The sequence below is a fragment of the Bos grunniens genome, chromosome 18 (assembly GCF_055505025.1).
Source record: "Bos grunniens cultivar Pamir isolate PY7600 chromosome 18, Bosgru_T2T1.0, whole genome shotgun sequence".
Classification (NCBI taxonomy): Eukaryota; Metazoa; Chordata; class Mammalia; order Artiodactyla; family Bovidae; genus Bos; species Bos grunniens.
Window position 1 is genome coordinate 51,410,241 of NC_141182.1, and position 136,446 is coordinate 51,546,686.

Consider the following 136,446-nt stretch of genomic DNA (forward strand, 5'->3'; position numbering starts at 1 on the left):
GGTTTCTAATGCTCATTTTGCTTTGCAGGTACTGAGACTAAGGGCCCAGTGGTCTGTTTTTGAGGTGTCTCAGCGTCAGGTGTTGTTTAGACTGTGGTGATGAAGAGGTTGGAGATTACTGCCTGTGGGGGTCCCACTGCTTCTTTTATTTTTAAAATTATTTTTAAATTATTTTATTTTTTGGCCATGACACTTGGCATGTGGGATCCCAGTTCCCTGACCAGGGAGGGATTGAACCCACAACCCCCGCAATGGAAACATGGAGCCCCAACCAATGGACCACCGGGGAAGTCCCCACCGTTTATTTCAATGGTGACAGTGGCTCTGAATCCATGTACACACTTGGGGGCTGGGTGAGCCTCGGGACTTAGTTAACAAATTTGGGGGTGACTGTGGATCCCCAATGTCATGATGGTGGGTAATTGGGCTGAGATCCAGAAGTTTGAGCTGGGGAATTGAGGCTAGTTAGAGGCATCTGACTGTGGAGGTTCACATTTCTAGTCTGGGGGAATCACTGAGCTTAGGGATACAGAGGCTTGACTTTGGGGAGGGCTTGAATTAGCCTCCTGTGGCCAGTAACAAACCAAGTGGCTTAAAACAGGAGAAATTTATTCTCTCCCAGTTCTGGAGGCCAGAAGCCCCAAATGAAGATGTCAGCAGGGCTGTGATCCCTGCAAAGTCTCCAGGGGAGGATACTTCCTGGTCTCTTCCTACCTCGGTCCTCACATGGCCTTCTCTGCATCTGCGGCTTGCTTCTCTTCCGTCTCTTATAAGGATATCATCATCGTCATTGGATTTAGGACCTTTCCCTAGCTAATGCAGGATGGTCTCATCTGGAGATCCATCACTTAATGATATCCTTTTTTTTTTAACTTAAATATTTTTAAAAATTTATTTATTACTTATTTAATTTTTTTCGCTGTGCTGGGTCTTCGTCGCTCCATGGGCTTTTCTCTAGTTTGCAGCGAGCAGGCGCTACTCTCTAATTGCAGCATGCAGGCTTCTCATTGCAGTGGCTTCTCTTGTTGCGGATCATGGGTTCTGGGGCATAGGGGTTTCAGTAGCTGCTGATCCCCAACTCTGGAGTGCAGGCTCAACAGTTGTGGTGCATGGCCTTAGTTGCCCCAAGCATATGGAATCTTCCTGGACCAGGGATCAAACCCATGTCTCCTGCATTGGTAGGTGGATTCTTTACCGTGGAGCCACCAGGAAAGCCCCAACTTAATGATATCTTCAAAGACTCTTTATCCAATAATGTCACATTAGCAGGTTAGGACATGGGCATCTTTTGGGGGACCACCGCAACCCACCACAGGGGTGTTTGAGGAAGGCACCTTACATTCTGAGTTTGAGTCTCTCTGATTAGGAGGTTCCCAGAATTTATTTTAGGATGACTGACCTGGAGGGTCAGCTGCACATGCCTGATTTGGAGGTTCCTGGCTTGATGTGCCTACTTTTAGGATAACAGCCTGTGAGATACTAATAGTGCAGGAGTAACCGAAGGTTGGGGGCCAGAGGTATAGTTTGGGGACTGTAGTTTGTAGTCGCTCAGTCGTGTCCAGCTCTTTGCAACCTCATGGAGTTCTCCAAACCAGAATACTGGAGTGGGAAGCCGTTCCCTTCTCCAAGGGATCGTCCCAACCCAGGGATCAAACCTAGGTCTTCTGCATTGCAGGTGGATTCTTTAACAGCTGAGCCACCAGGGAAGCCCAAGAATATTGGAGTGGGTAGCCTATCCCCTTCTCCAGGGGGATCTTCCCAACCCAGGAATCGAACCAGGGTCTCCTGAACTGCAGGCAGATTCTTTACCAGCTGAGCTACCAGGGGAGCCAATTTGGGGATCACTAAGCTTCAGTGTCAGAGTCCTGTCTTTGGGGATGCCTGAGGTTGGGAGGCTAGCTGCCTAGTTTGTGGGTTAACTTATTAAGTTCCCAAGTCTTAGGGGAGGTAATGGGGGAGGGAGCTCAGATGTGCATTTTAAGGACAATTGATGATGGAGTTCCAGATGGCAAGTTGGGGAGTTAGTCAAGCTGGTTGTTGAAATGCCTTGGTTAGAGTTACCAGTGACTGGGTCCAGATGCGAGGCTGGGCTGTGGGGAGAGTGGGTGTCTGAGTCTATCGGGGCAACTAGATGACTAACGTCAAGTTGCTACAGGGTTTCTGACCTTGTCTTAGTGGAAACTGAGTCTGAGGAGCCAGCCAACTGTCTAGTTTGGGGAAATCTTAAGCGGGGTGGGGCCCCGAACCCAAGTTTGGACTGATTGAGTCTGGGGCCCCAGTTGTCAAGACTGGAGTTGCTCAGTTCTGGGGTGACTGAGTCTCAGCCCCATTTCCTAGTTTGTGTTGACAATAGCAGTCATGCCCTGAGCAGGGTGACAGCAGCTGGGGGGCTCGTTTGTCTAGCTCCTGGTGACTTATCTCAAGGTCCTGATGTTTGCTTAGGGTTCAGTGAGAAAAGTCTAGTTTAGGTGTGCCAACTTTAGGGCCTCTGATGCCTAACTCTGGGGTGACTGAGTCTGAGGGAGTAAGTGTCTACTTTAGGGGTGACGTGGAGTTATTGACTTATTTGGGGGTGAATGATCTGAGGCCCAGCTCCCTTATCTTCTCAGTGTCTTGGGATGGAGGTTTGGAGTGAATGGGGCTGGGGTCCAGAACCCTCGTCTAGGGGTGTCTGGGGCTGGGCTGTGGGTAGAGTGGCTGTCTGAGTCTGAGTAACTTTACATGGCCTGGGGTGACTCAGTTCAAGGTATGGGTATGATCATAGGGGTCTCTAGTTTGCTTGGGGGTTTCTGAGAGATGATGGGGACTCACGTGCCTGGTTTGTGGGTTTGCAGCCTCCTCCTTTGGGGGAATTGGAGACTGGGGCCCAGAAGCGCTAAAGATCCCAGCCATCCCCAGGTCTGGGGAACCCCAGCTTCAGTGCTGCCCCCAAGACTGGGCCCCTCCTGTAGATCTTGCGGGTTGATCCATTTCTGGGGGGACTGATTTGGGGGTCCCACGCCCGGCATACGTGGGTCTGGAGGGGACAGAGGCGGCCCGGGCGGGCGGGCGTGGGGGCGCTGAGGCGCAGAGCCGGGCTGCGGCCCCGGGGGCTGGCTGCGGCGGGGGTTCCCGCGGGAAGCAGAGCGCGGCGGGGCAGCCGGCGGCGGGAGGGCGAGCGCCGGAGTGACAGGAGAGGAAGAAAAATGGGCCGAGAAATCAGAGTGGACGCGCGGGGGGCGCGAGTCCGGGAGCGGGCGATGGCGGCGGCGGGCGGGGGCCGCGCCTCTGCCTCGGGGGACGCCGCCCGCGCGCCTTCCCGGGGACACCCGCCCTGGAGGCTGGAGCCGGTGATCCGACCCCTCCCCTAATTCCAACCCCGCGCCCCTCCGGGTTCCCGGGATCCAGGTCCCCTCTCGGGTCCCCAGTGCCCCTCCCGAGCTCTTCCTCCCTCCAGGGAGTTCTGTTTACTTTCTCCACCTCCTGACCCCTGGGCGCGGCACCTTCTCCCCGCGTCCTCCGCCTGCTTTCTATCCGTGTCGCCCACTTTCTAAACTCTGCCTCTGCGGCCTAACCCCCTTCCCCTCCGCCTCCGACGCCCCCTCCTCCTTTCCTAACTCTTCCCCTGCAGTCCAACTCCCTCCTTCAACCCCACCCTCCCCCCATATTTTCTGCACCCCCTCTCTCCACCCATCCCTTCCAAAGGTTGGAAGCGGAAATGGGGCGCGCGGCGGGGGAGGGGCGGCGGCGGCGGCGGCGGCGGCGGCGGCGGCGGGGGAGGGGCGGGGCGGGGGCGGCGGCCAATGGAGCGGGAAGCAGGACAAATGAGGCCCGGCCCGCGCGGCCGACAGGCCCCTCCATCTTCCCATTAGCGCCTAATGGCCCCCCCGCCGCCGCCTGATGAAGATTTATCGGCCCCGGAACCCCCGCCCCCTCCGCCCCGGGCCTCCCCCTCGCCCGGCCCGGCCTCCCCCTCCCCCGGCCCCCGCCGCCCGGACACCTGATGAAGCCGTCAGCGGGGCGGCCTCGCAGAGACCCGACGAGACAGCCAGACAGAGATGCCGAGACGACGAAGAGAAAGTTCTGGGGACGCGGAGTCAGGGACCGTGGGAGGGAGTTGAGGGAAGGGTCTGATCGGCAGCACGTGGAGACCCCCAACCCCAGCCACCCCCGCGACTGCGAATCGGTCCTTGATTCTCGGCCCAAGAGCCCGGGGAAGGAGTCGAGGCGGGGGTCCTGCCAAGGCTGAGGGTCTGGAAACCTGGACCTGGGAGAGAGGTGGACTCGGGGACCCGGGAGTCCCAGGGGCCTGGGATAGGCCGGGAGCTTGGCCTGGGGTGGGGGGTGGGGGCTGGGTTGGGAGGCCCCTGATTGATTTCTGTTTACCGGCTGTCCCCGGCGGGCGGAAGAGCGAATCGCGCCCCATCCATCAACAGGCTCGCAGCCTCCCTAATAAAAACATTTTACTCCTAAATGATCTCGAACTAATTAACTCAAAGTGTTAATTAAAGTTTGCGCAGACAGCATTGTCATCAGGGAGGGCGGTGGATCCATCTTCCTGAGAGAGAGCGTTTGGGGGGGCATCTAGAGAACAAGGGAGAGTCCCCCCCCAACTGATTCCTGTCCGCTGCTCCCCCACCTCTCCCCACAGCCTCCCCTGGTTTTCTCTGCATCTCTTGAGTGTTTTTCTAATGCTCCTCGTCTCGTCCATCTCTGTTGCCATGTCAGACTCTTGTCTCAGAGTTTCTGGGTCTCTCTGTCTCTTTACGATCTCTTGCCAGAAGGCTGTCTCCCTACGTTGCTCCCACCTCCCATTAATGGGGAGCCTTTACCCATGTGTCCGTGTGTGAATTGGGGTTATGTGTGCAGACACATGTGTTTGCTGGGTCATGTATGTGGGCATGTGTGTATGTCAGAGGTTACACATGTGTCAGAGTTGGTGTGTGTGAGTGTGTACTTGAGTCCAGGAGCCAGTGTGCGGACACCTGAATGTTGGGGATTATGTATGGACACGTGTCAGGGCTCATATGCACACAGGTATGCATGAGCCCAGCAGCATGTGTGCTTAGCTGTGTGTGACCCGTGCTGACAGGAGGGCTGTGGGACTCTGGCACGTGTCCCTGAGACAGTGTTTGAGGACCTCTGGGGGTTCCTAGGGACACAGCCAGGGTCTCCTTCCTGTTTCCATCCGGCACAGGCAGGCAGGACCAGGCCTGCAGGTCCGCTGGATAAGTGAGTGACCAGGCATGAACTCAACTGTAAACTTAGGTGAACTTGTGCACAGGTGCGTGTGTGGCCCCTTCCCTCTGCCCCTGGACAGGGCCTCCTCCTTCCCAGCCGCACTCTCCCCTTCCCCCTCGTCCACAGCCAGCAGCCAGCCCGGGCAAGGGAGCTGGGGCCAGGACAGGCCACCAGGCCATGGGCATCTGTGGGGTGGCTGGCTGGGCGGCCCCGGTGTGAGCTCATACATCAGGGCTGACAGGCTCCGAAAGCCCCGGAATTAAAACCTAAATCGAATATTGATCACCCGCTCCGGCCGTGGCGCCCACTACAGCCCCCCCAGCTCCCTCGCGCTTGCTCCCTGCTCCCCTGCTCTCAGGCGTCACCGTCACCGCTGTCCTGTCTTTCTCGGTCTTTCTTGCCTCCTCTCTCCTCCGCTTCTCCCCACCCTGGCCCCACTTGTTCTGGTGAGTAGCTGAGCCCCAGATGCCCTCTCAGCCAGAGACAGAGAAAGGCACACCCAGAGACTGAGAGAGATCAAGACACACAGTCACAGAGATAGAGGGGTGCACAAAACAGACCCCGACCTGAAACAGTTAAATGCAGACCCTCACACAGACCCAGAGCAAGCAACGTGGAGAAACCAACCCAGGCAGACAGACAGACAAACAGGCGCACAAGCACCCACCGATGAACACGCAGGAAGTCACAGATAGTCACACCCTGAAAGTCACATAGACACAGACACACAAAAATGCTGCACACGGGGTGCAGAGGGAGAGGCAGTTATACTCAGACACCCACAGGCAGACAGACAGACATGAGCAGGCCCACGGAGTTACAGCTACACACACAGATCCCATGGGCATGGGGGTAGGGACACCCAGAGACAGGCACAGTCACCCAGCAAGCCACCACCACAGAGGCAGAATGAGACAGAGGGACAGAAAGTAGGAGGTTATCCCTGCGAGGCAGACAGACTGACAGACTCAACTCCAGTGTGACAAAATACACCCGCATTCCCTGTCCCCCATCTCCATTCATTCTGACAGAACACCACTCTCCTCGGACTCAACCCCCCCAGGTGCCAACCCCACGAATGCATCTAGAAGCCAGAAAGGCCCTTCACAAGGACAAGGCTCTCAGATCTCACCCCCTGCTCCAAACCAACTGAGCGGCCCCCTCTACGCCCCAGGGTCCTAGGCTGGGTCAAGAAGGGAGCTAGAGAGGTAGACTCCCATCAGGGCAAGAAAAATGGGCGTCTCCTCCAGAGGGGCGGGGCCGAGATCACGTTGTCCAAGCTGATCCAGGGATGGGGGTCTCAGTGTCTGTGACCACCTGTGGGATGGAGGCTAGACAGTGGGAAGAACTTCCCTGAGCCAGGAAGGCAGGGAGGGCCCCACACGGCGGGCAGGGGCGCTGCCCCGGCCCCCGCCCCCCACCCCATGGTTTCCCGACTGGGGCGGGCGGCGGTGGAGGCGGGCGGGCGGGCGGTGGCGGCTGCCTGGGAGAAGATGAATCTTTCATGAGTGATTTGCGGCCGCCTCTTCTCGTCCCGTGTTGTTTAATGTTTCAATTTGGGCGAAAGCAAAACATTCAATCAGGCGGATTAAGTGCGTAATGCGTCTCATCGCTCAATCTGTCGCCTCCGCCGGGCAGCCCGCCGGGTGGGGGGGGGGATTAGGAGGGGGTGGCGGGCAAAGACCCCGAGCAGGGTAGCCTCGGCTCCACTCCAAAGCTGTGCCTCGGGTAGCTCCTTAGCCTGGACCCCCTGCCAGGGCACAGCGGCACCCAGTCCTAGGTCCACTCTCGCCTCCATGGACCACTGTCTGCTCCATCCAGGGGTGTCCACTTGGTTTTGGGGGCTCTGGCTTTTCCATACCTGCTCTGTCCACCTGTCTTTCTCTGTCCACCTCTTTCTTGTCTTTCTGGGTGTGTCTACTTGTTTCTGTCTGTCCATCTGTCTGTCTCTGAGTGTCTGCCCTTCTCTTTCCTTTTCTCTCCGTCTGCCTGTATTTTCTTTATCTCTCTCTGTCCATCTGCTCTCTCTCTCTCTGCCTGCTCCCTGGTTTTTTCTTCTTTACATCTCCCGCCTCCTGCCTTCTTTAGATCTGCCTCCCACCTGTCTGTCACACTGTCCTTCTGTCCACATGGCTCTTGTCTGTCTCTCGGTGCTATCTGTACCTGACTCTTTCCACCAGCCCAGCCTCCCTCTGTCCAACAGCAGTCTTCCTTTCTCTCTCACTCTGTTCCCACTGTCTATGAGCATATCCCCTCTGTCCCCCATCTTCCCCTGTCCCTCTCTAATTCAGCCCCTGTCATTTCCTCTCTCTCTCAACCAGGATCTCAGTCCTCAATCCTGTCTGCCTGACCCTTGCTCCTTTATCTCCCTATCTCTCTTCATCTCTCTTCCTGTCTGTGTCCACCTGTTTCTCTGTCCAGATCTCTCCATCTCTGTCTCTCTGTCTCTGAGGCCATCTCGGGCAGTCCCTCTGCGTTCCCTTCCTGGGCTTCCTTGACCTCTCCGCTCCATATCCCTCCGCTGGACCAATCTCCGTGTCCACTAGGGGGCAGCAGGTACAGGCTTTCCTGGTGAGGAGGCTGACAGGATGGCTGAGCTTCCCAGCCCCAATGGGCTGCGTGTCCGCAGACCATCCCCTTCAGGAGTGTCCAGGCGAACCAGCCCCCTCCACCCTCAGACCCAGGAGCCCAGTCCCCCAGCCTCCTCCTCCCTCAGACCCAGGCATTGGGGTCCCCAGTCACCTTCTGTCTCAGAACCCAGGGCTCCTATCTTCCAACGCCCTCTCTCCTCCCCTCCCCTCCAGGCAGCCTGTGACCTGCTCCAGGATAAACGGAGATTTCAGCTGGGGGACTGACAGGCACTAACCAGAAATGTCACCACTGCCCAGTGCTGAGGCCCATGGGGCTGCAAGGCCAGGGCCCCACGGCGTGTGTGGGCACAGAAGGAGGGACACACGCAGATGGATTCCAGGAAAGTCACGAGTAACAGGATTCCGTCATGACACACAAGGGCACACCACAGCCCTACCCCAGCCACACCCTGGGGACTCGGGATCAGAGCCCCCGGCCCCCCAGAGCAGCTCACAGACACACAACACACACACTCATACTTTGCCTCAACCAGCCCTGCAGTTCAGACTGCGACACACACACACACACACATTCACACTCACACACTCTCCTCCCCTCCATTCAGAGTGACTTTGGGGGACAGCACAGGGCAGGAGGCTTTCCCCAGACCCCCCATCTCGGTGTGCACCCTTGGCTCCAGGGACCCCTCAGCCTCTGCCCGCCTTGGGTGCCCTTGCCCGGCCCCTCCTTTCCTTTGGGGCAGCCTCGCTCCCCTCTCCTCCCCTCTGCCCTCACCCCGTCTCTCTCCTTTCGTTTTCCCCTCTTCTCTGTGCTCCCTCAGTCTCTCTCTCCTCAGATCCTTAAGTTTCTCCTCCTCATCTCTCACTTTCAGTGTCTCTTCCGTCTGTCAGTTTCTCCTGCCTCCTTCTCCATCTTTCTTTCTCTGAATTTGTCTTTGTCCTATTCTCTGCACCTCTGTGGCGAGCCTCTCACGCCCAGGGTTTCTCTCTTAGATGTGCTCACTTTGTCTATGCTTTGATTTCTTGGTACCCCCCCCGCCCCGCCCCTTTCTGTCTCTCTCTCTCTGAGTCTCTCTCGGAATGTCTCTCCCGGTCTCTGCCTCTCTCTGTAACTCCAGGCTTTGCTGTCTATATTTCTCTCTGTGTGTCTCCATGTCTCTGCGTGTCTCTGTCTCCCCCGCCCATCTCTCTGGGCTTCTCTCTCCCTCACTGTCTGTCCCTCTCTCTGTCTCTCCATCTCTGTCTCTCTGTCCATCCATCTCTCTCTCTTCCCAGCCCCTCCTTTCCTCCCCCTCTCTCCCTCTCTGTCTCACTCTTCGCCTCTCTCTTTTCTCTCTCAAGTGTTTTCAATTTTATTCTGAGTGGAATTAACTACCCCTGATGTCAAATTGCCGCCGAAATCGATAATAATATCTTTACAAAAGAGGATATTCTTCTCTCGGAGAACGGCCTCTGAAAAATGGAAAATTTAGTCGAAATTGATTCATTACTTGACACTTTATAGAACGGCTGCGTATTGATCGCACCTGTCATGTCCCATCTCCCCTAATCGAAGCTGAAGGCCGGCTCCGATGCCTGCTATTTTTCATAATTCCACCGCAGCCGACAGCTCCACAAACACCGCCGCTCGCCTGGCCTCCGCCTCCCCGCTCCGGCCGCCACCGCGCGCGCCCTCGGCCTGGCCCCGGCCTCGCGGGCCGCGCCTGCCCCGCCGTCCCTCCGGCGTCCATCTGTCCCCCGATTCCCTGCATGTCCTCTGTCTGTCCTCCCCTCGCACGGGGCCACTCTCCCCTGCTGTCTGTCTATCCTTTCCGCCCCAAGCCCTAAGTCTGTCCGTTCTTTTCCTGGGACCCCCTCCCCCATCTGTCCGCCAGTCTTCTCAACACCCCGTCTTTGTCCGTCTGTCTGACTCCCGCCCCTCCCCCACCCCTGCACTTTCCCTGGCTGGCGGTCTCTCCGTGTGTCTGTCTGTCTGTCCTCCCAGTCATCCCCTGCCTGCAACCTTCCAGGAGGTGGGGGTGGGGAGGGGTGGGGGAGGGGTGTGGATGCCGTCTGCTTCCCCTCCCCTCGCAGACGTGACTCCCCCAGCTCTGGATTCCCCAGCGCTCCCCAACACCCTGGGCCTTGCCTGGCCTAGTTGAAGCCCGGCTGCCCGGGCTCTTCTCAGCCACCTCCCCAGGAACCCAGGGCCGCCTGCCCTCCTCCCGGGACCCCTCTGCGCCGCTCCTTCTCCCGGCCCTGCGCTCTTTAACGTCCTCCCCTCCCCCCTCTCCCAGACTCTGCCTTCATTGGGGACCCAGAGATGAATCAGACACAAGCCCTGCCCTGGGGAGCCTGGAGCCAGGCGTGGACCCCGGGGGTGAGGGTGGGGGTATCACTATGCCAGAGGAAGTGCAGAGAGCCTCGGGGGGAGTAGGGTGGACTCTGTTTGGGGGGGGGGTGTCAGTCAGAGCTGATGATCAGAGTCGAATATGTGGGGGTGTACGCAGCAGGGTAGTATAGCCTAATGGTTAGGAACACAGACTCAGCCCATTCCCACCCCTGCCAGGCTCAGGTTCCACTTCCAACACTAACTAGCTGTGTGAAGTGAAGTTACTCAGTAGTGTCCGCCTCTTTGCAACCCCATGGACTATAGCCTACCAGGCTCCTCTGTCTATGGAATTTTCCTGGCAAGAGTACTGGAGTAGGTTGCCATTTCCTTCACCAGGGGATCTTCCCGACCCAGGGATCGAACCCCGGTCTTCCGGATTGCAGGCAGACGCTTTACCATCTGAGCCACCAGGGAAGCCCAACTAGCTGTGTAACAGAGTGTAAGGCACTTCTGAGCCTCAGTTTCCTCATCTGTAAAATGGGGATGATGCTAATAACAGCGCCTATCTCATAGGGTTGTTGAATTAGTTGAGTTAATCTATAAGTAGAGTTTGGGCCAGTGCCTGCCCAGAGCAAACACATTAGAGTGACACTTGTCCTGGCTACTATAATTGGGCACAGACTCTGTTCAGCCCAGCCTTGCTTCCCGTGCTCCTGTGGTTCAGGGCGGTGGTCAGCTTATGCCCTTCCCGGTTTCACCCTCAGTTACCTTTAGTGGTATTCAGGCACCTGAAGACCTCTTTCAGGGGTGTTACCCTCAATCTAAATGGATACGTTAGCCCTCATAGAGGAGTCCTCGCACTCCTTGGGGCATTGAAAAGAGTCTAATGGATGTTACAGACCTAGAGGTGTTCTCTCTCCTTCAAGGGTAATAAATTCAGTCCACTGGGTGCTTTAGGCTGGCGAGGGTGTCCTGTCTCTCTTTTCTCTCTCCCTCTCTCATTTCCAGGGGGCATTAAACACCCTGAGGGTGTTCTCTCTCAGCAGGGGTGTTAACTACAGCCATCTGCTATTGCAGCCTCCCTGGGGATGTTAACTGCAGCTTAATGGTCCCCCTCCTGTGAGATGCTTCCTTCAAGTCAGGTAGGTGCCGGTGATGCTGTGAGTGAATACACACCCTGCTGAGTGTCACATCCCTCCTTGGAGATGTGGAAATGTCATACAGGAGCCCTGGTTTTTATTGAGCAGCTACTGTGTGCTCACAGAACAGGACACACCCTGATATCCGTCTTCTCCAGAATCCTCCCAACCACCCGGGCCTCACGTAGATTGCCCAAAAATGCACAGGTCAGTAATCTGGAAGACATCGTCTTTGGAGGGAGGTCCTGAGCAATCAGATAGGTGATGTCTGTCTATCTGGTCCTGGCTACTAAGGGCATCACAGCTCTCCCGGGGGTCCCTCCTATGCTCTGATTGGGCACTGTAAGCCCCTCACGGGCATTACTTACATTCTAAGTTTCTGACGCCCTGAGATGCCTTCATCTCTCCTGGAGGCAGGGCTTAGAGGCAGAAGGTGTGAAAACTATCTTGGCTGATCATCTTTGCTGTCTTATGGGTGCCACTCACATTTCAAGGGTGGGGGCTGTGTAAGCTGTGATACACGCCGTCTTCTCAGAAGGTGTGTAACATACCATCAGCTGAGTTCTTTCCTCCCAGAAGGTGTTCTTTCTTTTTTCCCAGGTGTTCCTTTGCTCACTTCATAGTCATCAAATGCATTCCAGTTGGTGTTCTTGATGCTTTGACGGTGTTCTAGCTTTCTCAAAGGGTGTTGTATGCACCTGAAGGGTGTTGTCTCTCTCTCTCAAAGGGCTTCCCATACAGATGAGAAATCCTACCCCCAGAGGGTGTTTCAGAACCTCCTCTGCAGCACTCAGAGCCACCTGCTGTGAAGTTGCCCCAGAAGACGCTCTCTACGGTCTGGTGAGGGTCACATACACCCCAAAGATACAAGTCCAGCTGGTGAGCAATCTTCAAGGATGCTGTGTACAGTCTGGGTTGTTCTAGACACCCAAGGAGGTTGGTTTTCCGGAAAGAGGGGGTCTCAAGTTCAGTTAATGATGGGGTAGAGACACTGGAGGCAGGGGCTTCCTGCTGTCTTCTTGAGAGTGTTGTGCTATGTACAGACAAGGGAAGGATTTCTCATTTTCTGGCCAAATGTTTAGTATTTTCAGGATGATTATTTTGAAGCGGTAATGTCCAGAGCCAGGGTGTTTATTTGGAGATTGGCATGGTGCCCATGTCCCTGTTTAACTCTAGCATGTAGTTGACATCATTGTCCCATTTTGCAGATGAAAAAACTGAGACCACGGGATGTTTAGTGACTTGTCCAAGTGAGGAGTGGTGAAGAGGGGTTGGGGTGGAGCTGGAGCCTGTCTGGAGCCTTCTTAGTCCCTTCAGCACATCGGCATTGGCACCTGAGGGTCAGTGGGGCAGGGGAGAGCCTCACAGAGTTGTCCTGGCCTCTTCTGTCTTGTCCCACCCACCTTCCCTTCTGCAGGCAGGTGACTCCAGGGACGATCCCCTGAAGGGGCAGAGCATGGCCTTGGGGCGGGAGAGAAAAGTAGGGGAGAGAAGTGGCAAGGGGGAGAGGGGAAGGAGATGGGGTGAGAAGTGGGGAAGAGAGGGAAAAGGAGAGTGGATGGTGGAGAGTAATGTCAGGCTAGGCCAGGGCACCTGAGTGGGGGCTGAATTCTGGGGTGGGGCGGGGTGGGAAGGGGCTCCTCTCAAGGCCCAGAGGCCAGTGGCTATTTCCTTATTATTTCAATGAGAGCAGACTCCTTGTCTGTCACTGCGGGGGTGTGTGTATGTGTGTGTACATGGCCTTCAGTGACCCTGTGACCACGTGTCCATGTGAAGGGGAGTGTCAGTGTGCCTGACCTGGGTTCTGTCTGTCCACACGCCCTGGGCTCGTGTGTCAGAGGGTGTGTGTCAGGACTGGAGTGTAGCTGTATGTCACCATGGATCTGTGTGTGTCCATGTGTCCAGTTTGCAGGTCAGTGGGTGAGGGAGTGGCTGTGGGACAGGGCAGGTCTGTGTGCGCAGCTGTGTGTCCATCTGTGTGTGTGTGTCTGCTATGGCCGTGTGTCCATGTGCCCACAGGCCGGGTCCCTATGTGTCTTCGCACTGTGTTAGTGTATCGGTGTGTCCCTATGTCTGTATGTCTGCTACCCAGACTGTGTGTGTTCCAGCCGCGTTCGAGTCCAGTTCTGCGTGTCCAGCAGGGGTCCCGGCCACCGCAGTTGCTACCTCCATCTCACGCCCGTCCGTTTGTCCACCTGTCCTCCTCGGGAGGGCGGGGCAGGGAGGGGAGGGAAAAGGAGAGGAGAGGGGGGTCTCCACCTCTCTACCCACCCCCGCCCCCAGCCCCCACTCCCTCGGTCCCGGGATCGAACCTTATTTAGAGTCGCGATTCGACATCTGTTTTCAAATTTGATCAGCTCTGAACTTTATTTTCCGAGTTTGAGGAAAATTATATTCCATCGATCGCACTCCCGCCCCCTCCCCCGCACCGCCCGCCGCCGCCGCCGCCTCCATATATCTGCGCGTGGAGCCGGGCCGGGCGGCCGCGAGGGCGGGAGGCGCGCGGCGCGCGCGGAAGAGCAGCGGGAGGAGGAGCGGGAGGAGGCGCCGGAGGCCGGCCGCCCCGGCGCCCCCCGCCCCGGCCCTGCTGCCCCGCGCCTCGCTCGCGGAGCCGCTGTCCGCCCGGAGCTCCGTCCCCAGCTTCCCGCGTCTCCATCTCTCTTAGCGCGTCTCCGTGTCGGGGTCTCTCTCTGCATCTCCCTGTCTCTGCTTCGCTCCCGTCTCTCTGTCTCCGGACATCTCTCGGTGTCCCGGTCTCTCAGTGACTCTCGCTCCCTGCTCCCGCCCTCTCTGGCTCCATCCCCTCCCCGGGGGCTCGGGCATCTCCCCCGACCCCCGTCCCCCGCCCCGGTGCCCCCTCCCCAGAACGCCGCGGTGGCCATGGCTGCGGGATCCGAACTTTAAACACTTCTCCCCGGACCTGTGCGGATGCGCAAACCCCGGAAAGTGAGTGAGCGCCGCGGACGGCACAGGGGCGGGGATGGGGGGCGGGGATTCCTGCCCCGGGCGGGGGCCTGGCCGCGGGAGGCGCTCCCGAGAGACTCTCGGAGCTGGGCTCCCCAAGCCGGGGGCGGGGAGGCGGGTGGGGTCTCCCCCCGGGCGGTGGGGGCGGGTGGGGCTGCGTCGGACTCCCGGGAGGAGGGAGGGGCCGAGGGCTGGAGGTGCGCCCTCGGGGTAAGGGTCCAAGGACAGGGTCGCGGGGAGTGTGGGGAGCGCGGCAGACCGCGCAGTGAGAGCGCACGCCGGCGGCCAGAGCTGAGGGCGGGTCTGGATTTTTGGGGCGAGAGTCTTGGGTGTAGAGAGCAAGGCTGAGGGCTTGAAATTTGGGACCTAGCGGCTCAGAGCCAAGAGATTGGATATTGGGGATGAAGAGCTGTTTGGGGTTGGGGATCAGGACTAGGGGTGTGGATATTTGGAGCTGGGGTCCGCATGGTGGGTTGGGTTTGGGGGACTGGGAGGTCTGGATTTGGAGCTAGAGTTCAGAGCTGAGAATCTGCAAATTTGGCCCTGGATATTTGGGTTCTGGATATTTGGTGTGAGAGGTCCCAGGGGCTGTGGGGATATTTGAGCCAATTTTGGGGTCTGCACACTTCCCGGCTGGGAGTGCTGGCCTGGCCTTGACCTTTGGGGGTCCATGTCCTGGGGACAGGTGGCCTAGTGCCACATGCCTTTCCTGTCCCAGTCATTCCACATCTGTCCCAGGACAATGCTGGGCCACCTCTGACATCTCTTTTTCTGGCGGGGTCTCTCCTCACTGACTCTCTGTCCCTATCTCTTCCAGGGTCTCTGTGTCCATCTCTAATTCTCCCAGAATTTGTCTCTTTGTCTCTTTTTGTCTCTCTGTCTCTGTCTCTCGCAGCATCTGTCTCTACCTCTTTGGGTCCAACTCTTAGACCATCTCTCAGAATCTCTGTGCCTATCTCTGCCCTTCCCCTATCTTTCTCAGCATCTCTCTGTCTCGGTCTCTCACTATCTCTCTGTCTCTGTCTCTCCCAGTGTCTCTGTCTCTGTCTCCCCCTCGCTGGTTTCCGCTCAGATTAAGCCGGGGACCTAATTCCAGGCCCAGGATCGAATTTTCTGGCAACAAAGGGAAATAGCGAATCGATCGGTCGCTCCGGAGATTAAGAGACAAGCGGCGCGCGGATCTATCACGGCTAAACGGCCCCCCCTCCCGCTCCCCCCGCCCGGCCGGCCCGCCGAGGCCCAGACGCGCTCCGCATCGCCAAGCAGCCTCTGGAGCCCCGGCTGCCGGCAGGCTGAGCCCAGAGCTAACTGCGTGCCCTGCCTCGGGCCAGAGCCTGGGGAGGGGTCCGAGAGCTCAGCCGGCCCCTGGGGAGGGGGAGAGGGGGTAGTGAGTGAAACGGAAGCCACAAACCACCCCAAAGAGTCATGCTGCACACACCTGTGGCCCCAGGTAACATCTTTCACCCACACCTATCAACACACCTGTCACATCGGTGTCCCACATCTGGACCTCCAGGTAACATTCGACTCTTTACACCTGTGCCCTGTAGGTAATCCCTGTCCTCCGCACCTGTTCCCTTCATCTACACCCCCCTCCAGATGTCACCTGTTTCCTCTCACCTGTCCCACCCCCCAAGTAACACTTGTCCCTTGAAGAAACCTATCCCAAAGATGCCCATGATCAAGCTTACCTGCACCTCCAGGTAACATGTTCTCCGAACTTTGCCCCTTCCACCTGAATCCCGGCATGTCTCATTTCATACCACTTTATTCCCTATCTACCTGCAGCTGCACCACCCCACCTCCCCCGGAAAGCCCTAGACGCACTTGTTTCTCATACATCTGTATTTCTTCATCTCTGTCTCCTTCAGGCAGTACCTGTCCACCATGTCTTACCTCACTCTCTCTCATGCAGTCCCTTCCTTTACACATACACACTCACGCTCAACAGAGGAGCATCCTTCTCTGACCTCAGGTCGCACCTGCCCCCTCTCACCCCCACTCCCAGCTCTCACCCATACCTCTCCCTTATAATGCTGACCTTGTCCACCCTCACGCTGGTCCTTCCAGAAGAACCTCCCATGCCCTTGTCACTTGAGAAATGCATCTTCTTCATGGCCCTCTCTCTGCCTGCACCTAACTCCCTCACATGCTCCCTTGTGTCTCCTGTCTCCCATCGTTTAACGTAAGTACACCGACTTCCAAGGCTTCCTCCATACCTGTCATTTCAGGTAACCCATCCCAGACAAGAGCGCATGCGCCAACCTCAGGTCTCTCCTAACCATCCCCCCATGGCTCTCACGTGCAGTGGCCCCCAGGTATCAGGTGTAGCCATCTTTCTTGGGTCCCTCCCCTGCCATGTCTCCTTCAAGCCCGTGCTGCTGGCCTCCGTCCTCGCTGTCTCTCTCTGGGTCTCCCAAGGTGCAGCTCCATGCTGGCATGCCTTCGGGCCAGGAATCTGTCCTGGTCCACAGGTACCTGCCTCACCTGCATACCTGTCCCTGCAGGTACTACTTATCTGCCTCTTTTCTTTCCCCACATACCTAACGTTCCATGTCCCTCACTTCTTTTGCCTCGCCTCACAAGATCATACCAATATCTCCACACACCTGCTGATTGCTCACCTGTCCATCTCAGGCATCAGCTGCTCTGGTACCACGCCCACTCATTTCTTCAAGCAAACAGGTACTGAGCCCTCCATGCACCCTCTCCTTAGTCTCTCTCTGCTTTACATCTCTTCATCCAGGTCTCTGCCAGACCGCCGGACTCCCCAGCCTGTCCCCAAGGGGATTCCTGCTCCAGCCCCACAGACGCGCACCTGACTCCCAACACTCTAGCCTTCTCCCCAACTCACCACATCCACTGTGGCCCTCGTTCCTTCATAGCTTCTTCAAACACTGTGTACTCACCCCATCCCTCTCAGCCACCTGCTCATACAATCTGTCGCCCCTGCCCCTCTAGAGCCTAACCTTCAGATCCCTCACACCTGTCTCCAGCCCACTTCCCTCTGGCATGACCTGTCCCTTTTCTGCAGAACTTGTCACCAGCTATCTATCTCCTCAGGGAATACCCTTCTCGGTGAGCATAAGCAACACCTGTAGCATTTGTTAAACACGTATAACACCTGTTCGCGGCTGTCCACGCACCTGCCCGCTGCGGCGTGCAGAAGGTCTTGAGTCAGGGGTTCTTAGACTACAGCGGGCAGAGGAGACATCTGGAGGGCTTGTGGGACCCCAGAGACCTGGCTCTCACCACAGAGACTCTGGTGCAGCAAGTCTGGGGAGGAGCCTGACACTCTGCGTTTCTAATAAGCTCCAGGTCATGCCGCTGCTGCTGCTGGTCCACGGACCGCTCTCTGAGTAGCACCTGCTCATAACCTGTCCCTGGCCACTGCTTATTAAACACCCATCTCTGTGACAGTCGGTGTCTTCTGTTCTTCATATCCATTGTCTCATTTCATCTTCATGAGACCCTTAGGAGGGAGGCACTTATCTTATCCCTTATTCCCATTTTGCAGAGAAGGAAACTGAGTCCAGAGAAATGGAGTCATTTCTGGGCTCGGAAGCTGGTAGATACTGGAGATTTGCATCAATCTGAGGCCATCTGACTGCAGGCATGCAAGTGTCCCTGTCCCCCACACCTGCCCATCAGGTGACCACCTTCCCCCACAGACACATCTGTCCACCTCATCACTGTTGCATCATTTGCTTGCCCATCACCTGCTAGCTCTCCGACACCCCACATTCTACCTCCACTCCTGTCCTTGGATACCCTACCTACCTGCTGGCACACCTCTCTCTCTCTGACAGTGACTTCCCCCCACCCCGGCCAAGCTTGTCATCCGCCTCCTGGTTCCCACCTGCCCCCCTGCCAAGCGAGCGCAGTCTGCTGACACACACCTGTCTCCCCACGTACACCTGGGTCTCTGGAACTACCCGTCTCTACACCACGTACCTCTTTCCTGGCTCCTGTTTCCTATCCCCCCACCTGTCTTTTATCCCCTCTCTCTGTCTCCATCTCTGTTCCATCTGCCCATCCCCCTTTGCTTATCCCTGGATCTGTCTCTTTTCCTCCCTCCCTTTGTTCTGTTTTTCTCCATTTCTGTCTCTCTCAATGTCTCTGTATCCCTCCCTATCTCTCTATAGCGCTCTGACTCTCTGTTTGTCTGTGTCCTGCACTCTCTGTCTCATTCTCTGTCACCTCTCTCCTCTCCTGTCTCTGTTCCTTGCCCTCTCCACTGACAGTGGAAATCTTAGGGAGACTTCAAGTCATACTGATCTGCATTTGAGTCCAGATATCACCACTCACCCCTGTGGGACTTTGGCCAAGTTACTTTCCTGATTGGAGCCTCAGTTTCTGCATCTGTGAAATGGGTATCATGGCAGCTGCTACCTCCCAGGTCATAGTGTGGATGAGAGACTGAAGGAAGCCAGAGGATGCGAGCTGTTGGTGGGGAGGGGGAAAAAAGGGGGCTGACCTTCCCTCCGTGGGTCCCTCTCTGCTCTTGTCTTTTTCCCAGGGCTGCAGCCCCGCCTGGCTGTCAGTGGAAGCATGTGTGTGGTGGGGGGAATGGAGAGAGAGGTGGGCAGAAGTGTCCCGGCTGGCCGAAGCCTGGGCATGGGACCCGGTGTGGGGCTGGGGACAGGGATCGATCTGCCTCGGCGGCAGTGTGCGGGCCAGGATTGCATCTTGTCACAATAATTTATTGCTCTCATCCCGTCTGATCGATGGCGCTGAATTAGCACCGTGCGATGCCCCTGGAGCCCCGAGCCTCCCCCAGTCCAGCCGGACCCTGGCCCTTCTCTGGCCCTTGTGGGCTCCCCGAAGCCCAGGCACCTGGTTCCAGCCAGCCCAGCCCCACGCCTGGCTCCGGACACGGGGGTCCTGCCCTCGTGCCCCACCTCTCTGCCCCCTTGCCCTGGGTCTCACCTCCCCACCTCCACTGCTGTCCATGGATCTCTGCCTTTCTGTTCCTTGACTCACACCATCCCTCTGTCTCCCTGCCTTGTTCCCTGTAGCCTGAGTTCCCATCCAACAGTATTTGCTGAGCACATACTTGGTGCCAAGCCCTGTGAGCAGGACGCACAACCTCCCTGCCCTTCGGCCAGTGCAGTCCAGAGGGGCTCCCGTGGTCTCGTGGCTCCTGGGACTAGCTGGTCACCCTTGCCTTCGGTGTCCTGTCCCTCCTCCCCCCTCCCCAGCACCCCCACCATGCCACAGTCATTGCCACTGTTTCTGACACAGAGCCTGGGGCCAGAGGATCCAGCAGTGAGGGGGCAGGGGGGCAGGTGGTGCAGGGCCTGGGGCTGTAAGGATGAGACTGGGATTCACCCGGAGGAGTTGAGGACCAGCTTGGGAAAAGAACCCCAACTCCATTGGGGTTCAGGTGGACGCAGGGGCTGGAGTTGGGGTTGGGGTTGGGTTTGGAGCGGGGTGGTGGTGAGGAGGAGGAGGGGGCAGGCTTTGGAGTTGGGGTGGCAGCCAGGAACTAGATCAGGACCCCCGACACTGGTCCCCTCCCTCAAGACTGCAGAAGAGCCCAGGTGAGCGTTGAGGAGGCCGTGAGCCCGCACCTGGGGTCTGCCTGTGCCAGCGGGACTCTGACTTTCCCCACCGTTGCTCCGGCCTCGGCCTCGGGCCCTGCAGCCCCCCTCATCCACTCCTGTACCTCTGCCCTAATCCCTCAATTTTCCGCATCTCTGCCCCCTCCTCTCCTTCCTCCCTGACCCGGGGACTCTCCTCCCAGCAGCTCTCTCCCCGTGACCTCCAGCTCTAATTCACTTTGTGAAGCTTCTCTCAGACCCACTCCTCTTTCCCGGGTTTCCCTAACTCGGGTCTCCCGCCCTGGCTGTGGTCTCTGTGTCTCTCTGTCTCGCTCCTGTTGGTCTTTGTGAGACTCTCTCTGGCCTCCTGTCTTCTCTCTGCGTCTCTCCTGTCTCTGTTCCAGTCTTTTTCACCACTCTGGGCTGCTCCCCCCTGCGCTTCTCTCCCATATCTCCCTTTCCCCATCGCTCTGTCTCTCTATCTCTCTCCCTCTGCGGGTGTCTCTCAGTCTCCCCCAGCCCTGTGCTCGCTCCATCTCTCTGGGTCTTAGAGGGGAGGGAGGGGGTGGGGGAGCAGAGCCCAGGCTCTGGGTCCATCTGCGGTTGCGCCTCCCTCCCTCTCCCTTCCCCCAGCGCTGTTTGGTAGGCGGGGTGCGTGGCACTGCGGCTCCCACCTCCCAGGGGACGCTCCCTCACCACCCCCCCTTCCTGACACCATTCGGAGCGCTGGCCGCAGCCCCAGAGACATCCATGCAGAGACTGGAGCTCAGGGAGAGAGACTGAGACCTCGAGAGACACACACCACCTCAGAGATGCCAGCTAGAGGGACAGGCAGTGTGCGGGTGGGTCTGAGGTCTCTGTTCCTGCCCTGGCTTCGTGCCTCCCAAGCACCCCACACCCACCTTCTCCAGGCTGGAAGCCGGTGCCCCGTCTGTCTGCCAAACTGTCCCTCCGTCTTGCACAGTCAGCCTGGGCAGAGGTTCCTGGGGGTGTGTGCACGCCTGTGTGTGCAAGCTGTCTGGACTGTGTGTGTCTGTGGTGTGTGTGATGCTTTGGGGGGGCTTGGCTGCCTTTTTGTGGGACCGTGGGGCCTGTGTTACAGCACATGTAAACGTGGCTTGTGGAGAGGTGTGTGCTCCTGGGCACAGTGACTAAGTGTGGGTGCGTGAGGCCTTGGGGTTGAACTGAACCACGCGTGTCGTGTTTATGCCCACGTGTGTGACTGGGGTGTGATGCTCAGCTGTCTGCCCCCGAAGCCCTGGAGATGTGCCGTGTTCCGAGGGAGGCGGGGTGGAAGGACCGAGAGCGCCGCCCTGGTGGGACCCCAGGAGCCAGGCTGGTGAATGTGGGTATGAGGAACATGGCACAGGGACAGCTCTGGACACGGTCGCAAAAGTTCCCCCCGAACTGCTGCATCAGAGGCTGGCTGTGTGTGGCGGTGTCTTTGTGTGCAGGGGGTGCTGTTGTGTGTGGGCTTGTGTCTGAGTCTGGGGTCAGGCGTGGGCTGGGTGTGTGTACATGTGTGTGTGGTCATTTGGGGAGCTGGATAAGGGGAATCAGTTCATGACCGATACATGAACGAGACTGTGTGTGGCCAGCCCTGAAGGGTGTGGAAGGCTGTGTGTGTCTGTGGTTGTGTATTCATGTGAGCTGTTTGGTGGTGTACGTGTGCACCACTTGTGTAAACCGATGCTCAGCGATGTGTGGGGCTGCATCTCCAATGCCGTGTGAGTATCAGCCTGGGTATGGTATCACTGTGTGTGTTTTGAGTCTGTGTGTCACAGCTGCCTGTGTTTCCGTCCCTGTGTTTCCTGTGGGGATGAGCCAGGTCTCAAACGAGCTGGGCGGTTGTGGGGATGACAGTGTGTGGCCTTGACAGAAGTAGAGACAAGGGTGTGTGTGTGTGTGCGTATACACACACAAGAACACCCCTGCCTGTGGTCAGTTCAGACCATTTGGTGGATGTGGGCGGGGGTAGAGTGGGTGACCTTGGGAGTGGAGGCAAGGCCAGGCAGGAGAGCCCCTATCACCTTCCTGACCCCTTCCTCCCTGGGACAGCCACGGGGCTCTCCTTGGTACCTATCATGGGAGATCCTGGGGCCTAGGTTTGTGTACCCATGGATGTGGAATAGTCTGTACAGACAGGTGTGCAGGGAGTGTGTGCTAACATAGTGTATGACAACAGGCGGCCAGCTGTGTGCACCCAGGTGGGACAGTGTGTGTATGTATGTGCGGTGTGTGTGAAGGGTGCCTAGTCATGTGTGTCCAGAGAGAGTGTGTGTGCATGCACAGGGGGTCTACTGTGTGTCTGCTGTGTGCACAGGTCTGTCCTACATGGGTGTGTGGTATATGGAGGCGTGTGTACCAGGCTGGGTGCAGATGGAGCACCAAGGGGGGTGTGTGTGGGTGTATCTCTGTGTCCGGGTGTGATGTGTGTGTCTGTCAGTGTGTGTGTGCATGTGTGTGGGGGCTGCGGGAGAAGGGTCTTGGGCCGCGTCTCTCTCCTCTTTAGACAGAGCCCTGGAGAAGATATGAAATTTAAAAAAAAAATCAATTTTCATTCCACTTGTGCAGATTGTGTTAAGGGGAGGTGGGGGGGCTGGGTGAGGGATGAAGGGGCTGGGGTGGGGGGTGCAAGGCCTGAGGCGGCTCCCGAGGCAGCCAGAGCAGCTTAGAGAAATCAAAACAACTGGTTAAACCCCAGCCCAGGGGGCTGGGGTGAAGGGGGTGGGCAATGAGGAGACAGAAGCAAAGAGAGACCAGGAGACAGAGATGCTTAGGACAGAGACGAGAAACAGAGACATTAAGAGATGGAGATATTTGGAGATAGAGGCCGACAGACAGATGGGGCAACAAAGACAGAGAGAGAGAGACCCACTGGAGAGAGACAACTGCATAAGCAGGCCTGGTTCAGTGCCCACCTCACACACATCCGGGCTTGGGGGTGTCCACAAATGAGTGGATGGACAGACAGCTGGACAGACGGTGGCAGGAGCGTTGGGACCCCAGAGTGGGCTTATCTCTGAGTGCCCACGCCACCCCCACCCAGCCTCATCCCGCTGGGCTGTGGGTCTGAGTGTGGTGCTGTGCGTACGTGTGCAGCCGTGTGTGTTGCCGGCTGTGCTGGCGTCGTGCGTGCACCTCTGTCTCCTTGCATGATGGAGAGTGTGCACACACACGGTCTCTGGTGCTTGTCTGTGTGAATGTGTCCTTTCACGTCACGTGTGTGTGACTGGCTTGGCTGTGCTGCTGGGTGTGCCCGGGTGTGCGTGTGTGTCCACGCTGGCACTGTGTCCGTGTGTGCTTTGCAGCTTTGTGTGGCTGTATTCGTGACCCTTGGGGTATGACGGTGCGTCTATGTCAGTGTGTACCTGTCTATGATTTATGATTGTGTGTCTTTGTTTCTGTAGGGGACTGAATCTGTGTGTGTGTATGTTGCATACATCTGTGTACACTTGTGTGTCTTTCTCTGTGTCGATGTCTATGGCCGTGATGGTATATGTGTGTTCCGACATGGATGTCTCTGTGTGGTGTGTAACCTGGTGGTGTGTGTGCCTGGGTTGCTGTGTGACAGGGGCTGCGTGATGGTGTTGGTTGTGGCAGTCTTGGTGTACATGAGTTGGTTAACCTGTGCGTCACACACTGTTGTGATGTGTGTTGTGTGTGCCGGTGTGGCATGTGTCACTTTGTTGAGCTGTGTTGGTGTCATGTGTTGTGTGGCACTGTGGCGTGTGTGTGTCTGGGTTGCTGTGTGGGTCTGTGTAGCTCCTTGGCAGGAAAGAGAGGGAGGCAGCCTTTGCCGGCCCAGCCCCTCTCCACACTGCTGCGCGCACACGCACACACATTCGGTGCCATGGCTGCTGGCGGTGGAGATGGGGGGGCGGGGGTGTGTGTGGAGGAAGCAAAATAAAATTAAAAATTAAAGCTTGCCCGGAGTCCCCATCCGCCCCGTGCGGACTGGTGGGGAGGGGCGGGGTTGCAGCCGCTCCTCCTCTGCAGCCACGGGGGGGGGGGGCTGGGTGTTTGTCCGTCTGTCCAGCCGTCCAGCCAGGCCCCTGCCAGGCCCACTGCCCTGGCCGGCCCCTCAGGCCCTGCGCCCTCCGTCGGTCGATCAGCGATCAATGGGGCCAGGGGGGCGCCAGGGGCAGGGCAAGATCAAAGGGGTCCCTAGAGACAAATGCGGGCTACTAGGACAGAAACAGAGACGCAGAGATGGGGAGACAGAGACACTGAGACTGGGGTGGAGACCCCCAGACATAAAAACAGGGTGGTGTGGAGCCCCAGAGACGTGGGGACACAGAGAGAGAGAGACATGGGGAAGCGGAGATGGGGCACCCTGGTGCCCGGACAGTCAGGGGCAGACATGCAGGGAAGGGGGCAGAACAGGAGGGGGTGGGGGCCCAACAGGACCCGGGCAGGGGGACAGAGAGGGGAGAAGTGGCAGGCAGAGACCTCGAGATGGCAGAGACGCGTGCCTGCATGCAAGAGACGCGGGGGGGAGCGTGGGAGCAGGGCCCGGAGCGCCGATCCCACGGCTCCTCGTTATAACGTGTCCGGAGGAGGCGGCGGGGAGTTGAAAGCGTCGGGAAGAGAAATCAAAACCAACACGGAAATGAGAGGGGCCAACAGGGGGTGGGAGCAGGGTGGGGGGGTGTGAAGCAGGAGGGAGGGAGGGGGGCCCGGAGAGGCAGAGAGAGCCAGGGAGGTGGGGGAGAGAGAGGTGGATGGAGCGAGGTGGGGAGATGGGAGAGAAGAGAGACTGAGATGGGCCAGGCGGGCGGACAGGGGCAGAGAGACCGAGAGATGGGAGTTAGATGAGAGAAGGGAGGAAAAGAGACAGATGGCGCAGAGAGTTCGAGAGACAAAAGACCTGGGGAGACACAGGGGAGAGACAGAGAAGGGCCGGGGGACAGAGAGGGACAGACCCCAGAGGACATGGGGGGGCGTGGTCCTGGAGGACAGAGATACAGAGACTGAGTGATGGAGGGAGAGAGGCAGAGTGGGGGAGACTGCTGGGTGGGGAAAGATGGGGCGAGACACCTGGGTGGACAGGAGATGAGAAAACAGACCAGAAAGAGACAGCAAAGTGGACCAGAGCTGGTGGGAGGAGACAGAGAAGGGAAAAGAGAGACGATGGAGAAAGGATGGAGAGGAAGAGATAGGGAGGGAGAGAAACAGAGAAAGTTGGGGAGCTGGGGGGAGATGAGGGCATAGGAGCAGAGGAGGGGCTGCCCCCAGCAGGGGCCTGAGTGCTGGGGCGGGGGAGCCATCTGAGGGACCTCAGTAGACACGGGGGCGGGCGGGGCGGGGGGAGGCTGGAGGCTGGCCTGAGGGTGGCTGTGGCTGGGTGGACTGGGCAAGCCTGGGGGTGGGGGGAGTGGGCTGCCAAGGCTCCTCTGGTGTCCAAGTGGTGGGGTTTATGGGGGGAACGCTACGGGTTTCTGGGGTGTGTGGGATCCTTGAGAGGCAGGGCGTGTGAGAGGGGTGGTGTGTTTAAGAGTCTGTAGAGGGGAAGGGTGGGTGGGTACCCCAGGGAGGGAGCATGAAGATAGCACAGCCTCTGAGAGGTGGGGTCTGGAGGGGAGGAAGGATCTGGGGCTTGGGGTGTCTGGGATGGTGGGCGTCTGAGACGAGCGGATGTCTGAGGGAGTGGGTGTCTGAGGGCGGTGGTGGTGTCGGGGTTGGTGGGGTATCTGAGGGGGAAGGGCTGGCAGAAAACAAACGGTGGAAGGGTCTGAGAGGCTGGGATGAGCAGGGGATGAGACAGTATCTGAGAATTGAGGAACCCAAGGAGAGGGGTGTCCCAGGAAGTGGGGGTCTGAGAGGGGGGACCTGTTGCAAGGCGGAGGGGGGGAGGGAAGGGGGAGAGGCAGATCCAAGGGGTGGGGGTGTCTGAGGGGGGAGGCAGATCCAAGGGGGAGGGGTATATGGGGGGAGGCAGAACTAAGGGGAGGAGGTGTTTGAGGGGAGAGGCAGACCTAAGGGGAAGGGGCTGTCTGAGGGGGGCCGTCTGCAGAGGAGGCAGGCCCAAGCGGCGGGGGTCTGAGGGGGACAGCGGGTTTAAGGAGGGCATCTGAGGGAGCACTCCTGTGGGCGCTGGGGGCCGCTCTGTGGGGTGGGTGGGGCGGAGGGCAGGGCGGGCAGGGGCTGGGCCGGCGCCTTCCCAGCCCGTCGGAAGGCCGCCCCCCGCCCGGTGCTGGCTGGCTCTGGGCGGACAGATGAGAGTGCGGGGCGGTGCGCGAGCTGGACCAGCCAGCCCCGGGGCCAGCGGGGCGGAGTGGAGGTGGGGGCGCAGAGGTGGGGAGCGGGACAGACCGGGGACAGCCACAGAGGGAGACCGAGGGAGAGCCCGAGACGCAGAGACGGACCCCGAGAGGTCAGGCGCGAGGCGAGGGATGGAGAGACAGCGGCAGAGACGGTGCGGGGTGGTGCGGGGCGCGAGTGTGAGCCCGGAGTGTGAGTGAGTGAGTGGCGAGGAGCGCGGAGGGAGGCTGGGAGCCCGCGGTTAGTGGTGAGGCACAGAGGAAGGGGAGGCTGCCGGGAGGACTGGCCGGGAGGGAAGGACCGGGCGCAGGGCCGGGAGAGGGACTGGGAATGATGGGACCAGCGGGCAGAGAGGTGCCTGCAGGGGGAGGAGGGGGTCAGGATGCAAGGGGTGAGGGCGGCTGGGGCCTGGGTGGGTGGAGGGGGATGTCCCCCTGCAGTGCCAGCCCCCCAACTGACTTGGGTCTGTCTCTCTTGCTTGCTCCATCCTGTCCTCATCCATCTGTCTGTCTGGCCTCTCTACAGGGCTGGCTCCAACATGGACTGTAGCTGCGTCTCCGACCTTCTCTTCGCCCCACCCGCCCTGCCGGCTCTCTGGACCCCTGGTAACTGGCCCAGACCTGCCCCACCGTTTCCTCAGCCCTGGGGCCTTCCCAGTCCTCTGGCCCCTCCTTTCTGCATCTCTCACTGTCTTTCCTCCATCTGCCCGGGGTCTGGGGTCTCGGTCAGAGTCGCCTGAATCCAACCCCTTAATGAAAAACTTGACTAAAAACTTCACGGCCAGATGTCCCTGCCACCTGCCTGCTGGGACATGAGGGTCTTTTGGAGGACAGGTGAGGTGTGGAGGTCTGAGTGGGACAAGGATGCTGGGGCCTGAAGACCTGGGGTCTCGGCCGGCCGCAGTCTGCTTCCACCCAGGACCTGCGGGCAGAGAAGCAGGGAGACTTGAGACAGACGCGCGCTGATGGCGCAGGGCCGGGGACAAGAGGGGGCACTAGACCAGGCGCTGGTGGGCAAGTGGGCAGACCCAGGCAGGGGAACACGGAGGTGCGGCCCAACCAGCTGGAACAGGAAAGAGGACGGTTTGCTTGGAAGTGGACACCCAGACCAGGGATGTGGACAACAGTAAGACCTGGACATGCATCTAAGTCCAAGTCACACGCTCCACAGATGGGCAGTGAGAGAGAGAGGGAGAGGTGTGTGTGTGTGTGTGTGTACACCACGAGACAGAGTGAGAGGTGAGAAGACTCCGTGCTGGTTATTTAGGATCCTGGTGTGTCTCTGTGTCACCCTCCAAGAAGAACGGGTCGCACTGGGGAAGTGTGCGTCCATCTCTTTGTTGAACTGGTTCTGCCTGCTTGTCCGTGCACGTCCGAGGTCACCTGAGCGTGTCTCCAGACTGAGTGTGTTGTGTGTCTTTGGGACTCGGAGTGTCCACAATTCCGGGTTGGGGGGGGCGGGTTGTCTGCCAGCTCGCCTCAGTAGGCAAAAAGCCTTTGATTGCTCCTTCCGTGGCGTGTGGCATTCTGAACCAAACGGAGGTCTAATCTCGCTGCATTTTGGGTTGCGTGGGTGGATGGGTGGTCCCCCAGGCCTCTGTGTCAGGGGCTGTGTCTGTGTTTGGGGCGTGGGGCTGGTTCCGTGTCACTGAGAGTGGCTGCGCACTGGGGGCTGTGTTGTCTTGATGTGCGTGTGTGTCTGTGTGCCGAGATTGTGGGTCCTCCTGCCTCTCATTGTGTCGGCACGTATAGCACACCCGAGAACACGCGTGGAGGACAGGCCGGGGTGTGTGTCTGCATGTTGTCATCTTCGGGGTCATTGGGCGTGTCTGTGTGATACAGCCACTGGGACATGTTCCGGGTGTGAAATGGGCCAGAGCTAATGTGTTGTTGATTCATTCGGCTGTCTTCTTAGATGAGAAAGACCCCAGACGGAGTTGAGAGAGAAATTCTCTTTAGGGAGGAAACTGCCTGGCCTTCCCCAGCCTCGGGCAGACCCTGGGCAGCCTGGCTGGGACCCTGCTTCTCCTTGCCTCATCCCTGAAATTCTAACAAGCCAGAGAGGGCAAGGAACTGCCTGGGACCACACCAGCAAGTGGATACCAACAGTCTCCCAGCTCAGAGACCCTGACCCTGCCACCCCAACCACCCTCCTTTCCTGCAGATTGTAGGCTAATTCTGCCTTCTGTTTTCATGCCTGGGTCTGGGGTCTCTGAGGAGGGGGACAGGGACAGAGGCTGTGGCACGGAAGTGGGACCCAGGGCCTGGAGCCTTGTGGGTGGGCGGTGAGATACAGGGGTGGGAGAGCCCCTCGGTCTCCACCTAGCATCTGTATGTCTGGACACTGGGGTGCAGGGTGCTCATTGGAGCTGTGGATGCTAAGAGTTGGTTGTGGGACTTCCCTGGAGGTCCAGTGGTTAAGAATCTGAGCTTCCACTGCAGGGGGCGTGGGTTCAGTCCCTCGTTGGGAACTAGGGATCTCAGGAGGCAACCAAAAAAAAAAAAAGAGCTGGATGTCTGTGGCAGGGGTGGGATGAGGGGGTGCTCTACTGTTAGGGTGTCACGAGGGTGTGACTGTAAGGGTGACACATGCGTCTTGGCGTAGCACTCACGGTCTCCACCACAGGGTGCTTCATGTGGGCCTTTGGGGTTCTGTGTCTTCTCATCACAGTTGCGTTGTTCGCGGGTCCCAGCGCTCAGGGGCCTGAGATGTTTGCAATTGTGTGTGCCTGGTGTGAATGCCTTGGTGGCACGTTTGTAGTGTCATGCTCCGGCGGGAGTGTGGCTCTCTGATACAGCCGGGGGGGTCCCTCGAGGGTGAGCGGATGTCTGTGTGACAGGCTGTGTGCTGTGGGCATCTGCACACACACATACTCTCAGACGGACATGGCACAGAGGCAGGGCAGGGACACAGGGAAGTGACAGGTATAAATATACGGACGGGTACGGAGGCGCATGTGTACGCAGGCCCAGCCTGGATGTTCCAGGGTGAGGTCAGCCGGGGCGGCGGAGGGGTGCAGGGTGGTGAACTTCGGGGAGAGATGGACAAGGGACAGGGAGAAGAGATAGCAGGAATCAGGGGCCATTCAGAGTACACAAGAGATCAGACCTCAGGGCTGGCAGGACCAGGCTGGGGCAGTGCAGGGAGAACGCAGTGGAGGGCGTGCCCTTTCCTGCAAGCCCCTCCCAGACCCTCCCCAACATCAAGGACAGGGGAATCTGGTCCCTGCCACCCTCCAGCCCAGCTGTGCCAAGGCAGGAGTTGGGCTGCAAGTGCCAACCCAGGGCCCCCAGACAATGAGGTCTCTCCCTCTGTTTGGACAGTCTGGGGACTGGACACCAAGTGGGGTGCGGAGAGTGGGAGATGTGGAGATGCTCCCCAAAGATGCCTGAGGCTGCTCACTAGAGACCAGGGGTCAGGGGAGAGGGGGATGCCTCCTGGTCCCCCGAGCCCCCGACTCGGCGCACTGACCTGGGGCCACTTCCCTGCCTCCCATCCCCAGGCTTTGCCTTCCCGGATTGGGCCTACAAGCCGGAGTCGTCCCCCGGCTCCAGGCAGATCCAGCTGTGGCACTTTATTCTGGAGCTGCTGCAGAAAGAGGAGTACCAGGGTGTCATCGCCTGGCAAGGGGACTATGGGGAGTTCGTCATCAAGGACCCCGACGAGGTGGCTCGGCTCTGGGGCATCCGGAAGTGCAAGCCTCACATGAATTATGACAAGCTGAGCCGGGCTCTGCGGTGAGGAGGGGCTGGGGACCTTGTCCTGCTCCCCTCACTGTCCCTCTGGGGCCCTGTCCCCTGGGGGCTTTCCCTCAATTTCCTGGGGGCAGAATCGTATGGGATCCCAGCGCACAGGGCTCTGTGCCTGTAGCTACCATAAGTATCCACTTGTGAGTGAAGGACCAAAGCCCTGGACTTCAGAGCCACACAGGGCAGGATCCTAGCCCCTGCCTGGCCCTGTGACTCTGGCCTCAGTTTCCCCAAGCTGTTGTGTTCTGTGCTGGGCGCCAAGCAAGTGTTGGGGGCTCTGCCTTCATCTCTGCATCAGTGTCCTCCCTCTGCTCACAGCTACTACTACAACAAGCGGATTCTCCACAAGACCAAAGGGAAGAGGTTCACCTACAAGTTCAATTTCAGCAAAGTTGTGCTCGTCAATTACCCGTTGTTGGACGTGGCGGCTGCCACCACGGGCTCCCCGCTTCTGCTGACCCCTGGTCCCTTTGGGGGAGCCCCTGGCCCAGATGCTCCTCCCCTCACCCCTGAGGTGAGTTTGGATCTTGGGGTCCCCAAGCCCTGAACCTCCTGGGGAGGGGGCAGCCTGTCTGAGCGGTACCTATTCCCTCACCTCCCTCTCTAGACCCTGCAGACCCTGTTTTCTGCTCCACGCCTGGGAGAGCCGGGGGCCCGGGCACCCCTTTTCACCCCCGAGACAGACAAACTGCGTCTAGACAGCCCTTTCCCATTCCTGGGCTCTGGTAAGGGCCTGGGAGTCCAGGGGTGCCCCCGGGGTGGGCAGGCATGCTGTACGTGTGTGAGGGAAGAAGATGGGCAAAGATAGAAGGGGGAGAAGCCAGGACGCTGGAGGGAGGCCCTGGGTGAGGCTGTGTGTGCGCATGTGTGCACATGCGCGTCTAGAAGTCAGAGGACGTGAGCGAGGTGGAGCAGAGAGGAGGGCAGCTGGAGAAGGGGTCAGGCTGACAGCAGAGCTTTTGGGGGGCACTAAATGAATGGGAGGCAGGCAGGGACGTGGAAATGAGGGGAGCCATGTGAGGGTGGGAGATGCTGTGTGGGAGGACGATGGGAGAAATCAGGTGGAACACGGCAGGAAGGAATGACCCAGTCTACCTGACCCCCTGTGCCCATCACCTTCTCCCCAGGTGCCACTGGCTATTCCAAGCCCCCTGGCCTGCTGGGGCACTTCAGCCGCGCCTTCCCTGAGCACCCCTGGAACTTCAGCCCATACCTCACTGGCCCCTTCCCCAAGCTGCCCCCGCCTCTCTACCCACCACACTTCTACCCCAACCCCCTGGCCAGTTCTCTGGGCCACCTGCCCTCGGCAGGGGCAGGGGGCGGCCCCACCGCCACGCCCCTGCTAGCCGCCACTGGGGAGGGCCTAGGCCCGGAGCGCCCCGCGGGCCTGGCTGTGGCCCAGCGCCTGGCGCTACCGGGGGCCGGGGGTCCAGAGGCTGCGCTGGGCGGGAAGGAGGACAGCGACTCAGAGCTGGAGATCACCGACGTCAGTGGCTGCAGCTCTGACAGTGACGGCGACGAGGGCCTCCCCGTGCCCCCCAAGGCCAAGGTGGGCAAAGGCGGGGTCGGCAGCTGAGCCGCTGCGGGGAGATGGATTCTGCCGGGGCAGAGACCAGGGCAGCCGCCCGCGGGGCCTCTTCCATGGTCTGGTCTGCCCTTGATGTCCTGCCGGAGGCTGGGCCTGGGCGCATGGCTGCCCCAGGCTTCTTCCCCAGCCCCAGACTGGGGGGTGTCACCTCCCCTCTCCAGCGAGGGGAGGGGACACGATGACCTCCAGCCTCCTCCCCAGGCTCCAGTGTGAGCGGGGGGGTCCCCGCCTGACCCCCCTCTCCTGAAGTGCAATATGGCGCCCAGCCTCCCCCCTGCCCACCTGCCCCTGTGCTGTGACCTGAGTGTTTGTGCGGCCTTGTCTCCCCCGTGCCGGCCCCAGTGCTGACGCCCGCCCCCCACCCCTGCCCAGAGGCCCCCTGGGGACAGGGAGCTCAGAGCAATAACCCCGCCCCCAGCCCCCACCCAGGAGGGCCCCCTCTCCCCCCAACCCCCATCAGCCAACCCCAGAGATTTACTACAAAAATAAACGAACAGAAAGAAGTGTGAGATGCTGGATGCCCAGCATCGTCGTGGGTGACCAAGGGGGCTTGGGAGTGGGGGCCACGAGGGGTGTGTGTGTCGGGGGGCTGGCCCTGGGGAGTCAACATTAAGACACGGAATCTGATGAACGCAGAGGCGACGCAGTGGGACAGATGGAGGAAGCAATGCCAGACAGTCTTGGGGGGGAGCGGTTTCCAGACGCCATTCTGGGGCCCTTCCCCGCCCTCACACACTCAGACCTCTCCTTAGATAATATATATTAAAAAATAAACCTCCAATTCAGGATATAAAAACAGAGCAAAGGCACTTGAGGGGTGGGGGTTGGAGGGCCTGGCCACCCCCCCACCCAGGCAATACTGAGATGGCCCAGGAATGGGGGCCAGGTGGTGCCCCCCCCGGAATGAAGCCCTGAGTCCCCCAAGCAGGAGGGAGAGAAGACCGAAGCCAGTGGGAGGTGGCGGGGGGGCAGTGATCCCATCTGGGCACCCCCAACTCCCCCAAGGCGTGGCCTGGGGCAGCCTGGCTCCCTCTCCTCAGGCCCCTGGGGTTGGAGACGCTGGGTAGTCAGGTCCTGCAGTGGTGGGTGGCCCGCTCCTTCTTGCGAAACGCCTGGGGGCAGGGGAGAGGCAGGAGCAGAAGGGAGATGGGGGGAGAGATGGAGAGAGACGGACAGGGTGGAAGGGAGGGTGGGGAAGCAGCACAGAAGAGCCAGAGAAACAGAGATGAAGACAGGAGATGGAGTGGGGAGATGCAGAAAATCAAAGATGGAGGGAGAGAAATGGACGGGACTGTGCAGCTGTTAGCATCTGATGGGGCCACTCGGGCGCTTCCTCTTTGGCCTGTGCCCGGCTCCCCTGGTCCCTCACTCACCTGCCTGGGGCAGGGGGCCTCAGGTACAGCCAGACTGGGGGACGGTGTTCTCCCCAAGCTGAGACAGGAGGAGTCTCAGGCGGCAAAATTCCTCCTCCACCTCCTGGTTTTGGGGGATCATCAGTGAGAAGGGCTCCTCCACTTAGCCCCTTCCTCCCTGCTCCCACCCCCAGGCCACACCACCTCTAGCTGTTTAATGGTCTCCTCCAGGCTGAGCAGCTCCTCCCGAATTTCCTGGGGCTGCGTTGGGCTCAAGGGGCTGCCCCCTGGGACCCCATCCCCTTCGAGGGGAGGCCCTGCCCCGCTGTCTTCCTCCGAAGGCAATAGGAGCTGTTTCAGGGTCAGCACTGGACAGGGGTGAGGGGACAGAGTCAGAGGTGCGGGGGGCGAGGGCTGGGAGATGTAGCTGGGGATGGGTGTGGGCCTATGGTGGGAAGGAGCTTCTGGTTAGTCAGACCTGAGGAAGGGGCTGGGGTATGTGAGGAGGGGTGCAGGGGTGTGAAGCTGGGGCTGAGGGGGAGGGCACCCGGGGAGAGGCTGAACTGAAGGTCAGGAAGGGACAGGGGCTGCAGGAGGCGAAGGAACTTGGGGCCACCAAGGACGGTGGTGCAGCATGGGCTGTGCATGTGGTGGACTGGGTGGGCTTGCTTCCGGCACCTGAGCATAGGCAGGTGGGAAAGCAGTGTCGGGGCAGGCGGTGGCCGCCCTGCGCGGGTGGGGCTGAGCTACCTTTCTGAAGGGCCTTGGCGGCGAGCTGGCCCTCGAGGCCTTGTCTGCAGAAGGGCAGGAGGGAGTTGAAGAGTCTCTCCATCCGGCCTGGGTCGGGGAGCGGAGAGGGGGCTCAGATCCTGCCAGGCTTCCTGTGGAGCCCCCCACCCCCATTCACTGCCGCTCTATCAAGGCTCACCATCTGCCGGGGGCATCTCTCGGCTGCCATTGCCGTTTTCGGAGCTGCTAAGCAGGGGTTCACGAGTGCTGGGGGGAGCAAGTGCCGGGTGACCCCACTGCCCTGGCCCTGGTGGGCAGCAGGGGCAGGGAGACAGGGAGCTGGAGGTGGGGAAGGCAGGGAGGTCCGGAGATAGAGACAGAGGTCGAATTTGGGAGACAGGGAGACAGAGAGGCTTGGCCAGTGGAAGACAGAGAGGCCTGGATTGGAGACAGATGGGCCGTGGTGGGGTGGGTGTACACGTGCACACACCTTCACATGCATGCACACAGACACACACGTGCACATGCACGCACATGGAGACTGGGCTGGAGCTCGGGTTCTGGGGACACACGGGGAGGCTGCCCCTTGACCTCTAGTTCCCTCTCCTGGCCCCCTCACCTGCTGGGGCCGGGCCGGTGTTTGGGTCGGGAGGTGCGGGAGGGGACCTTCAGGCATCCAGCGGTCTCGGTGATCAGGGTACACCAGCTGAGGAGACAGGCCAGACCCCTGGGCTGTCAGAGCCCCCAAACCCTGGGCCAGGACATTCCTCCCCTCCCTGTCCCCAGAGGCCCTGGGGCCCGGGCCTCCTCCTCATCCTCCTCCACCCGCTCCAGGAACCCAGACCCCGCTCACATCCTCCGCTCAGACACCGTCTGCGCCACCAGCTCGTATATCTGGGCCTCCTGGTCCCAGGTAAAAATGACATAGAAGGCTTTGTGATCTGCAGGGGGAGGGAAAAGCGAGACTCAAAGCCAGGGTCACCCCAATGTGCCCCTGGGGAAGTCCCCCATGACCTTAGGGCTCCCAGGATTCAACTCACTCACTCTGTCACCCCTCCGGAGCCCTCCCTCATCTAATCAGGAAATAAGTCCCCTGTCTGCTCTACCTACAAGACTTGCAGGACCACTCCCACCATCATGGCCCCACCAGGTTTCAATTCCTGCTCCCTATAGCTCCCAAGAGGCAATCAGGGCATTTTTTCAAAATACTGCTTAAAACTGGCAGCTCTTCTGTGCAAACACCTGGGGGCAGTTTCCCATTTAACTTAATAAAATCCACAAGCCAGCCTGGCACCCCGGCCGTGTCCTGTCCAGGGTCCCCCCTCCCAGCCTCAGCCTCAGGGCTGCCAGCCACCCACCTCCATCCCTCCCCCGCCCCCACCGCCCCTGGGCGCAGAGCATGCGCGCCCAGCTCTTCGGAGGGTTCCTCCGCCATCCTGGGAACGGCCGTGCCCGGGGCCTCACCGGTGGCCACCTCGCGGGTCATGGCGGAGGTGAGCCGCAGCACTGGCCGCAGCATGGTCTTGCCATCGGGCGTGGGCGTCAGCGTCCGGCTGTGCGACTTAAGCAAGAACCGCTCGTCCTGGCGCTGAAGCAGCAGCAGCAGGTCATCCAGCAGCAGCACGTGGACCTCTGCGGGTTGGGGGGCAGGGCTCAGCACCCCCACCTGACACCCTGGCCCTGAGGCGCCCCCCCCCCATCCCCGCCCTGCTCGCTGCCTGCCCTGGCGCTCACCCACAGCCTTGTCCTTCGTCACCCGCCACGTCAGTGGGCCCTCGTAGATCAACCTCTTCTTGGTGATGTCTAGGTTCTGGAGGCAGGAAGGAAGGGGTGATGGCCGGTGAAGACGATGGTGGGGTGGGAGAAGGTGGGGATGACCACGGGGGGTTGGTCAGGTCAGCTCATTCCCCGCTGGGAGATAAGGGGGGTGGGGTCAGAGCTGAGGGGCCCCTCTTGCTTCCTGGGTGAGCTATCAGGGAATGCTGAGCGTGGGCAGAGAGGAGGGGAGGGGAGCAGAGAGGAGGGGAGGGGAGCGGGGAGGGCACCTTGAACTCGCTCAGCATGGGGTCGTTGCTCTGCCGCAGGTGGGTCAAATCCAGACGCCTCTGATAATCTTTGAGCCGCTAGGGGCAGGGAAGGGAGGGTCACTGGCTTCCACGGACCCCTGCATACGCACACCCCACCGCCCTGGCCCAGGGCCCTGTCTGGCTCACCAGCAGGTCCTCCATGTCCCGCACGGCAAGGTTGACGTGTTGCAGAATTTCCCGGCAGCACTCGGCTGCCCGCTCCACTTTCACCCGTTCCACCGGCTCTTCTGTGGGCAAAGGGGGAGACCGGGCCAGGGGTGAACCCCAACCCTGGAAGCTCCAGGTCCCAAGGCTAAGGCTGGAGGCCAGAAAGCCAGGGTCCGCCAGGACGGAGCGGGGCTGCTCTCTCTACCTGTGTTCTGCTCGATGCTCTGCAGAAGCAGTGGGTACTTGGTCAGACGCTGCATCTCGGTGGGGATCATGTCCTTCAGCTGCAGCCGGCGGCACCGGGGCCGGCTCTCGGCCTCCTGCAGGAACAGCAGCGCTGAGACACCAGGACGCCGGCCCCCCTCTCCGGGGACCCTGGGGCCCAGACCACCTCCCACCCCACCTCACCTGCACGAAGGTACAGAACCGGGGCTCCTTGCGCTGTTTGGCTTTGAGCTGCTCTAAGGCGAACGACTGGCGGCTACAGAAGCGGGAGGAGATTTTCTGGAACCACGAGCCCTCGGCACCATCGAACTACAGCGAGAGGCAGGCCAAGGAGGGTGTCTCAGGTGGGATGGAGGACATGGCTAGAGGCCCAGACCCCTGGGGCTTGGATGCGGGTAAGGTTGAGACCCTGGGCCTGGGTTCCAGGTCCCCAGCCAGGAGGAGGGGGCGGGGTGGGGCGGGGCGATGGAGTGGAGGGGCGGGGCAGTGGAGGGGGCGGGGCAGTGGAGAGGAGGGGAGGGGCAAGTAGGCAGTGCCTGGGCTGGGCTCTCTCACCCGGGCCAGCAGCACATCTCCGATCTCCTTGATGAGGTAGCCACTGTCCTGCCTCCGCTTCATCAGGGAATCAAGGAATAGGGCTGTAGGGAGCAGAGACGAAAGGCGGTGCTCCGTCAGGGTCCTCGAGATTGGATGCAGAGCTGGTCTGGTACTGGGGGGTGGGGGGTTGGACTGCAGGTGGATGTGTCGGATCCTTGGGGCCGGTGACCGCCCCCCGCCCCCGACTCCCTGCCCCATGCCTGTTGATGATGTGTCCCTAGGAGGTGAACTCTGGGCATCTGGGGTGTGGCCCTCCCCAGTGCTAGACCAGAGGCTGCCCGGGGTCAACAGCAAGGCAACGGAACAGAGAGCTGGCAGGTGGGACAATGGGAGGGCCACAGCCCCGCACTCACAATGCACCTCGATGAGCTCGTCCAGGCTGGGGAAGATGTTCTGGAGCTCCTCCTGGGAGTAGAAGCCCCCGTCCGCTATGGGCTGGTAGAAGACGTCGTGGAGCACGCGGAGCATGCGCACATGGGCAGCCTCCGTCACCAGGAGCTCTGCGGGGACAGTGGACAGAAGGAACAGTTGGGGTTGGCGAGCATGCAGACTCCGGGGGTGTAGGGGGGCCGTCTCAGAGGCAGGCTGGGGAGGGGATGGCACAAGGATGACTCTGGGTGGAGCATTCGCCCCTGAAGTAGCCTCTGAGAAGTCCTCCATGCCACTGCCTTTCTCCTACGGCGGCTGCAGCCAAGGGGACCAGTAGTCCCGGTTTGCCCCATACCATGGGTTTCCCAGGACATGAGGTTTTCAACGCTAACTAGGTCGTGTGGGCATGCACGCTCAGTCACGTCTGACTCTCTGTGACCCCATGGACTGTAGCCCACAAGGCTCCTCCACCCATGGGATTTCCCAGGCAAGAATATTGGAGTAGGTTGCCATTTCCTCCTCCACGGGATTTTCCCAACCCAAGAATCGAACCCGTGTCTCCGGCATCTCCTGCACTGGCAGGCAGATTATTTACCAACTGCACCACCTGGGAAGTCCCCAAACCAGGACAGTCCCAGGCAAATTGGGGACAAGTTGGTCGCCTTACTGCATGCAGCTGCGTTTCAAGTCTAACCATCCAGCAAGTTTCTCAGGCTGTTTCTGGTACAATGACTCTGACAGGTTGATGGCCTGGGATCCAGGGGCCTCCGGGGGGTGCATGCCCGAGTTCCAGGGATCCCCAAAATCCCCAGAGACTAAATGCATGATTTTGTATGTTAAGTATGCATGTATTTCTGGTGAAAGAAACTGCCATGCTGTCCAACATGGTAGCCACTAGCCATGCCAATAACTCTAAACTTTGCTTAATTAAAATGAAATATAATGCACAATTCAGCTCTCAGTTGGGCTTTAGATGCTCAACAGCTGTTATGTGGCTGGTGGTTACCATGTTGGAAAGTACAGATATTTATTGCATGTTACCATCATTCCAGAAGGTTCTATCAGATGGCACTGGGAATGTTTTGATTATTACTCTCAGAAGGATCTGTGACCCAAAGGGCATCTATCCACTGCCTTAAAACTTCTGAATGAGAATCCTTCTCAACCATTAAATAATCTGTAAGTTAACTTCCAAATGAGCTTCCCAAAACACTCTACATCTGGCAAACCTCCCTCAACACAGACACAATTTGAAATCACAGGGAAGAATTAAGACAAAAATGGTATCTCTCAGCTCAGAAGCAAGCATTGCTAATAATATATTATCTTCCCAAACTTTTCTGGGTGGGAATCTTTTTCTCCCGAGTGCTTAAGATCATAGTCGTAACAGCAGTCACAGCTAAATGCTCTGACCCTGGACCCATCACTGTGCTGAATGCACGAATCATCTCATCTTCATCTCTGTGGGGCTTTTAAGAGAGGAGTTATCACTGCCCACGTTTCACAAACAAGGAGACAAAGGCTTATGCCTGAAATGCAACTTTTATAGACCGTTTCTGGCTGTTCACGTCAACACTGTCCCGCACTATAAAAAATTATTTAGAGAGGATTTCCCTGGCGGCCCAGTGGTTAGGACTCTGTGCTTCCACTGCAGGGAGAGAGTGTGGGTTCAATCCCTGGTCAGGGAACGAAGATCCCAATGCCGTGCAGCATGGTCAAAACAAAATCATTCCTTGGAAATGTCACTTCCAGCAGCTGCCTTCCCATTCGTTCCCTGAGATGTTCCAATTTAGCTAACAAACGGCCCTCTGAGGGAACTGGGCGGCCTTCAAGCTCCGGTGTAAGCAACACCTAGATGGCCATCCCCCTGCATCTGTCTTTGCCAGAGGTGGGCTGTGTCCTCGGCCACAGTGGGCTGAAGGGGGTGGCACTCACCGCTGATGACCTCCTGCCGCTTCACCTGGCTCTTGGGCAGGCTGTGCAGAATGTCCTGGGGGACAAGCTCTCGCCAGCCAGGCGGCTCCTCTGGTTCCAGCTCCAGTCCTGAGCGGCCCGGCTCTCCCTCATCTCCAGGCTCCGGGCTGTGGGACAGAGGCCTCGTCAGGTCCCCGGCTCAGGGCATCCCAGGAAAGAGCCTTTGACTCCTTCCACGCCCATCCCCTAGGGTGGCCCAAGCTGCGGACCAGCCCCCAGATCTCTGGAAAGCAGCCACTCACCCCTCTCCTGTGACCACTGGAGGCCCACAGTGACCTCAGTATCTGATATCCCCCACCCCAGCCTCCCTGACTCTCCAGGCTGCCTTGGTGGATGGAAGGGGGGGGCAGTGACGTACGTGGCTCGTCGGGTAGGGCCAAGCACGGCCGTGGCGGAGCTGGGGTCCATGTCCACGTCGCTCCGGGAGCGGCCCCCACCCCGGCCCTTAGCCCCGAGGCTACCCCGGGAAGGCCGGCGGCGGTCACTCACCCGCAGGCTCTCTGAGCGCCCCAGACGCCCTGACAGCCTGGACCCCGAGGCCAAGGACAGAGTCAGGCCCGGACAGATACAGGGAGAGACCAGGACAGGGAGAGACAGGGAGAGACCAGCACAGGGAGAGACCAGCACGGGGAGAGACCAGGACAGGGAGAGACAGGGGGAGACCAGCACAGGGAGAGATGGGGGAGACCAGGACAGGGGGAGACGGGGGGAGACCAGCACAGGGAGAGATGGGGGAGACCAGGACAGGGGGAGACGGGGGGAGACCAGTACAGGGGGAGACGGGGGGAGACCAGCACAGGGGGAGATGGGGGGAGACCAGCACAGGGAGAGACGGGGAGAGACCAGGACAGGGGGAGACGGAGGGGAGACCAGCACAGGGGGAGACGGGGGGAGACCAGCACAGGGGGAGACGGGGGGAGACCAGCACAGGGATCAAACATGCAACAGAAGAGAGGAGAGAGTCAGAAGGACCAGTGTAACTTTGGGGTGCAGGGGCAGTGGGGGGTGGTCAGAAGGGATACTGAAACTGGCCGGGGAGGGTCAGGGACAGGGAACCCAGTAGGGAGCGAAGGACTGCCCCCTCCCTTCCCTGAGGCAGGGGGATGGGGGGCAGAGCCAGGAGGCGAGGCGGGGAGGGGGGTTTCAATACTTAGCTCTTCGGCTGGGAGGGTGGTGTCCCCACCCACCCCTCACAGGGGTGTAGGGGAAGGGGTGGCCCCTGGGGGGAGGGGAGGGGCTGGGAGAAATGGGGGAGGGGCTAGCCCTCCCCCTACCCAGGGCCCAGGCACCCACCTCTTCCACTTTCTGGGGAGAGAGGGGGACAGGGTCAGAGGTGGACCCAGAGGGAACCCGACTCACCTCCCCCACCCACCACAGGGTCCCCAAAGCAGCGGCACGAGGACTGGCAGGGGGCAGAGCCTGCCCCCCAACTGTGAGGGGGACAGGGCCCCCGGGCATGGAGCACAGAGGGCTGGGGGGAGGGAGGGAGGGGGCGCTGGGAGGCAGGAGCAAGGAGGCTGGGCTGGAGGCTTAAGAATGGGTGGGGGGGATGGATGGAAGATGGGGTGGTGGTAGGGGCAGAGGGAGAGGGGCCAGGAAGAGCTGAGAGGGGGTAAAGTGGAAGACGAGGAAGGAGGAGGAAAGGAGAGAAAGAGGGAGCAAGGGGAGAGGAGAAAAAAAAGTCAGTGAAAAAGGAAGGAGAAGAAGAAGGCAAGGAGAAAGGGAGGAAGAAGGAATGGAGGGAGAGATGAGGAAAGACAGAGAGGAAGAAGGGAGGGGAGGCAAAGAGGCAGGAGCAGGGCATAGTGGAGTCGGCTCGCTGGGGACGGGCAGGCCAAGTGGCAGCACAACCCCCAACACGCGCCCCCCGCCCATAACACGCCCAGCTCCGGGCACCTTTCTGTGTCGGCAGCCTCCTCCGTGCTCTCCAGCGGCGCTGGGGCGTCCAGGCTGGCTGGGCCCTGTGGGGGTGGGTCCCCCACCTCCAGGAGGGCGTCAACACCTGTGGGGACAATGTTGAGGGGGGAAGCAAGGCTGTCTGGAAGGCCCCTCTGGTGGTGAGACCCACACCCCCCTACACGCTGGGGGCCTCCACTCCTTGAGCCATCCACTGCCTGGCCGGCACCACGTGGCTGCTCTGTATTTTAGTGGGGGACAGACGGATGGAAGCTGGTAAAGAATCTGCCCGCAGTGCGGGAGACCTGGAATCGATCCCTGGGCTGGGAAGACCCCCTGGAGAAGGGAAAGGCTATCCATTCCAGTATTCTGGCCTGGAGAATTCCCTGGACCGTATAGTCCATGGGGTCGCAAAGAGTCGGACACGACTGAGTGACTAAGCACATACACAGACAGATGGAAAGAGCTCTGAAAACATGGGCGGCCAGGGCCCAGTGGGTGAAGATGTCGCAAAACTGGGGTGCTAGTCTCCCACTTGGAGAGGAGACTGGATGCCTCCACATTCATTCATTCTCCCAACACTCCACTGGGACTTGTGGGAAGAGAATGTATCCCATTTAGAGGGGAGGAGGCTGAGGTTCAGAGAGAGGAAGGCTTCTAAAATCTGACACAAGTAAATTGCAGAACCAGGATTTGAACCCAGGCCCTGGCCAAGTGGCTGTCTGGGGGGAGGTCACACAAGGAGTGGGAGACATTTCCAAGGAGCAACCAGGTTCACCATCTAAGGGGGCTGGTTGGCCATGGACTTAGAAAGGGTTCTGGGAAATGAAACCATGGGGGTTGGTGGGAAATGTAGTCCAAGGAGGTGGGGAAATCCATCACCAGGACAGAGGTCAGAGCTTAGGAGGAAAGCCGTGGAAAGGGTAAACCAGGGGAAGGAAGTGGTTATCAGTAACACTGGTGACAAGGAGCAGGGAGGGCGGAGGACCAAGGGGCTGTTTTGCTGTGGGGTCCAGGAAACTCACCTGGCTCCCGGTCAGGGCTGTCCCCAGACAGAAGGTGCGGAGAAACTCCGGGGGTGTCCTGCCCAGGGCCTCCGAGATTCCGGTCCCGGGAAGGCGCCCCCTGACCTCCCTTACGTTCTGTAAGGCCCGGCTTCTCAGCTGGAGACGTATCAAGGGAGAAAATGGAGTATGAGAGTCAAGCGACTCAAATCCACAAGGGCCGGGGGATCTAAGAGGCTGCTGTGCTCGGTCCTCCCTGTTGCCCAGGAGACCCCTCCTCCACCCTCGGACTCAGGAGTCCCAGCCCCTTGCCTCTCCTCCCCTCAGACCTTGTGGGTCCCCCCACCTCCCCTCTTAGGTCACCAGGATGGATGATGCTCTAGGTTTAGGACCATTACCATCAACTTCGACCTTCGGGTGTCGAAAATCTGGGGGTGAAACGAGAGATGGGATCGTGAGGTGGGGGCAACACAGGGAAGTCAGGGCAGGGCCAAGGCCGGGCACCTCACCCTGGGGCTCTCCCCGGTTCCAGCGGGCGGCATCCAGGAAGCTGCTCAGGCCTTTCTTGGTCTTGGTCGGTTCATCTGACCGCCGGTTCCCTATCATCTGGGGAAGGAGTCAGGGGAGGGGGAGCTGGGCATTTCTGGACCAATGTTGACAGAGGGCTCAAACCTCAGGGGCGCAGAGGCTTCCGGGGGCGGGTGGTGGGGAAGGCCCTCTCTGGGGAGGAGAAGGCCAGGTTTGGGGGAAGCACTCAGGGAAGCACCTTTTTCCGAAAGAAGTTCCTCCCGGACTTCTTGTCCCCACTCTTGGTCCGCACCCCAAGGTGCCGCATGTACATGCTGATGGCGTTGACCACGGCGGCGCTGTGGGGAGGGGACGGTGAGGGGAGGGGACGGTGAGGGCGCACGGACTGACGCGCAGGCTCCCAAGGACGCAGGGACCCCACTGCCCCTACAGCTTCCCCTCCGCCAGCTTTCCACCCCCGCCCCACAACATTTCCTGCTGGGCATCTGAGCAAAGGGAGAGAGAGGAGGTTCTAGGGAACAGGGCCAGGCGTGCAGCTCAACGCCCAGGCCCCCAGGTAGACCCCCCCCTTCCCTGGGGCCCATGACACCAAACTCCCCACTGCCCTCTTTGCTTCCATCACCTCTTCTCCTCATCGTTAGAGATGGTGTGCCTGTAAGAAGAAAGAAGTCTGTGACCAATGTGCTAAGCCTGGGGCGCAGCACAACAGGTCACTGTCCCCTTCAAAGAGGGGATGGCAGGGGGCACTCTGCCGAAGCATCTGGGATGGACAACTGCTGGAGGAGAGACCCTCACTCAGGGTGGTGGGAGTTGCAAGGGCAGGACCCAAAGCACAGGCCTGAATGCAAGACCACGGACGGGACCTGGGAACTGGGAGGGACCCCCAAGCTGGGAAGGGAAGATGCAAAACCAGATGGGTGAAAATTCGAAGGCTTCCCAGGTGGCACCAGTGGTAAAGAACCTGCCTGGCAATGCAGATAGATGTTAAGAGACACAGGTTTGATCCCTGGGTTAGGAAGAGCCCCTGGAGGAGGGCATGGCAACCCACTCCAGTATTTTTGCCTGGAGAATCCCATGGACAAGAGAAGCCTGACGGACTACAGTCCATGGGGTCGCAAAGAATTGGACATGACTGAAGTGTGTACACAAGGGCCCCAGAAGTCAGAAGAGGAAACCAAATGCATGGAAATGACCCCTGAAGCTGAAGAGGGAGTCCAGAAGCAGATGGGACGAGGATGGGATAGCAGAGGGTGCCCCCCGGGCTAAGGAGAGACCTGCCCCACTCACTGCATCTCCTCCAGGTGGGTCAGTTGCCGCTCAGCCAGGTGCCGCTCCCGGGCCTCGTAGCTGGCACGGTCCCGCGCCACCCAGGCCCCCAGCTGGACCAGCTCCTGCTCCCAGGGTGTCATGCCCATGAGCTTCTTGGAGCGGAAGTCCTCCAGCTGCCGGACCACGGCTACCTGCTGGCTCTGCACCACCTCCTGCACGAACTGCCGCTGGAGATCCTCAGGAAAGAGGTCAGGCCGCGTGCGGTCTGCGGGGACAATAGGGCCCGGGCTGGGGGCCAGTTCCCTGGGCCGTGAGTCCACCCCTATCCCTGCCCACCCTTGGACTCTGACAGCCATGCTTCCTTGGGCTGGGGTGGCCATGAGATAGGAAGGCATCTCTGCTGTCCAAGGACCGTGGTGAGAGCGTGGCCTCCCACCCCGGGGGGCGGGGGGGGGCGGTTCCTGGTCCCTGCTAGAGACCTCTCCCTCACCCCAAAGTCCCCTTTTGTCTTCTTACCAAGTTCAAAGGCCACGGCAGGAGGGACCATCACTCGTAGAATCTGCTCAGGAGAGAGAATGGAGTGAAGGGGAGGACGCAGCGGTAAAGGGGCTGCCGTGATGGGATGAAGGGATGGTAGCCCAGGCAGCAGGTGGGAATGATGCTCTGACAGGAGGAGCAGTAGATGGAGAGCCAGGCTGGCACGAGGTCTCCCACCAGGCGGGCCAGGCCTCCCTTCACGCTGCCTTCAGCAGGGTGGAGGTTGGGAGGAGTAGGGTGGCTGCCCAGGGGGTTGGGGATGGGGCCCCCTCGGTGTCTCTCACCGAGTGCTTATCCAGGAAGCTGTGGTAGAAGTCGATGAAGGCTTTCTTGAACTCCTTGGGGCCCAGGGAGCCCAGCATGTCCGCATGCAGGCAGCAGAGCTGGGGGACACAGAACGTGATCCATCCTCTTCCCGCCCCACCCAACTGCACTGCCCCTTGGAAAGCCTCGGGATGCAAACCCTCTGGGAAGTGCTCCCTGATGTCCCCCATCCCCACACCTGACTCCCTCTCAGCTGCCTGGGGCCACTGCACCATTCCCTTAATTTTCTCTCCTGTGAAATAGTTCTTTGGTCTGTCTTCTCTCTGCTGCTGCTGTTAACAACAGCTGCTGTTACACCGCCCCCAGCTATACTAAGAGGGCTCAGTGCATCCCGACACTATCCAAACCCTCTACCTGCATTAATCTGTTCAACCATGGGGAGGACCATCATTATCCCGTGTTGCAAATGAGAAAACAGTTAGTAACTGACAAAGTTGGGATTGGATTTCTGGCAGTCTGTCTCTGCAACTCTCCATTGCAAAGCAATACTGTTACTCAAGGGCGTGTGTGTGTGTGTGTGTGTGTGTGTGGCAGCCAGGAGGTTCTGATTCATCGGTGTCTCCAGGCCTAGCGCACAGCGGGGCTAATCACATAAACAGAAGGACGAGTGACGCTCGCTCACTCATTCATTCGTCAAGCATTCCCTGAAGTTGCCTGTGGAGGAGCCCTCTGCTGGGTGACACTGGCAATGCTGTGGGGCCTCCAACCTGTCCTGGCTCCTGGCAGACTCTCATCAGGTAAGGGACATGGTCTCAGTCGGCTAAGAACTCGCCCCAGTAATCTATGCCTGCCCCCTCCCCACCCCCCCAAAAAATAAAAACTCCATCTGAGGCTGACAGGAAGCAGCCCATGTGACCACAACCATCTCCCGGCCGCTCCACCAGTCAATGAGGTGAGAGAACAACATGAGGACAAATCTCAAAATGCCAAAGGCCATCTGGGTCACGTTAGTCACACCCCTGGCCCTGGCGAGGCCTCAGTTTCCACATCTGGAAAGGGACACAGCAACCAGCACAATCCCTGGGCTAAGTTCCAGGAGCTCAAGTTCCAGAAACACTCAGGCTCAGCAGGGGGACTCCTCTGCCCAGAGGGCCAGTGCCTCAGGCATTAGGGGAGGCTGGGTGGGGGGAGCACTTTTCTGGCAATTTCCTGATTTCCTGTTTCTGAAACTTTGGTGTCAGTCAATACAGCCTTCTCCCTGCCTCCCCCAGGCATCCCTTTCTGCTACTTCCATCAGTCTCCTTGTTTTCTGGAGGGGGCTTCCCTGGTGGTTCCAGATGGTGAAGAATCTGCCTGTTTTGTGAGAGACCTGTGTTTGATCCCTGGGTTGGGAAGATCCCCTGGAGAAGGGAATGGCTATCCATGCCAGTATTCTTGCCTAGAGAATTCCACAGATAGAGGAGCCTAGCGGGCTATAGTCTATGGGGTCGCAGAGTCAGACACGACTGAGCAACCAACACTATGACCCACGTCCAGTACAGAGCAGTGCTCTGGTCTAAGCCCAACTCCCGGCTTATGCTGGACTGTGTGGGGTCCTCATGGGACAGGACCCCAATCCACAGAGCCTTCTCCAGCCAGCACTGGGCCTTCTTCCTCCCTAAGCCACCTGCTGGGTTCTCTAGACTCTGCAGGCATCTCCCAGAGAGTACGCTCTGCATCCACAGCTCCCCGGTATTTTCTGCCTGATACAGGTTTTCTGTCGCGTCCATTATGTCCTCTGTGCCTCGTGGGCTGCTTGTAGTAGTCGCCTAGTTTCTGGACCACGGCCTGCTGTGCTGCCTAGGCCCGAAAAGGCTACTGGCTTTCTCCCAACCACCAGCCCTGAAGCACTGACTGGAGGCACCTGCAGAGCACTTAAGATTCTGGGGCTAAGGGCGCTGTCACTGACGGGTGATGCTGCCATGGGCATGGGACAGCAGCCGGGGCATGGTTTTTCTCCAGGTTGCTGGATTCTGTGTTGCTCTGCGAAACTGCACCCTGCTCTGCTCAGAAATTTACACTGGCAGCTGCAACCTTGTCTGGGCCCCATGGCTGGCTTCCTGGCTCTCAAGCTATGTGCTCTGGGTCTCTTTCCCAGACCCTCCTGACATCCTCACGGGCCTAAAGCACTGAACACTGCGGCAGGTCCCAGCCCCGCCCCGTGCCTCCCCGGCCCCGCCCCCGTGCCTCCCCGGCCCCGCCCTCACCAGGGGTCCCGGCTCAAACTGCATGGCCACGTGCTGCAGGAGGGCCATGAGGTGGGCCGGGCGCCGCTTCACCTGATCCAGGTTCTGGAACTGGTTGTTTTGTTCCTCGGGGTTCTGAGGGAGCAGGGATGGGAATGAGACAGAGGGGGGCAGAGGAGGGGCTTGGGGCTTGATCCCCGCCCCTCTTCCCCAGCAATTCCCCCAAAGGATCCAAGCTGGGAGGTGGGAGTGCTGATGATGCCACTGCTGGGATGGTGGCCAGTCAGGGGGTGGGGAGGATGGATGAGACTTCATGTTCTAACGGTGGGTGGTGAGGAGAGAAATCAGGAGAGATGGAACGAGGATCTGAGCTGTCATTACGGGGAGTGGGCAGCGATAAAAACTGCGATCAGAGTAAACCGGCTGACAGCTTGTGCTGTAATATCAAAAGGAGGCTGAGAATGGGGTGAGGGGATGAGGAAGGAGGTATTAGGAAGATGAAAGAGATATGGGGGCTTCCCTGGTGGTCCAGTGGTTAAGAATCTGCCTTGCAGTGCAAGGGATGCCAGTTCGATCCCTGGTCTGGGAGGACCCCACATGCTGCAGAGCAATTAAGCCCGGGCGCCTCAACTACTGAGCCCACGTGCAGCAATTACTGAAGCCCTCAAGCGCCTAGAGCCTGTGCTCTGCAACAGGAGAGAAGCCACCGCAGTTGAGAAGCCCATGCACCACAACAAAGAGAAGACCCCCCCATCCCCGCCCTGCGTCCCCGCTCGCCACAACTAGAGAAGGCCCGAGCTCAGCAATGAAGACCCAGCACAACCAAAAAATCAACTAAATACATCTTTAAAAAAGAGAGAGAGATGGGTAGAGACAGAAGGCCGAATGACAGCATCAGAGGATGGAGAACAGGGTGTAAGCCGGTGCGGACGCTGGGCATGGGGCTTGAGGGCTGGGGCCCCGGGGAGCCTGAGACAGAGGCTTTTCCAGCCCGCCTCTCTCTCACCGTCTTCAACTCAATCTCAAAATCCTCGTCCTCTGCCCCAATGATGCTGACGGGCGCCAGGCTGGGTCGGGGGGGCCCCGGGGCCTGTGGAAGGGGAGGGATGGCTTCAGCCCGCATTGCTCCCCGCCGCACAGCGCCCCCCACCCGACTCCCTCACCCCTCGGCCCTCTCCACTCACCGCCCCTCGGGCGACGTCTTCTGCCTCCATGGGCACTGCCGGGCTGGGGGAAGAGGAGGGGCCGCGGTTAGAGGGGAGGGAGGCGGGGAGAGCAGGGCGGTTACTCACAGATTCCTGGCCCAGGTGCGAAGGTGAGTAAACAGCCTCCTCTCCCCCCCATCCCGGCCTCCACAGCTCAATGGGGCCTCTGTGTGGCGACAAAGAGCCCTTCAGAGGCCAGCCAGGGCGGGGAGCCCGAGGACAGGGAGCCGCGTGTTGGGGGCAGCTGGAGGCCAGGAGCCTGGGTCCATGAGAGAGCTGTGGCCCAAGAGCCTGCGATTTGGAGTCCCCTGATGAAGGAAGGGCCTGGGGGCTCTTGGATCTAAGTAAGGGAGGAGGGGTTGGGGAGTTGGGTCCTAGGCGGGCAGGGCTTGCAGGCCAACAGAGTTGGAAAAGTTAGAGGGGAGCTGGGAGGGAGATAACTGGGGTGTGGGGGCTTGCCTCTGACCTGCCACAGGCCTGGGGCAGGATGTTGCCTCTGAACCCACTAGCCCCACTTCCTGTGACAGGAAATCACAATAGCAAATCCCCCAACCCCCAGCTCTCTCCACAGAAGAAAACAAAACTGCGAACCCTCCTCCTTCAGGGACCAAGAGGCCTTGAAGCCACTTCTCTCCCTCGGGGCCCTGGCATCTTTCCGGCTCCCATCCCAGAAAGTAAGGGACGGCCGTCAGATAGCTCATCCCCCCAGGTGCCTCTGTCTCCCTCACCCCACACCCACCTGTCCCGTCTGTCTGTCTGCCAGCTTGCCTCTCCCCAGCTGCTGCTCCCTGGCTGTCTCTCCCTTGAGTCTGCCTCCTGTTTTTTGCCTCTTTCCTCCCTGATTCTTCATTTTTGCTCTCCCTTCCTTCAGACCCGGCTCATTTTTTCCCACCGGCTCTGCCTCCCCTCCCCCCACATCCGCCGAGGCCCCACCCTATCTTCTCTTGCTCCCCGTCTCCCCTCCTCGCTCTTCGCAGCCTCTGTCTCCCCATGTCTGGTTCCTGCAGCCACTGTCCCCGCACCTGTCCGTGTCGCTCGCTGTCTCGCCTCTCTCTCCCATCTCTCGCTGTCTCTCCCATCTTGTCTCCCTTAGAATCTCCACTTCTCCCTGTGTCTTCCCACCGACATTGTCGGTGTTCTTAATTAGTCTGACTAATGCCACTTGAGCCCGTGTGTCAGGCAGGAAGGAGCTGTGGAAACGGGTGGGGTGTACCACGGTGGGGGGGGGGTTCTCCCCACAGCCCAAAGCTATTTATAACCCTCGTCGCCTGGTCGCCTGTGTCCCATCCTTCTCCTCTTCCACTGGCCTCCTCCCTAGCACTCAATAAACGGCAGCCGGCCTTTTGACTCTGATCATTAAACAATAATGCCTTCTGGAGTGTCCAAGTGCCATCCTATGGGTTCACCCAAGCTGGCCTCATTTTGATTCTTTTCCATAAAGTGTGTTTGTCCAACATCCAAGCTTGGGTGACTTCAGATCTGAGCATTGTTAAATGTTCACATAAATAAAGTTGCAAACCAAGGCAGAAGAATAGTAGTAATTATTTATTATGAGAGCTGAACTTACACTGCACTTACAGTGTGCTAGGCGCTGCTCTAAGTGCTTCTCACAGAGTAACTCACTGAAGCCTCATAACCACAAGCAGCCCCATGCTATTATTACTCCCATCCGAGACAGAAAACCTTCACCAGGCCACCAGCTGCAGCTTCTGGGCTGGAAGGCATGACCATGGACACGGAGGGTCCACGCTCATCCCACTCCGGGGTGGGTGGAAAAAGTTCGACAGAGGCAGGGGTGATTCCAAAAGGGCCAAGGCAAGGACAAAGGTTTATCTGAGCAAATGCTTAGGTGCCAGGCAGGCCTCGGAACATGCACTTGATAAGTATTACTGCCTTCATTCCTCATCACCACAATAGGAAATAATAGCTAACGCATAATGTGCACTAAGTGCCATGAAGTACAGTATTAGTGCTTGACAGGTATAAACTCAATCCTTCCAGTGACCCTGAGCAGTTGTCTTATTACTGCTATTCCCATTTTACAGAGGAGGAAACTGAGGCACAGCTTATAAGAGGCAGTGCCAGGATTCTGACCCAGGCAGGCTGGCTCCAGAGTTTATGCATTTAACTCCCAGAATGTGCTGCTTTGAGAGCATGGGGAATCCACATGCCTACCTTAGGAAACTGCAATCTCAATCAAAGCTGAGACACAGCAGTTCTCCCTATGGTGTCCGGGTACATGGACACTGTGGCCTGGGCAGGAGTTTAGACTGGACTCAGCTACTCCACAGAGGCCTGGGCTCAGAGAGGATTGGGGAGGAGGGTGGCTCCTTAAAAGATGGGTCATGAAGGAGTCCTGCAAAGTTAGAGAGTGATAGGTGGAAGCGGTCAGATGGATCTAAAGGCAAATGACAAGGCCTGCGGTGCAGCAGGAGGGTGCTGTGTTTATGGGGCTGTAGAGATGAGGGCAGGGTGACAAGGTCCTTAACGATGGGGGTCCGAGAACAAAGTGGGCATGCGCAAGGACTACATGGGCACCTGGGTATTATGCAGTGCTCGGTGTCTACAACAGGCTTTCCTGGTGGCTTAGATCACAAAGAATCTGCCGGCAATGCGGGAGACCGGGTTCAATCCCTGGGTCAGGAAGATCCCCTGGAGAAGGGAATAGCTACCCACTCCAGTATTCTTGCCTGGAGAATTCCATGGACAGAGAAGTCTGGCGGGCTGTACAGTCCACGGGGTCGAAAAGAGTCGAACACGACTGAGTGACTCACAGTTCAGGGACTCTAAGATATTGAGTGGATGACCCTGGTCTCCAAGAACCTCTGGGAGCCTTAAAGAAACTAAAACACAGAGTAGTCAAGGTTAGTCCTTGGAATGCCTAAGGCCCCGGATTCTGTTTGACACATGGTGGTCTACAAGGATCCCTGGCCACAGGATCGTAAGTCACACAGGATCGTTAAGTCCATAAGGGAAAGAAGCCAGTGTGTGGGACCTCTGGAGATTTAAAAGGGGTACAGAATTCTGTGGGGAGGTTGGTGGTCCCCGAGACCCACGGTCCATAGGGCCCCGGATTCTAGCAGATGCTATTGATGTATCGAAACCCCCCTTCTGTAAGGAGCTGCACATCCACGCGGGGTCATCAGGACCCCTTAGAGGGTCTGTAGGACCTAGTGATCTACATGGAACGTGGCAGGTCTACACAAGCCCCAAATCGTATGTAGGACGTGGCGGGTGTACACGGGCCCTAAATCCTACACGGGACTTGGCAGCGTGCATGGTCAGGGTTGCTGGGGAGGACGTGCGGAGTCAGGGTCTGACGCCCGCCGGGGGCCGCGTCCCTCACCTGCTCCAGGTCGGAGGCGAAGCACCGCAGCAGCCAGAACCGAAGCCTCCGCGCGCCGGCTCGGGCTCCCCCACCCCCGACTCGGAGTCGCTCTAGCCAGCCCGGAGTAGGCCTTTGCGTCCAGCTCCACTCCTCCTGCCAGCCGTTCTAGCCCGCTCCTGCCGGGCTCCAGCCCAGAAAACTCTACTCCTCTTTGCCGGCCGCTCTAGCTCTCCGCTGAGCCACGCAGGCCAGATAGGGCCGCTCTGGCCTATCTAGGAGGGCTGGCGTTTCCGTATATCGACTGCCCCCGTCAGTCTCCTGGACCCCGCCCCCTGCCCCCCGCCCCCCGGCTGGAGGCGGGGATAGTTCCAGCCCCCAGATCAGTGTTGGTTCAATCCGAGATCACGTAGTCGCCCCGACCCCTAGCCGACCCCCCCCAGACTGGGGTCCCCGTCCTATCTCGCCGCCCCAACGTGGGACCGTTTGAATTCCCAACGCCTATACATTAATTCTCCCTGCAGTGCCCCCGCCCCAGACACCCCCGCACACTTTCTGCTGGGGCTGCAAAACAAAATCCTGGATTTTGCAAACAAAATCCTGCAAAACAAAATCCTTTCATCTAACATGCGGAAAAAGTAAATACCTCTCTCCGGGCCTCAGTCTTCCCATCTGTACAATGGGGAACGATCTCCAGTTTTTGTCCCCTACAACCTATTTCCCAGGGTATAATTCCTGACCCAACCCAGAAAAAGACCTTTCCAAAAAATGCTTTCAAACGCGTTCTGCAACTTTCAGCTTCAAGACAGCCTATGGCCTATTGCCACTTTTCCTTTTGAGTGGCTCTAAAGTATGCAGGCTTGGAGGACGGCGCTTGGCTGAAAGCACCTGCGAGTTCAAATCCCAACTCCACTCAGTCTCACGATGTGCGTGCCCTGGGACGAGTTGGTTTTACTCCCTGGGTCTCAGTTTCCCCACCCGTGCAATGGGAGTGATCATCCATCCTCCGCCGGACGGTTGGGAAGCTTTGACCCCGGGCTTGCAGCCCTCATCTCACCTCCCGGGCCCTCAGCAAGTATTACTTCTCCTCTCTTTGTCCCCTTTGACAGATGGAAAAACTGAGGCCCAGGGATGGGCGGCTGCTGGCTCAGCCGGGCCGGTAGGAGGCCCCTCCAAGGCCAGCAGCGCCCAGCCCCCTCCCTCCTCCTCCCCACTTCCCCTAGCAGCCGAGGGGAGGGAGGCCGGGCGGGGCCAGGGACGGTGTACCTGGTGTCCGCGCGGGGTGGTGACCGGCGGGGCGCCCGAGGTCGGGCTCGGCGATCCCGGGCCCGGTGTCCCGGCTCCCGCTTCCTGGCTCTGGCGGGGCAGGAAGTTGGGGCGTTTTTCCGGAGGCCCCAGCCCCGCCGCCCCTCCTTGCTTCCTGCCCGCGCCCCGCGCCCGCCCGGCACCTCCGCTTCCTTCCCCTTCTCGCCGCCGGCCCCGCCCTCCTTTCCCCGCTCCGCCCTGGACCTGCGGGCATCGGCCCCACCCGGACCCCGCCCAGCTTCTCCCGGCTTTGTCAGTCTGTCCCTCCGCAGGGCGCGGGCACCACTTTTCTCAGATCTGCCTGACGTCGGCCATCACCTCCCTGGCGAGGCTGGGGGCCCTGCGTCCGTCTCCACCTGCGTGTCGCCTCCCCTGCTCTGAGTCTGTGTGTGTCTCTTGGTCTCTGTTTTTGCTTCTGTGTGTTTCTGTCCGTGTTCCTCTCTTTGCCTCTGTCGCTGACTCTCTTGCTCCGTTGAGGTCTTTCCCTCTTGCTCCCGGGCCTCTGCTTCTCCCTGCTGTCTTTTAAACTCTTTGTCATTTTCTGTCTCAGAGGCTTCTCTCCCCATCGCTGGGTCTGGATCTTTCAGCATCCCCATCAGTCATTTCCCCATCTGTTGCTTTTCCTAGAGTCTCAGGGGTCAGCCTCTCCATGTCCATTTTCAATGGACCCTTCTTGCCTTTTTGTCTTGTCCTGGCATCTGTTTCTGATGCCCTGTCTCCCCGGTGTCTTTCAGTTCACTCACTCTGTCTCTCCATCCTTATCTCTGTCTCAATTTCCCTCCCCTCTGTAGCTCAGACACACTGTACCTCTGTCCTTCTCTGTCATCCCCTCCAGGTCTTCCCACCATCCCCAATTTACTGCCACAGGCTCTCCAAATCCCACTTTTACAAGTCCACTTGCAGCAGAGAACAGGTGTGGCTATGGTCAGGATTTGGTACCAGTCCCAGCAGAGAGTACACTGTGTTTTGGCAACTCAGATGCACATAAATGAATACAACTGGTTACCTGGGACCCTGCTGTGTCCCCCTCTGCTGAGGCACAGAGCCTGGGGTAGGACCCTTCCCAAGACGCTTCTTGTATTTTCAGGAGATGGCCAAGACTGGCTACCTGGTCCCAGGTGTGGGGAGTGGACAGGGGCTGGGGGAGGAGGGGGCTGATGTCCTGGATTTCTCGGTTTCAGAAAAGGAAGGGGAATGGTCCCCACGAGATCCATGACTCCTGCGAAGGTCTGCCGTTGGGAAGGATTTATTATCACTAAGTGGCCATGACAGAGCAGGCAGAGGGGAGGTGACACTAAGGAGGCTGCTACGTTCAGCTCCCCTAGAGGCAGTGAGTAAGGGCTCATCACCCGCTGGGTGGGTGGGTGGGGGAAGCCAGGGAAAGGCAATAGGGGGAGGATCAGTTAGGGTGTGTGGAGGGGATGAGGACAAGGATGACCTAGAGGGAAGAAGAGTGGACAGTCCCAGGGGGAAGTTGAGTCAGGACACTCCCAGGAAAGATTGTGAAAAGAGAGCGGCTTCGGGGGGAAGTAGGGTGAAACACGGGTTGGGTGCATGGCGGGTCAGCCCAGCAGGGTCACGGCTTCTCCAGCTGAGCATCTCCAATGTGGAGGCTGCCCACGTCCTGGTAGGTACCCTGGAGGCCCCGGGAGATGTCCTCATACATGGAGCAGTCATCAAGGTTCAGGCCCTGGGGAGGAAACAGGGTGGTGGGCCTCAGTGCCCCGAGGCCCGGTTCCCTGCCCCCAACCAGCCTCAAGGAGGAGCCCTAGGAGACCCCCCCACCCTACTCCGCAGACCTGCCCCCGCTCTGCACCTGCCCCCACCTTCCTTCCACTCACCTCATAGAGATTTTCGTCTTCGTAGTCATCCTGGATATCAGCCCCGAATTTCATGTTCTGCCATCGTTTCTGTTGAGGGATGGGGAGCTTCAGTGAGTGGGGGCGGAGGGGGGGCCGTGGATAGAGATCATGTTTTCAGACCCTCCTGGAGGCCAGGAGTTAAGGGACATGCCCAGAGTCACATATCCTGTAAGTGGCAGGCCACTCTGGGTCCAAGCCAGTATCCTTTTGATTGTACCACTGCCTATTCTTCCCCACAAATAGAGCAATAGTACTAAGTGGCTATAGTTGTCTTGTGGCCTAAAGAGAATTTGTTGTTGTTTTAGTCGCTCGGTTGTGTCCGACATTTTTTGCGATCCTGTGGCCAGTAGCCTGCCAGGCTCCTCTGTCCATGGGATTCTCCAGGCAAGAATACTGGAGTGGGTTGCCATTCCCGTCTCCAGGGGATCTTCCTGACCTAAGGATGGAACCAACGTCTCCTGCATTGCAGGTGGATTCTTTTACTGCTGAGCCAGGTATTCTTACTCAGGTATTCTTGCCTAGGAAATCCCATGGACAGAGGAGCCTGGTGGGCTACAGTCCGCGGGGTGCAAAAGAACAGGACACTGCTTAGCGACTGAGCACACATGCATGCCAAAGAGACGCTGGTGGGGGTCAGACACTCCGGGATGACACCAGTTCCCATCTCCCCCAGCCTTGGCTACATCTGAAGGGTACAGCCCTCCTGGATAGAGGGGGCCAGTGAGACATCCCTGGGGCCAGAGGTGAAGAGAACCCTGAGGGGAGACTGAGCAAGGACGCCCCTCTGGTCCCAGGACAGTTTCAAATGCGTTCATTCTATTAAATTTTCAGGCCCTCGGCGCCTGGGAGGTGGGTGCTGCCATTCTGCCAAGTTCTAGGCGGGAGGGACTCTTGGGGGTCCGCTAGTCCCCGCGGGGTGGGCCTGGGGGGCAGGCTCACCCGGAAGAGCAGCAGCGTTCCAGGCACCACGGCGCAGATGAGGAGGATGATGCCCTCGGCGGTGATGATGTTGTTCTTGGTGCCCTCCCCCATGTCCAGGAAGGGCCTAGGGAGCGGGTCTGTGAGGAGGGAATACGGCTCAGAGCCCCACCTTGCCCCATGGCCACGCCCCTAGGTCACGCCCCCTCCAGCGAGGCCCAAGACCGTGGAAGCCGCTCCCGCTTTGCAGGTGAGAAGACTGGCCACTGCGTGAAAGCCGGAGACCCAGGATGCCCGAGATGCAGGCGATGCAGGCACGGGCTCCAACCCGCCTTCCCGGCGGATGGACGGGATGGGCACTCACCTCGCACGCGGAGGTACGTCCCGCAGGAGCGCTGAATCTTCTTGCCGTCACTGACTTGGCACCTATACATGCCCCTGTGAGTCTTGTTCACTGGTTTGATGATCAGCTCGCCCCCGGCACCCAGGTTCCCCTGATACATCACAGGGGGCCATGAGGAGTTGCTTTGGAGGACGTGCCACCACGTAACGTTGGTGTTGCTGCCATTGTGCGTGCACTGGAGGCGCACCTCCTCCCCCACGCTCACCGTCACCGAGGGTGGGCCCCACTCCACCCACAGGGCCTGGCACCCGGGGCCTGCAGAGAGGAGGCAGATGGGTCAGGGACAGCCAATGGGGACACTGACCCAGCTTGACCCCTGGTAGCTGCAGGACTCCTCCTGGCTGTGTGTGTATGTGTGTGGGGGGTGGGGTGTGGAGAAGTGTGAGTGACACACCCAGAGTGGAGGGCAGGGGGCTGGGGGGTGTCCCCACTTGCCCCTTCAGAGCCACCTCCTCCCTCTTCCCCCTCCTCTGTGCTTCCATGCCCTCTGAGCTCGCTGGCACTTGAATAGGCAATTCCCTAGGACTAGCAGTGCCCCAGGCCAGGAAGCTCTTTCCAAAATCAGTTTGGGCATCACCTCCTCCTGAAGGCCCTCCTGGATTATTTTCTCACCCAGCCCCTGCCCAGCCCCACACTGGCACTTTATTTACTTTGTGTAATTATCACAGAACCCATAGAAATCGGTTCTGTCATCGACCCATTCTACCAGTGGGCCAGCTGCGACCCACGGCAGCAGGAGTCCCCTGGCCCTGGGCCTCTTCCTGCCAGTTTGTGAGCCTGCCCTGCCCTGTGACCCTGGGCCCACCCCAGGGTGTCAAGCTGAGGGCCAGGGGTGAGGTCAGGGACTGGGCTGAGCTAGCTGGTTAGGGCTGGGAGGGCCTCAGCTGGGTGGAAGGAGATGGGGCGGCCCAGAAACGGTGCGGGGCGGGGGGGTAGGCCCAGTTCTGTGCCCCCTCCTCCTGGGCCAGTCCGCATGGCTGGCTCTGCCTCTTTTGGAAGGAGGAGGGCAGAGGTGAGGAAGAGAGAAGGAGGAGGAAGTGGGGCAAGAGACAGCAACCGGGGGAGTCACTCCAATCTCAGCTCCCAGTGGAAATTTGGGGTGACTGGCCGCCTCTCTCAACTCCTCGGTCAAACAGGGTGGTCACAGCCCTGCCAGCTGGCATTGTGTGGGAGGGCAAGGGGGAAGGTCACCTACTCCCCCAACATTGAGAAGGGGTTCCCTAAGTAGGGGTGAGGACTAGGATTCAAGGCAGAAAAGGAGAAAGCTTTTTCTCCCCACTGAAGCTGACCGCTACCGCTACCCACCACCGTCCCGTCCCTGCCCCCAGCTCTGGAGCTCAGTCAGTCAAGGGCAACCTTAGTTCCTTATTTTGATCTGGGGGGCGAGCGGGTGGGGAAGATGTCTCCTGCCCCTGCCTCCCTCCACCAGGCCAGGACGCGCGCCTTCAACTTCGCTGAGCCCCCTCCAGCTTCCCACCGGCCTGTTTGGGACAATCAAGCAGACAGATGCAGTTTCTACAGGGTCTTTTCTAGCCTGCCTCCTGCCAGCTCCTCTCCCTCCCCCTCTGCCTGGGGCCTCTCTCAGCAATCTCCCAGTTCCCACTACTGACTCCCCCAGCACCTGCCTGTTAACCACGTACCCAGGCCAGCAGCGGAGATCAGGAGGAGAAAGATGGTGGCAGGCGGGCTTTGCAGGGCTTGGGGACCCTCAGGCATCTTCTCCCAGTGGGTTGGTTAGTCTGGGTTGCAGCAGTCCTGGGGTACCAGATCCCACCTCGGCTGAGCCCCAAACCCCGCCCCACTTCCTGCCCAGCCCTGCGGAGATGGGCTTCGCTGGCCCCACTGCTGGGCTCTTTGGCTGGCGGGCTGGGGGAAGCCCCTGGTGGAGGAGGCTTCAGGCCGTGAGTGGAGAGGAACCGCTCCTTGCACCTGTGGCCACCACAACTCCCCTGAGAGGAGGCTGCTTGGGTGGGGGGAAGAGATTGGTTCAAGGCCTGGCTCGTCACTGGAAAGGAAACCCGCCCCGCCCGAGGGAGCTAGGGTTTGGGGGGCCTGCTGCACACAGGCAGTCAAGGGTGGTGGTGGTTCCAAGCTTGGTCGTTGCCTCTCATTGGCCTTGGGCAAAACTTGTCCCCTCTCTGAGCCTCTGTGTCCTCACTTCTTTTTTTAAAATACTTATTAATTTATTTGGTTGCATTGGGTCTCAGTCGCAGCATATGAGATCTTTGCTGTGTCATGCGGGATCCTTCGCTGGGGCACACAGATTCTCTAGTTGTGGCCCTGGGCTTATTGCCTTATGGCATGTGGGATCTTAGTTCCCTGACCAGGGTTCAAACCCACGTCCCCTGCCTTGCAGGGCGGCTTCCCTGAGCCTCTGTGTCCTCCCTTCTTGGGGCTGGAAAGGAGAATTTAGAGGTTGTACATGCACAGCGCTGAACACAAGACCCCGGCACGTGGATAGGTGCTCAGTAAAGGTTGGTTATTATTAATGTTTATGAGGAATAAGGGCTTCCCTGGTGGCTCAGTGGTAAAGAATCCACCTGCCAAGGCAGGAGACAAGGGTTCAATCCCATGCGCACATACATACAAGGAGATGCAGGAAGAACCCCTGGAGAAGGGAATGGCTACTCATTCCAGTATTCTTGCCTGGAGAATTCCATGGAGTCAGACACGACTGAGCAACTAACATACACACATGAGAAATAAATGAGGCAGGCTCACCAATTCTGTGACTAGGTGATGGCTTTCCTTTCTGAGCTTCGGCATTTAAAAATGTATATATGTATCATTTTATTTATGTGGCAGCGCAGGGTCTTAATTGTGACATACGAACTCTAGTAAATTGTGGCATGTGGGTTCTAGTTCCCTGATCAGGGATTGAACCCGGGTCCCCTGCATTAGGAGCATGGAGTCTTAGCCACTGGACCACCAGGGAAGTCCCTGAGGTTCAGCATTTTTAATCCAAGAGATGAGGATGAAAATATCTCCCTGGTGCTGTGACTTAAGATGATATTCCTGACATCCAAGGGCCACAATGGGCTCTTTCCTGGTGTTCTTTCATTTCAGCCACAGGTCAGTAGGGTAGGCCACTTACCGCCCCCACCCCCCACCAATTTAAAGGGGGGAAACTCAGGCCATCACAGAGAGGGGCACCATCTGTCACTTGCCCAGTGTTACACTCTGGTGGCGGAGCAGGGATTCCAAGTCACTCACGTGTGCCCAGGTTCCTTTGAACATCATTTTAGGTCAAGTGGGAGGAAAATGAAGCCTGAGGGGTGGGGGAGTGGAATGATATGAAGTTGTTGAGATGTTTGTGAGCTGTTAGGGGCCCATGTCACACATGTGCACACACATATAAGACACACACACATAAGGGGACACCTAGGAAGAAATTCATGGCAGGGAGATTTTTGGCAGCCAAAACTGGGAAACAGATGAGAAATTCCTTTATAGGAGAATGAACGTATACATGGAGCTATGGTAAGGAGTACGTCAAGGCTGTATATTGTCACCCTGCTTATTTAACTTATGTGAAGAGTCCAAGCATCCCCCCAAAATTAAAAAAATCCCATCGTAAGAAATGATGGGCTGGATGAAGAACACGCTGGAATCAAGATTGCCAGGAGAAATATCAATAACCTCAGATATACAGATGACACCACCCTTATGGCAGAAAGTGAGGAAGAACTAAAGAGCCTCTTGATGAAAGTAAAAGAGGAGAGTGAAAAAGTTGGCTTAAAACTCAACATTCAGAAAACTAAGATCATGACATGCGGTCCCATCACTTCATGGCAAATAGATGGGGAAACAGTGGAAACAGTGGCTGACTTTATTTTTGGGGGCTCCAAAATCACTGCAGATGGTGACTGCAGCCAGGAAATTAAAAGACGCTTACTCCCTGGAAGAAAAGTTATGACCAACCTAGACAGCATATTAAAAAGCAGAGACATTACTTTGCCAACAAAGGTGTGTCTAGTCAAGGTGGTGGTTTTTCCAGTGGTCATGTATGGATGTGAGAGTTGGACCAAAAAGAATGCTGAGTGCCGAAGAATTGACTCTTTTGAACTGTGGTGTTGGAGAAGACTCTAGAGAGTCCCTTGGACTGCAAGGAGATCCAACCAGTGCATCCTAAAGGAAATCAGTCCTGAGTGTTCATTGGAAGGATTGATGTTGAAGCTGAAACTCCAGTACTTTGGCCACCTGATGTGAAGAGCTGACTCATCTGAAAAGACCCTGATACTGGGGAAGATTGAAGGCAGGAGGAGAAGGGGACGACAGAGGATGAGATGGTTGGATAGCATCACCAACTCAGTGGACATGAGTTTAGGTAAGCTCTGGGAGTTGGTGATGGACAGGGAGGCCTGGCATGCTGCAGTCCATGGGGTTGCAGAGTCGGACACGACTGAGCGACTGAACTGAACTGACGGTGGTGGTGGTTTAGTCGCTAAGTCGTGTCTGACTCTTGCAACCCCATAGACTGTAGCCCATCAGGCTCCTCTGTCCATGGGATTGTCCAGGCAAGAATACTGGAGTGGGCTGCTGGCTGTTGTTGTTTGGTCGCTCAGTCGTACCCGACTCTTGGCGACCCCATGGACTGCAGCGTGCCAGGCTTCCCTGTCCTTCACCATCTCTTGGAGTTTGCTCAAACTCATGTCCATTGAGTCGGTGATGCCATCCAACCATCTCATCCTCTGTCATCGCTTTCCTCTCCCAGCATCAGGGTCTTTTCCAATGGGTCAGCTCTTCGCATCAGGTGGCCTAAGTATTGGTTGTCAATAAAGTAGCACACAGCAGAAGAGTCCGAGCTTCACTTGTCAACAGGGCTGCGTCTCAGGACCAACAAAAAAATGAGAAGAAATGGACTGTGGCAGGATCCAGCTGACTTGTTTTCAAAAGGCAAAGCAACGTGTGCTGTTAGGGAAACGTGTGTGCAGGAAAGGGGTGAGCCCATGCAGGGGAGTGACACCCCACTCGCAAGGGGGCTTCCCTCTGGGGGAAGGGTACACAGAAGGCTTTGTCTCTCTTCGTTTTAGGTCGTTTTACTTTTTAAGCTGGGTAGTGGGTTCATGGGTCCTTGTTACACTATTATACTGTTTTGTGTATTGAAGTCTTTCGTAATTTTAAAAAAGTTCAAATGTCACCCACACAGAAGGACGTGGGCCTCAAGAGATCACACCTCCTGGGTTTGAATCTCAGCTCTGGTCATCTGAGCCTCAGTTTCTCCTCCTGTAACTTGGGCACAACCCCTCTACCTTGTGAGGCTGTAAGAATATCACAGAGCAGGGTTCCTAGGACACACTTCCTCTTCTCTGGCCCTTGGACCCTCCCCCCTTCCCTCCAGGGACCCAGGTGTTCCGTTGGGCTCCTCTCTGTATAGGGGGTTATAAGCCCCTCTGTACTAAAGTTCCTCCTTCTGACTCCCACGTAGGAAGATACCTGGGTGGTCCAGTCACTGCAACCCTGGGAATTCACCTCTTTCAGCATCACTCCTGGCCAAGCTGGTTTTCAGGACCTTGACTGCCCCCCAGTGGCCAGAGGGGTGCATCCGACGCATTGCAGGCCCTCTCAGGCAGGCTGGTTTGGGCACTTCCACGACCCACTTACCCAGCACCCCTGGTATCTGGCACTGGGCAAGCTAACCAGATGCTTGGCATTGCATTCCCAGGACAATTCTGGGAAATTTCATTCTCAATCGACCAGAGGAAACTTAGGTCCCAAACAAGGAGTGACTGGCTCAAGGCCATGCCCAGGAGTGTAACCCTTTGGGTCTCATTTTCCTCATTTCTAAGCCCTTCAGGGGCTACAGCCCAGGTAGCTGGCTGTAGCTACCAAATGCTGGCTTTGCCACCTCCTAGCTGTAGGTCATGAGGAAAATCATGCATCCTGTGACTTCTTTTTCCCATCTCCAAACAATGTTGAAGCTGAAACTCCAATACTTTGGCCACTGGATGTGAAGAGCTGACTCATTTGAAAAGACCCTGATGCTGGGTAAGATTGAGGGCAGGAGGAGAAGGGGACGACAGAGGATGAGATGGTTGGATGGCATCACTGACTCAATGGACATGGGTTTGGGTGGACACCAGGAGTTGGTGATGGACAGGGAGGCCTGGTGTGATTTCATGGGGTCGCAGTTCGACACGACTGAGCGACTGAACTGAAACAGTGGGTGTGTTTGGGCACCTACTTCACAAAAGTATTAAGTGATATGGTTATACAGCACCTCTAGTACTTCAGACTCTGTCGTGACTGACTCTGCGACCCCCATGGATTATACAGTCCATGGGGTTCTCCAGGCCAGAATACTGCAGTGGGTAGCCTTTCCCTTCTCCAGGGGACCTTCCCAACCCAGGTCTCCTGCATTGCAGGCAGATTGTTTACCAGCTGAGCCACAAGGGAAGCCCCTGAGAAATCTGTATGCAGGTCAAGAAGCAAGTTAGAACTGAACATGGAACAGACTGGTTCCAAATCGGGAAAGGAGTATGTCAAGGCTGTATATTGTCACCCTGCTTATTTAACTTAATATTTAGAGTACATCATGTGAAATGCCTGGCTGGATGAAGCACAAGCTGGAATCAAGATTGCTGGGAAAAATATCAATAACCTTAGATACACAGATGACACCACCCTTATGGCAGAAATGGAAGAAGTACTAAAGAGCCTCTTGATGAAGAGCAGAGTGAAAAAGTTGGCTTAAAACTCAACACTCAGAAAAGTAAGATTATGGCATGCGGTCCCATCACTTCATGGCAAATAGATGAGGAAACAATGGAAACAGTGACAGACTTTCTTGGGCTCCAAAATCACTGCAGATGGTGACTACAGCCAGGAAATTAAAAAACGCTTGCTCCTTGGAAGAAAAGCTATGACCAACCTAGACAGCATGTTAAAAAGCAGAGACATGACTTTACCAACAAAGGTCTGTCTGGGCAAAGCTATGGTTTTTTCCAGCAGTCATGTATGAATTTGAGAGTTGGACCAAAAAGATGCTGAGTCCCAAAAAATTGACACCTTTGAACTGTGGTGTTGGAGGAGTCTCTTCCAAGTCCCTTGGACTGCAAGGAGATCCAGCGCATCCTAAAGTAAATCAGTCCTGAATATTCATTGGAAGGACTGATGCTGAAGCTAAAACTCCAATTACTTTGGCCACCTGATGCGAAGAACTGACTCATTGGAAAAGACAGATGCTGGCAAAGATTGAAGGCAGAAGGGAAGACAGAGGATGAGATGGCTGAATGGCATCACCTACATGATGGGTAAGTTTGAGTAAGCTCCAGGAGTTGTGATGGACAGGGAAGCCTGGAGTGCTGCAGTCCGTGGGGTCACAAGGTTTCGGACACTACTGAGTGACTGGAGTACTTGGGTAGAAACACACTGGTAGGCTGTAGTCTAGTGTTCACATCAGTAACTTCCAGCCCTGACAACTTTGAGCTGGGGGGCAGTAGTACCAAAGGTCTATGACTCTGTGGTCTGGTATTTTCACTTTGAACATCTCGGTACACCAGGTATGCAGCTTTGAGCCGACAGGGACTCTCCCAGAATCCCTCAGGCAGGAATAAGTAGCTTTACAAACAAGAGCAGGCTGAGGGTAAGCTGCTCAGGATCGTAGCAATTAGGGGCAGTAGTGGAACTCAAACCCATGTCACTCAGAGTCCAGAAGTCAGGCATGGCACTAGGTCTGATCTCAGTGGTAACTTAGGGTGGAGGAACCTCAGGGGTTGTGGCCTAGACAGGTTAGCCTCAGCATTTTGGCTTTCCCCAGCTGGGAGGTGGGCCTGGTCCTTAGGGTGGTAAGGCTTCTCCCTCTAAGATTCAAAGCTGCTCAGTGTCTGACTCTGTGACCCCATGGACTGGAGCCTACCAGGTTCCTCTGTCCATGGAATTGTCCAGGCAGTAATACTGGAGTGGGCAGCCATTCCCTTCTGCAAGGGAAGCATTCTTTACCGTCTGAGCTACCAGGGAAGGTCCCATCAGTGCCAAGAGCCAATCACCACGGAGACCCAGAGGGGGCAGGGCACGGAGCGGGCCCCAGACCACAGCCTCTGTGCAGGTGTTACATCCCTCCCCTGGGGAAGGAAGTTAGCACCCTGGTCCCAACTGGGTCCATGCTGCAGCTTCCCCTGGTTGAAGGGGGTATAGCAGGGCCCAGGCTAGGGATCCCAAGTAGATCAGGGAAAGGAAGTGCACAGAGGCAGAGGTCAAAACCTTGGGCGGAAGGCACACAAGGACTGCCCGGAGTGAGGGCGGCTGCCCCTGCCCACTTCCTTCCAGGGAAGCAGCACTTGAGCCCCAGGGCCCCTCCTGCTTTGCTCCAGCAGGGCCACTGCTTGAACTTTCAGTTTCTTTTTTTGGAGACTTGCTCTGCGGACACGCAAAGGCCCTGGGTCGCGCACCAGCACCTTGCCCACTTGGGGTAGAACCCGTTTGAATCTGGAAGCCAGGCCTCAGGCTTCTGGGGCTGCTGAGTACTACAGCGATCCAGGAAGCCCCTGGCGCCTCTTTCACAAGGGAAGGGAAGCACTCCGTCCTCCTGCCCCACCCCCCAAAACAGGAGACCCAGACCGGGGTTACGAACGAGGCAATTTATTAACCCAGCATCATTTGTTCTAATGCTTCTTGTTGGCAGCTGCCACCTGTGGGAAAGATAGACAAATAGTTACGATCAGCTGTGGCCCTGTGCTGGGGCACTTCACCGAAGCTCCCCACTAACCAGGGGGCACCAGGCCTCCTGATTTGTGGTTTCCTATGTATTGATCTCATCAGAGGCTCACAGCCTCGGGCACTTCCCCCTTTTACAGAAGCAGAAATCGGGACTCACGAGAGCACTGTAGTATGATTCTGACCTCTGCCCATTAACCCAATCCACACTGCTGCTGGTGCCAGGCCCTGCACTGTCCCTACCGCCTGCCAGACCACCTCCCGCTCCCAGATGGCTGAATATGCCACTCTTGTCTGCCACTGAGAAACTAAGGGACTCCACAGTCCAAGGCTCCCAGGGGGCCTAAGTCAACAACACACAAAGAAGAAAACCAACAACAGCTTCATGCCAGGCCCCGGGGCTCCTGCTGCTGCAGCTTAGGAATCCTCGCCACTACCTTGTGAGGTGGCTGAGAGCACTACCCCAGACAGGGAGACTGGCCCAGGGTGCCTAGTCAGTCGGCCTCCACACGGAGGCCAGGTTCTGGGCACCCTGCCTGATGCCCCTTATCAGGAGTAAGGAAGAAACCCTGCAGTCAGAATTAGAAGGCTGACCTGGGGAGACAGACTGGCCTGCGAGGGAACGTGCCCTGTGAGGAAACGTGCCCTGCAGAAGAGACCCAGCTGGCTGCACCCAGGCCCGGGGCTCCCTTCACCCAGGGCCCTGCATTCCAACCTGTCTCCCAGCCCCCATGAAGGGAAGTCTGTTAGAAACGTTCTTTCTCCTGCACCCCTGCTTCCCTGGCTGTACCCTCCAGAGGAGGAAACTGTCAAAATCCAGGCTCCAGAGGCCCCTGGGTGGTGACTGAAGTCCCCACTCACCTGTCCAGCGATTCTGTCCAGATCTCTCTGTCCCTGAGGCGTCAGTTTGCGGCCCCTGTGGGAGAGAAGGGTCACACAGGCCCAGGTGAGCGCGGACTCGCACCAGCATCCCTGGCCCAGGCCAGGCCTCTCCTGGACACAAGTCAGGCTTCCCAAGGAGGCGCCTGGCCGCAGGACCTCATGACGCCAGCCAAGTCCCACTCAGGTCCCCAGTCGGCTGCATTCTAACAAGCTGGAGGCTGCAATGGGAACCCCCCCTCATCCTGAGCTGATGGGGTGTCGTTTCTGCAAGCAATAGATCAAAAGCCCCGAAAAATCAATTGGGAAAAGTTAACGAGCAGGCTAATGAAAGCAGACAGTCGCTAAATTACCTTCCTGGAGCCTGGAGTAGTCAGCCAGAGAGGTCGGAGCGAGGCCCCTCGGCTGCTCACTCTTCTGAACCCCCTGCCTGCCCGAGGGCCAGGACACACCTGACACCTCACTGACGGGCAGAGGAGGATGGTCCTCCATTAAGGCACCAGTGGGGATCTGGCCCCAAGCACCCTCACGTGCCCAGCTTCCCCTCGCTGGCTTACCCGTCTTGGTCCTTTTCCACCATTTTCAGCCCCTCCAGGGCTTGGAGGACCCGCCGGGCCACGCTCTTGGAGCCTCTGCTGAAGTGGCTGGGCATGACGCCGTTCCTCTGGCGCCCCCCATAGATCTTGGTCATGGAGCCAACCCCAGCGCCACCCCGGAGGTACAGGTGCCGTGCCGTGGAAGCTGGGTGGGAGGGAAGGGAGGCTTGAGAACCTTTCTCAGGCACAGGCCGTGCTCAGAGTCACACACTGAATTCCACAGGGAGCAGAGTCTCACCATCTTACAGTCGGGGAAACGGAGAACAGGAGAACGCACACAAGGCTCCACTGCCCCTAGTTCAGGAGCCTGGGGGGACCGGCAGTGGAGGGACTGTCGCAGCCATGTGACCAGGCATTTCCTGCTGCCCTCGGGACTTTCTTAGCTGTGACTACCCTGGCCAAGTGGTGAGGCGCACCTGAGGTTTCACAGACAGAGCCCAGCAAACGTCTAAGCCATGGCCATCCACAACCAGCTGTCTGGGAACTCTGCAGGGCTGGAGAGTTGTAGAAAGGACCTACCGATTGCCCCGTCCCAGGCCTGCCCTGAAGAGCTCGGGTTCACCATGGCAGCGGTGCTGACATCCTAACGGCATGGACAATCCCAACCTGGAAGGTACGTCAACCTGCTCTGTGGACTGGGGTTTCTACCCCTAGACTGGCTCGGGCAAGTCCCCTGGCCAGTCTCCTTGGAAATCTCTCCTGTTCAACTGGAACGCCAGGCCCTGTGCCACCTGCTTTTACGCTCTCTCCTGTGAGTACTAAGATGGCCTCTGGAGCCAGCCTGATAGTGTGGCTGCTCTGGAGGGACAGACAGCCCTGCAGATGCTTCTGGTTTTCTACCTCAGGGAGCCACTGAGGTTTGAAGAGCTGGGGCCCAGATGCTGGCCACCACATGGCCCCACTTGGATGAAAGCTCAAGGGTAGAGACTCCAGATCCCCGCACGTTAAGATTCTCCCAGGTCCTGAAAATGAGTCAGAAGTTATTTTCTCAATAATGACTTGCTGCCAAGAGTCACAGGGCACTGGACCATGTCCACGACCCTCCTGTGTCAAGAGCTGGGGTGGGCTCCTCCTCCCCTCCAGCTGCCCCTCCCAGGGCAGTTCCTGCACACAGCCCATTGTCGGCCCGCCTCCAGATGCGGACACAGGCTACAGGGGCCTATCACGGGCCACTTCACCAGGACCACTGAGCAGCCTCTCCCTGGTATCACTGCCTCTGGCCCTGCTCCCTTTACATCACTCTCCTTGGTTCTCTCTGTCCCCATGATTTGCACTGTGACCACCTGCCTACAGATGCCAGTGAAGTCGTTCAGTCGTGTCCGACTCTTTGCGATCCCATCGACTGTAGCCTACCAGGCTCCTCCATCCATGGAATTTTCCAGGTAAGAATACTGGAGTGGGTTGACATTTTCTTCTCCAGGGGATCTTCCCAATCCAGGGATTGAACATAGGTCTCCCGCATTGTGGGCAGATGCTTTACTGTCTGAGCTACCAGGGAAGTCATGCCATCCTCTATACCAGGGTTCTGACCCTCTTCCAGGCATCAAGCAGCCTACCCACTGCCAGGATCAAAAGACTCACCTCTTATAAGATGCCCCCTTCCCTCAACCTTTCTGCCAGGGGAGTAACCTCATGGAAAAATGGCCTTCAAGACCAGTGCAGATGCCCAGTGGCCACCTCCCCCGCCACCGACACCTGTCTGGCCATGCCCTGGTTCCATGTGGAGACCCGCTCTCCACTTGGGCTATGGAAGGCATGAGGGTTAACCCACAGAAGGGTTAAGATGAACACCCCCAATTTCACCAACACCCAGAAGAGGCTGCACACTAGACGTGAATTTTGCCGAAGCAGGACAGCACTCAGCCCAATCTCACCACGGAAAGGGGTGAGTGCCTCATAGCTGGAGTTTGAATCCCAACATGGCTCCACATCAGCTGTGACACAGCCCACCCATGTCTAGTGGTCAGTGGCACGGTACTCATGGGGACAACGTACTCCAGTCCCAGCAGCGAAAAGGAGAGAACAAACTCCCAACAAAGCCCAACTTAACACCACTACAACTAGCAGGTGTGGGGGACATCCCTGGTGGTCCAGCGGTTAGGATCCTGCTTTCTCACTGCCAAGGGCCTGGGTTCAACCCCTGGTCGAGGAGCTAACTCCCATAAGCCAAGTGGCATGGCAATGGCCTCCTGCCCCGACCACCTGGTGTGGCAGGTACCAGGTCCCCCCCACATCACAGCAGTTTGTGCAGGTTATTTTTCTGACCCGTTACAAGGGAGAGCAGGAGTATTAACTTCACAAATTGGAATTAACAGTCAAAATATTGAGTTCTACAGAAACACTGACCCCTTTTACCTCCTCTCCTCAGCCCTTCAGACCTAGGCCGAGGCCCCAGCCCCTCCTCCTGAAGGAGAGCTGTAAGGGCACAAATCCAGGCCACCCCAATGGTGTTTATGATGGCCTCAGTGAACGAGGTGCTGCCACAAATGGCTTTTCCTTCAGCCCCTCCAAAGGCATCCTTCTGCTCCCTTTAGGAGACCCAGATGAGGAGTCACTCCTGCCTCAAACTGTAGGAGGAACCACGCAGCACCCCCAAACCCCAGCTAGGTGTCTTGTTGGGCCCCAAAGTGGATGAGGGGGCAGGTCATACTCCACTTGGCAAACGGCAGACCAAACAAGTCTTCACAGCCTAGCAAACCAACAGCCCGTGTTAATTTCACGTTCATGGCTCCATCCTGACCCACTGAATCCTAAGGCGGGAAAAGGAAACCGCTCAGACTGGGACTGGCCTCCACCTTACAATTCAGTGGGAATTCTCTGGCAGTCCAGGGGTTAGGACTCTGTGCTCACTGCCCAGAGCCTGGGTTCAATCCACAGGCAGGGACCGAAGATTTTGCACGCTGAATGGCACTGGGGGGTGGGGGGGTGGGGAAGAAATGGGGTGGCGGGGAGAAGGGATTCAGGTGCCCCATCCAGCAGCGGCTCACTCACTGCCAGACACACACTGTATCCTTACCTCCCTCTCAAGCAGGCCCATCTGAGCACTCGTGTCTACCCAGGTTACGATGTAGTACCCCATTCAAAGCCCTTAATGTCTCCCCTGACCCTGCTCCTCCCCTCAGAGGTCCCTGCTCTCCTGAAACGGTTCATCTCCACACCTCATCCCTCACACACTGGCCCCAACACCACTGCCTGGAGGCGATTCATCCCTACAGATAACCGCAGCTCTTCCAGACCACCCTTACGAAGGCCCTGTCACCTACCCTGCCCCTGTAATCTACACCTGAGATCAGCCTGCCACACCCTCCCAGGGTCTTCATCTGTCAGTACCTCAGTCTCCTCCTGGGCAAACAAGTTATCTTGCATGACTCTCCTCTAAGGAGTATGAACTGAACAAACTCAGTGGGAGCACTCCAGATTTCAATAGAGGTTGGCAAACTTTTCCTGTTAAGGGCCAGACAGTAGTCTGTCATAGCTCCAACCCTGGCCTCTGCTGTGACTGTAAACGAGTAACCATGTCTGTGCCCTGACAAACCTCGGTCTAGAACTGCTATCTGTGCCACTAGGCCAGCTGGGAAAGTCCAGTCAAAAGGGGGCTCTGGAAATCCAGAGGGAGACCAGCAGGGCAGGCAGAGGGCACACACCCAGTGTGAGATGTTAGGGAAGGTACACAATGGACAGAAAGGGCCACAGCAACTGCAGAGATGACCAGCAGGCTCAACGAGGTGTGTATTACCCACGGCCTTTCCCCACCCCCCAACCTCCCGCTACCTAGAAACTCAAAGTACAGAATGTTGCCAAGGGAAGACAGCTGCCCACCACCAACTCCAAGTGATGACAAGGCCGAGTGGGTTGTGGTCTCAGGAGCAGACACACCTCATGTCTTGACCACTCTGACATCAACAGTGAATCAGCTACCACCAGTCCCTATACGTGAGATTTCTGTTAGGTACAGATTATATAACACGTGCATATTCACCCACGAAATGAGAAAAACTACTCTCTCTCCAAATTTTGGGCATCACAAAAAAGCAGGCAGGACCACACAAACCTTGCTTGCCAAGATGGATGGATGGGGTGGCAGTGGCGGTCTTGTCCACGCTGTCCCACTCCCCATCTTTCTTTCTAAAAACACTGAAGTGAGTAGGTGGATAAGCTACCTACCCCACTCACCTCACAGTCATCAGGGCTCAGACTACAAACACTTCATGTTCTGAGGTACTGGGCAACTTGACCAAGGCCAGCTCTTCTCAAAGTCATGCTGGAGTTTTGTCAACTTCTAAACTCTGCTTCCCACATGGAGACAAGCTGTGGTCAGGACAGAACCCACTTCACAGAGGAGGAAGGCTTGGGAGTGGAGAGGCTGGGAGGCCATAGTGAAGGCCTGTGCAGAGGCTGCTGCCTTGGAACAATCCAGGGCTGAATCCCATCCCCCACTCCCAAGATAAGCTTCATGGGGGACACAGGAGAAACTTCAATCATTAAAAAGATAGACAAGACAGTACTAACACTGTGCAGTCAGGGGCTATACTTAAGTCAGTCCTTACTGAAGGATTAATAAAAGGCTAAGAGAAGGAGGTGGTACAGGGTGACCATAACGTTTTCTGAGCACTTGAGACTTGTCAAGATTTAGAATAACTGGGTCACATTTCCAACCCCTTTGTTATGAACATCTTGTTAAAGAGGAGACAGGCTAGTGTGATGACCTGAATGAAAACAGGAAACAAACACTGAAAGCACAACGACTCTCTAGAAAACGAACTACTTCTAGGCAAAAGATGAACACTTTATTCATTGTCCCTGGGATTCCCTTGAGGCTCCGAGGAAAGCAAGGGTCCTCACGTAAAATTGCTTACAAATGAACAAATATCACAACACAAAATTACCCTACATCACACAAAGCACGCAATGACAGTCAAATATTTCTCTCGGAATTTCTGGGGGAAAAGTAAGACCTCACAAAGGGGACACCCCGCCCTCCACGCCCCATCCAAAGGCCCCAGTTCCTCACCAGCTCGTGTGTAGAACCAGTTCTCATCGTAGGGAGCAAGTTCTTTATGCTTGGCCAGCTTGACGGTGTCCACCCATTCAGGGACTTTCAGCTTCCCGGACCTGGGACCAGGACAGCCAGAAAGGCACAATTCAGGAGCCTCCACAAACTCCATCCCAATTCCCTTCCGTCAGCACAACTATACATCACTAGGAGCCCAATGTGCCCCACAACAGGAAAAATACTGAAACTCAAACACAACCCAGGCCTCATGTACAAAGAGTGGACTCCACACTAACCTCCAACAAGCTCCCCCAGCCAGAAAAAGAAAGCCCGAGGGCCCAGAGGCGTCGGGCAAGACCAGAGCCCCCACCCACTCGACCCCCACCCAGTCCCCACACTCACTTTTTGAGGAAGGCTGCCAGAGCTCTGACGAACTCCTGCTGGTTGACATCTTTTACAGTAACTCCAGGCATCTGCGGGCAAGATCGAGCATGAGAACACAGGATGGATGGAGAAGACTGCCAACGGTCGGGGCCCAGCCCCACGGCGACGGAACCGCCGCACTCCCCTTACTTTCCGAAGGCCCTACTTGCAATTCCCCGCTTTAGAGGCCCCGGCGCCTGAGGGTCTTACAGAGCTTACCGATGACCACGGTCTCTTTGGGGCGCATTAACACTGCCTGACCCCGTTTGTGAAGACGCTGTATGTAGCAAACCCCTGATTCTGCCCTCCACGCCACCCGCGCTTTCCCGGGTGTCCACCTGGCCCAGCCGCGGTTTCCGGAGCGCGCGGGTCAGACATGTCCAGACCTGCCGCTCGCACGTGGCCGCGGCTCTAGGGGGCGGGACGGCCCCACGCGGGTGCCCCGGAGCTCCCAGGCACGTGCCTCGGGCTCGGAAACCGAGCCCCGACTCCGCGCGCCCGGGTCGTTCCGGAGCACTTTTCTTACCGTGCGGCCTCCGCGCTGCCAGCCAGGGGAAAGGAAGCAACGGGGTTTCCCGGGCGCACAAGTCGGGCGTCAGTTATCGCGAGAGTTCCTAGAGCTCGCGAGAACGGGTTTACAAAAAAGCTGGCTCCACCTCTCTCAGGGCAAAGGCGGCTTCACCTCCGCGGACATGGGCGGGTTTGGTGGGAGGGTGGAAGCTTTTTTCCTCCTCGCTCTTCTTTCTCCTGCAGCGAGATAGAGTGAGGAGCTCTAATCTCGAGCAGGAGGGAATCTAGTTTCGTTTGCATCAATCGTGGAATGGAACGAATAGCGGCGGAGGCTGTATCTCCTGGCGGAAGTTACGGGGAAACTGGCTGGGCAGGAAATAGACCGGCGCCTCCAGCGGGACGACCCCTTTTTCCGAGTGGAAGTGGCTTTTCTGGCCGAAGGTGGGGCTAGTAAGGGCGGAACTGTGACCAGGAGCCCAGAGGAAGGACACGGAAGAAAGGCAGCCAGCCCGCCCTTTCTCGACCAGCAGTACTCGCGAGAGCAGGAGACGGAAGCCCCACCCTTCTAAGGGCGGAAATTGCTTCACCGTGGCCCTGGAGAGCGGAGTGTGAATGAGGCCCTGGAGGCGGGGAGCAGAAAAGGGCAGGAACAGGGAAGCAGAGGCGGGACCTTCGAAGTTCAGCTCTGCTTCCTAAAGCCCGAGTCTCTTCGGACATGTGTGTGTGCTTAGTCACTCAGTCCTGTCAGACTCTTTGTGACCCCATGCACTGTATCCCACCAGGCTCTTCTGCCCATGGGGATTCTCCAGCCAAGAATAGGGGAGTAGGTTGCCATGCCCTCCTCCAGGGGATCTTCCCAACCCAGGGATCAAACCCAGGCCTCCTGCAATGCAGGCAGATTCTTTACCTGGGAAGCCCCTCTTCAGACAAAGTGCACACAATACTAATTCTATCGGCAAATGTTTTTTGTGTGCCTACTCTGTGCAAGAAACAGGTAAACATGTACAGTGTTACATGCATTATCTAGGTTAATCCGGCTAAAGTCCAAGAACACAGAGGACACACCTGCGGTTTGATGAAGTTGCTGACTTGCTGCGAGGAGAAAATATTGAAATATGAATCCTAAATGTAAACTACAATGTGTCAGCGTAGACAGCAATTCTAACAAATGTACTACTCTGATGTGTGATGCTGATAGGAGGGGAGGCTTTGGGGAGCGAGGGGAATATGGGAGCTCTTACTTTCTGCTCAATTTTGCTATGAACCTCAAAACTGCTTGAAAGAAAAAAACTCTTAAAAAATGGTTTGAGGGTGGGAAGTTGTTCATGTTGTGATGAAGCCATGTTACAGTACATGGACTTTTTAGGGGAAAAAAAAAATTCCTAAGGAATCAAAACAGCGTGTTTAGTCATTTATGCTGAGTGGCCAGAGAGGAGTTGCATGCAGGCTCTGTTAGAGGGGAGAACGTGGCTGGACAGGCCCAGGTGATCAGGCTTGTAAACTAGGGGCCAAGGGCCCCTGAGGAATGTAAGGAAGTCTATCTAAGGGGCTTATTAGAGATATTAAGTCAGATGAAAAGGATGAGGGTCTATGTAGGGCATGGGTTATAGAATTGTCTATGTGAATATACGCTGGCGGCTGCAGAGCCAGCTACACAATGTGACAGGGATGCAGGATGAGGTCTCGTGGATCAGGCAGTGAGGGTTTGAGTAGAGAACTGGATGGGGGTAGGTGGTATGATGGTGCTACATTGGTCAAGGAGCATAGTCTGGAGGGGACCAGGTTCACACAGGACTGAGTGAAAGAGAGTGTGGATTCCCAAAGGGCAGAATGTAAAAGGAGCTCCTGAAGTGGGTGTCTCTTTGGAGAGGAGCAGGATGATGCTTCAAATCTGGAAACTCATTGATTTCTGCAGAACACGAATGAGGATGATACATGAAGGAAGCTTAGAAGAGGGATGATTTACTCAGTACCCTGTTGGACCTGGGCAACACCTTTCCTCACCTGGTAATGGGTGCTAGGAAAGGGAGTGACATACGAGACAGTGCTTACAGTCTATTAGCTTTAATCTCCAAAGGCTTGTCAGAGGCCAAGAGCCCATTGGCTCCTCACAACTGCAAGTGAAGGATGCTTCAGCCATGTAGGAGCATGAACAATCTGTAAACCGGCCTTTTTCCCCACACCTGAGTTCTGCAGAGCCTCCACCTCTCTCCCTGGGGAAGTGGTTGGGGAAGCAATGGGGGCGCCCTGACAATTTGACAGACAAACTAGATCTAGCCAGGATTGTAAAAGGTCCTGCTAAGTCTGACAAGAAGGGGAGATGGGCTGCAGAGAAATGGGTCCATGAGGAGTGGCCTGCCCCCAGCTCCTTTCTCCAGTCTTCATCACTTTCTTTTTCCCCCTCCCTTTTCTCATGTCATCCTTTAACCTCAAATTATACTTTCTCTTTTACTGTTCCCAGCTGTGTGAGCTTGGTGTACTGGGGACCTTTGGTCAGCCCTGAATAGCAGGGTCTTAGCATGTTGCAATGCTTCCCTCCCCCATGATTGTAGAGCTTGGCTCTCTGTCACTGAGAGAGCATGGCACAAGGCTTAGGCAGGTCTGTTAAGGGGCAATCATACATCTAAGTTAAAACAAGGTCAGGGAAGGAAGGTGTAAACCGACTTAGGTTATCCTTTGGTTATCCTGCACTGAGTCCTAGTCCTGAGAAGTGTTAGAGATTTGTTGCTCTGTAATCTGTTAGAATTAGAAGCAACTCGTCTTCTCAAGACCCCAAACTGGAAAACAGCAAGTTGTAATTGGATGCCATCACCATCAATTATCTTGAATAAAAAGAGGTGTGTAGGTAACATTAGGAAATAGAATCAGTGCCCAGGCAGAATCATCCTCCCAGGCATGAACTTTCTGTTTGGCCCTTTTAAGAGTGGGAATGGGGATGGGGGTCTCCAAATCTTCGTATCTTTGGAATAGCTCAACAGGTCACCACGTACTTGGAACAGTTCAAGAAGAAAAACTTGACAGCAGAGGACTAAGAAACAAATGTGAGTAAGATATTACTACTTACTGCTATCTTGAATGCAAAAGCAAAGACTTTTTGAAAAACCCTTGGGATGTCTGTCTGTCTCCTGAATTTTTCACTCTCTGTATTATAAAAATTATCTATTAATTGATTTATCCACCTGCAATGCAGGAGACCCAGGTTTGATTCCTGGGTTGGGAAGTTCCCATGGAGGAGGGCATGGCAACTCACTCTAGTATTCCTGCCTGGAGAATCCCCATGGACAGAGGAGCCTAGCGGCTTACATGGGGGTCACAAAGAGTTGGACACGACTGAGCAACTAAGCACAATTGATTTGGGCCTGGCAAGGAAAAGGAACCTTTCTTCAGTATTTGCCTACAAATTTTTCCTAAAATACTTGGACAAGTCATTTTCTCTCTTTAAGCTTGTTCCTTTGTTTGTAAAATCAGAGTAATCATGCATAGCTTACAGCGTTGCTGTGAGGATATGTGGGAATTGCATACAGTGAGTACTCAATAAATGATAATTGTCACCATGCTTTTATAGGTCCTTCAAATCTTAGATACATGAACCTCCCAAGTTTAGGAAAAACCTTTTATAAAGACTAATTTGATTATTCCTGTTCTGATTGGTCTCAGTCTCCCCATTATAAAAATATTATGTTAGATTAGCATTGGGGCTTCCCTGGTGGCTCAGCAGTAAAGAATCTGCCTGCAATGCAGGAGACGTGGGTTTGATCCTGTGGTTGGGAAGATCCCCTGGAGAAAGAAATGGCAACCCACTCCAGTATTCTTGTCGGGGAAAATCCCATGGACAGAGGAGCCTGGCAAGCTAGAGTCCATGGGGTCACAAAGAGTCAGACACGATATAGCAGCTAAACAACAGATGAGCATTTAAATTGGCATTCCATTGACCAAAGCTGGCCTGAAGGTATGCTTTGTTTGACCTACATAGGATTTAAGCACAGCACAGGATTCAAAGAAAAACTGAGCCAGCATTTGAAAATTAAGAAATGTAAAACAGAAATCTAGTTTTCCAGCTTCTCTTAAAAAATCAGAAGATATGGCAGTACTGAGCCCACATTCCTGCCTGGCAACAATTCACTAGGGCTAAAAGGAAGCTGCCCCCTTAGGTGGGGCATGCATTCTCAGTTTGCCAGGGCTCCTCTGGCCTTCTTTACTCATTTATATGATCTGTTTGGCCCTGTAGGTATTTCAACCTGTGCCCCTCTGAACAGCTGGAAACTGTCTATGCTTGGCACAGAGCAGTCACTTAATTATTCAATCAGTGAATCAACTACTGTGTTTCCCTACCACTCTTTCTTACCTGGCCATACAAAGAAATCCAAGTTTGTAGTTACTTGTGGTAGTTACTGAGTAAGTGACTTTCATTTTGAGGACTGAAGTGAACAAGTCCTTTCTGTCCCTTAGGATAGACTAGGTTCAGTTCAGTTCAGTCGCTCAGTCATGTCCAACTCTTTGCAACCCCATGAATCACAGCACGCCAGGCCTCCCTGTCCATCACCAACTCCCGGAGTTTACCCAAACTCATGTCCATCAAGTTGGTGATGCCATCCAACCATCTCATCCTCTGTTGTCCCCTTCTCCTCCTGCCCCCAATCCCTCCCAGCATCAGGGTCTTTTCCAATGAGTCAACTCTTAGCATTAGGTAGCCAAAGTATTGGAGTTTCAGCTTTAGCATCAGTCCTTCCAATGAACACCCAGGACTGATCTCCTTTAGGATGGACTGGTTGGATCTCCTTGCAGTCCAGGCGACTCTCAAGAGTCTTCTCCAACACCATAGTTCAAAAGCATCAATTCTTCAGCACTCAGCTTTCTTCACAGTCCAACTCTCACATCCATACATGACCACTGGAAAACCCATGGCCTTGACTAGACGGACCACTGTTGGCAAAGTAACGTCTCTGCTTTTAATATGCTATCTAGGTTAAGCTGTGGTAAAAAAACAACTCCCACATCTCAGTGGCTTAATACAATACTGGTTTATTTCTTCCTTACTCACACAAACCAAGACACAAAACGAAAATACTCTTCTGTTTTCACATGCATGGAGGCAGACATGAGTGCATAGGTATATACAGAATCACATGTCAAATGAATACCCTGGAACATGAACTCATGCAGAAATCTATTTAGATACTGGTTAGCTTAAACTGCACTTTCTTTTTGTTGGGGATTTTAAAAGGTCCCAGGACCCAAGGAAGGTAAGAGAATATCCACCTTTGGCCAAGGAGACAGCCATGCTACAAAAGGAACCAAAAGCTAACAAAGCACCTGAGAGCTTTAGAAGGGCCTGAAGCGTGTACTACATTAAATTCCATGCAGAAATCTCTGAGTAAAATACCAAATGTGCAATGCCTACAGGCTGCTGCTGCCCCCTACCCCAGGGGTCTCCACTTCTGGGCTTCTAGCTTAGGAGGGAAATGGATCCCAGTCGCCCAATATGCAGAGCCACGGAAGGGGCTGGGCTGGGCCGGAGAGAGGGCCCAACAGGCTGGAATCCTCTTCCTCCAGCAGCAGCTACAGGAAGGAAGCAAGAGGGCAAGACCAGGTCACATCCATCTCCCCTCCCAGCAAACCCTCCCTTTTTACCCCATCTAATATCCAGGCCCATCTTTGTTCACCTGGATTATAGCAAACACTTCCTCCTCACCGATTTTACCACTTCTAGTATTGCCTCATCCAACCCCTCCATCACAGCCACCATACTTATCTTTCTAAAGCTCAGAGTCTCTGAATACATCCCTGCCTAGCTCAGAAATATTCCCTTGTTCCCCTTCATGTATGGTTGCTTGTTTACCTCCATGATCAGAAGCCCTTCCAGACTCACCTGGTTCTTTCTCAGCAGTTCCTTCAGGCCAGTTTCCTCACCTGCACTGCATGCCCAACCCATCATTTTGGACAGGATAAATCTCAGCCTTCCCTTTCCCCATAGGTGTTTCTCACGCCTCAAGATTCTTGTAGCTCTCTTCGAGTTTATCACTAACTTTGTGAAAGCATCCAGGTTTTCCAAATAGGATGCCTTTAAAGGCAAGTTGCCAAATAGGAAACTGTTTAAAAGCAATTATTAAGGGTCCAGGCCAGACTCTTGATACCTCCTCAGTCCCTCTCCAGACTTCAGCAGGCACTGTGGGTCCAGAGAAGCCCTGGGCTGGAGTGAGGAGACCAGGCTTTACCACTGACTTGCTGTATACTCTCAGGCCTCTCTCAGGGCCTCACTTTCCTTGACATCAGGGCACTGGACATTTGCTTTTGAGCACACACAAAAATAAATTCACTGAATAACTCTCAACTGTAATCTAAGGGGCTAGGTTGAAAAGCGTGGGGCCTGGGATCTTCAACTTGCTGACCTCCTGATCTCCTTGGTTAGTCCCTGCTTGTTCCAGCACCTCTGTTTCTCAGTCATGCCTTTCCCATCCTTTCCTTTTAGAGAACAGGTTACCTGGTGGGCCACAAGGATGGAGCAGGGAGATCCAAGCAGGATTGGCGGGGCCAGGAGTCAGGCGGGGAGCCTGAGATGAATCTTTCAGTCCCACAAGAGCCTCAGCTGCCTCCCGCTGCAGCTGCCACTCTGAGGACGCAGAGGTCCAGGTCAGGCGAGAGGGTCCGGGGGCCTGCAAAGGAGAGATGCAGACTGGGAATCCCTACTTCTGCCCACCCACCAGAGGCTCCCTGTCCCCGGTTACTTCATTATTCCCTACTCTTCCCTTCCCCAAGCTGAACTTCCTCCCAGGGTCCTGGATCCCACTTCTTTTTCAGGACCTGTGGCTGTAGCAGAAGAGGGTCTGGGGTGCCACAGGGCTGGAGTATCAGAGTTGAGCATCTGGAAATAAGGAAAAAAGATGCCAGGGTGATTAACTCATTGACAGACATGTATACATGAAAAGAGGAACAGGATTTTGCTGTGTTCTGATCTGGGATTCTGAGTGCCTGTGGTCTTAGGTTTTGTGGCTTTGGGCAAGTCCCTCCTTCTGTTTGCCCTGCTTTGTTTTCTGTAAAATGGAAACGTTTTACAGCTTCTTACTCCCAGAGCTACTGTAAGGATTATGGGAAACAATTGGTGTCACTTTAAAAAACAATGGACAAAACACCTAGAGGGATTTGAATGATTGTTCCTGCCCTACCAGTGTCTGATTTTCTTCCCTCCCAGTTCCTTAATCCCCATGGAACTTGAGGAGCTTAGCCAACCTTTAGGAAACTTTGTCTAATGGCCTCTGGCCTCTCTCCTAGGCCTCTGAAGTTCTTACCATCATGTCCCCCGACCCCTCACGTCAGTAGGCAGTTCAACCCTATCTGTTTAAGCAGATTTAATAGCCACTATTTGTTTAAGGCCAAGGCTTGTGCTAAGTGTATTCAATATATTATTGCTAATTCTTAGTATTACCAAAAGATAGTACTGTCTTTGATTTACTAATAGGAGACAGGCTCAGAGAAGTAAAGATACTTGTACAAAGATTCATAGCTAGCCAGTTAGGAGAGCTCTGCCTCACACAATAGTCTTAAGTCTTTTTCTTCATCATCTACTATGGTGTCCAGCACAGGGTTAGGCACATTACAAACACATGTCTTTTTCTCCCTACTCACGTGCGGGGCAGGGTAGAAGGCCCTTGGGATTCTCCAGAAAGAGGAGCTGTCAGTATTGGGTGAGATCCTGTGCAGGTTGGGAGAGGCCCATGAGTGGGCAGCCGGAGGGTGGTGCCAGGGTCAAAACCTAATGAGGAAAAGAGAATGCAAAGTATATAGTGTTCAGAGGTCACGGCTTCTGTCTTGCCTTTTCCTACCCTGTATCCTTTTGCTCTTCTCTTTCTGACACAGTGGTACACAGTCATTCAAATATCTGTTGAATTAACGTTGAATTCATCTTACCAGGGAAAGGATGCAGTGGGATAGCAGGTTCTTGGCACAGCAAGCGGCACACCACTGGGGTTGGCATGGAAAGGCCTGGAGGCAGCCAATGCCCAGAGGCCCAAGGGCCTGGAGGCATTGGAGTCCAGGGCAAAGGCAAGGCTTCTGGGGGACGACTGAGCAGCAGAGGGCCCCGAGAGTTCTCCTGCAATGGCAGGGAGCACGGGTTGAAGTCAAGTTTAAGGCTGGAGAAGGAATGTTCCAGGATAGAACTGGGGCCCCAAAACTTCAGAGCTTGAAGGGCTGCAAAATCCCACCCCATCATTTTGCCCATGGAATAGAAGTGATTTGCCCAAGATTACATAGCAAGTCAGGGCTGGACCTAGAACCCAGGTATTGTGGGCACAAAGGAAGGGATCTGGGCAGGGGCTAGGACAGGAGTCACTCCCTCAGGGCCCAAGGGGACCTTGTGCCACTGGGACTGGCACAGGCCTTCCTTACCTTTCCAGGAGGTGTCAGTGCCAGTGGAACAACATGATGGGGAATCTGAGGCTGGGGAGCTATGTTCTCCTTTCCAGCTGTGAGGGACCAGGGAGAGCTTTGGGAAGCTCTTTCTCCTGAGTGCCTCCACTCTAGCCCAAAATTGAATTTTTATCTCCCTCTGTCCCATTTCTACCCCCTGATCTCATTACATCCTTTCAACACTTAATCACATTTTACATTGGGCAGGGAGAGGCCCAGAGAACAGAAACTCCTTGCCCAAGATCATATATCAATTCAGTGGCAAGAGTGGGGCTCTTCTCCCTACTTAAGCTTTTCCTGCCTAAATTCCTCTGGCCACAGCCAGTGACACTTACAGTGGACCCCTGGTCGAGTGACTCCCTTCTTGACACGGCTGGGAGCTCTGGGAGGAGCTGCCCCTCTAATGAGTCCCTGGGTTAGGTGCCTCTTTAGCTGCGCCTCCTGCTGCCTACGCAAGGCCACCTGGGCAGCCATGACCCTTCGGCGCTCCCTAAAGAGGGGGAGTTGTGAGTCAAAAGTCAAGTCAGCCACCTTTTAGATGAGGCCCATCCTCTCCCTTCTCTGGATCTCATACTCACAAGATGAGGACACATTTGTGACACTCGCATGCCTGAAAGAGGCACAAGCGCTTGTGGCCCTTGAGGTGGGCAGTGACACCGTGGTTGCGGCAACGGGCACAGGTTGGAGAGCGACTGACAGCTCTCCTGGGGATAAGTTCCATGCCCTGGGGGGCTCTGGTTTCACCCCCTGTGGCAGAGTCTGAAGGGCAGTGGTGGACAGCAGGCATTTCACTGGGGTCCATGGATCTAGGGGCAGGAGTGGAGGGTCAGGGTGGCCACGTGGGTCCTGTCCTGACTGTCCTTCTTGCCTCTGGGAGACCACAACAGAAGGGTTTTCCCAGTTTGCCCATCCTGGGACTCAGCTGTCACCCTTGATTCTCCCCTGGCTCTCTCCCTTCTTCACCCTTCCTAGGGTATCCTCCTCTCCAAGAACCTCTCTCCTCTTTCCTTTCTTATGTATCTTTCGATCCAAACATTATTCTCTGCTCATCTGTACCTTCCCAAGCACATATACCAGTTTGGGGCACACTCAGGCACTCGCATGCCCCCTGCAACACTTCTTACACTCCCCTTTTCATCACCACTCCATTCCCACGATTTTCCTGGCATCCTCTTCCGCAATTATCATCTTTCCCTCCTGCAGTTACCCAATTCCCACACATGCTTTCATGTTCCCCTTTCAATCCTTAACCCTCATGTGTGCCGTGCAATTCAACCTCTCCCTGCAGCCCTTTTAATCAGACCCCCTTGCACCCCAGTAAATATATCATTCTCAAGAATCCCTTGTCCCACTTTCAAGAATTATTTTCATTTCCTCAGCAAAGGCTTACTGAGCCCCTTCCACGTGCCAGGCCCTGATCTAGGCACAAAGACCACCCCCCCCCCCGCCCACGGCCCAAATTCCTCTCTTGCACCCACACTCCTTCCAAACTAAGGCAAACCCGGCCATCACGCGCCTTCACCGACTCCCAACAAGTAGTCTCGAGCCTCCCGCTCCACCGCCCCACCGCCCCATTCAGCTGTTTCTCGCGCGCACCCCATTCTGGAGCTGTCCCCCCAAACGCTGGGTCCGCTGCCCCGCCCCGCTCCAGGGTCTCAGGGAGGGGGCGGGGCTCGGGGAGCGCACCCAGGGTCCGCGGGGCGGGGGAAGGGCAAAGGGGGCGCGAGGAGCGCGAGTAGGGAGGCGAGGGGATGCCTGGGGCGGGGAGTCCAGAGCAGGAGAGGGAGGGGAAGAGACATGGAGGGGGGGGATGGTGTTCGTCTCGTCAGTCCGGAGTTACCACAGCCTGGAGTAGAGTTAAGAGTCAATCTGGAGGAGGCGAAAGGAGGCTGTGAGGCAGTGGCGTGAGGAACGGCTGCGCTCGCACCACTTTTCCCGCCCCTTCTCGAAAGGACCAATGAACTTCAAGCGGCGCTGAGGAGACCGACCAATGCGGTTCAAGATCTTGCACTGACAGCCCGCCCCTTTACCTCCGGTCCGCTTCTCCTCGCGCGGGACTATCAATCCAGCCAATAGCGCGTCGAGTTGAGTCTCGCATTTATCCCTTCTCCTTGTGATTTGCCTTCCCAAATTGTTCTTCCCCTTTTGGGAGAGGTGGCCAATGGGGCGTCGAGTACCACTTCCAGTACAAAGCTGGCCCCGCCCCCAGGAACGGCCGCCTGGCCGGGCCTCCCGGGAACGTTGATCTGGACGCATCGGCGCATGCGCAGTCTCGTCCTCCGGCCTGAGCTGCACCGCCCCGCCTCTGGAGCATTTGGTGGCCAGGACTTGGCTTTTCACTACGTGGCGTGTGTTTTTTCGCTTCTCTCCCACTCCCCGAACTCAATCTACATTTCTCTTATGTTCCCCAACCTGTGATAGATATCCTTGTTTCCCTCCCGGGTCCCACCTTCTAACGTTGTGGCCCTTTCCTTGTGTCTCTTATTGGCTGTGTTCATGCTGATTTCCCTAAATTTGACGTTTTCCTTCTCTGGAGTCTCTCTCTTTGCCTGTTCATCCTGCTGATTTTCGAAACCCTTTCTCCACATGCCTCATCCCCTCATAGTCTGTCCCTCTTCCCCTCCTATCCCCGTCTTTGGTTCCCGAGATACTTCTGTGATTTTTCTTTTTAACCTTTTCCACCCTCTGTGTTCATCTTCCTCCCGGATTTCACCCCATTCGCTGGCCTCCATTCTGTAATTGTAGCCTATTAGACCCATCTCACGGTTTCCCCACCCCCATCCTCTGTGTTGTCCCCTTTTCTCTATATATCCCGCCCTGTCCCCTTTTCTGTCTTTGAGCCTCTCAGATAGTCTCCTTCCTGCCCCAGACTTTGTGCCCAACTTCTCATTTTTCTGCCACTCCCAATTGTGCTCTCTCTGCTGCTCATCCTCTGTCTCCCTGCAAGTTTCCGTTCCATTAATTTGCTCCTCTTTCTCAGTGTGGTTTCTCTTGTAGGAATGGTGTCTCCTCTGACCACTACTTCAACCCTTTTTCCTTGAGGATTTTATTCCAGTCTTTTCTGGTTGTGTCTGTGCTTGTACTCAGATTGCTGGGGCCTGTGGTTTTGCATTCCAGGCAGGTGTGTGCCCTGTCCCCTGCTCGGTCAAACTCCTTTGATCCTTTGTCTGCCTTCATTCCCCCTTTCCATGTCCCATCTTTTCTGCTGGTCTTGGCTTCTTGGTTTGCTGCAGATTTCTGGGTTACGCATCCTTTGTGTCAGGTATTCTGGTCAGAAAAGTGTGGCAGAAGTGACCTCTATCTGGACTGCTGTGCAGGGGAGCAGTACTAGACAAAATTGGAAAGGTTGTTTGGGGCCCGTCTAAGGGATGAAGGGTGGCCTGTGTGTGGGAGGCTTGAATGCCAGCTAAAGAGATTGACCTTGATCTTTTAGATAGTGGAGAGAGAGAGATGGGGGGGGCAGGGGGGCAACATTTTGGAGAGCTTAGCACTTGCCTGGCACTTTATGCTAATAATCTTAATAATGAGTCTATGAGATATATTTTTAATATGTTTTATGAGTGAGTTCAATAAGAGGCACAAGATCACACAGCTAGTCAGTGGAGAGGTAAAGATTCCAACCTTGGTCTGTCTTTGAGTTCAAAGTCTTAAGAACTTTGTACTACCTACAGCATTTTATTAATTTCCAGTAATCCCCAGTTCCCCACTTTTATTCCCTAACTGTCCCACAGGTGCTCATTTCAGATGGCACATGCATATCTCTTTTAGTCTGCGTGTGTTCTTGGCAAGATGTGCAGTGTTTTATATGCATGATGTTTTTAACTTATGCAAGTGACATTGTTTATTATTAAAAATAATCAGCACAGTGTTTTTATGATCCATCCATGTGCATGTGATGTGTACAGCTAACCAGCTGCTTCTAACTAGTGCATGATATTCCATGGTATACATCCCCTGTGTGTTATGTATTCACTTGGTCTCAGGGAGGGATGCCCATGTTGCCTTCAGCTCACTATCCCCACCATACTGCCACATCCTTTTATGTATTCTTTTGTAGTTGAAGGTGGAAATCCCTGTCTTGTGTAACTAGGATATTCCAAAAATAACTATTCATAAACCTAATTTTATACTGTTCATGGGGTTCTCAAGGCAACAATACTGAAGTGGTTTGCCATTCCCTTCTCCAGTGACCCCTGATAGCTCAATTGGTAAAGAATCCACCTGCAATGCAGGAGACCCTGGTTCGATTCCTGGGTCGGGAAGATCCCCTGGAGAAGGGAAAGGCTACCCACTCCAGTATTCTGGCCTAGAGAATTCCATGGACAGTCCATGGAGTCGCAAAGAGTTGGACATGACTGGGCCACTTTCATTTTCTCCAGTGAACCACATTCTGTCAGACCTCTTCACCATGACCCATCTGTCTTGGGTGGCCTCACAAGGCATGGCTTAGTTTCATTGAGTTAGACAATGCTGTGGTTCATGTGATCAGATTGGCTAGTTTTCTGTGATCGTGGTTTCAGTGTGTCTGCCCTCTGATACCCTCTCTCAACACCTACCATCTTACTTGGGTTTCTCTTACCTTGGACGTGGGATATCTCTTCACGGCTGCTCCAGCAAAGTGCAGCCATTGCTCCTTAACTTGGACGAGGCGTATCTCCTCACAGTCGTCCCTCCTGACCTTGTAAATGGAATAGCTCCTCTTGGCCCTCCTGTGCCCGCACAGCTGCCGCTCAAGGCAAAATGATAGGATACTGAAAGAGGAACTCCCCAGGTCAGTAGGTGCCCAATATGCTACTGGAGATCAGTGGAGAAATAACTCCAGAAAGAATGAAGGGATGGAGCCAAAGCAAAAACAACACCCAGTTGTGGATGTGACTGGTGATGGAAGCAAGGTCCAATGCTGTAAAGAGCAATATTGCATAGGAATCTGGAATATTAGGTCCATGAATCAAGGCAAATTGGAAGTGGTCAAACAGGAGATGGCAAGAATGAATGTCAACATTCTAGGAATCAGCAAACTAAGATAGACTGGAATGGGTGAATTTAACTTAGATGATCATTATATCTACTACTGTGGGCAGGAGTCCCTTAGAAGAAATGGAGTAGCCATCATGGTCAACAAAAGAGTCCAAAATGCAGTACTTGGATGCAATCTCAAAAACGACAGAATGATCTCTGTTCATTTCCAAGGCAAACCATTCAATATCATGGTAAACCAAGCCTATGCCCCAACCAGTAACACTGAAGAAGATGAAGTTGAATGGTTCTATGAAGACCTCCAAGACCTTTTAGAACTAACACACAAAAAAGATGTCCTTTTAATTATAGGGGACAGGAATGCAAAAGTAGGAAGTCTAGAAACACCTGGAGTAACAGGCAAATTTGGCCTTGGAGTACAGAATGAAGCAGGGTGAAGGCTAATAGAGTTTTGCCAAGAGAACGCATTGGTCATAGAAAACACCCTCTTCCAACAACACAAGAGAAGACTCTACACATGGACATCACCAGATGGTCAACACCGAAATCAGATTGATTATATTCTTTGCAGCCAAAGATGGAGAAGGTCTATACAGTCAGCAAAAACAAGACAGGGAGCTGACCGTGGCTCAGATCATGAACTCCTTATTGCCAAATTCAGACTGAAATTGAAGAAAGTAGGGAAAACCACTAGACCATTCAGGTATGACCTAAATCAAATCCCTTATGATCATACAGTGGAAGAGAGAAATAGATTTAAGGGACTAGATCTGATAGAGTGTGTGATAAACTATGGACGGAGGTTCGTGGCATTGTACAGGAGACAGGGATCAAGACCATCCCCATGGAAAAGAAATGCAAAAAAGCAAAATGGCTGAGGAGCCCTTACAAATAGCTATGAAAAGAAGAGAAGTGAAAAGCAAAGGAGAAAAGGAACGATATAAGCATCTGAATGCAGAGTTCCAAAGAACAGCAAGGAGAGATAAGAAAGCCTTCCTCAGCGATCAATGCAAAGAAATAGAGGAAAACAACAGAATGGGAAAGACCAGGGATCTCTTCAAGAAAATCAGAGATACCAAGGGAACAATTCATGCAAAGATGGGCTCGATAAAGGACAGAAATAGTATGGACCTAACAGAAGCAGAAGATATTAAGAAGAGGTGGCAAGAATACACAGAAGAACTGTACAAAAAAGATCTTCACGACCCAGATAATCACGATGGTGTGATCACTGACCTAGAGCCAGACATCCTGGAATGCAAAGTCAAGTGGGCTTTAGAAAGCATCACTGTGAACAAAGCTAGTGGAGGTGATGGAATTCCAGTTGAGCTATTTAAAATCCTGAAAGATGATGCTGTGAAAGTGCTGCACTCAATATGCCAGCAAATTTGGAAAACTCAGCAGTAGCCACAGGACTGGAAAAGGTCAGTTTTCATTCCAATCCCAAAGAAAGGCTATGCCAAAGAATGCTCAAACTACAGCACAATTGCACTCATCTCACACGCTAGTAAAGTAATGCTTAAAATTCTCCAAGTCAGGTTTCAGCAATACATGAACCGTGAAATTCCAGATGTTCAAGCTGGTTTTAGAAAGGGCAGAGGAATCAGAGATCAAATTGTCAACATCTGCTGGATCATTGAAAAAGCAAGAGAGTTCCAGAAAAACATCTATTTCTGCTTTATTGACTATGCCAAAGCCTTTGTGTGGATCACTATAAACTGTGGAAAATTCTTCAAGAGATGGGAATACCAGACCACCTGACCTGTCTCTTGAGAAACCTATACGCAGGTCAGGAAGCAACAGTTAGAACTGGACATGGAACAACAGACTGGTTCCAAGTAGGAAAAGGAGTACGTCAAGGCTGTATATTGTCACCCTGCATATTTAACTTCTATGCAGAGTACATCATGAGAAACGCTGGGCTGGAAGAAGCACAAGCTGGAATCAAGATTGCCGGGAGAAATATCAATAACCTCAGATATGCAGATGACACCACCATTATGGCAGAAAGTGAAGAGGAACTAAAAAGCCTCTTGATGAAAGGGAAAGAGGAGAGTGAAAAAGTTGGCTTAAAGCTCAACATTCAGAAAATTAAAATCATGGCATCTGGTCCCATCACTTGATGGCAAATAGATGGGGAAACAGTGGAAACAGTGTCAGACTTTATTTTTCTGGGTTCCAAAATCACTGCTGATGGTGACTGCAGCCATGAAATTAAAAGACGCTTACTCCTTGGAAGGAAAGTTATGACCAACCTAGGTAGCATATTGGAGAAGGCAATGGCAACCCACTCCAGTACTCTTGCCTGGAAAATCCCATGGGCAGAGGAGCCTGGTAGGCTGCAGTCCATGGGGTCTCAAAGAGTTGGACACGACTGAGCGACTTCCCTTTCACTTTTCACTTTCATGCATTGGAGAAGGAAATGGCAACCCACTCCAGTGTTCTTGCCTGGAGAATCCCAGGGATGGTGTAGCCTGGTGGGCTGCCATCTCTGGGGTCGCAGAGTCGGATACGACTGAAGCAACTTAGCAGCAGCAGCAGCAGCAGATAGCATATTAAAAAGCAGAGACATTACTTTGCCAACAAAGGTCCATCTAGTCAAGGCTATGGTTTTTCCAGTGGTCATATATGGATGTGAGAGTTGGACTGTGAAGAAAGCTGAGCGCCGAAGAATTGATGCTTTTGAACTGTGGTGTTGGAGAAGACTCTTGAGAGTCCCTTGGACTGCAAGGACATCCAACCAGTCCATCCTAAAGGAGATCAGTCCTGGGTGTTCATTGGAAGGACTGATGTTGAAGCTGAAACTCCAGTACTTTGGCCACCTCATGCGAAGAGTTGACTCATTGGAAAGGACTCTGATGCTGGGAAGGGTTGGGGGCAGGAGGAGAAGGAGATAACAGAGGATGAGATGGCTGGATGGCATCACCGACTTGATGAACATGAGTTTGGGTAAACTCTGGGAGTTGGTGTTGGACAGGGAGGCCCGGCGTGCTGCAGTTCATAGGGTCACAAAGAGTTGGACACGACTGAGTGACTGAATTGAACTGAACTGAAAACTAATTTGGCTAAGTATTGCCAGACTTCTTACAATGAATGATACTTTGGGCTTGAGACACTGATCAGAACCCTTGGCGCCTCCATTCTTCAGGGTCCAGAAGAGGACCCTATCCCTGGCCACAACTACCCCATAAGCACCAATGCACAAGGGACTCTCCAGCCCCATAGTTCTACCAACATTCGTATTTTTCCAGCTTTCTGCTCTCTTGTCAGTCTGGTAGATGCTCGTTTGAATACACGGAATTTCTATGATTATTGTTGAGCGCGAGTGTTTCTTCTTGTGCTTGTTAGCCTTTCTGGTTTGCTTTTCTGAGAATTGAGAATTGCCTCTTCAAATACTTGGCCTATTTCCCTACTGAAATTTTTCTCTTTTTCTTATCAATTTGCCTGAGATCCTTGTCCATTCTTATTGGCTTAAGACTTTGCCTACACTTTTGTGACCATTTTGGCATTTCATATTATTTTAGAAATTTATCCACTTTTGAAGTGGATATATTTCAAATTTGTAAGTGTAGACTTGTTTTTTAAATATATATTTTAAGAAATTTATTTTTGGCTGCATTGGGTCTTCGTTGCGACATGAGGTTTCTTCGTTTTGTGGCTTCTCTCTAGTTGTAGTGCTTGGGCACGAGAGTGCATGGGCTCAGTAGCTCTGCAGCATGTGGGGTCTTAGTTCCCTAGCCAGAGATCAAACCTATGTCTTCTGCATTGGAAGGCAGATTCATTGGACCACCAGGGAAGTACCAAATGTGGAGTTGTTAATGACAGTTTTATTATTCTCAGAACGTATGATGTCTTTCAGTTCCTATTTTTCATTCCGCATTTTATTTGTATCTTTTCTCTTTTTTTTTTTCTTGAGTAGATTTGCTGGAGGATTATCTTAGTAATAGTGTCAAAGAATGAATGTTAGTTTTTTGTAAATAGTTTTTGTAATCAATTTCATTGATTTCTGGTCATCATTTTTATTGCTTTTTGGGAAGGTTGCTTTGTTGTCCCTTGTATAACTTCTTGAGTTAATTCATAAGCATATTTTATAATTCTTATTGTTTCTTTATAAATGTACTTAAATTATAAATTTACTTCTAAATATTGATTTAGAAATCATTGTCCAATTAAAAAAACACTTTGATTGTGAAATTATTATTAGCTCACAAGAAGTTGCAAAAGTTGCAACTTCTTCTGGTTCCCCATAGGGACATTCTGTATGACTGTAGTAAATGAGCAGGAAATTAACATTGGTACAGTACTCTTGGGACTTTTCTGGTTGCTCAGTGGTAAACAATCCCGCCGCAATGCAGGAGATGTGGGTTTGATCCCTGGGTTGGGAAGATCCCTTGGAGAAGGAAATGGCAACCTCCGGTGTTTTGCCCAAGAAATCCCATGGACTCCTCCCCCAGAGGAGCCTGGGAGGGCTACAGTCCATCAGTTTAGTTCAGTTCAGTCAGTCACTCGGTCGTGTCTGACTCTTTGCGACCCCATGGACTGCAGCACACCAGGCTTCCCTGTCCATCTATAGTCCATAGAGTTGCAAAAGAATCTGACATGACTGAGTGACTAAACAACACCACTTTAAACTAAATTACAGACCTTATTCAGTTTTCATCAGATTTTACACGCACGTGTGTGTGTGTGTGTGTGTGAGACATGTAGCATATTTGCTATTATTCAGTACTAAATACTTTCTCATTTCTTTTTTTAAGTCAGGGGTTACTTAGTAATACATCAGTTGACTGTCATGCATTTGTTGTTCTGATCTCATTGTCTCTGGATGGAGAACAGCCTACATAAATAGTTATCCTTTGAATAAGCCACCTTTCTCTGCTCGGCACCATTTCCAATGGCAGAAACTAAGCGGGAGAGTGAGAGTCAGGATTTGAGAAGCTCACGGAGTGGGTTCAGGTTAGGCTGGAGGAAAGACCATGGAGATGAAGACCTGTGTCCCAGAAAGTCTCAGGGAGCCTATGTCACAGGAACTGATAATCAACTTTCTGCTTCAGAAACAGTGATCTAGAGGCCAACAAGAACAGAATTTGAGACCTAGATTGAAATTGGTTCCAGAATCCAGGACCCAAACACAGGACCATGGGACCCCAGCATCTCAGCCCCATGCAACTGCTCTGTCTCCTGGGGGCCATTTCCTCTCTGCCTTGTATGTCCTGTGGGGCTGGATGCTTCAGGACCCTCTTGGCTGGGGAGGATGGGGGGCCTGGATTCCTGTCACTGGGGGAGGGAAAGCTGCCTATCTGGGTCCCTCAGGGGACAAGATCTGTGGAGGCTGAGCTCTTGATTTGCAGCTCAAGGGTTGAGAAGGCAATGTGAGGAGCAGTTGACCAGATAAAGATTCTCTCTTTAGGGGCTGAAGCTCTTCTGTGCTATGAAGCGACATCTTCACTCTTCAGAGCTGTAGGTCTCCATAGGTGGCAATGGTTTCTGTTGAGGAGCATGGTGTGCAAACTGAATGAGGGCTGTGAGGAGACGCTGGTGTTCATCGAGGCAGGTGGGCGGGGGTGACTTTGCTGCATTGTTTTGGCTTGGTCTTCTGACCCCTACTTCCCTTCCCAGCACCCAGGGACTCTGGACTTCAGTTCCAGACATTTATCTTTGGGAACAACATCCAGACACCAGCAGGAGAGGGGCAGGACCCAGCTGGTTGTGCTGTGGGCTGGATAAGAGGGCAGAATGGAGGTGGGAGAGAAGACAAGTTTGGGACACACGGGAGAGAGGAGCAGACGGGCTCCTCCTGTGGAGAGAGGAGTGAGGACAGGCAGATAAAACCTGGGAGATCTGAGCAGCGAATGGACAGTAGGGGAGATGCAAAGCTGGTGGTGGGGCAGGGTGAGCAGCAAGGGCAGGGTGGGGTGGGGTGTGGTGGGGGTGGGAGGTTGGACTGGGTGTGGCCAATGACACTGATCAGAGCTCTCCAATCTTCTGCTCTGCAGGGACCAGAAAGGGAATCCTGGGTTTTAAAGGCTGCAGCCCAGCCTCATCTTACCCCCCGCAAGTCTCCTACCTGGTTTCGCCACCTGGATTGTCCATCGCCTCCTATAGCCGGGTCTGCCGGACCTATCTGTGCAATAACCTCACCAACATGAATGCTATATTGCACCTCAAGGCCAGGACTCCCAAGACTTTAAAATCTTCTTCCCACAGTTGCCCAACTTGTGTGGGCGAGCACTCTAAGAGCTGCCTCCCAAATTTTGTCTCCAGTGAGTCTTGCCCCAGAGACGCTACCAAGTGTTACAGTTCCACAGTGAAATTCCAGGCAGGTGAGAGGACAGAGACTTTCTCTCTCAGATGCCTGCTCCATGCCTCCTGCCTCTCCATCCCTGAGGGAGGCGGGTGGGGCTTGGAGAGGTGCTGGGGGTCGTGGTACAGAATTCCAAGGAGAACAGGGGAAGGTGCCTGATGCCGGGTCTTTGGAGGGGTGAGCAGGTGTCCTGGTTGGTGAGGGGTGTCTGGAAGGAGGGGCAGGACGCTTGCATTTTGAAAGTGTCCCTGACTGCCCCCTCTCTTCCTTGCAGGGTTTCTTAATACCACCTTCCTCCTCATGGGCTGTGCTCGTGAACATACCAGCGTTTTAGCCCATTTTCACCATATTGGGAGCATCAGAGTGACTGAGGTCATCAACATTGTAGAGAAGGCCCTGTTTACTGGTGCAGGGACCCCTTGTCGGAGTCCTTCTTGGGGTATCCTCTTAGGCCTCCTGTTTGCCTTCAAGGGCTGAGGATCTAGCTGGACCAGACCAACACCCCTCCCTTTTCACAGAGCCAAATAAAGTTACAGAGTTGCATTTCTGCCTTGTCTTGTGGGCCATGAGGGTTGTGGGGTTGTGAAAGAGCTGAAGAGATGTGGGGGCAGGCAGAGGGGAGGGACAGGCAAAGTGCAGTCCTCACTCTGAAGTGAGCAGGGTGCTCTGGGAGGAGGATCATTGGCAAAGTGACAGAATCATGGCCAGCGTGCTGAAGGAACCCAAACGCTCCCCTTTTCCCCCTGGGAGCATTAGTTCTAGCTTGGGTTCAGCCATTGACTTTGAGATCCTGGCCAAATCTCCTCTATTTTCTGGGCCTCCATTTCCTCCCCTTTAAAATCAAGGCTTGGGACCTCCCTGGCAGTCCAACGGCTGAGACGCTGTGTTCACAATGCAGAGGCCTGGCTTTGATTCCTGGTCGGGGAACTGGATTCCACAGGCCGCAACTAAGAGTTCACATGTTGCTACTGAAGATCCCACAAGCTGCAACAAAAACTGAGGATCTAGTGTGCTGCAACTGAACCGGTGCAGCCAGATAAGTATTTAGAACAAAGGCCTTGTAGGGAAGTCATAGGATTATAGATTCAATTTGAGTAAAGTGTAAAACCACATATTTAATGGTAAAGGGCCTTTGACTTAAGATGGCCAAGGACTTCCTGGTGGTCCAGTGGCTAAGACCCTATGCTCCCAATGCAGGGCCTGGGTTCAATCCTTGGTCAGGGAACTAGATCCCACAGGCCACAACTAAGACTTGATGCAGCCAAATAAATATTTTTTTTAAAAGGAAATATCATTTTTTAAAAAGGGACTTAATCCACCTAGCAATGCAGGGGACATGGGTTCAATCCCTGGTGGGGGAACTAAGATTCCCACAGGCCAGGAAGCACCTAAGCCCACATGCCACAACTATTGCCCATGAGATCCGGAGCTTGTGTGCCACAACTAAGATTGGAAGGGTGCGTGCAGCTAAGTGGCTTCAGTCGTGTCCAACTCTGGACACATGGACTGTAGCCTGCCAGGCTATAGCTGTCCATGGGATTCCCCAGGCAAGGATACTGGAGTGGATTGCCATTTCCTTCTCCAGGGGATCTTCCTGATCCAGGGATAGAACACACATCTCCTGCATTGGCAGCTGGCAGATTCTTTACCACTGAGACATCAGGGAAGCCACTCAGTGGCTCTTTACTGCCGAGCCATCACTGATGCAATGGAAATGAACTTGGGCAAACTTTGGGAGATGGTGAGGGGCAGAGAGGTCTGGCATGCAGCAGCCCATGGGGTCACAAAGAGTCAGACGTGACTGGGTGATTGAACAACAACACCAGGGAAGACCTGAGGCAGCCAAATAAATATATATTTAAATATTAAAAAAAGATAGACATAGCATGAATATCAATTTATTATAAAGATAATTTTAAGAGTTTCATTTTTCTGATATTAAAAGTGACTTAATAAAGACTTGTTTCCATTAAAGACAATAAAATGAAGTCTTTATGAATTCAAACTGCAGCTTTCAGGGTGATTTTTAAATACAATCTATTTGGTATGTGTCAGATATTGTGTTAGTGTCTGCTAGGGTTTCTTTTTTCTTTTGATGCAAAAAGTTTATTAAAATGGACTTGTATACAAAGGCTTTGTGGGACATGGGTGAGATATGTTTTGAGCCAGCTAAACTCATGCTGCAAGGTCACTTTTTTTCCAGTTTTAGTGAGATGTAATTGACAAAATTGCAATATATCTAAAGTGTACTACATGAAGATTTCATATACATATATATTGTAAAAGGACTCCTACCATTGTATTAACTAACACATTTATTTACCACCTCCATATGTACCTTTTTTTCTTTTTCTGATGAGAACACAAGTTCTACTCTCTTGTGTGCATACATGCTAAGTTGCTTCAGTCCAAGTCTTTGTGATTCTATGGATCGTAGCCTGCCAGGTTCCTCTGTCTATGGGATTCTCCAGGCAAGAATACTGGAGTGGGTTGCCATGTCCTCCTCCAGCGGATCTTCCCGACCCAGGGATCGAACCTATGTCTCTTATGTCTCTTGTTTTGGCAGATGGGTTCTTTACCACTAGCACCACCTGGGAAGCCCCTCTATTCTCTTAGCAAACTGCAATTATACAATACAGTATTATCAGCAATAGTCAACATATTATACATTAGATCCTCAGACCCTATTCATCGTATAACTGAAAGTTTGTATTCTTTTACCAACTTTCCCCTATTTCCTCCAACCCAAGCCCCTGGCAACCACTTTTTGAATCTCTGTTTCTACCAGTTCAACTATTTTTAGAATTTCACAAGTGATATCATGCAGTATTTTGTTGTTGTTGCCTTTTTTCTTTTTAAATTGAAGTAAAGTTGGTTTACAATCTTGTGTTAGTTACTGCTGTACAGCAAAGTGATGTACTTACGCATAGCTTCTTGGGTGGCTCTAGTGGTAAAGAACCCACCTGCCAGTGCAAGAGAGCTAAGAGACACGGGTTCAATCCCTGGGTTGGAAAGATGCCCTGAGGAGGAAATGGCAACCCACTCCAGTATTCTTGCCTAGAGAATCCTATGGACAGAGGAGCCTGGCAGGCTACAGACTACAGTCCATGGGGTCACATAGAGTTGGACATGACTGAAGCGACTTAGCACACACACATATATGCATATATATATATATATATATGGACATATATATATATATATGTTCTTTTAAAAATATTCTTTTCCATTTGGTCTATCATAGGATACTGAATATGGGTCTGTGTTCTATATGGTAGGACCTTGTAGTTTATCCATCCTGTCTATTAAAGTTTACATCTGCTAACCCCAACCTCCCACTCCATTCCCCCCCAACCCCTTCCCCGTCAGCAACCACCAGTCTGTTGTCTATATTCTGTTTCATAGATAGGTTCATCTGTGTCATGTTTTAGCTTCCACATGAAAGTGATGCCACATGGTATTTGTCTTCCTCTTTCTGATTTACTTCACTTAGTCTGCTAATTTCTGGTTGCATCCATGTTGCTGCAGATGGCATTATTTCATCCTTTTTTTTGTGGCTGAGGAGTATTCTATTGTATATATGTATCACTGTGCTGTGCTGTGCTAAGTCGCTTCAGTCATGTCCTATTCTTTTTGATCCCATGAACTGTAGCCCACCAGGCTCCTCTTTCCATGAGATTCTCCAGGCAAGAATACTGGAGTAGGTTGCCATGCCCTCCTCCAGGGAACTTCCTGAGTCAGGGATGGAACCTGCGTCTCCTATGGTGTCTCCTGCATTCACAGGTGGGTTCTTTACCTCTAGCGCCACCATTTTTATCCATTTATCTTTGATGGACAGTTAGGTTGTCTCCATGTCCTGGATATTGTAAATAGTGCTGATATGAACATAGGGGTACATGTATCTTTTTGAATTAGAGTTTTATCTGAGGCTAGGGTTTTAAATACAGGATCTCATTCAACTCTCACAAGAGCCCAGAGAGATCGATTTTATCCCCATTTTGCAAAGAAGAAACTGGCTCTGGAAGGTTAAATGACCTGTCCAGTGTAGAATCCCTCTTGCCTCCTGTGAAGATCTCTGTCCCTACTGAGGGGATTTTGTTGAGACATTTGGCGATCTGGGAAGACTTCCTCTGCCAACTAGTTGCTTTTTTTGTGTGCAAGCTGGCAGCTAAGAGGAAAGAGTGCTGGGGGTGGCTAGTTCTCACCTAAGGTTCAGGTTGTAGGCTCCTAGGAGAGGACCATGTTACTCCCCTTTCTGGCCATAAGGGGGCGGCAGATACACCAGACCCTGCAACTTCGGGAAGGCAATGGCACCCCACTCCAGTACTCTTGCCTGGAAAATCCCATGGACAGAGGAGCCTGGTAGGCTGCAGTCCATGGGGTCGCTAAGAGTCGGATATGACTGAGCGACTTCACTTTCACTTTTCACTTTCCTGCGTTGGAGAAGGAAATGCAACCCACTCCAGTGTTCTTGCGTGGAGAATCCCAGGGACGGGGGAGCCTGGTGGGCTGCTGTCTCTGGGGTCGCACAGAGTCGGACACGACTGATGTGACTTAGCAGCAGCAGCAGATGAGGAAGGGGGTGTCCGAGGAAGCTGAGTGGTAAAGAGTCCGTCTGCAATGCTGGAGACACAGGAGATGCAGACTCGATTCCTGGGTCAGATAGATCCCCTGGAGGAGGAAATGGCAACCTGCTCCAGTGTTCTTGCCTAGAAAATTCCATAGACAGAGGAGCCTGGAGGGGCTGCCGTCCATGGAGTCACAGACGTGACTGAGCACAGGTAAGGAATAATGATGGGAGACTCTGTGCTAGGCTATTTACCTGTGGAATCTCACTTTAACTCTCTGCACTCTGTTATGAGGTGGGGAGGTAGACACTAAGGGTACTCTTACTGTTCGGTTCAGTTGCTCAGTCGTATCCAATTTGTGACCCCATAGATGGCAGCACTCCAGGCTTCCCTGTCCATCACCAATTCTCTGACATTGCTCAAACTCATGTCCATTGAGTCAGTGATGTCATCCAACCATCTCATCCTCTGTCGTCCCCTTCTCCTGCCTTCAATCTTTCCCAGCATCAGGGTCTTTTCAAATGAGTCAGTTCTTCATATCAGGTGGCCAGTGTATCGGAGTTTCAGCTTCAGCATCAGCCCTTCCAATGAATATTCAGGACTGATCTCCTTTAGGATGGACTGGTTGGATCTCCTTGCAGTCCGAGGGACTCTCAAGAGTCTTCTCCAACACCACAGTTCAAAAGCATCAATTCTTTGGCGCTCAGCTTTCTTTATAGTCCAACTCTCACATTCATACACGACTACTGGAAAAACCACAGCTTTGACTAGATGGACCTTTGTTGGCAAAGTAATGTCTCTGCTTTTTAATATGCTGTCTAGGTTGGACACTTGCTCTTTGAAGGAGCAAGTGTCTTTTAATTTCCTGGCTGCAGTCACCATCTGCTGTGATTTTAGAGCCCCCCCTCCCCAAATAAATCTGTCACTGTTTCCATTGTTTCCCCATCTATTTGCCATGAAGTGATGGGACCAGATGCTATGATCTTAGTTTTCTGAATGTTGAGCTTTAAGCCAACTTTTTCACTCTCCTCTTTCACTTTCACTGAGAGACTTTTTAGTTCTTCTTTGCTTTCTGCCATAAGGGTGGTGTCATCTGCGTATCTGAGGTTACTGATATTTCTCCTGGCAATCTTGATTCCAGCTTGTGCTTCATCCAGCCCAGCATTTCACCTGATATACTCTGCATATAAGTTAAATAAGCAGGGTGACAATATACAGTCTTGACATACTCCTTTCCTGATTTGGAACCAGTCTGTTGTTCCATGTCCGGTTCTAAATATTGCTTCTTGACCTGCATACAGATTTCTCAGGAGGGAGGTCAGGTGGTCTGGTATTCCCATCTCTTTAAGAATTTTCCGGTTTGTTGTGATCCACACAGTCAAATACTTCGGCATTAAGCATTTTCTGTGCCTTACCTCATTCATTCTTAGTACAGTACTATGAAGAAGATATTGTCACTTCTGTGTTTCCATTTTGCAGTGGAAGAAATAGGTTTAACTACCTGAGGCCTCAAATCCTACCTCTGTTAATGACTTGGACAAGTGAGATCTGAAGTGCCTGCCATTGACCTCAGAAGTTGGACTGTCACGAGGACCTTGATTACCATGAATGAGTTTTAGAAGGGTGGTTGGGGAGCCAAAGGAGGTCATGGGAAGTGGGTCAGGTCTGAATGGAGACCAGAGAGAGCCTGTGGCAAGAGGCTGCGAGGTGAAATTTATCACTGGGCTTCTCCTAGTCTGTACTTCTGATTAGCTGAGCTAGTAGATCATTTTAGAGGGCTGAGCCAGGGCGTGGGTGGGCCAAGGCATATGTGTGTATATTCCCTCTCTCTTTTCAAAAATGATTTTATTTTGGGCTGTGCTGGGTCTTGTTGCTGCCCGGGATTTTCTCTAGCTGTGGTGAGCAGGGGCTGCTCTGTTGTTGCAGAGCATGGGCTCTAGGGTTGGCAGGCTTCTGTTGTTGCAGCAAGCAGGCTCAGGAGTTGCAGCTCCTAGGCTCTAGAGCACAGGCTCAGTAGTTGTGGCTCACGGGCTTAGTTGCTCTGTGGCATGTGAGATCTTCCTGGACCAGGGATTGAACCTATGTCTCCTGCACTGGCAGGCAGATTCTTTACCACTGAGCCACCAGGGAAACCCCCATAGATTCTTATCTCATTAGCCAAGGGGCTTGAGAACATCAATAACCTTCAAAGGGGACTGGTGAGTCAAAAGCATGGTATCTTTAGATGGATGGGAGGTGCCAATCACGATGTGAGAGATGGGACGTATTTACCATGTACAGAAGATTATATGTAACAAGACAACTGGCCATGGAGTGCAATTTAATGAACCCCACAAACATATCACTCAACCTAAGAAACAGGCTATCAAGAGGAACTTGCATCTTACCTATATAGTGCTTAAGGCAATGGCACCCCACTCCAGTATTCTTGCCTGGACAATCCCATGGACGGAGGAGCCTGGTAGGCTGCAGTCCATGGGGCCGCTAAGAGTTGGACACGACTGAGTGACTTCACTTTCACTTTTCACTTTCGTGTATTGGAGAAGGAAATGGCACCCCACTCCAGTGTTCTTGCCTGGAGAATCCCAGGGACGGGGGAGCCTACTGGGCTGCAGTCCATGGGGCCGCTAAGAGTTGGACACGACTGAAGAGACTTAGCAGCAGCACCACATCTCTTTGCCTTCTCTCACGAAGTAACCACTACCCTACATTTTACTTGGCTTGGGTTTTTGTATACTTTGATCATATATGCATAATATATATTTATTTTAAAATATTTATTTAATTTTTAGCTGCACTGGGTCTTCGTTGCTGTGTGAGGGCTTTCTCAAGTTGCCACAAGCAGGGGCTACTCTCTAATTGCGGTGTGCAGGCTTCTCATTGCAGTGGCTTCTCTTGTTGCGGAGCAAGGGCTGTAGGGTGCTGAGGCTCAGTAGTTGTGGCTCACAGGCACTAGAGCATGGGCACAGCCTTAGCTGCCCGGTAGTGTGTGGAAAATTCTCAGACCAGGGACTGAACCTATGTCTCCTGCATTGGCAGATGGATTCTTAACCACTGGAGCACCAAGGAAGTTCAAGAATAATATATTTAAACAATACGTGTTGTTAGAATTGTTTCCTTGTGTAAAATGGTTTATTATATGTAGTTCTCTGGAACTTTAAATAATGCATATATCTAATATTCATCCATGTTCCAGTGTGTGGTTTTGTTCCTGCATTTTTACTGCTGTATTATCTCCTGTTGTGCTATTTGTATCACAATATAGTCCTTGTCAATTATGCTTGGATTTCCCCTCTCCCCACCCTCCCAGTTTGGGACACTTATTGCTGCTGTGTGTTCTTGTACGTGTCCCCTAGTGCTTATGTGTAAGAGTTTCTCCTGGGTGTACAACCAGGTATGGAAATGCTGGGCTGTAGGTTTGTTTGGCTTTGGAAAATAATGCCAAATTGTTTCCCAAAGTGTTTGTAGCAATTATACATTACTGGTAGAGAATAAAGAATTCTTGTTCATCCACGTGACCTCCGACTTTTCCAACTTTAAAACTTTTGCCAATCTGGTGGATGTAAAATGGCGTCTCATTGCGGTCTGAATTTATATCTCCCTGATTACTAAGCTGTTATTGTTCAGATGGACTGCAGCATGCCAGGCTTCCCGGTCCCTCACTGTCTCCCTGGGTTTGCTCAAATTCATGTCCATTGAGTCGGTGATGCCATCCAACCATCTCATCCTCTGTCGTCCCCTTCTCCTCCTGCTCTCAGTCTTTCCCAGCATCAGGGTCTTTTCCAGTGACTTGGCTCTTCACATCAGGTGGCCAAAGTATCAGAGCGTCAGCTTCAGCATCAGTCCTTCCAATGAATATCAGGGCTAAATTCCTTTAGGATTGACTGGTTTGATCTCCTTGCTGTCTAAGGGACTCTCAAGTAGGTTGAGCATTTCTTCAGATGTGTATTGCCTGTGCTTCGTCTGTAAAATGCCTATTTTTTTTTTTTGGTTTCTTTTTCTATACGATTGTTTAACTTTTTATTCTGGATACATAGGATTTCCTTAGGTATGCATATATCTTATGTACTAATTCTGTGTCAGTCAGATGATTTGTCTTTATATCTTATGGTCTCTTTTGAAGAAAAGGATTTTAATGTTGAACTTATCAACCTTCCAGTTTTATGGCGATTCTTTTTGTGCTTTGCTTAAGAGAGCCTTCTTGGTGATTCCCCAGTGGTCCATTGGTTAGGACTCAGTGCTTTCACTGCCAGGACCTGGGTTCAATCCCTGGTCAGGGAACTAAGATCCTGTAAGACACAGAGTGGGATCACACCCCCCCAAAAAAAATTAAAACAAAAATAAAGGCTGCATGCTTAATATAACAGTAAGGCCCTTGACAGTCTGATTCCATTCATGTCTCAGACTGTCTTCTACAATAAGACACACTGTCTTATTAACTATCTCATTATGAAATAACATTAAAAAAAGAGATTCTTATTTATCCCAGGATCCAAAAAATGCTCTCCTTTGTTTCCTCCAAAACAGTAAGTTTGGATTTTTGCATTTATGTTCTTAATTTATTTAGAATTGATTTTTGTGTGTCTTTAAGATATTTTCATATAGACAATTAATTGCTCAGCTCCTTTTATTGAATAATTCCTTCTTTCCCCATTTATCTGCAGTGGCATCTTGGTTGTATTTCAAAGTTTCGTATTTGTGTGAGTCTCTTTCTGGAATTCTTATCTTCCCACCGATCAATTGATCTACTTTTGTGCCAACAGTTCACTGTATTATTTTTACAGCTTTTTAATAAGTCGTTTTACCTGATAAGGGAAGTCATTCCCCCTCCCCACTTGTTCTTCATCTTCAGGAGAACCTTGGTTATTCTTGGACTTTTTGCACTTCCGTGTACATTTGGACCAACTTGTCAAGTTCCAAGGAATTCTTGTTCGGATTTTGGTTGGAATTTCATTGACTAACTGCTAATTTAGGGGAGAGTCTATATATTTACGAAGCTGAACCCTTCTATCCATGAACATGGGACATCTCTTTATTTAGGTCTTAATATTTTTCAGGGAAGCTTAAAATTTTTTGCATTAGGATCTTGCACATATTTTGTTAATTTATTCCAAAATAATCTATAGTGTTGGTTATTATAAATGATGTCACTTTATTATTTTTTTCTTTGTGAAAAAATTATTTTTATTTATTTATGGCTGTGCTGGGTCTTCATTGCTCCACACAGGCTTTCTCTAGTTGTGGTGAATGGTGGTTACTCTTTGTTGCAGTGTGCGGGCTTCTCAATGCAGTGGCTTCTTTTTTGCAGAGCACAGGTTCTAGGAACATGAGCTTCAGTAGTTGCAGCACACAGGCTTATTAATTGTGGCACAGGGGCTCAGTTGCTCTGGCATGTGGAATCTTCCTGGACCATGGATCAAACTTGTGTCCCTTGCATTGGCAGGATTCTTATCCACTGTACCATCAGGGAAGTCCTAGGGTGGCATTTTTATCTTTTTGAGGGTTGTGCTCCCTAGCTTCAGGGGAAAATAGTATTTCAAATCTGGAGAATGGGAAGATCATTCCATGCTGGAGGAACAACGGTGTGACTGCGGAACTACAAACAGCTCAGAGGTCAGACAGGTGGTGTAAGGAATGGGCCAACGCGGCACTTTCTTTGAATTATTTTGAAACTCTGGTAAAATAACTACACAACGAATTTCTGGGATCAAAAAAGGTACCCTCCCTCACTCCCATGCATCTTCCCTCTCTTTTTTACTTTGGTATTATCAGACAGCTGCTGCTGCTAAGTCGCTTCAGTCGTGTCCGACTCTGTGCGACCCCATAAACGGCAGCCCATCAGGCTCCCCCGCCCCTGGGATTCTCCAGGCAAGAATACTGGAGTAGGTTGCCATTTCCTTCTCCGGTGCATGAAAGTGAAAAGTCAAATGGTGTCATTTTAAAGTTACATTTTCTATTTGTTTCTAACATGGAAATGCAATAAATTTTTGTGCAGTGTATTGATCTTAAAGATAGACACTTTGCTAGACTATATTATTATTTCTAATAATTTGTTTACAGGGTTTTAGGGAGAGGTTTCTGTGTAGATAAAAAGCATCTGTGGATAATGACAGTCGATCTGTGCTGGTTGGGACATCCCAGCACAGCAGTAACAGTGCTGGGCATTCTTGGGTTGTTCTTGATTTTCAGTGTAATACTGCCATTTTTCTAGAAAACAATGTTGCTGTGTCTTGTTTGCTTGCTTTTTTGAGGGAGATAGATTAAAAAAATTTTTTTTCCAGCCTTTTTGAGATACAAGGGACATCATGCTCAGTTGTTCAGTCATGGCCAACTCTTTGCTACCCCATGGACTGTAGCCTGCCAGGCTCCTCTGTCCATGGGATTCACCAGGCAACAATTCTGGAGTGGGTGGCCATTTCCTCCTCCAGGGGATCTTCCCAGACCAGGGATGGAAGCTGCGTCTCTTTCGTCTCCTGCATTGGAAGGCAGATTCTTTACCACTGAGCCACCAGGGAAGCCCCATATGATGAACATGCAACACTTATTTAGGTTGTACACTGTGATGATTTGAAATATATGTGTACTGCAAAATGATTGCTACCATAGCATTAGCTAACACATCCATCTCATCACATAATTACCATTTCTTGTTTGTGGTGAGACCATTTAAAGTCTACTCTCTTAGCACTTTCAAGTATACAATACAGTTTTATTAACTATAATCAGCGTGCTGTACATAAGATTCCTAGAACCTGTTTATTTTACCACTGGAAGTTTGTACTCTTTGAGCAACATTTCCTCATTTCCCCCACCCCTCAACTCCTGGTAATTACCATCCTACTTTCTGTTTCTATGCATTGGCTTTTTTTTTGTACTCCACATGTAAGTGATGTCATATAGCGTGGGTCCCCCAAACTCTGAGATCTAATGCCTGATGTTGAGGTGGAGTTGATGTAATAATAGAAATAACATGCACAAAAAAATGTAATGTGTTTGAATCATTCTGAAATGATCCCCCAGCCCCCATCTGTGGAAAAGTTGTCTTCCATGAAACCAGTCCCTGGTGCTAAAAAAGGTTGTGGCCTCTGTCATATAGTATGCATCTTTGCCTGTCTGACTGATTTCAGTTAGCATAATGCCATCAAAGTCCATCCACCTTTCTTCTTTTTTTGCAAATGGAAAGCTTCCTTTCTTTTGCATAGCTGAATGATATTTCATCTTTCTGTCTTGCATCCTCTTTATATCTTTATCCAGTCATCCACTGATGGCCACTTAGGTTGTTTCCAAGTCTTGGCTATTGTGAATAATGCTGCAAAAAACACGAGAACGTAGATGTTGTTAGGTATTCTTAATCAGATTAAGGAGGTTCCCTTGTGTTCCTAGTGTGATAGTTTACAAATATAAGCTGATGGCAGATATTATCAAATTATTTTTCTATATCTATTGAGATAATCAGGAGTTTTCCCTTTGATATTAATATGGCACACAATGTAGATTTTTTAAAACTCTAAAAACTGATGTATTACATGCAAAGACATGTACAAGTCATAAGTGCTTTTCTCCTGGGTGTTTGCAGAGATGTAGGGCAAGTCTTAAAACCGTATAAAACTCTCAGAATCCAAAGATCTTCACTGTGTGGTATGCCTAAGACCACTGCAGCTTCCTGTAGGAAGGCGATGGGGTGCTGTGGCCCCCACTTCCATTTACAGATTTATAATGTTAAATAACCTTTACTTCTCTGGGGCCAACAAAGCTTAGTCATGGTGTGTCATCTGTTTTCACATACTGCTGGATTTGGTTTGCTAAAACCTTGTTTAGGATTTTTGCCTCTCTGTTCGTAAGTGTGGACTGGCCTGACATTCTCCTTTTGGTTCTGGTTTTAATCTCAGAATGAGTCGGGAACTGTATCTCTTTTTCTATTCTGTGGAAGAATTTGATGTGTGAACAGAGTCCCAGAGCTTTTGGGGGCAATAATAAAAAGATTTAACTTTTGTACCATTGAAATACCAGAAGCAGAGGGAAAGAAAACATGGACTGCAAAAAAAATTGAAACAATAATGGCTCAGGAAGCTGAGTGAACTCAAAGTAGGATCAATCTAGATCAATCTAGACAAATTCACACTAAGATACATAGTAAACTTGTGAAAACTGACGACAAAGGAAAAAATATCTTTACAACCTAGAGGTGTGGGTTGGGGAGGGAGGTGAGAGGGAGGATCAAGAGGGAGGGGACATAGGGATACCTATGGTTGATTCATGGCAGAAATCAATACAATACAGTAAAGCAGTTATCCTTCAATTTAAAAAAATCCAGAGAAACCCATTTCCTATTCAGGATTTTTTTTTTTTTTTGGCCACGAGGCATGGGGGATCTTAGTTCCCTGACTAGGGATTGAACCTCTGCCCCTTGCAGTGGAAACTCAGACTCTTAACCACTGGACCACCAGGGAAATCCCAGAAACTCTAATTTAAATGACAGTAGATTTTGTACCCGAAAATGTGGAAGGAAGTGGCATATTTTTCAAGTGCTGAAAGGAAAGAACTGTCAACTAAAAATTCTACATCTGGCAAATTTATCCTTTGGGAATGAAAGGGGAATCAGGAAATTCTCTGATGAAGGAAAACTATGAGGATTTGCTGCTAACTGACCTTTCAAAGACTGGCCAAAGAGAACAATGTCCAGTTCATTCTCTTTCATTGCTTAGGCTTGGTATCATATCTAAACTCTGACCAAATGTAAAATAAAATAAAAATAATAAATAAAAATAAAGTAAATCCAACAGAGTATATTCTCTGACAATAATACAGTCACGGTAGAAATCAGCAATAGAAAGACAACAAGAAAATCTCTGAAACATTTAGAAAATAAACAACATATTTCTGAATAATCTATGGCCAGAGATGGAGTCTCAAAGGAAATTAAAAAAAAAAGAATTAAATACTGAATTAACAAACCTCCAACCATTTAATAGAATGCAGCTTATGTAATGCCGAGAAGGGTACTTTATGCAACAAAATGCTTATATTAGCAAAGAGGAAACACCGCCTCAAATTAATAATCTAAGATTCTATGACAAGAAACTAGAAAAATGACAACAAAAAGAATCCAACTCAAAGCAGAAGAAAGAATTAATAAAAATAAGAGCACTCATGATTCTTACACTAGGTTCCGTGAATGGATGGCTTGGACCTGAGCCACTGGGAAGGGCAGGGCTGAGTCTGGAGAGTCAGATTTAGTTTTGTGAGTGTGAGGTGGACGGGAGCAAGAAGATGGGATGACTGTGAGGGTCCCAGTCTTTTCTCTTCACCTGGGGGTTGCAGGCAGATGGAACAGTTCTTTGGTGTTCTGCCCTGGGAAATATGTCTTCATGCTCCACTGTTCCCTCAGGAAAAATGTTTGCTCTGCTGGGAAGGACACCCAGCACAGGGCTCTCAGCCTGGAGGAGCTGGGAAAGTAGCCTAGAGCTCTGCTCAGCCTGCTGTCTAGGGAGCTCAGCTGGGGCTCAGGGAACAGAAGGCTGTGCTCAGGTGGTGTTCCAGGCTGGGTGATGGATGGGTGTGTTTCCAAGGTCAGGCACCAAGGTTCAGAAGGTTAATCATGAAATATTCCCTTAATGTTGTAGGCAAGACAGTTGCCTGACTCTCAGGGGTGGGGAGATTCCCTGAGATGCCAGAGTTAAGTTCTCAGCCTCCCCAGGGCCATACTCTGGGTGCAGTGGTCAGCAGCAGTGTAGCAAGTTGTAGAAGATGTGCCAATAAGTACTGTCCAGACACGTGCAAAAGGTTCACGACTTATAAATTAGAGCGAAGCAGGCTATCCCTTAAAAGTTCTGCCTCGTTGGATCTTTCTCATAGAAAGAATAGAAATGGGCTGGGTTTCCAGTCGTCCCTTTTCATTGAGTCCTTTCTGTGCAGCCCCTGGGATGAGCACAGTGAAGACCCTGCCCATGGTGCTGACCAACACTAGCTGCCCAAAGGAGCTGCATCTGCTTTCTTTACATTCTTAACACAGCGTTCTAACAAGGAAGAGGTGGAGAGGGCTTCAGGGAGTGTTGACTGGCTTCTGTCTCCATGGCTAAACGACAGCGAGGGTGCTGTGCACATCAAATCAGGAACTAACCCCACAGTCAGGAAGACCAATTCCAGATTGCCCATGAGCAGTGGTTTTGTAGCTCAGTCGGTAAAGAATCTGCCTGCAATGCAGGAGACCCAGGTTCGACTCCTGGGTTGGGAAGACCCCCTGGAGAAGGAAATGGCAACTCGATCCACTATTCTTGCCTGGAGAATCCCATGGACAGAGGAGCCTGGTAGGTTCCCAGTCCATGGGGTCGCAAGAGTCAGACACAACTGAGCAACTAAACCACTATGAGGAGTTTGCTGTGAGAGAAGACGATGATGACAACCTTGAGAGATGTGACAGAGAGAACAACGGCCCCTCAAAGTTGACCACATATTTTTTAAAATTTTATTTATTTATTTGGCTGCATTGAGTCTTAGTTGCGACATGCAGGATCTTTTGTTGCAGTGCACAGACTCTCCAGCTGTGGTGTGTAGGTTCAGTAGTTGTGGCATGCAGGCTTAGGTGGCTTAAGTGGGATCTTAAGTTTCCCGACCAGGGATTGAACCCATGTCCTTTGCATTGCAAGGCAGATTCTAAATCAACTGGACCACCAGGGAAGTCCCTGTCCACATCTTAATACCCAGAATCTCTGCAGATGTCCCAAGATAAAAGGAATTTATAAATTAAGGATCATGTGATTAGGAGATTATGGTGAGTTATCTGATTGGGCCCAACATAATCACAAGGGTGGTCCTTATAAAGAAAAAGGGAGGCAGGAGAGGCAGAGCCAGAGAAAGAGATGTGACGATGGAAGCAGAGCATGACTTTAAGATACTCCACGGCTGACTTTTGAAGATGGAGGAAGGGGTCACAAGCCAAGGAAAACAGGTAGCCTCTCACAGCTTGGAAAGGCAAGGAAGCGAACTCTCTCTTAGACCATCCAGGAAGAACAGAGCTGTGTTGACACCTTCATTTGTGTTGTTTTATACCACAGGTTTGTGATAAGCTGCTACAGCAGCAATAGGAAACAAGAGGTGTCACCTTCTCTAACCCAACATTGTGTGCATACGAGATAAGGAGTATCTTAGAGCCAAATCATGATGTGAAACTTAGCAGGTTTTGTAACTGTCTCTTATCTCATAACAAACAACACTCAGGCAGTGGCCGAACATCCTCCTGAGCTCTGGGCTCTGTGCCTTAGTGCACAGACCACTTTTGTTTGGGTGAATGTGGGTAAACTGACCCATGTGAACTTACACGGGAAGATCACCCTTCCCAGGTGACCTCAGTTCTTCAGGTGTGGAGGGGGCTGCAGATGAGGCCCAGGTGGGAGGAGGCCCGCGGGTCACATCGAGGAGACAGTTTGTCCCACTGCTGTGGAACCTGGGTGAGTTTTAGGTGTGAGGAGCCCATGTGCACAAAAAGAGCAAACGAGAGGAAAGTCCTCTTTATTCAGATCTCTCAGGTGGTCCACAGTGGGTCACAGGCCCAGCCACTTTCCTTGGAAGTCCTCAGTTCCTTGGGGAATGGAAGTCCTTGTCTTCACCCATCCAGGGCTCAGGGCAGCCTTGTCAGGGCCTCCAGAAGGCCAGGAGGGACACTAAGGCTGAGCCCAGGCCCCCCAGTATCTTCAGGGGTCACAGCTGTTTCTCTGCTTCAGGTGTCTGACCTCACTCAGACTCTGGGGTCTCAGGTGGGCTCTTCTCCACAGCCCTTAAGGGGAAGTTCCTGGAGCAAACTAAGAAACCACATCTACTTTGGGGTTGATCTGGCAGTAGATATCTGTGTTGGGATAGAGTAATTCCTGTAAAGAAAGAAGAGGCCTTTGAGCCCCTATAAACTTCTCAGAACAAGTCCCAGGGTCTCCCTGGCCTGGGGTCCACAGGGCTGCTTTGTGGGGGGCCCGGCTGTGCTGGAGGCTTTCTGGCTCCAGATGCATCTCTCCTCTTCATCCATTTCCCCATTTTTGCTGCCGTTTCCTGGACCTCAAGAAAGTACCCTTACAAGTGCAGGATCAGACCATTCATCCCCAACACTCACCTCATATATGGGAACAGCTGGCCTGGGGCTGGGTAGGGAGGCCTGGGCAGGGGAGAAAGTGGGTGTCAGGGGGACAGAGAAGAGAGTCATTTCTCCTCAGAAGTGACCAGCCCTGCCTCCCAAGCAGCCACCTCCAAGCCTGAAGCCCTCACTTCAGTCCCCATCTGCGCTGCATGCTCCACCCTTGATAGCCCGAGAGCTCTGTCTGAAGCTCCTAGTGCCCACTCTATTCCTGGCTGGACTCCAGGGTTAACTGTGAAGGGACCAGGCAGGCTCAGTGCAGGGTGTGGGGGTGTCCTGCCCCTGAATTGAATCCCAGTCCTGACCAGGATGGGGTTCATGTTGCTGGCTACCCTGGAGTGAAGGGTGTCTGTACTGTGAAATGTTGGACAGTCCCACTGCCCTGAGTCTGCACAGCTGGGACCGCAGGGAGAAGAGACAAGGAAAGAACATGCTTACCAGGGAGACAGAGCTGCCAGAGGGACCATGTCCTAGAAGCAGAGACAGCAGTTAGCATCAGGGGTGTGAGGAAGTTTAGCCCATCCTCCAGGAGAGGCTGGGAGTCTTCAGCTTCCGGAGAACCATGGGAGAAGGGGCATCACCCAGGGAGAGACCTTCTGGGCACTTAGGGTCCAGTGAGGTGACCCATGACTCAGAACTCATACATCTAACAGACCAGTCAGTGTGGGTCCCCTGTGATGAAGCCCCAGGGGGACGGCTGGCTGGAGCAGGCACTGGAGGATAGGACCAGGGTGTCCCAGATGCTCCCGGGCTTAGAAGACACTCACCCAGGGTGGTTGCTGGAGGCTGGTGCTCTATGAGGTCATTCTGGCCACTGGCCCTAGGAAAGGTCAAGATTATTTTTGAGGGTTGCAGGAAGCAGGAGGAGGTCACAGCTTTGGTGTCAAAACAGGGAACAAGGAGCGTTCCCTTTTCTAAACAGGGAGTGTGTACATATGTGGTCAGATGCACAGTCACATCCCACTCTTTGGGATCTCGTGGACTGTGGCCCTCCAGGCTTCTCTGTCTATGGGGTTCTCCAGGCAAGAATACTGGAGTGGGTTGCCATTTCCTTCTCCAGGGGAATCTTCCTGACTCAGGGATCAAACCTCTGTCTTCTTCGTCTCCTGCATTGCAGGTGGACTCATTACTACTGAGCCACTAGGGAAACCCAATCAAGGAATGGACAGACCTCCATTCTCCACCAATGCTGTTTAGGGGGAGAGGGCCCAGCAGAGAGGAGCTAGGGAAAGTCCTTAAGAAGCCACATCCATCTTGGGCTCAGAGAGGAAGGATGTGCAGGTCAATGATAGTCCGGGAGAAAGTGACTTGAGAAGGGACAAAGGACCCAGTAAAGGAATCAGACCAAAGGCTTTGAGTGGAAGGGTCAGGTCCTCAGAGGAGAGCAAGGCCAGAACGCATGGAGGACGCTTGGAGAGCCAGTGCATCTTGAGTCTCGTGACTATGGTGGCTCTTAGGTGGCCAGACCAGCCCCTCAGGCTGAGAGATGCTGAAATTAGACAATGGCCTCGTTCTCTATCTTTATTTGCCTGGAAAGAGGTATAAAGCTCAGCTCCCGACCTGCTGTCCTGGCCGGATCCACGTTCTCCCATCTCATACATCAGGGGCTGTGGTTAACACATGTGCCTCATGGTAGAATCTGACCCGACCTGGCCTGTCCAGGTGGCTTCAGTCTCTTTGGCCACGATGACCCTCGGGTTCTGAGGCTGTCAACCTCTCCTTTCAGGGTGACTGGATTTAAATAAATAGCAGGATGTGCCGCTTACTGAGCATTTGCCCCTGCCAGCACAGCTGCAGGTCTGCTCTGGGAACTAGAAAAACAGTGGGTTGTTCTTGTTCAGTCGCTCAGTCGTGTCCAACGCTTTGTGACCCCATGGGCTGTAGCCCGCCAGGCTCCTCTGTCCATGAGATTTCCCAGGCAAGAATACTGGAGGGGGTGGCCATTGCCTTCTCCAGGGGATCTTCCCGACCCAGGGATTAAACCCACATCTTCTGCATTGCAGGCAGATTCTTTACCACTGAGCCACAGGGTAAACCCTGGACAACAGCAGTGGGGAGTGTCTAATTTACAGATGCAGAAGGTGTTGGGAAGCCACCCCAGGTCAGCATCTGGTGAAGGAGGGGCCGATGGATGAGACCGAATGTCCTTGGGGGAAGTGGGGAGGCTGTGGAGAGCCAGGCCCAGAATCCAAGGGTAGGGTGTCTTTCTTCCTGACTTGGCGTCAGCCTGGGGGACAGGATTAGCATCGGGCATCGCCCATTTGTACCTTCTAGTCATCTTGAGGAAAACAAAACACTCTAGAGTGGTCACCAGTGCCAACCTAACCAGGATCCCAATCATGATGACGATAACGATCTCCCTATTGAGGGCTGGGCTCTTTTCTTGGCCTGAAAGGAGAAGATAAAGGGGGAGATGAAGGTGAAGGCCTGAGTTCACCTGACCAGGGAAACCACAAGAAGTCTTACAGGGGAGAGGGCCTGGTTCGGGAGGAAGGAAATGCTTTGAGGTCTGTGAGTGGTTGTGTGTTTTGTCATCACGGTGTCTTCCCAACCCTCCTGCTGCAGGTGGTTGCATCTCTCTCTCTCTATTTTAATCACATTTGAAACCTCGGACTTCCTCTAACTCGACATTCTCTCACTGTAGCCAGCTCTGTGTCCTATTTGTGTTCCTGTTAAGGGCTCTTTCCTCTTACATTACGCCCCCTCCCCTTGTGTTTCCTTCCCATCCCTATTGTCAGTCTTAGAGGGAAGGTCTGCTCAACTCCTGCTCAGTAATAATAATATTAGCCGACTGTTTCCAGTCCATTCTGTGTGGCCGGCACTGTGGGGAAATCCTTTATGCACATCTGTTCTGATCCTTCCCTCCCTATGATGGAGGGGGTGTCATCCTTGCTAGGTGTGCATACATCTGAGACCCATGGTGCTTAAAGAAATCAACGGAGTTCATAGAACTTCCTGATGGCTCAGACAGTAAAGAATCTGCCTGCAATTCAGGAGACCCGGGTTTGATCCCTGGGTTGGGGAAGATCCCCTGGAGAAGGGAATGACAATTCATTTCAGTATTCTTCCAAATACTGGAAAATTCCATGGACAGAGGAGGCTGGTAGGCTACAGTCCATGGGGTTGCAAAGAGTCGGACACAACTGAGCGACCGAGCAAGTAGCATATCTCATCTGGTAAGAGATTAATATCCATTTCTTCAATTCAACAACAACAAAAGGCACTTGACCCTGGGGACCCTTCTTTGTTTCCTATCTCCCCCAACATGAGGCTGTCAGGGGCTGAGAGAATCACCCCCCGCATTCCAGGCTGGACCCAAGGTCTGCCAGGAGAAATCAGACAGAAGGAGGAAGAAGGGTCTGCTGAGATGTAGTGGGAGGGTTCAGGGGCTGATTTGGAATTTGCTTGTAACTTCTGTGAAGTTGGGAGGTAACTTCTTTCAGATTTTTTTCTGAAAACCTACAGGCTCTACCACAAAGCTTGGTACTGATGGGCCAAGGGCCACTTACCAGAGACTGTGATAGCCTTGACTGTGGTTTTACTGGGACCAGTGATGAAGTTATGGACAAGGCAGTTACAGGATGTACTCTTATCTGCAGTGATGTTGGGGATAAAGAGCTCCTGTATGGATTGTGGGGGCCTCCCGGTGATAAGCCAGGGACACGGTGTGGCTGGGGTTAGAGGCTGTGTGGTGGGAGAGGCTGAGGTTTGCCTCTGGATGGTAGCAGGAGCCTGACGGGAAGTGGTGGGGGTGTCCGGGCCATCTGAAGCAAAGAGCATAAAGCCACACGTGGTGCAATCAGAGGGAAGGGAAATTTCTAGTCTGTATTAGGGCCACAGCGTCCTTCGGTCTGGATCACAGCTTTGTTGTAGAAAGTCTCAACAATTACCTCTCATGTTCACTCATCCCGAGCCTGAGATATTAACCTGTTTCTTTCGTCACAACCTCTCAAGACACAGCAGCCCATCCCCTCCTAGTCTTGATTCAAGGTGGGCCTGCCTGGACTTGCCTGGGACAGGAAGTCATGGCCAGCCTGGGTGTCCAAAGGTGAGGGTCCATGCACTTGGATCTGAGAGGGATGGGTATGGCCTGGCCTCCAGTACTGTGGATTCAGCCAGGAGGCCTGGACCACGCAGGAACAGAGGTTACTCACAGAGGCCATTCAGGGTGAATGGGTCACCATGGGTGATATTTTCTGGATTCCCGGCTTCATACACATAGGGTCCTGTGTCATTCCTTGTCACATTGAACATAGTGAGAGTCCTGTTTCCCTCGCACAGTTCCAGCTCGGTGCTGTTGTAGAGGCTCTGATTGTTGATCAAACACAAGTAGATGTCCCGAGTCTCAAATCTACACGTTAACACCACAGTGTCCTTGTGCTCCCTGGGGTTGGAGTTGTTGCTCGTGATGACGGGTGTGGGTAGCACCGCTGTGCAGATAACAGAGAGAACATTGCCCTTTTCTACCTTTGGCTTTTCTAAAAGCATCTTCAATCAGAATTGGCATCTCTCACCTCTCAGCCAGACTGAGCCCTTAATGAATAAGGCAGGTCTGTGTATCAAAGACGAATGCATGGGGACCTGAGCTCAGAGAGTGTGAGGCCACCTGCTCTACGTCTGGGAGAAGCACAGGCTTCCTCGGAGGTCTATTATGTAACAGCGTTTAGTGGTGGACAGAACAGGGTGGGATTCAGAGACCACCTGGCGTCTGTCCTGGTTTCATCAACCAGCCTTGGGAGAGAGCTCCTTGGGCTGCACCCTGGAGAACGAGAAGCTTCTAGGAGTATCTTCCTTCCTCTGTTCCTCCCTGGGGGTGCTGCTCCCAGGGCAGTTGACTGACCACCTGGGGACCTTGTACCTGTGTGCTCTCCATGCCAAGTCTCAGGAGTAGGACCAGGCTGTGCCCCTGCACGGAGGTGGCTCTTGGGGCTGAGCCCTGGCTGGTGACCAGCTTGGAGCCTCCAGATTTGGCACAGGCTTCCCAGGGTCACTGGAGGCAGGAGCCCTGGGACAGGGTCTGGGAGGGACTTCCTGGGGCTGAGCTTCTCTGTGAGGATCCCTGGGGCCCTCAGGCCAGGGTCTTCCCTGAGTCCTGCAGGGTCTTCCTCAGGGTCATGGTCAGGGGGAGGGGCCCAGGGGGCTGGACTGAGAGCGCTCTCCCTCTGCTGCATCCCTCATCAGACCGTCCTTCTCTCTACACAGTGTCTGCAGGGCCTGGCTTCCTGGAAAGCATTTCTGACCCTTTGGAGTTGGTCTCCACAGTGTGTGCCCTGCACTGAATGTTCAAACCCCGACACGGGACACAATGCAGAGGGGGATGGAGGTGCCATCTGGGTCGGTCAGTCCTGTGAGTGTGAACAGAATTCACCCCGACCCATAGCTCAGTTGGTAAAGAATCCGCCTGCAATGCAGGAGACCCCGGTTCAATTCCTGGATCAGAAAGATCTGCTGGAGAAGGGATAGGCTACCCACTCCAGTATTCTTGGGCTTCCCTGGTGGCTCAGCTGGTAAAGAATCTGCCTACAATGTGGGAGACCTAGGTTTGATTCCTGGGTTGGGAAGATCCGCTGGAGAAGTGAAAGGCTACCCAATCCAGTATTCTGGTCTGGAGAATTCCATGGACTGTGTAGTCCATGGAGTCACAAAGAGTCGGACACGACTGAGCAACTTTCACTTTCACTTTCCCACCCAATACGCCAAGGTCAGACAGGAAGCACTCACTATATATGCAGAGATGTCCAGTTTGTCCTTCTGTCTGTAAATCATCCTTTGTAAGGAGCAGCGTGTAGGATCCTGTGTCTTTCTGGGTGATGCTCTGGATCAGCAGGGTTCCATTGGGGTAAAGTGTCTCCCGTCCGCTGTGTGCACGCCCATTGGTAGTTACATTAGTGTCTATTCTATATGATGCAATTAGCTGGGTGTTGTCTACCCTGTCTCCTCTGTGCCAGGCATAGCCTAGAGGATTCTCTGTCATGTTGTGGGCAAGCAGAAGAACATCCGACCCTTCTGCAGCAAGGCGGGGCATCGTTTCAATAGTGGGCTGGGCAGTGGTGGGCGGGGTCCAGAAAGTTAAGAGGGAGACTAGGAGGGAAGAGAGAGAAATCAGTTAATATTGTGCCCTGTGTGGGGGATGGGAAAATGCTGCCCTGGGTCCTGAGCAGGTCTCTTCATCCCTCAGCCTTAGTGTGTGAGTGTATGTGTGTGCGTGTGTTTGTGTGTGTGTATGTGTGTGTGTCCTCCTGGTTCAAGGTCAGCAGCATGACCCCCATCACTTCAGCCCCTCTGGGCTCTTTTTTTCCTGTTTTCCCAGCTGTCCCCTGGCTCACTCCCTCACTGCCCTTACATGCCTGCTCACACTCAGGGCCTCTTGGGAGATGCCCCTCCCCCTGACCAGCTGCTGTAAAGACCCTCCGTGCTCACTTGCTGACCCTTCCCTGCTCCCTTTCCTGCGTGACGCCTGTAGCACCTGCCAGCACACTCTTGATCTCTCTGCTTGTCTGTCTTCCTCCCCACAGAACGTGGGCTCCATGAGGGCAGCGGCTTGTCTGATCCTGCTTGAAACCCAGGGCCAGGGCCAGGCTCCAGACCTTAGTACCTCGGGATGAAGGAAGGAGAGGTCCCAGGAATTCCACAGCCTGGTTTTTATTTGTTTGTCAGTTTCTAAGGGTGCCGGGTTAGGACAATGATTACTGTCCTGGTTATGTCTTTTTCTGTAGTGACACAACACATTGTTATTATCGTCATCAGTTTTCAACAATTACTGCTCAGTGAAGAATTACTCATAAAACCTACAGCAGTTGAGTCTTCCTGCCCCTCACCAGCTCTAGCTCATGGAGAGTCTCCTGTGGCTGAACCCGCCACCCTCCCCTGCTCCCCTGTCCTCTGCCCTCAGGTGTGAACAGAAGCCCTCTGTCCCCTCTCAGAGCCCTGTCTCCCCCAGACACCAGCCAGTCTCTTGTTCTCCACTCTCTGCCCACTCCCTGAAAATTGTCCCCTCTCACCTTCCAGGAGGAGCCTGTTCCAGGGGACATGCCTCCTGCTTGCAGGGCCTGACGGGGGCTCCATGGCGCCTGCTGTCTGCTATGTCCCTCTCTGTGAGGAGAACTTCTGGTCCAGAAACGCTCAGAAGCACTGCAGCCTGCTGAGTGAGCTCTGCTGTCCTTCGCTCTGTGTGCTGGGCCTCCTCCGGGGGCAGGAGCACGTCACTGGGTCACGTGGCCCGGGGGCGGGGTCTCTGCCCAGGCCCCGCCCTCTGCCTCCCCTCTCCTCCTTCCCTCCCTAGTGGCCCCCCTTCCTTTTCCCCCTCAGTCTGTATTTCTATTCCCTGAACTCTGCTGCGTCCCCTGCCTTCGATAGCAGTGATTCTCCACCTACACACACACACACACAAACACACACATCTACACACACCTACACACACACACCCCTACACACACACACATACACACACAGCTACACACAGACACCTACATACACACACCTACCTATACACACACACACACATGCACACACACACACTCTTGTCTGGAAAAGCACAACCTTGGGGTGTCTGGGTCCAGGGTCCCCACTGCTCTGGATCAGATGCACACTCAACCTCCCCGACAGCCCTCTGTCATCCCTTTCTGGCTTTTCCCTTCAGAGGAGGAGCTTGGGGGTGGGGGGTGCATGAGGGACGCTTATCACAGGGACGTCATCCCCAAGGTGCGTGGGAATCACCTGTGGAGCTTTATGAAGACTGCGAACCCCCAGGTGTCATCTTAGAAATGCTGTTTCAGCAGCCGCCAGGTCACACCCTCGTCCAGCCTGAGACCCCAGAACACCGGTTAGATTGCCCCACCCACCCCAGTGTTGGCCTCTGCTGTGTTTTGGTCTGAGGTCTCTCAGCAAAACGCACAGATCCAGGGCTTTCCAAATTTTGGTGGTAATTGTTCCTGTGACACAGAAACCCAGCTGGATGCCCAGGGTCTTCCTGTTGTTCTCAAATATCTGAGAAGATTGCATTTACTTCCCGTCTGAAGGTCACACTGACTCTGGAGGAGAGAAAGGAGTCAGATGAGCGATGACTGGAGAGGGGACCTGACCTCCACTTTCGAGTGTCACCAGCCTGGCGTCTGATTTCAGGGACAGACACCCAGAACCGGGTGTCAGGAGGAGCTGCAGTTTGCAGGTGAGAAGGGAAAGGTTTCCTGTGTGTCCTGGGAAGAGAGGAACCTGGTGCTGAGGGGTGGGCTGACTCTGGGCTCCCTGGTCCTCGGGTCAAGTTGCGGGAGACTCTCCCTCTCCTTGCCTGAGCCTTGGTTCAGAAACTATTCAGGTCCTCCTTGCCATTATAGGGCCTCCTCTGTCACCCTGGCTGATTTTTCTGTGGTCACTGTGATCTTTCCCATGGGTGGCTGCAGGCAGGGATGGGAGCTGGCATGGGTGCCCATAGGCCCCTAGAAGGTTGGGCAGTGTAGTGTGGGCCCACAGGAGGGGCTCTGAGGGTCTGTTAGAGGAGGGGTCCCCTGGGGTCTAACGCCTGATGACCTGAGGTGAAAAGGCTATGGTTTTTCCAGTGGTCATGTATGGATGTGAGAGTTGGACTATGAAGAATGCTGAGCGCCGAAGAATTGATACTTTTGAACTGTGGTGTTGGAGAAGACTCTTGAGAGTCCCTTGGACTGCAAGGAGATCCAACCAGTCCATTCTGAAGGAGATCAGCCCTGGGATTTCTTTGGAAGGAATGATGCTGAAACTGAAACTCCAGTACTTTGGCCACCTCGTGTGAAGAGTTGACTCATTGGAAAAGACTCTGATGCTGGGAGGGATTGGGGGCAGGAGGAGAAGGGGACGACAGAGGATGAAATTGCTGGATGGCATCACCGACTCGATGGACGTGAGTCTGAGTGAACTCCGGGAGTTGGTGATGGACAGGAAGGCCTGGCGTGCTGCGATTCATGGGGTTGCAAAGAGTTGGACACGACTGAACGACTGAACTGAACTGAACTGAATAAATGCACAACAATTGTAATGCATTTGTATTATCCCCAAACCACCTCCATTGCTCCGCAATTATTGTCCGTGAAACCGGTCCCTGGTGCCATTAAGACTGGAGTCTGCTGTTTAGAGGGAGGGATAGAAATCAGGCTCCTTCACCTTCTTAGCCCAAGAAAGTTCACCTGTTAATTTCGTGTTGTCTGTGTGGCCCCATATCGCCCCCTGGAGGTCATGAGCAGACCTGGGGACAATGTAATGGGCTGCACAGGGATGCAAACGCTAAAGGGTGTGAGCCTGCTCTGCACCCTGGGCAGAGGTGGGCTCCAGACTGAGGGGCTGTCTGCTGGGGTCCAGGTCACTGTGGGTCCCCAGGCTTCCTGACCTCATCCTAGTGAAGGGTGAGCCCAGGGAGAGGATGGGCATTGTTCAGTGGCAGGAGAACCATCCATCCAGGTGGACGTGTGCTCAGGAGGAGCTCTCAGTCCCCGAGGCTTCAAAGGAGGGGCCAGCTGGGGGTGTCTGGGGCTTTGGACAGAGGGTGGCGGCCTGTGGGCTGGACCACCTCACGGCACTGGGCCCGCACCCTAGTTCTCTGTGCCCCATCAGTGGTCTGCTCTCAGCCTCTCCACAGTGCCAGGACCTGAGGCAGCTCCAAGTGGAGACTCTGGCAGGGGAGGGGAGACCCCCTTGGGACCTCAATCCCTCTGAGATGGAGCAACTGCAGAACTGTGTTCCCCTCTTCCCTCTGCTCCAGAAGTTCCCCTCGTTTCCCAGGACACCTTTGGAGGGAGGGGCTGAAATGTCTCCAGGGACCAGACCCAGGTGTCCCCACAGATCATGGACCTTGGGATGAGGAGCTGCTCCCCGATTCCCGCGAGTTCACGCTGGGGCTTCCCCCTCCCCTGTGGGCACTCCCTTGGGATGGAGGATCGGAAGTCTGAGCCAGGTCAGCTCTCAGAGAGAAGGAGAAGGCCTCAAGCTGCCAGCTCAGGCCCTCCAGGGAGACTATCAGATTTTCCTGAGTAGAGACGGGAGGGGGTGTGAATATCTGGGAATGAGCAGAGGTCTGACTCCTCACAGTTAAGAGGCCCCTGTCCTCACTCCTGACTCCAGGATGAATAAAGTCCCGTCCTGGAGCAGCTGTGGGCACTTGCAGGTTTCCTCCCACTGTGATGCCAGAGCCCCTGTGTCCACAAGGAATATTCTCTGACCCCTCGGTGTCACACTGGGTGGGGTGTGGAGGTGGCTTCTGTTATGCAGATTCTCTTATCTATTTCAGTTCAGTTCAGTTCAGTCGCTCAGTTGTGTCAGACTCTTTGCAACCCCATGAACCGCAGCACACCAGGACTCCCTGTCCATCACCAACTTCCTGAGTTTACCGAAATCTCCATTGAGTTGGTGATGCCATCCAACCATTTCATCCTCTGTTGTCCCCTTCTCTTCCTGCCCTCAATCTTTCCCAGCATTAGGGTCTTTTCAAATCAGTCAGCTCTTCGCTTCAGGTGGCCAAAGTATTGGAGTTTCAGCTTCAACATCAGTCCTTCCAATGAACATCCAGGACTGATCTGCTTTAGGATGGACTGGTTGGATCTCCTTGCAGTCCAAGAGACTCTCAAGAGTCTTCTCCAACACCACAGTTCAAAAGCATCAATTCTTCGGTGCTCAGCTTTCTTCATAGTTCAACTCTCACGTCCATACGTGACCACTGGAAAAACCATAGCCTTGACTAGACAGACCTTTGCAGACAAAGTAATGTCTCTGCTTTTTAATATGCTGTCCAAGTTGGCCATAATTTTCCTTCCAAGGAGTAAGCATCTTTTAATTTCATGGCTGCAATCATCATCTGCAGTGATTTTGGAGCCCCCCCAAAATAAAGAGTATTTATTGAGCATGTGTGACATGTCAGCCATGGGTTGTGTCATGGACTCAAGAGAATAAGATAGACTTGGACTCCGGGCTCACACACCTGATCTTGTGACAAGGAGACGGATACTCAGAGAAAATCCTGGAAATAAGGAGCTAATTATGATGGAGGGATAGACTGAAAGGGAAGGGTCTGGTGCATCCAGAGTCTGTCACGGAATCTCAGCTGGATTGGGTGTCATGGAAGGCACCCCTGAGAAAGTGATCTTTTGACTGAGATGTGAAGGGTGAGCAGAGAAGGATGGAGCTCAGAGGGCAGAGCTACCTGAGGGGAGTCTGGCCTTCAGGTGGGCCCGGCTGGGAGGAACGGCTGACAGAGTCCAGTGTGGGGAACTGGAGAGTGGGGAGGACTGTGGAAGGAGTAGGTTGCTGAGGGTCAGAGGCTGCTGGGCGGTGGGAGCTAAGTGGGAAGGAGGTGGGCAGCCCTGTGGAGGCTCCAGACTATGGAGGAGCTCTGCTTCCCTCTGGTGGCCACGGAGGGGAGCGTCGAAGGGAAAGTACCTCAAGTAGGTTTTCTCCTAAGACAACTCGGCATATGTCAAGTGTTTACATATCATTTTACAAATCCCAGGGACAGAGGTGCTGGCAGGCTACAGGCATGAGGTCGCAAAGGATCGTATACGACCTAGCGAGTAATCCTTTCAACACTACATATCCTTTATGCTGAATCATGTCCCACTCTGAATTTCCAATGTCTCTCATCCAAGATCTTCTCTTATATACCCCACTCCAAGATTTCATCCAGGTGAGATTTGTGTTGATACCAGGCCAATTTCTCTCTGTAGAAGAGGAAGGATCCAGATGCAACATTCTCAGTCCTTGGGCAGGACTGGAGCATCTGTAAGTAGGAGGAGGGTGAGGAAACGTCCGTGTGTCCTGCTTGATCCAGAGGGCCCATGTGGACATGAAAAGGCTGCATTTCCTTTCCCCCATCCCCCCTTTAGTGTCTTCCGCATAGGGCAGAGCCAGGCGGAATTGGAAGACCAGGGGTGGTGCAGTGATTCTGAACCTCATATTCCCGCCTTCTCTGTCTCTGCCCCCATCAGGAGACCTGGTCTTCATGGTGGGAAGGAAGGTGGGGCATCTCCATAGGCCCCTGATCAGAGATTCTTTCAGCAAAAGGGACCCAGGGATCAAGCACGCTAGCTCTGGACTCAGTGTCCCTGTCACCCTGTAGATGATTGTAGTAACTGAATTATTTGGATCTAATGGCCTGTTTTGTATTCTAATTTATTAGATTGTTTTTACTTCTTTTTACCTTTGGATATTTGAAGTTTCAAAGGTGAATGTCCATCTTCCTTGAGCATGAGCAGGGTTGGTGCCAGGGTGGTTCAGTTGTCTAAAAGGTTATTTTTTATAGTTGTTTCAGTTTCACAGCAAAAGTGGGGGTAAGGGATCAAACCCATGTCCTGTGCTTTGGCAGGCAGATTCCTATCCACTGAGCCATCAGAAAAGTCCTCTAAACAATGCTTAACTTGTACGTAGACACTGGTTCATCATGGCCACCGCACACATGAAGTTTCCGTATTTGCCTGTGGGTAAATAAATAAGTGATGTATGTCATCCTTTTTGAATTTACAGACACACAACCATCGGCTCTGTGCTCACTAGCCTGCAGACTCACAACCACCTGTCTGTGCTCAGTAGCCCTGCAGACTCACAACCACCTGTCTGTGCTCACTAGCCCTGCAGACTCACAACCACCTGTCTGTGCTCACTAGCCCTGCAGACTCACAACCACCTGTCTGTGCTCACTAGCCCTGCAGACTCACAACCACCTGTCTGTGCTCACTAGCCCTGCTGGTGTGACTTGGGCAGCAGGACTGTCACTGACCTTGCGTTGTTCTAGTTTCTAAGTCATGTGCAACTCTCTTGTGACCCCATGGACTGTAGCCTGCAAGGCTCCTCTACCCATGGGATTTCCCAGGCAAGAATACGAGTGGGTTGCCATTTCTTCTGCAGGAGAACTTCCTGAGCCAGAAATCAAACCTAGGTCTCCTGAACTGGCAGGAGGATTCTTTACCATGGCACCACTGGGGAAGCCCATGTTGCTGATGATCACTTGCTCAAACCCATGCAAGTTACGGTACCAAGTGTCAACCCTAATGGAAACTATAGAAGCTGGGTAATTTCCATGTATCCACGTAGGTTCATCAATTGATAAAATGTACACCTTGGGTGTGGAATGTTGAATATTGAGGAGGCCCTACACTTGTGGGCGGCAGGTATCTAGGGAAACCTCGTGTGCAGGGTGGCCATGATGAACCAGTGTCTACCTACAAGTTAAGCATTGTTTAGAGGACTTTCCTGGTAGCTCAGTGGATAGGAATCCTCCTGAAAAAGCATGGGACACGGGTTTGATCCCTGGTCAGGAGGATTTCACATGCTTCTGAGAAAGTAAGGCCATGCATCGGAACTGCTGAGTCTGTGCTCTGAGCCCACGAGCTGCAACGACTGAAGTCTGCTTGCCGAGAGCCCCTGCTCGGGAGTAGAGAAGCCACCTCAATGAGAAGCCGGCGTATCGCAACGAAGAGTAGCCCCTGCTCACCGCACTAGAGAAAACCGGTGGAAAAGAATGAAGACCCAGTGCAGCCAGAAATAAAAAAATAAATAAAAATATTTGCTAAGAATAGTTCAGAATTAAATGTTATTCCCGAAGTTGTCAGGTCTTCATCTCCTTTCTCAAACATCCAGAACACCATGGAAACATTGATTTTCTACAGGCTGAGGACCTGCTCTGCCATTGGGGTGACTTCACTGCAAATTTGTTTTCAGTCTGGAACAGCCACTAGCGAGCATCCCGCCTTTCACACTGACCATCTGCTCTGCAGTGAACATCATCACCAAAAATCTCGGCCCCTGTGGAGTGTGATCTGGGGGCTAATTCATTCGACACACAGGTATGCAGCTCCCAGCACCAGGCCTGGAGCTGGCCAGTGGACTCAGCAGAAGCAGGACAGGTGAATCCTTCCATGTCCGAGCTCCCAGCTCAGGGATCCTCTTAGAACTCAGTCCTGGTTAACATGTGTGCACACTGAGTGCCACTGTATCCCCTAAACTGCATCTGCATGGGGACTAGAGGAAAACGTTCATTTCCAACATCCTCACCCTTTACGGAAAAATTCTGTGAGGAGATAGCACCTGTGTCCATATGTCCACCTCTCTGTCACACACCATCCCTCCTTTATCCCCTACCCATCCTTTTGTTCATCTTTTCACTAAGTCCTGTGGCTGTGCCTCTGTGGTTGGCCAGATGCCAGGACCCCTGAGATACCCTCAGTAGCTCCCTCTGCTGCTCCATTTAAACACCATGGTTCCACAGGTGGTGCACATGAGCCCAGGTGATTCCTGCAGAATTTTTCCCCATGAAAGATAGGGGAGGCCCCTGGTAACCCGGTGACCATTATACTGGGTATCTCAAGCGTTTTGCATGACTGTTAGGGATGCTGGATGGGTTAGACCCGAGCCCTTGGGAAGTATAGTGCTGGGTTTGGGTGTCAGAGTTACCCCTGTCAATGGTACATTTATGGAGAAGAGGAAGTTTGGGGTGACTGTGGAGCTCTAGTTCCTTCACTTCCCTGGGGTTCACAGGCAGACGGAGGAGCCCTCAGGTGATGGATTGTACCCTGGAGACTGGTCTTCAGGCCCCACTTGTCCTTCAGCAGGAACCTTGCTCTGTTGGAAGCATGGAGAGATGGCAAAAGCTCTCACACCAGACTTGAGGCTCAGACTGGAGGAGCTGGGAGGGTAGCCCAGGCGTTCTGCTCAGCCTTGCTCCCTGGGGGATGGAGGATCATTTGGAGAATGAGGGAATAGGAAGCTGTGCTCAGGGGGCCTCCAGGCTAGGTGATGGCTGTCTCCAAGGTCAGGTACTGAGGGTTAGGACTTAATCATGAAATGTTTCCTCCAAGTTGTAGACAAGCAGGTTATCTGACACTCAGCGGTGGGGAGATACTCTGAGAGGACAAAATTAGTTCTCAGCCTCCTTGAGGACACCCTCCAGGTGCAGGATCATTCACCCGGGAGTTATCATGGCTGTAGCTACAACTAATACACAGACAGGAGAAAGTGCTCCCAATTCATAAACTAGAGCAAAGCGGGTTATCCTTGAACACATTCTACTATGTTCATCTTTGTCATAGAGTAGAAATGGGCAGGATATCCAGCCGTCTCTTCCCATTGATGGGGGCTGAGCACAGCAGAGACACTGTCCATGGTGCTGATGAACACAGGCCACCTGGAGACTTGGGAGTTGTGGTCTTTGAGTCACATCTGCTTTCTTTCCATTCTGAAAAATTGGGCATTGCTAGAAAAGAAGAGGTTTCCATGGTGGCTCAGACAGTAAAGAATCTTCCTGCAATGCGGGAGACCTGGGTTTGATGAATCTACAGAGATGGCAATGGCTATCCACTCCAGTGTTCTTGCCTGGAGAATCGCATGGCAGATGTGCCTGGACGGTTACAGTCCATGGGCTTGCACAGAGTTGGACAGACTGAGCAAGTTTCACTTCACTGGAAAGAAGGGGTGGGGAGAGCTGCAGAGAGTGTGGACTGGCCTCGATCTCCAGGGCTCAGGGCTAGTGAGATTGCTGTGGACATCGTGGCAGGACTTGACCCCACATCAGCCTGACAAAGTCCAAGCTGCCCAGAGCAGACTGCAGTGAGGGAAGATGATGCCCACGGCCTTGAGAGGAGTGGGAGGCAGAGCACAGAACCCTAAGAGATGTCCACAACTTCAAGCCCACAATCAGAAAATGTGCCCCATGATTAGGGAAACCTACAGATGAAATTCAGATCACATGACTGGGAGACTATGGTGGGGTATTTGGGAGATATGGTGGGGTAACTTGGAGATTATGGTGGGTGATGTATTGGGCTGAGTCCAATACATTCACAATGTTCCAAGGCAGGAGAGGCAGAGCCAGAGGAGATGGGATGATGGAAGGAGAGCTTGGGGACCTTTAAGATGTTCCACTGCTGGCTCTGAAGATTGAGGAAGGGGCCACAAACCCAGGAAAGCAGGCAGCCTCTCACAGCTTGAAAAGGCAAAGAAATGAACTGTCTGTAGAATCCAGAAAGAACAGGGTCATATTGACACCATGGTTTGTGCCAGTAAATTTGTGGTCATTTGTTACAGAATAAGGAACACCAACAAGTGTCACCTTGTCTCATCCAAGACTGTGTGCCTGGGGGATAAGAAGTAATTTAGACCTAAATCATCATCAGAACCTTTGCAGGTGGTTTCTCTTACCTCTCATCTCATCTCAACACAAATGATACTTGGCTACTGGCAGAGCATGCTTGCCAACTGTGGGCTCTGTGCCCTAGTGCACACACCTGCTGTATTTGTGTGAGTGTGGGCACCTGATCCGAGTGGACCTATATGAGAACAGCACCTATCCCAGGGGCCTCAGGGAGAGACTGAGACCTGCTAGCCCAGGTGTGTGGTGGGGGCTGCAGGTGAGATCCAGGTGGAAAGGCCCTTGGGACACTTTGAGGAGGGGCAGGTGAGCCCTTTGCCGTGGTAGCCAGGTTGAGTTTTAGGTAGAGCCTGCAACTCCGCCCTGAGGCTGACACGTGTGTGTGTGTGTGTGTGTGTGTGTGTGTGTTGGGAGTAGGCTCATGATCCGCACTGAAAAGCAAAATGGAAACCAGCAGGAAGTGGATAGAGGTCACGGGAAGTTCCTGGGAGGACCTTGCTCAGAGCATGGCTTCTGGGTCCCTCTTACTTTGGTGACTCTGATTGCTCCTCTCGGCCCCCCAGAGGGAACGATGTCCTCAGGGCTTAGGCCCTTAGGGAAACAACAGAAACCCATGGAGAGAGAAGACATTCTGGATCCTAGATCTGGGGACAGACATAAGTTCCTGTCCCATCGCTGACTCAGTGGAGATTAGTTGAAGCAAACTCCAGGGGATAGTGAAGGACAGGGAAGCCTGGCGTGCTGCAGTCCATGGGGTCCCAAAGACTCAGACACAACTTAGCAACTCAACAACAAAAATTCATTTGAGGCAGCACCAGTTGGGGCCAGCAGGGCCTGGTGAGGAGGGCCAGAGGGCTCATGACACCAAGAGGCTGCAAAGGGGCCTCACCCATAAAAGTTGTCTCACCCACGACTCGTCCTTCCTGACTCGTGTTCTAGTGGGTCTCAGACGGTGCCATAATCTGTGCTCCAGAGACTCCATGCCAAGTGAGCAAGCACTGGGAGGTGTCTGGGACCCCAGGGCAGTGTGAGGACTGCCAAGTGCCCATGTGGCTGCCAATGGTCTGGTGACCCTCCTTTCCTGTTAGCATGCCCCCCTCCCTCCATTCTCACAATCTTCCCCTTCCTTTCCCCCAGGGAATAGATGGGGAGGTCAGGTAACTAGAGCTAATACTTTCCCTGAGGAACCATGGAGAGACCAGAGCAGAGATTCAGGTGAATTTCTTGCTGAACAAGACCCAGGGGCAGTATATTTTGCAACCAGGGGAAGGAAAGTGCTCTTGATTCAGATCTCTCTGGTGGTCCACAGGGGGTCAGAGGCCCAGTCACTTGCCCTGTTGAAGCCTCCTCCCACTGTGGGAATCGCAGCCTGAGTTCTGGTCCATCCAGGCTTCAGGGCAGCCTGTCAGTGTCTCCAGGAATCCAGGAGGACCCTGAGCCTGGGCCCAGGTTCCTGAATAGCCTCAGGTCTCAGAATTGGTTCTCTGCCTCAGGCTCTTCCTCTTGACCTCACTCGGGTCTTGAGTCTCAGGTAAGCTCTTTCCCACAGTCCGTAAGAAGACGTGTCTGGAGGAGCTAAGGACCCACATCTGCTTTGTGGCTGATATTACAGTAAACGTCTGTGTCGGGGTGTAGTAATTCCTGCAAAAGAAAATCGACGCCTTCGAGCTCGTGTAACCTTCTTAGATGATTTCCCAGGGACTTCCCAGCCCCGGGTCACCCAGGGTCTGTTCGTGTCAGAGGTTTTTGGTCCAGACCCACCTCCCCTTCATCCCCTTTCCATCTTTCCTACTATTTCTTGGACCTCCAAACACAGCCAGGGGTGCAGTGGGAATTTCCTCTGCCCCTGGGGCTTATGGGACCAGAACTTGGATCCCCACACTCACCTGGTAGATGGGAGCTGGTGGCCTGGCATCAGGTAGGGAGGCCTGGGCATGGAGGAAGCGGGCATCAGAGGAGAGGGAAGGAGAGTCATTTCTCCTGACCAGCCATCTCCAAGCCTGGAGCCCCGACCCCAAATCCTATCTGGGGTCTGTTTCTCACCCTTGTTAGACTGGCTTCCCTGACTGATGATCCAGTGCCCACTCTCTTCCTGGCTGAACTCCAAGGTTCTCCTGAGTTCAAGTCAGGGGACCAGGGCAGCCTCTGGATAAGGTTGTGGGTGGTCATGTCCCTGAAGTGCATCCAGCTCCCAGCTTGGTGGGACTTGCTATGTTCTACCTACTCTTATGAGCTTCCCTGGTGGCTCAGAAGGCAAAGAATCTGCCTGCAATGTGGGAGACCAAGGCTCGATCCCTGGGTCAGGGAGATCCCCTGGAGAAGGCAATGGTAACCCATTCCAGTATTCTTGCCTGGAGAAATCCATGGACAGAGGAGCCTGGCAGGCTACAGTCCATGGGGCCACAAAGACTGGACATGACTGAGCGACTTTCAACTACCCTCGAGTGAAGGGTGTCTCACAGTACTTCAGGGTTGGACAGTCCCCCTGCCCTGAGCCTGTGAAGCGGGGACGCTGGGGAGAAGAGACAAGGAAGGAAGGTACTTACCTGGGAGACAGAGCTGCCAGAGGGACCACGTCCTGGGAGGAGACAGGAGTTACCACTGAGCATGTGAGGAAGCTTAGCCCATTCTCCTAGGAGAAGTTGGATGTCCACCTTCCGGAGAACCATGGGAGAAAGATCCCCACCAAAGGAGAGAACCTCTGGCAATTTCAGGCCCCAGTGAGGGCAAGGGAGCCTCCCAGGATGATAACCCATAGGAAAAGCAGACTAGCCAATCGGGATCCCTGTGCTTAAGCCCCAAAGGGCCAGAGACCCTGGGGGTGGCAGGCAGGAACAGACATGGCAGGGCCTGACGGGGCTCCCCGCTGTCCTGGGCTGAACACTCACCTGAGGTGGACGCTGGGGGCCAGTTCCCTCTGTTGTGCAGGCAGCTGGGGTTAGGAAAGAAAAACAAAACAGGCATATTTGTGAGGAGTGCAGACAGAGGTCAAGGCTTTGGAGTCAGAACATGGGACAGGAGGATCCCCATGTCCAAGCAGGGGCTGGACACTGCTTTTCTCCACCAAGGCTGCTTAGGAGGGGAGGGCCCAGTAAGGATGCTGAGGAAAGTTCTTAAGAAGCTGTATCTGCCCTGAGTCCAGAGGGGCAGGACCATAGGCTAATAGGGTTCAGGAGAAAGTGGCCACTGAAGGGACCATGGCTCTGGGAAAGGCGTCCATCCATCCAAAGCTTTGTCTGAGTGGATTCATCACGCTTATGGAGAGAGCAGGGCCAGTGCATGGGGAGGAAAGCGGTCAGCCAGTGACTCTGGGATCTCACTGAGGGCAGTGTCGCTGCTGTGGCCACCAGCCCTCACCCAGGAGCTGCTGAAATGTGACAGTGGCCTTGTCCTCTGTCTCCATCTACCTGGACCTTAAGTGTAAAGACATCCCACCACCTGCGGACCTGGCATGATGTTCTGTCTCATGCATCAGGGGTGTTGTTAATGTATGTGCCACGTGGGGGCATTTGACCCCACCTGGCCTGTCCAAACTTCCACTCTCTGGCCAAGTGTGGACTTGGCGAAGACGACCCTCAGCTCCTGGCCCTGTGACTTCCCCTCATCAGAGTAGGTGGATTTAAATATACAGGAAGAGATACCTTTTTCTGAGTACTTACTACCTGCCAGCCTACATATAGGGAACGAGGACAAGGAGGTGTCTTAATTGTGTTAACTGATAGATGGGCCTTCCCTGGTGGCTCAGAGGTAAAGAATCTACCTGCCAATGCATGGGACACAGGTTCGATCCCTGGGCCAGGAAGATACCCTGGGGAAGGAAATGGCAACCCACTCCAGTATTCTTGCCTGGAAATTCCATGGACAGAGGAGTTCATGGAGTGGCAAAGGAGATGGATACAACTTGGCGACTAAATAACAAAATAAATGAGGACGGTGTTAAGGAAGCTGCCACAGGTCAATACCTGGTGAGGCAGGAACTGAAGGACGAGAGAGAATACCCGTGGGGAAGTGGGGGGGTCCTGGAGATCCAGGCCGGAAATTGGAGGATGGGGTGTCCTTCCTCTAGGACTAGGGTCAACCTGGGGGCGGGGGCAGCATCTGGAAATGCCACTGTACCTGTGAAGGAAAATGAAACACCCCAGGACAGCCAGCAGCGTCAGCACAAGCAGGACCCCAATCACGATGCCAGTAATGGCCCCCACACCGAGGGCTCGGGCGTTTTCTCGCCCTGAAAGCAGAAGAGAAAGAGAGAGGGGAAATGGGGTCCGAGTTCACTGGAGGCAATACCAGGAGGAGTCTTACAGGGAGAGGGCCTGGTTAGGAGGAAGGAAATGCTCTGAGGCCTGTGTGGTTGCGTGTTTTGTCATCACAGTGTCCTCCTGACTCTCCCACTGCACGAGGCTGCATCATTTCCCTCTTCGTCAGATTTGAAACCTTGGACTTGCTCTAACTCTCCATTCTCTCACTGTAGCCATCTCCATGTCCTGTTCATTTTCCTTTGAAGGACTCTTTTCTTCTCACATTATGCCCCCTCCCTCTGATTTTTTGTTTCCATCACAACTGTTGGTCTTAGAGGGTAGTTCCTCTCCAGTCCACCCAACATTGATTAGTAGTAATAATATTAATGAACTGTTTCCAGGTACTCCTGTGCAACTGGCACGGTGGGAAATCCTTTACATCCATTTTTTCTCATCTTTCCATCCCCACGAGGGAGGGGTTGTCATTGCCGCTGTGCATGCACAGATTTGAGACACACAGTTCTTCAATAAAGGAATGGAGGCCCCAGAGCTAGGACCAGGTGAAACAGAAATGTAACCGAGTTGTTTGACTCTACAGCCAAAACCCACAGCGCTGAAATCCAAAATATCCCCTGTGAACATTTCTTGCCTGCCGACTCTGTGTGGGTAAGAATTTTACCTACAGGGAAAATTTTAATCTCATTCCCTTCCTAGTGAACAACCTCACAGCAGCCCTAAGATCCAGCTCTTCTTCTGCAGTTTTACAGACAGGGAAACGGAGGCACAAGATCCAGTGCCTTGCCTACAGTCAAACAATTCTCACAAACAATAACCGAACTATGACAAAATTAGCTAAGTTTTGCATAACTAATTAAACACATTCTTCTACAGGCTCCGAAAGGAGACTACCCACGTCCTCATGATTTGCATTTATTACACACCCATTTCCAGTGAAATTACAAGGGAAGATGAAGAGGTGTGGAAGGTCACTATAGTGCTCAGTGGGGCACTGGATCACATCTGCAGACTCTGACTGGGAGGAGACCCCACACTGACGGGACCCCGCGTCCTCTGTCCTGACACTGTTGCTTGTCTGGGACAGCATCACCTTCTCAGTGAGCTGTAAACTCTGCTCATTGATTCACTGACCATTGGATGCTTGTCCCCATATCACTTGGTCTGTTTGCACCCAGATTGGAAGGCTCGTGGGATTCCTAAGAGGGAGGGATTGACTACCAAAGAGCATGACCTTTGTCTGTGGTTCCAGATCATTGGGAATGGCTCCTCTGTTCATGGAATTCTCCAGGCAAGAATACTGGAGTGGGTTGCCATTTCCTCCTCCAGGGGATCTTCCTGATGCCCAGGGATCAAACCTGCATCCCTTAGTCTCCTGCATTAGCATTGGCAGGCAGGTTCTTTACCACTAGCTCCACATGAGAAGCCCCTAGAGAGGGAAGAGAGTACATCAAACTTGAGGAGAAGTCCAGTTCCTTGATTGATGCCATCTGAGAGCTCCGTGGGATAAGCCTTCCTTCTCAGGGTTCACAACTACCCTCCTCTCTTTGTGGTTTTCTGCTCCTAATGTGCTTGTCTGAGATTGACCCAGTAGCTACATAACCAGTGTCCATGTCTAAAGCACTGGAGTGCACAGTGTGAGGGGATGGCTGTCTCCATACTGGGCAGGTCTGAGGAGCACCTGCTTCTCAAGAAAGATGTGTTCTTCCTCATCGTTAAATTACTTAAACAGGGTGAAGAAAATCTGGAGCTGAAGTATAAGAAGTGAAAACACTAACTTAGAAGGGCGATTCCTCAGCACGTCTGAGCAGGTAGAAGAAAGCATCCATGAACATGAAGACAGAAAAAAAGAAGTTATTCAGAATGGGCAGTAGAAAGGGAAAAAAAAAATGGTGAATAATGACTCCAGGCAAAGTATTATGCAGAACTCCATCAGGTGGACAAACATAGGCAGTATGGCAGTTCCTGAAGGAGAATAGAGAGGAAAAAGCAATGAAAAATATATATAAATGAATGGTTTAAAACTTCCGAAACTAGATGATCACATACTAGAGATGGTTAAGGAACTCCAAAAAGGGTTAACTCAAGATACAGATGTTGCGACACAATAGAGTCAAATTGTTGAGAGACCGAGGGAAAGAGGAAGTGAAAAACGCAGCGAGAGGAAGTGAAAAATGCAGGAGTGACTCAGCATGTGCAGCGGATCTTCAACAGTGTGAAAATCGAATTCCACATCAGAAGGCATTGGGATGACCGACTGAAGTCCTAAAAGCAAGACTGTCAACCGGCGAAGCAATGTACACAGAAGCTCTCCTTCAGTGAAGCTCAAATTAGGACTTTCCCAGATAAACAACAGTTGAGGGAGCTCATTCCTTGGAGACACAGCATAGATGAAGTGTGAAAGGAAGCCTTTAAGATGACTGAACAAATATATTACACAGCAACTCAGAGCCACAGGCAACCTACAGAAGAGTGGTCAAATTACACAATAGGTAGCTATTTTATCTAAGCCGGTATTATTGTCTTTTATGTAATCGCTTGTTTTTGTTTTTTATTTCAAAGGTATTACATGAGACAATGTTTATAAATCTATATAACGGGCATATATTGTACAAGGACGGCTGAAATATAGGACAGTAAGTGTGTAATATGGAGGCGATGGAGATGCACAGAGCACCTCGTTTGTAATATACATCATAGATCTGGTTGGTATTTCAACTTGATAGTTATACGTTTAAGATATAACTGTCATTTTCAAGTTAGGCACTAAGAAAAGAACTGAAATACATTGGAAAGGGGAAGACTAGAATCAAAATGACATATACGAAAGGAAATCACCTAAATACCAAACAGTAAGTAATAGAGGAATTAATGAATAAAGCATGTAAGACATATAACAAATAGCTAGATGGCAGAAGCTCTTTCTTATTGGGAAGTATTTGAATGATAGATAGCCTCAACCTTCAAATTAAAGGCAGAGGTTGACAGAATGGATAAAAATTATAACCCCTCTCTATACTCTCTTCAACAGACTCACTTTAGATACAAAAGCATAGAAGGGTGAAGTAAGGCTGGAAAAAGATATTCTATGCAAATAGCAATAAAAAGAGAATTGTGCTGGCTGTATGAGTGTCTGATATAATAATTTCTAAATCAAAAAAGCCTGCAAGAGACATTAGGACCTTGCATATCAAGAAAAGTTTCCATCCATCAAGGAAATAGAACAATTATAAGCATTACCCACCCAACAACACCAGATTTGTGAATCAAAAATGGACAGCATCGAGGGGAGAAATAGCTCGGTCATAGTGACACTACACCCCACTTTCAAAAATGCGACAGCAGTCAGAGAGATTTCAGTGAGAACTAGAGACCGTGAGAGCACTGTAAACCAGAGACCTAACCGACCAACAGACAGCACACAGTCATAGGAGTTTATGTGCACAAAGTGCAGTCCTCAAGGCCCCCAGCTCTCACCACACATGACCACCGCCCATCCTGTGAAGAAACAGTGTCACTTCCACTGTAGAGACGATGGTGCAACTAAGAAAGCCAAGTGGAGGGACCTGGAGTTGAGTGTGGCAGCAAGCCTGCAATCACAACAGTGCGAACTAACATCCTGACACTGCCTGAACACGTCTGCTGTGATTTGCACCTTCATCGGAGCGATATTCACAAAGCTCTATAAAGTGCATAATAAACACCACTGTACACATAAGAAAAAGGAGATTTAGGCTTTATGACTCACCAGGGCTTCCCAGGAGGCACCAGTGGTAAAGATCCCACTTGCCAATCAGGAGGCATAACAGACACGGATTCAGTCCCTGGGTGGGGAAGATCCCCTGGAGGAGGTCACAGCAACCCCTGCAGTGGAAGGTGGAGTCTTAACCACTGGACTGCCCAGGAAGTCCCAGGTACTGATTTTAGTGCTGCTTCCAGCGGTCTTGGCAACGAGGCTTCACAGCAGAGGGCCAGGAGAAATCAGGGGATGAGGAGGGGAGAGACAGCACATGTTCCAATTGCTTGAAGTGAAGGAAATGAGATGATAGGCTAATTGTTGGTGGAGTTAATAAAAGAAGCTTATCCAGATTAAAATGGGCTTCACTGGAGGCTTAGCCGGGAAGAGTGCCCGCAGTGCAGCAGACACGGGATCGATCCTGGGTCAGGACGATCCCCTGGAGTAGCGAATGGCAACCCACTCCAGGATTCTTGCCTGGGAAATCCCACGGACAGAGTAGCCTAATGAGCTCAAGTCCGTGGTGTCAAAAAGAGTCGGACACCACTGAACGACTAAGACAGGAGGCGATGGTGGTCACTCACAGGTCACCCTCAGCCTGAAGGGGCCACTCTTGCTGGAGTTGCCCCTGTTGGAGACCTCACACTGATAACCCCCGGCGTCCTCTCTGCTGACGGGGTCTATGGTGAGGGTGCTGCTGTCTGAGGACAGTGTCATCCTGTCTGCGAGGAGGAGACTCTGGCCTTTGAAGAGCCAGCGTATGGAGACCCCGGTCTCATCTGTGAGGCAGGTCAGGACCACGGGGCCCTCATGTTCTATGACTGTGGTGTTGCTGGCTTGGAGGGAAGGCCGTGCCACTGGGTCTGTGGAGAGACAGGGGTGACTGCTGAGAGTGGGTCAGGGCCCTGGGCCTTGCTCCCTTCTCAGTCTCGGGGCCCAAGACCTCTGTAAAGGTGACTGTGAGGAAGGCCCTGGGTCTTTGTTCAGGTGGCAATGGGAAAGAGTGATTACACACCTCCTCTGACCCCCAGATCACGCCAGGGGGACACTTGCCTGGTTGCTGAGACAACACTCTAGTGCTAGACAGCTCTGTGCTATCAGCCCTGGGAACCTTGATCTTCTGACTGTGGGGCTATCCAGGCCAGTCAGGGAATGTGGGATCTGAGAGCACATGTTGTGATTGGGAATAGAGAGAGGCTGGGTGTATTCCTGGGCCCTCACACTGACAAGCCGGGAGCGCTATGTGGCTGGGTTAGAGGCTGTGTGGCAGGAGAGGTTGAGGTTCCCCTCTGGATGGTCAGAGGAGTCTGAGGGGTAGTGGTGTGGTGTCCGGACCATTTGGAGCAAAGAGCATAAAGCCACACATGGTGCAATCAGAGGGAAGGCAAGTTCCTGGTCTGTACTGGGGCTCCTGGGTCCTTCTGAGCTGTTCACATGCTTGTCTGAAAAATTTGCAATCATTACCCTTCATGCTCACTCTTTGTGAGTCTGACGTTAATTTGTTTCTCCCATCATATTCTGGTGATCCTCAGCCACCAACACAGAGCAGCCCATCCCCTCCCTGTCTTCATTCAAGGTGGACCTGCCTGGGCTTGCCTGGGACAGGAAGTCATGGCCAGTCTGGGTGTCCAGGGGTGATGGCCCATGTACTCGGACCTGAGAGGGATGGGTGTGGATTGGCCTCTGGCAGTGTGCATTTGGGTGGGCAGCTCAGGCCACATAGGAACAGAGGTTACTCACAGAGGACATCCAGGGTGAATGGGTCACTGCGGCTGATGCTCACTGGGTTCCGGGTTTCACACACATAGGGTCCTTTCTCTTTCCTTGTGACGGTGACCACTGTGAGAGTCCTCTTGTCCTCGGACAGTTCCAGCCTGGTGCTCTTGGGGAGGCTCTGATTGCTGATCCACCACATGTAGGAGGTGTTCTGAGTCTCAGGTCCACATGTTAACACCACAGTGTCCTTGTGCTCCCAGGGCTTGGAGTTGTTGCTGGTGATGACGGGTATGGGTAGCACCGCTGTGCAGATAACAGAGAGGACATTGCCCTGAGCCTCCCTGGTGGCTCAGACAGTAAAGAATCTGCCTGCCAGTGCAGGAGACCTGGGTTCAATCCCCGGTCAGAAAGATCCCCTGGAGAAGGGAATTGCCACCCAGTCAATATTCTTGCCTGGAGAATTCCATGGACAGAGGAGCCTGGTGGGCTACAGTCCATGGAATAGGAAAGAGTAGGACGTGACTGAACGACTAACACTCTCACTTTCTTATACTTTTGGCTCCTCTGAAAGCATCTTTCAACAAAATTGGCTTCCTTCGCCTCTCAGCCAGACTTTAAAGAATAAGGCAGGCTTGTGTGTGGCCGGACAAATGCATGGGGACCTGAGCTCAGAGAGTGTGAGGCCACCTGCTCTATGTCTGGGAGAAGCACAGGCTTCCTTGGGGGTTGATTGTGCAGCAGCATTTAGTGGTGGACAGAACAGGGTGGATTCAGAGACCACCTGGCATCTCTCCTGGTTTTCACCAACATGCCTCGAGAGAGAGCTCCCTGGGCAGCACCCTGGGGTGGAGGAGCTGCCAGGAGTGTCTTCCTTCCTCCGTTCCTCTCTGGGGGTGCTGAGATTTCTCTGGCGTCTCCAAGTCCCCCAGGGCATTTGGTTGATTCCTGGGGACCTTGTACCTGTGTGTTGTCCATGCCGAGTCTCAGGAGTAGGACCAGGCTGTGCCCCTGCACGGATGTGGCTCTTGGGGCTGAGCCCTGGCTGGTGACCAGCTTGGAGCCTCCGGATTTGGCACAGGCTTCCCAGGGTCACTGGAGGCAGGAGCCATGGGACAGGGTCTGGGATGGACTTCCTGGAGCTGAGCTTCTCTGTGAGGATCCCTGGGGCCCTCAGGCCAGGGTCTTCCCTGAGTCCTGCAGGGTCTTCCTCAGGGTCATGGTCACAGGGAGGGGCCCAGGGGGCTGGACTGAGAGTGCTCTCCCTCTGCCGAGTCCCTCATCAGACCGTCCTTCTCTCTACACAGTGTCTGCAGGGCCTGGCTTCCTGGAAAGCATTTCTGACCCTTTGGAGTTGGTCTCCACAGTGTGTGCCCTGCACTGAATGTTCAAACCCCGACACGGGACACAATGCAGAGGGGATGGAGGCGCCATCCGGGTCTGTCAGAACAGAATTCAGGCCCCGAACACCCGGAGGTCAGAGAGGAGGCACTCACGGTGTACGTGGAGGTGTCCAGTTCGTCTTTCTGTCTGTAAATCATCCTTTGTAACGAGCAGCGTGTAGGAGCCTGTGTCTTCCTGGGTGACGCTCTGGATCAGCAGGGTTCCGTTGGGGTAAAGTGTCTCCCGTCCACTGTGTGCAGGCCCTTTGGTAGTTGCGTTAGTGGCTACTCTATATGATCCAATTAGCTGGCTGTTGTCTACCCTGTCTCCTCTGTGCCAGGCATAGCCTAGAGGATTCTCTGTCACGTTGTGAGCAAGTAGAAGAACATCCGACCCTTCTGCAGCAAGGGGGGGCATCGTTTCAATAGTGGGCTGGGCAGTGGTGGGCGGGGTCCAGAAAGTTAAGAGGGAGACTAGGAGGGAAGAGAGAGAAATCAGTTAATATTGTGCCCTGTGTGGGGGATGGGAAAATGCTGCCCTGGGTCCTGAGCAGGTCTCTTCATCCCTCAGCCTTGGTGTGGGTGTGTGTGCATGTATGTGTGTGTGTGGTTCAAGGTCAGCAGCATGACCCCCATCACTTCAGCCCCTCTGGGCTCGTTTTTCCCTCTGTTTCCCCAGCTGTCCCCTGGCTCACTCCCTCGCTGCCCTCACATGCCTGCTCACACTCAGGGCCTCTTGGGAGATGCTCCTCGCCCCGACCAGCTGCTGTAAAGACCCTCCGTGCTCACTTTCTGACCCTTCCCCGCTCCCTTTCCTGCGTGACGCCTGTAGCACCTGCCAGCACACTCTCGATCTCTCTGCTTGTCTGTCTTCCTCCCCACAGGGCTTGGGCTCCGTGAGGGCAGGGGCTTGTCTGATCCTGCTTGAAACCCAGGGCCAGGACCAGGCTCCAGACATTAGTACCTGGGGATGAAGGAAGGAGAAGTCCCAGGAATTCCACAGCCTGGTGTTTATTTGTCAGTTTCTAAGGGTGCGGGTAAGGACAAAGTTTACTGTTCTGGTTGTCTTTTTCTGTACTGACACAATAAACTGTTATTATTGTCATCAGTTTTCAACAATTACTGCTCAGTGAAGAATAACTCATGAAACCTACAGCAGGTGAGGTCTTCCCACCCCTCACCAGCTCTAGTTCATGGAGAGTCTCCTGTGGCTGAGCCCCCCACCCTCCCCCTGTCCTCTG

General features: G+C 53.6%; 7 protein-coding genes across 35 annotated transcripts in view; 2 read left to right on the forward strand and 5 right to left on the reverse strand.

Annotated features, from left to right (window-relative positions):
• Window positions 1-14,074: 14,074 nt before the first annotated feature.
• On the forward strand, window positions 14,075-31,365 carry ERFL (ETS repressor factor like). Its single transcript, XM_086352798.1, has 6 exons — window positions 14,075-14,207; window positions 26,558-26,637; window positions 29,535-29,769; window positions 30,100-30,295; window positions 30,389-30,506; window positions 30,909-31,365. The coding sequence occupies exons 2-6, from the start codon at window positions 26,571-26,573 to the stop codon at window positions 31,355-31,357; spliced, it is 1,065 nt and encodes a 354-aa protein (XP_086208924.1). The 5' UTR covers window positions 14,075-14,207; window positions 26,558-26,570; the 3' UTR covers window positions 31,358-31,365.
• Window positions 31,366-32,114: 749 nt separating this feature from the next.
• On the reverse strand, window positions 32,115-52,577 carry ARHGEF1 (Rho guanine nucleotide exchange factor 1). 11 transcript variants are annotated; one of them, XM_086352789.1, is made up of 32 exons: window positions 51,124-51,262; window positions 50,468-50,620; window positions 49,953-50,133; window positions 47,757-47,799; window positions 47,579-47,662; window positions 46,594-46,707; window positions 44,368-44,466; window positions 44,063-44,105; window positions 43,565-43,811; window positions 42,900-42,929; window positions 42,516-42,615; window positions 42,259-42,355; window positions 42,148-42,177; window positions 41,771-41,908; window positions 40,746-40,851; window positions 39,208-39,375; window positions 38,811-38,956; window positions 36,860-37,006; window positions 36,465-36,547; window positions 36,093-36,218; window positions 35,890-36,004; window positions 35,664-35,764; window positions 35,496-35,573; window positions 35,185-35,260; window positions 34,915-35,082; window positions 34,304-34,391; window positions 34,070-34,156; window positions 33,650-33,717; window positions 33,472-33,558; window positions 32,926-33,089; window positions 32,743-32,845; window positions 32,115-32,481 (listed from the first exon to the last, which is right to left on the reverse strand). In XM_086352789.1, exons 4-31 carry the CDS (start codon window positions 47,784-47,786, stop codon window positions 32,762-32,764), a joined length of 2,904 nt encoding a protein of 967 aa, XP_086208915.1. In that variant the 5' UTR covers window positions 47,787-47,799; window positions 49,953-50,133; window positions 50,468-50,620; window positions 51,124-51,262; the 3' UTR covers window positions 32,115-32,481; window positions 32,743-32,761. The 11 variants fall into 11 exon arrangements, with proteins under 11 accessions (XP_086208915.1, XP_086208912.1, XP_086208916.1 ...); XM_086352786.1 differs by lacking the exons at window positions 49,953-50,133; window positions 51,124-51,262 and adding an exon at window positions 52,369-52,507; XM_086352790.1 differs by lacking the exons at window positions 50,468-50,620; window positions 51,124-51,262 and adding an exon at window positions 52,369-52,481.
• Window positions 52,578-53,637: 1,060 nt separating this feature from the next.
• On the reverse strand, window positions 53,638-71,696 carry RPS19 (ribosomal protein S19). 5 transcript variants are annotated; one of them, XM_086352804.1, is made up of 7 exons: window positions 71,663-71,696; window positions 71,116-71,186; window positions 70,732-70,832; window positions 55,552-55,845; window positions 55,209-55,327; window positions 54,249-54,317; window positions 53,642-54,097 (listed from the first exon to the last, which is right to left on the reverse strand). In XM_086352804.1, exons 2-7 carry the CDS (start codon window positions 71,184-71,186, stop codon window positions 53,984-53,986), a joined length of 768 nt encoding a protein of 255 aa, XP_086208930.1. In that variant the 5' UTR covers window positions 71,663-71,696; the 3' UTR covers window positions 53,642-53,983. The 5 variants fall into 5 exon arrangements, with proteins under 5 accessions (XP_086208925.1, XP_086208930.1, XP_086208926.1 ...); XM_086352800.1 differs by lacking the exons at window positions 53,642-54,097; window positions 54,249-54,317; window positions 55,209-55,327; window positions 55,552-55,845 and adding exons at window positions 64,155-64,220; window positions 65,107-65,161; window positions 65,682-65,865; XM_086352802.1 differs by lacking the exons at window positions 53,642-54,097; window positions 54,249-54,317; window positions 55,209-55,327; window positions 55,552-55,845 and adding exons at window positions 64,155-64,220; window positions 65,107-65,161; window positions 65,682-65,865 and having other exon boundaries at window positions 71,475-71,696.
• A 4,952-nt stretch (window positions 71,697-76,648) lies between these two features.
• On the reverse strand, window positions 76,649-81,989 carry DMRTC2 (DMRT like family C2). The gene is made up of 9 exons (XM_086352805.1): window positions 81,893-81,989; window positions 80,631-80,858; window positions 80,388-80,542; window positions 80,032-80,108; window positions 79,552-79,735; window positions 79,270-79,396; window positions 78,448-78,508; window positions 78,128-78,299; window positions 76,649-77,205 (listed from the first exon to the last, which is right to left on the reverse strand). The coding sequence occupies exons 2-9, from the start codon at window positions 80,852-80,854 to the stop codon at window positions 77,093-77,095; spliced, it is 1,113 nt and encodes a 370-aa protein (XP_086208931.1). The 5' UTR covers window positions 80,855-80,858; window positions 81,893-81,989; the 3' UTR covers window positions 76,649-77,092.
• Window positions 81,990-90,168: 8,179 nt separating this feature from the next.
• Window positions 90,169-91,874, forward strand: LYPD4 (LY6/PLAUR domain containing 4). The gene is made up of 4 exons (XM_086352806.1): window positions 90,169-90,261; window positions 90,439-90,583; window positions 91,026-91,352; window positions 91,608-91,874. The coding sequence occupies exons 1-4, from the start codon at window positions 90,169-90,171 to the stop codon at window positions 91,808-91,810; spliced, it is 768 nt and encodes a 255-aa protein (XP_086208932.1). The 3' UTR covers window positions 91,811-91,874.
• A 15,517-nt stretch (window positions 91,875-107,391) lies between these two features.
• On the reverse strand, window positions 107,392-115,229 carry LOC147353940 (cell adhesion molecule CEACAM6-like). The gene is made up of 9 exons (XM_086349395.1): window positions 115,024-115,229; window positions 113,744-114,103; window positions 112,173-112,452; window positions 111,532-111,662; window positions 110,349-110,410; window positions 108,790-109,072; window positions 108,461-108,492; window positions 108,002-108,043; window positions 107,392-107,765 (listed from the first exon to the last, which is right to left on the reverse strand). The coding sequence occupies exons 1-9, from the start codon at window positions 115,085-115,087 to the stop codon at window positions 107,700-107,702; spliced, it is 1,320 nt and encodes a 439-aa protein (XP_086205521.1). The 5' UTR covers window positions 115,088-115,229; the 3' UTR covers window positions 107,392-107,699.
• Window positions 115,230-124,898: 9,669 nt separating this feature from the next.
• LOC147353941 (cell adhesion molecule CEACAM6-like) overlaps window positions 124,899-136,446 on the reverse strand; it is an 11,958-nt gene continuing 410 nt past the window's right edge. Inside the window, exons 2-10 of one of the 15 annotated variants that reach the window (XM_086352810.1) lie at window positions 136,041-136,169; window positions 135,320-135,679; window positions 133,851-134,129; window positions 132,695-132,973; window positions 128,238-128,349; window positions 127,010-127,038; window positions 126,668-126,699; window positions 126,008-126,049; window positions 124,899-125,762 (exon numbers count right to left, since the gene is read on the reverse strand). In XM_086352810.1, the coding sequence (XP_086208936.1) occupies window positions 125,697-125,762; window positions 126,008-126,049; window positions 126,668-126,699; window positions 127,010-127,038; window positions 128,238-128,349; window positions 132,695-132,973; window positions 133,851-134,129; window positions 135,320-135,679; window positions 136,041-136,169 (1,328 nt within the window). In that variant the 3' untranslated portion in view covers window positions 124,899-125,696. Of the gene's footprint in view, window positions 125,763-126,007; window positions 126,050-126,667; window positions 126,754-127,009; window positions 127,054-128,237; window positions 128,350-132,122; window positions 132,974-133,850; window positions 134,130-135,319; window positions 135,680-136,040; window positions 136,170-136,446 lie in introns of those variants that run through there. The other 14 variants (XM_086352808.1, XM_086352809.1, XM_086352807.1 and 11 more) reach the window with 14 other exon arrangements.

What these genes read in the sequence shown, in the direction of transcription:
- ERFL (XM_086352798.1), top strand. Translation starts at nt 26,571, where the DNA reads ATGGACTGTAGCTGCGTCTCCGACCTTCTCTTCGCCCCACCCGCCCTG. An exon ending in GCCGGCTCTCTGGACCCCTG is followed by an intron (nt 26,638 to 29,534) that starts GTAACTGGCCCA and finishes TCCCATCCCCAG; the next exon opens with GCTTTGCCTTCCCGGATTGG. An exon ending in AAGCTGAGCCGGGCTCTGCG is followed by an intron (nt 29,770 to 30,099) that starts GTGAGGAGGGGC and finishes CTCTGCTCACAG; the next exon opens with CTACTACTACAACAAGCGGA.
- LOC147353940 (XM_086349395.1), bottom strand. Translation starts at nt 115,087, where the DNA reads ATGGAGCCCCCGTCAGGCCCTGCAAGCAGGAGGCATGTCCCCTGGAAC. An exon ending in GCCTCCAGCAACCACCCTGG is followed by an intron (nt 108,493 to 108,789) that starts GTGAGTGTCTTC and finishes CTCTGCTTCTAG; the next exon opens with GACATGGTCCCTCTGGCAGC. An exon ending in CTGGCAGCTCTGTCTCCCTG is followed by an intron (nt 108,044 to 108,460) that starts GTAAGCATGTTC and finishes TCCCCTGCCCAG; the next exon opens with GCCTCCCTACCCAGCCCCAG.
- LYPD4 (XM_086352806.1), top strand. Translation starts at nt 90,169, where the DNA reads ATGGGACCCCAGCATCTCAGCCCCATGCAACTGCTCTGTCTCCTGGGG. An exon ending in GCTGGTGTTCATCGAGGCAG is followed by an intron (nt 90,584 to 91,025) that starts GTGGGCGGGGGT and finishes TCTGCTCTGCAG; the next exon opens with GGACCAGAAAGGGAATCCTG. An exon ending in CACAGTGAAATTCCAGGCAG is followed by an intron (nt 91,353 to 91,607) that starts GTGAGAGGACAG and finishes TCTTCCTTGCAG; the next exon opens with GGTTTCTTAATACCACCTTC.
- DMRTC2 (XM_086352805.1), bottom strand. Translation starts at nt 80,854, where the DNA reads ATGGACCCCAGTGAAATGCCTGCTGTCCACCACTGCCCTTCAGACTCT. An exon ending in CTCTTCTGCTACAGCCACAG is followed by an intron (nt 78,300 to 78,447) that starts GTCCTGAAAAAG and finishes TCTCCTTTGCAG; the next exon opens with GCCCCCGGACCCTCTCGCCT. An exon ending in CCATCCTTGTGGCCCACCAG is followed by an intron (nt 77,206 to 78,127) that starts GTAACCTGTTCT and finishes TCCTTCCTGTAG; the next exon opens with CTGCTGCTGGAGGAAGAGGA.
- RPS19 (XM_086352804.1), bottom strand. Translation starts at nt 71,186, where the DNA reads ATGCCTGGAGTTACTGTAAAAGATGTCAACCAGCAGGAGTTCGTCAGA. An exon ending in CTGGTTCTACACACGAGCTG is followed by an intron (nt 55,846 to 70,731) that starts GTGAGGAACTGG and finishes TCCTCTCTGCAG; the next exon opens with GCCCCGGGTGCCAGGCCCTG. An exon ending in AAGACGAAAATCTCTATGAG is followed by an intron (nt 54,098 to 54,248) that starts GTGAGTGGAAGG and finishes TTTCCTCCCCAG; the next exon opens with GGCCTGAACCTTGATGACTG.
- ARHGEF1 (XM_086352797.1), bottom strand. Translation starts at nt 48,837, where the DNA reads ATGGGAGAGAGAGGCGAGACAGCGAGCGACACGGACAG. An exon ending in CAGCCCTGACCGGGAGCCAG is followed by an intron (nt 40,852 to 41,770) that starts GTGAGTTTCCTG and finishes TTGTCCCCACAG; the next exon opens with GTGTTGACGCCCTCCTGGAG. An exon ending in GACGAAGGACAAGGCTGTGG is followed by an intron (nt 35,083 to 35,184) that starts GTGAGCGCCAGG and finishes CCCAACCCGCAG; the next exon opens with AGGTCCACGTGCTGCTGCTG.